The sequence below is a fragment of the Solanum verrucosum genome, unplaced genomic scaffold (assembly GCF_900185275.1).
Source record: "Solanum verrucosum unplaced genomic scaffold, falcon-dt-bn FXZP01000060.1, whole genome shotgun sequence".
In the NCBI taxonomy this organism is placed as follows: Eukaryota; Viridiplantae; Streptophyta; class Magnoliopsida; order Solanales; family Solanaceae; genus Solanum; species Solanum verrucosum.
The window spans coordinates 10286460-10391913 of record NW_026020129.1 but is presented as its reverse complement, the minus strand read 5'-3'; the positions used below and the strand labels follow the sequence as shown (position 1 = coordinate 10391913).

General features: G+C 31.2%; 11 protein-coding genes and 2 non-coding genes across 17 annotated transcripts in view; 7 read left to right on the top strand and 6 right to left on the bottom strand.

The window, feature by feature from the left end:
* Positions 1 to 2024: 2024 nt before the first annotated feature.
* Positions 2025 to 12108, bottom strand: LOC125826233 (respiratory burst oxidase homolog protein A). Its single transcript, XM_049505554.1, has 14 exons — positions 11227 to 12108; positions 10989 to 11148; positions 10631 to 10679; positions 8372 to 8485; positions 5918 to 6340; positions 5389 to 5775; positions 5203 to 5298; positions 4580 to 4695; positions 4089 to 4256; positions 3789 to 3948; positions 3421 to 3621; positions 3218 to 3346; positions 2955 to 3033; positions 2025 to 2869 (listed from the first exon to the last, which is right to left on the bottom strand). The coding sequence occupies exons 1-14, from the start codon at positions 11924 to 11926 to the stop codon at positions 2760 to 2762; spliced, it is 2892 nt and encodes a 963-aa protein (XP_049361511.1). The 5' UTR covers positions 11927 to 12108; the 3' UTR covers positions 2025 to 2759.
* Positions 12109 to 15980: 3872 nt separating this feature from the next.
* LOC125827230 (U6 spliceosomal RNA) lies at positions 15981 to 16080 on the top strand. Its single transcript, XR_007442980.1, has one exon. It is a non-coding gene; the product is annotated as a U6 spliceosomal RNA (small nuclear RNA).
* Positions 16081 to 38237: 22157 nt separating this feature from the next.
* On the top strand, positions 38238 to 40135 carry LOC125826236 (protein LURP-one-related 8-like). The gene is made up of 2 exons (XM_049505556.1): positions 38238 to 38606; positions 39625 to 40135. Exons 1-2 carry the CDS (start codon positions 38310 to 38312, stop codon positions 40021 to 40023), a joined length of 696 nt encoding a protein of 231 aa, XP_049361513.1. The 5' UTR covers positions 38238 to 38309; the 3' UTR covers positions 40024 to 40135.
* A 2414-nt stretch (positions 40136 to 42549) lies between these two features.
* Positions 42550 to 42622, bottom strand: TRNAA-AGC (transfer RNA alanine (anticodon AGC)). Its single transcript has one exon. It is a non-coding gene; the product is annotated as a tRNA-Ala (tRNA).
* Positions 42623 to 43474: 852 nt separating this feature from the next.
* On the top strand, positions 43475 to 48710 carry LOC125826752 (uncharacterized). The gene is made up of 3 exons (XM_049506091.1): positions 43475 to 44107; positions 47787 to 48192; positions 48250 to 48710. The coding sequence occupies exons 1-3, from the start codon at positions 43475 to 43477 to the stop codon at positions 48708 to 48710; spliced, it is 1500 nt and encodes a 499-aa protein (XP_049362048.1).
* A 7985-nt stretch (positions 48711 to 56695) lies between these two features.
* Positions 56696 to 58707, top strand: LOC125826751 (uncharacterized). The gene has a single exon (XM_049506090.1). The coding sequence runs from the start codon at positions 56696 to 56698 to the stop codon at positions 58703 to 58705; it is 2010 nt and encodes a 669-aa protein (XP_049362047.1). The 3' UTR covers positions 58706 to 58707.
* A 4583-nt stretch (positions 58708 to 63290) lies between these two features.
* Positions 63291 to 72276, top strand: LOC125827154 (uncharacterized). 5 transcript variants are annotated; one of them, XM_049506511.1, is made up of 9 exons: positions 63291 to 63518; positions 64252 to 66975; positions 67097 to 67200; positions 67471 to 67540; positions 68528 to 69322; positions 70174 to 70376; positions 71107 to 71230; positions 71433 to 71645; positions 71827 to 72276. In XM_049506511.1, exons 1-9 carry the CDS (start codon positions 63375 to 63377, stop codon positions 71968 to 71970), a joined length of 4521 nt encoding a protein of 1506 aa, XP_049362468.1. In that variant the 5' UTR covers positions 63291 to 63374; the 3' UTR covers positions 71971 to 72276. The 5 variants fall into 5 exon arrangements, 4 of the variants coding, with proteins under 4 accessions (XP_049362468.1, XP_049362470.1, XP_049362471.1 ...); XM_049506512.1 differs by lacking the exon at positions 63291 to 63518 and having other exon boundaries at positions 64252 to 64365; positions 64443 to 66975; XR_007442971.1 differs by lacking the exons at positions 71433 to 71645; positions 71827 to 72276 and having other exon boundaries at positions 70166 to 70376.
* An 844-nt stretch (positions 72277 to 73120) lies between these two features.
* LOC125827159 (WRKY transcription factor 71) lies at positions 73121 to 75453 on the bottom strand. Its single transcript, XM_049506519.1, has 2 exons — positions 74911 to 75453; positions 73121 to 73554 (listed from the first exon to the last, which is right to left on the bottom strand). The coding sequence occupies exons 1-2, from the start codon at positions 75420 to 75422 to the stop codon at positions 73377 to 73379; spliced, it is 690 nt and encodes a 229-aa protein (XP_049362476.1). The 5' UTR covers positions 75423 to 75453; the 3' UTR covers positions 73121 to 73376.
* A 6072-nt stretch (positions 75454 to 81525) lies between these two features.
* Positions 81526 to 85473, top strand: LOC125827156 (endoglucanase 18-like). The gene is made up of 8 exons (XM_049506515.1): positions 81526 to 81778; positions 81875 to 82087; positions 82627 to 82827; positions 82926 to 83003; positions 83099 to 83251; positions 83924 to 84032; positions 84140 to 84306; positions 84910 to 85473. Exons 1-8 carry the CDS (start codon positions 81557 to 81559, stop codon positions 85297 to 85299), a joined length of 1533 nt encoding a protein of 510 aa, XP_049362472.1. The 5' UTR covers positions 81526 to 81556; the 3' UTR covers positions 85300 to 85473.
* Positions 85474 to 87945: 2472 nt separating this feature from the next.
* LOC125827158 (probable WRKY transcription factor 29) lies at positions 87946 to 90197 on the bottom strand. Its single transcript, XM_049506518.1, has 3 exons — positions 89796 to 90197; positions 89409 to 89522; positions 87946 to 88552 (listed from the first exon to the last, which is right to left on the bottom strand). The coding sequence occupies exons 1-3, from the start codon at positions 90125 to 90127 to the stop codon at positions 88066 to 88068; spliced, it is 933 nt and encodes a 310-aa protein (XP_049362475.1). The 5' UTR covers positions 90128 to 90197; the 3' UTR covers positions 87946 to 88065.
* Positions 90198 to 97883: 7686 nt separating this feature from the next.
* On the bottom strand, positions 97884 to 98522 carry LOC125827160 (uncharacterized). The gene has a single exon (XM_049506520.1). It carries the CDS (start codon positions 98520 to 98522, stop codon positions 97884 to 97886), a length of 639 nt encoding a protein of 212 aa, XP_049362477.1.
* A 722-nt stretch (positions 98523 to 99244) lies between these two features.
* Positions 99245 to 102120, top strand: LOC125826750 (meiotic recombination protein SPO11-2). The gene is made up of 11 exons (XM_049506089.1): positions 99245 to 99322; positions 99525 to 99608; positions 100004 to 100133; positions 100211 to 100348; positions 100455 to 100543; positions 101036 to 101164; positions 101235 to 101329; positions 101465 to 101527; positions 101605 to 101681; positions 101774 to 101904; positions 101986 to 102120. The coding sequence occupies exons 1-11, from the start codon at positions 99245 to 99247 to the stop codon at positions 102118 to 102120; spliced, it is 1149 nt and encodes a 382-aa protein (XP_049362046.1).
* Positions 102121 to 102573: 453 nt separating this feature from the next.
* Positions 102574 to 105454, bottom strand: part of LOC125827157 (G-patch domain-containing protein 1) — a 4334-nt gene continuing 1453 nt past the window's right edge. The window contains exons 5-11 of the mRNA XM_049506517.1: positions 105344 to 105437; positions 105182 to 105248; positions 104605 to 104689; positions 103976 to 104157; positions 103343 to 103570; positions 103143 to 103256; positions 102574 to 103022 (exon numbers count right to left, since the gene is read on the bottom strand). Of these exons, the coding sequence (XP_049362474.1) occupies positions 102969 to 103022; positions 103143 to 103256; positions 103343 to 103570; positions 103976 to 104157; positions 104605 to 104689; positions 105182 to 105248; positions 105344 to 105437 (824 nt within the window). The 3' untranslated portion in view covers positions 102574 to 102968. The remainder of the gene's footprint in view (positions 103023 to 103142; positions 103257 to 103342; positions 103571 to 103975; positions 104158 to 104604; positions 104690 to 105181; positions 105249 to 105343; positions 105438 to 105454) is intronic.

Here is a 105454-nt window from a genome sequence, read left to right as displayed (position 1 = left end):
CAAATATGAGAATTCATACCGAACACAAGAATAATATAAATTACAATTAAACACAACCATTAGAATTTTGGAAATCTATCACTATACTAAAACTAAAAACTATTTAAACGTAGTTCTCAATTAGTCTTTTTTTTTGGGTAACAAATGTCTTCCAATTGATTACCATCAATTTGACTGAGAAAGTATATAAATTTGACAAAATGAAACCATAGACTTGACTTGTTCTTTTTTTCTGCGCAACTTCCTTCTAAATTCCAAAACTATTTGCACCAAAATGTCAAATATAATTTGCTTCAAAACCTTCAATTTTCTACCTTAACTAGTTGTATTAATTGTTCAAAAGAAACTAATAAGGACTAACTAGAGAGGTGAAGACAAAAAATTTCTCTAAGGAATTTCAAAATATGGAGTAAATAAATGAAACGGAAAGAAAATTCAATAACACATAAAAAAATATATTGTCTTTATATATACAGTGTAATTTTTCAAAGTGATTTGCGTGAACCCTTTCTGTCCCATCTCTCGACCATGGTCCATGGTCTTAGGCTCCTAGCTAGTTGGAACTTCACTCAAAATAGTGTCACCCCACTAGAGATCCTCTCTTTTTTTTTTTGGTGGGATAGGGGCGGTGAAAATTGAATAGAGACGACTTATTGGGTGGTTAAAATGTTTGTTGCTAAAAAAAATGACACCACTAGTGACTAGAATAAGCCTTGGCAATAAGGGATTTACACTAAAAAAAAACTAGGTTAGCAAATGATTTTACCAACCAAATACCAACTAATATTAATACATTGCTAAAAAGCTTGTCAGTTAATTTTACCAATCCATTAAAGTACCAACTAAAGTAAATACATTAAAAAATTATTGGTAATTGTTAAAATGTGGCCCCAAAATTTTCGTTGGTAAATTTACTAACCAATTTTTGATTCGCATATTATTGGTAAGTTTACTAATGAAGAGAAAAAGAGTTAATAAATTTAGTTCTTCATTATTCAATTCTGTCACTGATATGTTGGTAAATGTAGTAACAAAATTAAAATGTTGTTAGTATATATTTACTTTTTTCAGATTTTTTATCACTACTTGTTGTTTTGCCTTGATATCAAATTATTTTGTTGTTATTTCTACTTATTGCTATTTCCTCAAGGATCTTTCGAATACAACCTGTACTTTCTCAAAGGTAGAAATATGATCTCCATAAACATTTGTGAGACTACACTAAACTTGTAATTGTTGTTGTTGTCCTTTTTTCAAGTCACCACTTAAATTGTCCCTATTTTCAAATGTGGTGCATGTATAGACCTTAAAAATTACCCTTCCAAACAACATTAGACTCTTGCCCTAATATTTGTTCATATTTTCTAACATTGATCATAGGATTTTCAGTTTGTTCAAAGGGGATCTTAAGACCATGGTCTAAAAGATCCATCAATTATAAAGGGATCTTTTTTGGGACAACTGCTGAAAATTTCTCAGCAGTATTTTGAAGGTGAAGATTTGGATTAGAGGCCCAACAAGACCCACAGTGGAAATTGACACAGAATGCCCACTAATGCCCAAACCCAACTAAACTTGTAAATCAAGATTAGGCTTCCATAGAATTTTGAAGCCCATATACTAACATGAAGAAGCCTGGCTCCAAAGTGGTTTGAAAGATTTCTTTATGACAAATGTACTCTTCTACTAAACACTTAGATCAGAGCAATTTAACATGTTGTATAAAGTTATTTGCTGCATCATTTGAGCTGTTAATTCTATTTATTATGAGTAATTATCTTTAAGCTCACCTTAGAGTATAAATATTTGACACTTTCTGTTAAAGATATATGCTTAACCATGTCACTTATACTGTATGATAAAAAATGGAGTAATTGCTAACTTAATAAAATTAACTTGCTACTCCCTAATACAACAATTATATCTCAATCGCATACAAGTTGTACATGATACTTTCTATCAATCCAAAATCTGTGAAATTTTGAGAGGACATTGAGAAAAAACTTAAAAGAAATCCAACGAAATCGATGAGATATTTCCTTTGATAGTACCTTCCTCCAGATTAAAGAACTACTACAGATAAACTTTACTAATAAGAATTGCATATACACGTATTTTCTATCCTCTTATCTAATAAGTAGTATATTAAAATACCCCAAAAAATACTCACAAAGCAAAAGAAAAAGAAAAAGTAGTTACTACATAGACATTTTTTGGAAGGATTCCCTTAGCCCCAATATAAGTTCCACCAACAAAGCTATCAGTCCCCCACTACTCCTACTAATATTATCTTCTTCTTTCAAAATTGTATTTTGTTTTCCCCATCCAAGCCATGATTGTCTGTCCTTTCATGCTTGCCATTTTCATAGTGTTTCTTTATCAAGAAGGTCAACTTCTTATTAGTTGTTTCCCACTATTCTCATTCTTTATGTGTATTGTGACCATTCAATTGTCGTCTTTTTTTTCCTCCCATATTCTAAGCCATCTGACCAAAGCAGAGTCTCCCTTTTGGAGTTCTGAAGTTTGGTATGTGATAACAGATGACTGAATATACAAAACCTATACACATATCATATTGGTATGTATTTTCTCTTTAAATATGCTTCCTCCTATTATGTACAATTTGTCTCTGACTTATTCCTTACTAATGTTATATCTTCAGTAGAATCATCAAATCAGGTACCAAAGATAGATGTGGTAAATACTGGTTTACCGATGCGTGTACCGTTGATGCAAGATTAGTTGTACTCCAGGGCCTTCTAAAAATGTTCTTTGTGAAACTCGAACTTCGTTGTGCCTTTTTGGTTAAACTCTTTGCAGAGTTTGCTGAGTTCTTTAGCTAATATGGGTGCACCGCAGTAGAAAACTCCTGCTCGAAAATAACAAACTTGGAATCAACTCGCCGTAAAACAATGACAATTTTCAATGTCCAAGAGGTCAAATGATAATCATACCTATTCTTGCATTTGCATGCTTGGTTAAGGTCTTGGAAAATACTTTCCTCCAATTCGGTCTGGCGAAATGTGTCCTCACCTGTTGATAAATAGTAATCAGCGAGAAATTCAATAGCTGAAGCAACGTTAGGCATTGATTAGTTATTCCATGTCTAATTGTATCATAACTTGTGCTATTGGGTAAGGTCTAAACGGAAAGAACTTACTGCCTTAAGACTGAATTGAGTTAAAAAAATATAACTTCAAGATGTTAAGAAGCTTACACTGGTGCCTGATACAATATCAACCCCATTCTTAGCATGGTTAAGCGCCTGGACCATGGTAATGAGAGCTGAACGTGCATCCCCTTCCTCATAAACACTCGTTAAGTAGTTATGCATCTCGATGACCCCCTGAACATCATGGGAATATCATAAATATTGAGATAGAAACGAAATAAGTTGAAATTTTGGACATTTTGCATTACCCTTTGATCAAGTTCAGCCACTTCGTTCATAACACCTTTGAACCAATCAAATGATCCTTGCTCCCGGGTCACCCAATAAAAATATGCATTTGTGGTTTTTAGAGTACTCTTTCTCTTTTTTGGAGAAATCTTATTGAGAGCTGGTTGTTCACTTGTTGCAGCGCTCATGTCTGAGTTCCCACTGAAATCCGAGACTAAATCCTGATAACAGAAAATGAACATTAGACCTCTTGTTCATCACGCTATCCCGAGAAGACAACAAAAAGCAGAATAAGACAGAAGATGCACTGTAACATGACAAATGAAGATTGTTCTACTTGAGCAAAATTATGTTAAATGTAACACCATATGAAGATATAGAAACTCACTGCTTGCTCCTCCATTGTGACGATGTTTTTGAGCAAGTCTTTCAGGATACTTATAAAGGGAGTTGCTCCAATGCCAAGACCAACAAGCAATAAGACATCATACTTTCGGTAATCTTGTGCTGGAGCTCCATAAGGTCCATCTATTGATAGCTTTGGCAAACTGAGATTTAGGAGTAACTTTTCGCATTAATAATAATAATACATCCAAGTTTACTCATATACTTACCCGAAATCTTTTGATTCTTAAATAATACACGGAAGCTAATCTCCATTTAAGTTTAAGTCCTTGTAGAATTATACCTTGTTTTGGTGTTTTCGTCAGCTCTGAGCAGGCCACTCTTTCCAGCCTCTGGCTGCTCGCAAGCCTCGGAAAACACCCGCTTGAGTTCTTGAGTCCAGTCACCAAGTTGTCGGATATGAATGCTCAAGTAGTCATCCCCAGGAGCTGAAGTAATGGAAAATGGATGCCTGGATATTGAGCATGTAGAATCTCAGCAAATAAGCATACTTAGTCTTATAAAATGTTTAAGACAATATTGGAGATGACTTAGATTTGCATCCCCCTTCCCCTGCCTCCCACATTCTGAACACAGTTCACATATTTTATCACCATCCTACACTTCCATCAAAGTGCTAGTGTCACTATTCAAGAGAGAGAACAGGGTAAACAAACAACTCTGAATTGGTGCAAATGAGAAACTCTGGTGGTTGTGTAATATAGTAAATTTGAAACCTTTTTGTTCTGTAGGGTAATGAGGTTAACTACAATCTAAATGCTTTGAGTCACTTACCACTCGAATGGAGAAACAGCTGGACACTGGACAAACATATATTGTCCACTCTTGTATCGAAATTGCGGAGGCTTAGACATTTGCAGAGTAAGGACATTTCCAGGATATATTGCTACCTGCAATAAATTGTTAAAGTTTAAACATAAATGAATAAAATGAGAGAACAAAATGTTTGATTCAGCATTTGCATTAAGGGGAATGTTATTCGTGAAATTTAGCTGCAAAGCATTAGTCTACTAACTACGACTTGTAGTATGTTGAATTTAGCTACTAAATGTTTCTAATTTACTATTTTCTACGTATAACTACGCTTGTGTAAAGTGTGAGCTCACATAACTGGCCTATTTCAAGTCTAGATAAAGGAGTAGAGTTGTAGTAAGATGACATTCAGAATAATATTAGTAGGAGTAATGCATGATGAATCTGCATCCTCCAAACTAGCTTGGGTTTAAGGTGTAGTTGTTGCTATTATTGTTTTTTCTATTCCTTTTTTTCATTTTGTGATTGAATTTCACCATGTGAATTAGCTAGGATGTCCAACATTAAAATCAGATCATATAAAGAACATCCTGATTCCAGAAATCTAATGCAAGTGAAACGAAATGCTAATTTCAGAAGCTTACTTTTAGAAGCCGGACTGTATATAAGCCTGATCGGAAGAATCTAAGAGTTCTTTCCCCTGAGTAGAGAAGTACAGGAACTGCTAGATACATCCATGTCTGAGAACAAATACATGTTAATGGCATGAAAACAATTAAATTACATCAATATTATTAAAAAGGGAGAGCACAAGAACTCAGAAGATATACCGTTTTGGAGTACCAGTTATGCACAAGGTAGAGGAATGTGCCATGGATGATCAGTACGATGTAGACAATGATGAGAAGGTGGTGCGAGTACCAGAACGCATTGAAACCAGTGAGTCTATCAAAAGGTTTGGGAAACTTAATGAGGCTCCGCCTAAACCATCGCGTTGCAAGAGTGAAAGCAATGGCCATGAGGATTACCATTAATATTCCTGTCACACCCTCCACTCCTTTAACAAGATCTATGTACTGAGGCTGGCTTGGGCCAAAATCATTCACCAAATATTTCTGATAATTCGTATTATTTGCATGTATAAGCTTTGGGAAATCACATACAAGATGATTACCGGCATGGAGTATGATACCAGTAACAATGGCTGCAGCAACAGTCTGCACACAGTAAAAAAAAATATGAGCAAATATTAACCCGCCTATTGCAATTTACAAATTATCAGTTAGTCTTACTATTGCAATTTACAAATTATCAGTTAGTCTTCTTAAGGAAAGAAGAGAATGAAAAGGGGCAGCCTACCTTGTGGAAGTTGATGTTGTCATCAAAGGGTACAAAACAGCTCAATTTAGTAGACCTGAGGAATGTAATGGTGTTCCTGCAAACTGGCAGCAATATCAAAGCCATGTTGAACTTTAGAGTCTCAGCAGCACCTTTAGCTGTTAGAAGGCAATAACCCATAACTTGAAATGCACTTTTCTTTTTGTACTGATAGAACTTCCAAAGAAAAAGCCCAATCATTATCAAAATCCACAAGACCAGAACCCAAATTCTCTTCCAATTCTCTTGCAGTGAATAGACAAGTTTTGTGCTTATTCTTCTTATTGGGCTTCTCTTCCTCAACCCTTGCAGGTTTTGGCTCAAAGCTTGGCTTGTGTAGCTTAGTGCTTGACTGTAGTTGAGGTAAGTGTCCTTTTGGAGGAGAAGTGTTTCCAGCTGCCATAGCTGCATTATCATCATGATAAAACAGAGCATGCAAGAAATATGATCAGTAAGTTAATCATATTTCTTATTCATCCATAAATGGGTGTGAATTTAAAAAATTTAAGTCATTACAAGTTATTAGTCTTATTTTTCAAATCATTTGTTCCACTAATTATGAAATTTTACTTATAACACATGACAAGAGAGGTGTCCGGATCAATTGATCACACTTGGACTACTTCACCAAATATTTTCTGTTTTACTGCCTTTCCATAACACAAGTATTGAACAAATATGTTGCTCGACTCACTAAAAATATTACTGCATCAATATCAAAATTTTCAAATATGCACTATTCTCGGAAGACCTGATACACTTCCATCAACCCTATAAAAAGCCTAATATAATCGATAAAATAAATAATAATCATTTAGTATTATCTATTTCTATAATATATAAAGATAATAATCAAAAGTATACTTAAACTATTATTTTGGCGAATTTTATTTCAATTATTTTTCTTCCGCTTTTTTTAAACTTTAACTATCGTTAAAATTGCGTTGGCGAAAGTACACGTGTTTGAGCGCTCGAAACGCGCATTTGATGCACAAAGGGGAAGGTCCACATGGGATGTCAGGACCGCCAACAACGGTAATGGTCATATATTCTCCACCTTCTAATGATGGAGGAACCATAGACCTTTGATAATCAGAAAACTAGTGCTAGTACCTTCTTAGACTTAAAATTCAAGTATATTCTAGAGAAAAAAATATCAATTTAGTTGATAAATTACATTCAATTAAATTTGAAAAAAAGGAAAACTATATAATAAATAGAGAAAAAGTAGGTGCATTATTAAAACTACTACACCTGTTTCAATTTGTTTTATATTTTATTCCAAGTGGCCAATTTTGAAGTTTGAACTAATACTTCACTTGACATTTTCAAAACACATTTTCAAAGTTTCGAAAATGGTAGCAGGCATGTTTAGGTTACTAAATCTTTTTAAGAGATGGAAAGTAGCATATATCTTTTTAAGTGCTGGTTATCAATAAACTAAAGTTTTTGCATTATGTCTTGCTCCAGGTACATGGCTGAATTTAGAAGCCAAAGTAGTGGGGGTGGGGTGGGGTGGGTGGATAAATAAAATAAAGTAGTGCACACATTTCTCACTGGTCATTCCACTATAGTCTATATTCCATGATCAATCTTATTATGGCAGAGCATCCCCTAAATTAACATGTTTCTCTTAGTTTGATGAAGAACAAAATTTAAAATAAAGAAAGAATTTTAAATTAAGTACATATAAATACAAAAATGCTCATTAATTATTGTGGTATTAAACCTATCACGTAAGAGGCTAAAACTTCAGAGTTATCAAATATAAAAAGATATTTTATTTTTTTTGAACAAACTAAAGAAAAAATAGTACTAATACTTATTATAAATTAAAACAAAGGATAATAAAAATCATAAATTTCTGACCAAGGATGTGACAGCATTTTTCACTTTCCTAAAATATTGAAACTAATCTTAAGTACATACGGTAAGCTTAACCAACAAAAATTAGGTAGCGTATTTCTTTGTAGTTTGAACAGATCACCTCCTTATAACTTCAGTAACCTAATTCTTTTCATATTTCCTTCACTTTCACCTTTTTTTTCTTCCTTTTAGCAGATGAGCCAGCAGAAAATAGGAAAGAAATGAAAAGAGAAACTGTTGAACGACTACAATTTGGCAATTTATTTAGAAAAATAGAATGGAAATGGTATTATAATATGGAAAAATATTTGTTGAACAACACGGTTTCTCAGTGTCACTCCTTTGTCGTCTAACAAACTTGGACTTTAAATAATCTTGCAAGTTTAATGCAATAAATTAGTTGCAACCATTTTGCATAAGTCAATAACCAATCAACTGATAGTAATTTAGTTAATTATAGGAAGAGTTAGTCATGATAAGACGAATTGACGTGCAAGCAAACAAAAAATAAAATAATTTGTGTTACTTTGCAACCCCCTTAACAAAAGGGGAAGGGTGAGAGGGTCCTACCTCAATGTAGCCAAGTCTTTCAGGATCTAATTCTTCCATGATCAGAGCTGCATACTCCTCTGCTTGTTCTTTTAATCTTGATAATTTGTTTGCAGAGGCACTTAGCATGATGATCTACATTATTCATCACATTAAATATTAAAAGGCTAATATTTTCTGTTTGTCGTTTACAATACAATAAAGCTAATTTCACTAGTAAAGGTTGTTCCAGTATTGATATGAAAAAAAATTCTTAGTAAAATACTTTCTCCCTTTAATTGATTTTATGGGGCGCAAAATCGAATTAGTTAGAATGATACTAGACACAAGACTAAGTATGAAAGTAAAAAAAATAAAATCATACATGTCCAGAAGATTAAGAGCCTATTTAGATTGACCTGTTTTAGGTGCTTTTAAGCTAAAATATTTTTTAACAAAATGCTTTTAAACATTTATTTCTAGTCAAAATAACAAAAATAACCAATAAGTCAATGGCTATAAGTTATCCTCCAAGAAAGTTTTATCACCTCAAACTATTTAAATTATCCTCCAATAAAGTTTATCATCTCAATCTATGCCAAATGAAATTTAATTAGTAGGAGATTTGACTTGGTATTTCTTTCTCCAAAAAATAAGAATTAGATTGTCAAATACTAGTAATATATATTGTTGGAATTTATATCACAAACTAAAAAAATAATAAGAAATTAGATTTGGCTTGTAGTAGGCAAATAAATACTTTGTCCACCCTCATTTAAATATGGAGTTTTAATCCATCAAATGTCTTTTCAATAATTTTTCAGGAACATAATTGGGCCAAAAGACATTTTATTTTAAAGGGAAATGGGAAGAATAAATAATTTTAAAAACAAAAGGTACTTGAATTAGAAAAAGGTTTGACAATATACAAATGATATATGTTTACTTGACGAAAACGCCCCCACCAACTCCAATGAAAACGATGTTTTAAGTGAAAAGATAAACAAAAATGTTGGGATTATTTGCATAAAGAGCTTTTATACATTGACGTTCCACTATCTGAGCCAGACAAAAAAGTTTCTAGAACATGGGTAGCGTCAGACAGCAAGACTAGAGAGATTATGCAATGAATTATAAGTATTAATTAACAAAATACGTTTATAATTATATTTGGAGTCGTTGATTCTTATTATTTTCTTATCTGGCTACCTAATCATCACGCCGAACACATATTATTTTATCCCATTACAAGAAAAACAGAAAAAGAAAAATAGGGATTATAAAACTTAATCCTAACCACTTCGTAGTATCGTTTTTAATTTAAAATGCATGTGTTTGTATAAGCACAATGAATTATTTATGCAAGTCAGTACACTTTTTATAAGGCAAAGTCAGCGAGACATTTTAATGAAACCACAACCTGACAGACTGTTCTCCGAAAAAATTACTTTATAAAGGCTACATTAATTTTTAAAAATAATCCTAAGCTTAAGGTTAATCAAGCAATTTCCTTCTTTCTCATAATTTTTTTAACCATTAAAAAATTTAACACTGAAATTTAGGTAAGTTGATTCTCGTAATCTGAACTCAATATATTATTCTTTTGGGACAAAAAAAAAAACTAGGAAAAATCCTTTTAGCCAAAAAAATTGGCCAGAATAATATTTTATCTATGTTATTTTAACTTTTTGAATATTTTTATCCTTTTAACTTTTATACTTTTTAATTAAAAATGAAAAAAAGATCACTTTATTTTAAAATAAAAAAAATATTATACACTTTTAAAATTTTCTAGCCATTTAGCATATAATCTATCTAGTTATTAATATTAATTTCTTTTTTTAAAAAAATATTCCTTAGACTCAATTAATATGAAGGTGGTTAACTAAAAAATTAAAACTTTTGAAATTTATCGTCTAAACCTGGACCTTTATGTTGCCATACATCATTTTCTTAAGGATAAAAGAGTAATATTAAAGTTAAATTATTTTTTCCAATTACAAGAACATAACATTCTTTTTCAAACAAATTAAAAATATAAGAAATTGTTTGGATAAGAGATAAGTGAGAATAATCTCAAGATAAAATGCAAGATTATTTTATCCTACATCTGATCAAAGATATTTAATCTCAAAATTATTTATCCAACTATTTACACTATTATTATAGTATAAGTTATATTACCATCCACGTACCAAACAACTCCCAAGTGTGCCACAAATGAAGTTGTATATTCATCGAAATTCACTTATACTTTGAAGAGGGAGGGAATATAGCAAAAATACTATACTGAATATTTACCTCTTTTACTTCTTCTTCACCAATTCGACCATCTTCATTCTTGTCCACCCTATACCATACAATAAAAACCACAAGGATTGTTACGTGCTGTAAAATCTAAGCACTATTTAGCCCTTTGCAGAAGAGTAATTACTTACTCTATTAGATAGATAATGACGTGCCACTTAAATATTCCGATTTTTTTTTGTCAGTTGTCATGCAGTAGTGGATGAGTGTTCCACGTGGAAAGCAAACAGTAAGTTTCTCTCTCTCTTCACGTTTTGTTTACTAAAACTACTTTTCTCTAATTTTACTTAAGATAATTAACTCTTATCTTACTACTACTAATTAATTAATTAATTAAGTTAATGGTGCGTACATGTCGAAGAAGATCTGAAGCCGAGAATCGAAACTCTGATCGGTGATTTGAGACCAATACTCATACAACTCCTCCTTGCTAATCTTATCAACCTTCAATCTTCTTCTTCTACTCAAAGCATCAAACAATTCCAACGCAAATTCCTTCGAATCCTTCATACCTTTAACCAAATAATTAATCAAAATTAATGTAATTAATCAATAATTAAACTGTAGTGGTCGCCGGCGTTAGTACTTACCGATGCATTGTGCGAAATCGGAGCGATAAAGGTAACCGTCTTTAGCGAGCTTAGCGAAATTGTTTTCAACTTCATTCCATCCGTTAGTTTTGTTATTGCTGATGAATTTGAGTCCACGAAGAGCCTTGTGAGCGCTGGAACGAGTCCGATCGAGCTGAGCGCGCTGCCGTCGTAAAGCTCGAGCTGCTAAAGCCGAATCTACACCGTTGCCTGTACCGACGACGGCGTTTTGGAAAAACGACGCCGGCGAAAAAGTGCGAGACGCATGTCCATGGCTCCATGAGAATCTCCTTAGCTCCGCTTTAAGCTCTTGCGAGAAATGCTTCGCTTTCGCGACAGCCTCAGCTTTCAACTCCTGTGAAAACTGACGTAATTTATTCGATGTACTCCGACGCATCGTCGGCGATCGAGTTTCCGACGTCGATGTCACCGACGCCGGCGTTTCAATCGATACTCCACCAATACCGACTCCGGTAGCAGGATCAGAAGCATCAATGTTGATTACAGTCGCCGGTTCAACGCTCCGTAGAATAATCGTATCATCATCCTGAAGATCAAGTATAACTTCAACAAACTCCTCGGAAACAAAACCGGAAATATTCCCGGAATCAGTTCCCGGCGATGACTCACCACTTAAATCCTTGCCGGAAGATACCGTATCCGACGTCCACCGGCGTTCATGCCCAGGTAAACCCCTCATTTGTCCCAAATCAAAGCACAATAAATAAATATATGTTGAAAACAGAGTTTTCTGCAGAAGCCTGACCAAAAGTTTTGGTTATTTTTATATACAGAGAGAAAGAAAAAGAAAGAGAGAGAAATGGATTTGGCTTTGTATGGAAGTTTATCAGAGCTTTCTTAAAAATGGTGAGGAAGTGAGGGTCCTTTCTGAATTTTGTTAGAATAGGTTGAATTTATATATAAATAAAATTTTAAAAAAGTAGTAACCATGCATTTGTAATTGTGGTGACTCGTATAGAAAGAATAGATGTTCATATCATAGTACCACATAGTACTAGTAGTACACGTAAAAAAAATCAAAGAATCAATTTCTTTCGACAACATCTTTTTAATCGAGCTTATCTAGTATAAGATCAAGTTTATTTGATAAGCATCCAAAAATAACGACACCAAAACAAAAAAAAAGCATGTAATAAAAATCAGAAATCAATTTCTTCTGTTAACGTCTTTTCAATCAAGCTTGTTGCATTAGAGTTAACTAATATAATTACAAATTATTATACAATAACAAATTCATTAGATGAGCATTCAAAGAATAAAGACCGCTAACAAAAATAAAATAGTACTTGTAATATTATTATTAGTAACAAAAATGAACATCCGTTGGGGTCCTCTTCTTCACAGTCAAACTTATGTCATAATATACAATGGTTATTGTGACTTTACTAATTTAATAGTAGCAGAAACTTTAATGGATGAGTAACAAAAGTTGGAGAAAAAGATGTGTAAACAATATATAAATTGTTGATACTATATAGGGAATCATCATATTACATTACAATAATAATAAACAAGTTATAATTTACCAAGGTTATAATAATGGAGTAGTAAAATATTCTTTTCGATTTTATTAAAAAGCATTGTATCTTTAATATCAAACTTGTATATACACGAAAGTATAAATATATAGCTGCCGCATACTTTAATTAGCCAAATAAAGATTAACGAAAGAAAAAGTCTCAAATTAATAGACATTAATTAGTCCACTAACAAAAGTTGCGTGCCTTTTTAAGGGATGAAATAATTTTTATCAAGCAACACTAATTAATTAATTAAATTGTTACAACTATGTTAAAGGAATGAAAATATCTTTTATTTTTCACATAACGTGTATTGAATAGTTACGTATCTTCTTGCAAAAAATAGTTATGTTAGTATTTTTCTCTTGTACAATACAACACAAAGTTGACATCACTTGTTAATTTCCTTAAAATCATTCTGTAAAAGAAAGGGTAAAGATTAATATGGAATACATTAATATGTATATGCTGTTAAATTAAATCTGTATTGTTCTATATACCTATATCCTATTAAATTGTATTTGTACGGTTCTGATATGTATACACTATTAAATTATATTCTGCATAATCTAGTATGCATACATCGGTTTATCGAATTTTTGTCATTAACAGTTAGGTTTTGATTTTCGATTTACCTAATAAGAAAATGCTCATTAAATAAATATAGGACTTCTCACTTTTCTAATAATTTGACGTGATATAATGAAACAAGCAAATCAGTTGTAAATGTTTTGATATAGTGAAACAAGAAAGATAATATTTAACTATGTAGATTGTATCGTAAAGTATGATATAATGTCTAGTTATGTTAAATTATTAATATTTTTAATACTTATGGAGAGTAAAGTAGTAAATTACTACCGTCTTAATGAGTTATCGGTTGACCCAATAATCCAATACTAAAACTAGAAACCGAATCGATAACCCAATTTTTTTTATTATATCATCAAAAATTCGTTAACCCAATAACCCAGTAGCAACAACTCAATAACATTTTTTTCAGTTCAATTATTGGTCGATTTGGTTTTTGCACGCCCCTAGTGCCAATTTTTATAGGGAAAATTATGCAAAACAACAAACATTTAGCCTATATTAGGCACTATAGCTACAATTTAAGAAAATTGTAATTCGCGGCTATAGTTTCCCCAATTCTTCTTATTATTTGTATAATTCGCGTGATTTGTATAAATCCAGTATTTGTATATATCACTTTCTGATTGTATAAATCCAGAATTTTGTATATGCGTACTTAGCTATTTGTATACGATTTATGAAAAAATCATAATAAATTACCCTAGTTGTATATTGCAAGCGAAATATATAAACGGAGTATTGAAAAATTCTAAAATGTATAACTACAAAATTTGTATATATTTACCCTATTTATATTTTCGCAAGCGAAATATACAAACAAACAAAAATATATACAAACGGTAGCCTCCATAGCAAATAACACTATAGCTATAAAACGCAATTATCAAAACTATAATTATAGAGCTTTATTATATCTATTATGTTTCTTATTTCTAAAATTTCCTTATTTTTCTACCCCAGACATGGATAACCCAATAGGTCAATAGTATATAACCCAATGGGCCAAACAGCAATCCAAAAATTAATTTTGAGATTGATAATTATACATTCGAAAGAATTTAAGCTAATAATTCAAGAAGAAATGTGTCAATATTGTTTTTTTCTTTTTATTTGTATGTATATGAAAAGGAGGGGTAAAAATAGTGATTAAGTCGAAATAAATTAGCTTGAACGAGTTGAATTATTATTCATCAATGGAATAATATATATTTTAACCTGTTCAAATTCAATCTATCCATCTTTTATTTTTTAAAAATTATGTCAAATTAAATAATATTTTATAAATTAAAACGGAGAGAATAATAAATAAATGCATTTGCGCCTCCGGTGCTTGGTGTTGCATTGACCCTTATACGATCACATCACGGTCAAGAGTTAAAAAATATATTCAAGGTCAGTGATAATATATATTATCAAGTCAGTCATACAATATAATAAATAAGTTTTATGATAAACATCAATTAATAACCTCAAAAGATTAATTGCTAACTTGCTATTACAAGTTGGAATTTAGAGGTAATTATTAATACATATAATTTTAGTTTCATGAGAGGAGATTTGACTAATAAGAGATAAACATAAGGTAAAAATGACGATATAAATTTCTTGTTTTGAAATGGTCCTTATAAGTAATTTCGTTGAATTCAGATATCTCGTAAAATTAATTGAGATATGTATAAGTTGATTCAAACTTTCTAATTATGTATACCAAAAAAATGTAAAATGGTCCATATAATATTATTACTACTATTGGTAGAACTTAACAAAAGATTTTAAAAGAAATCTGAACCAAATCGAAACTAAAAGCACAATTAAGTGAAATTACTTCAAAAAGTGGAAAGCCTAATGTTTTGCCAAACAATTTCTTGGACCCTTAATTGGTAAGAAAGTATATACATGTTTCTTGCAATTAATTATATAATATAATTGATAGAATATTGATTAAAACATCATATGATTCATGCATGTTGAAAAATAATTTCACTTTTTTATGTGTGTGTTTTAACTTTGTTGTTCAGTAGTCACGATGGAGTCTCAGATATTTCAAAATGTCTTTCAAGGAATATATGTGTGTGAGTTAGGATATATGGTAAAGTAACCCCAAAAATTTTGAACATATTTTAGAGGTAGAAAACAAATTTAACTCATCTTATAATAGAGTTTTATTTTTAAATTCGATAAAATTTCAACGTTTACAAAAGTACAGTGTTCGAATAATTTACCGAATTTAATTGGTATAAGAGAATATATTGACGCTATAAATGTTAAGACATTACTATATATAACGTAACCAAATAATGGTTCATATTAACAAGACATTATATACATAATATATATTTAGACAAACAATATCTTAATTGTTATTGCTTCTCCCGACATGTATGAATATTGTTATGACCATTTCGTTTTAAGTAGTTTTTCCTCTTTTAATTAAAGGCTAAGATTTAACAACTTACTAGATGTGAATTTATCAAAACAATGAAGAAAAATGAATGAGAATTACTTAATTAGGTAAATTATAACAAAATTCAAACATAAAGGGGTGGAATGAAACGAGTTTATGGTGGAATTTGTGAGTTGGAACACAAAAACAAAATCATCATTAACCTTCTAGAATTGATTCCCTTCGGAGATATTAATAAAATTGAAACAATACAAAGAAGATAGAATAGCCTGTGCACAAGGATGATATACACCTATCGACTATCGAGAAATTGTCCATAGAATTAATTAAATTTCCGAGAAAAAGTACTAGACATGTGGGATAACAATAATAGGGAGAGTCTCTCTAACATAAAATGAAGACAAAAATACAACATCATGAGGTGTAAAATAGAATATGGACTGGAATTTGGATATCTCTTCTTTAATTCATTTTCTTTTCAGTCAATCTCTTTCACTTGTGACATTATTAGGGTAAAAGGATCATATTATAAAAACGCGTCAAGTTTTATGAGGTTCAGTTTCTTCCTCTATTCTAACGAACTAGCAAAGTCTTCCACCAACCAACGCGGGTCATGATGGAATGATTAGGATCTCTCCACCTTTAATTCAAAGATTTTGGATTCGAATCTTGATCAATATATATAAAAAAAATCTTATTGGAGTATTGCCTCAGAATATTCCTGCAATGCACGATCCAAATATATTTGGACTCAAATATAAATATCGAACAACGATTGGAAAAACAAAAAAGAAGTCCTCCACCAAGTCATTTGAGACACTGACCTCCACCTACGAATACCTTAGGTTGACAAAAGAACTTTGACGATATCTATAGCTAATTCTTGTTTTTGATTGCTCTAGTGATATTCTAACTTTATACAATGACATTTACTAGTGGTACAAGTCGTAAAATATTCGATATATGTAGATATATATACAACCTATAAAATTATAATAGCTCAATTTTAAACAAGTTTAGGAACGATTATTTAAATTTTTTTCCGTGTTCATATTTTTGTATCATATGAGGATTTATAATAAATTTACTAAATCTATGTTATACGATAACCGATAACAATCCTTCCTTTTTATCTAAACGTTCCATTAGACAATTCGACCAAGCTCGCAGAGACCATACTATGGTAAAGAGAGGCAAAAATATTTGTTCGGAGTGTTATACATAAAAATATTTTCTTTTAACTATATATGCGATTTGTCGCTAATATGATGTTGAATTGTTTGTAGGTAACCAATAGAATTTTTCTCATAATCTTTCGCTAATTCATTATTAAATAGCATTAAACTATATTTTTTTGTTATTTAGCGACATGATAACATGATATTTCAATTTTATATGTATAAGATTTTACCATGTAAATAGTTTCAAAAATATGTGAAAATGTTCATTGACCAAGATGAGATATTTGTAAGAAATTTTTTATAGTATAGACTTGAAATTAGCTAAGTTTATAAACTTGTACATCATCATCCCCACTTTCCCTTGACTAGCTAAAATACAATTCAATCATATAGTGTCATATATTGGCCTACTCTAAAAATTAATTAAACCTTACCTTAACCAATAATAATTCATGTGCATGCATGTCTTCATGACTCTGGAATTTTACTATTTTCATATATTATAAGGTCACAATCTTAGGCCAACTGGCTTATATTATCCTCTTCTTTTTCAATATTCCTTTCCAATTGCCTAAATTTTATAGAAGTTTATGGATTAGTCAATCTTTTTTCTGAATCAGAAATTTTCTCTTTTTAGCTTGCACACTTTAATTTAGTTAAGGGTTTTAATAAATGTGAATTTTTATGACCTGCCCCTATGTGGTTTCTTCTGAAAAATGAAATATCCTTGTATGAGATAAGATTTGATAATAACATTGATCTTCTAAAATTTAATTTTTTGGTGTGCAAATAAAGTTTTAAGTTGGTAGCTAAAAAAAAGGGAAAAGACATAAAATTTTCCTGAACTTGTCCGCACAACTTATTTTAGCACTTTAACTATACAAGTGTTTCTTTACCCCCTAATTTAATTTGAATTGAATATAATTACCCCTTAAAGAGTGACGTGACAAAATTTGTATCACCAACTTTCCATAAGCGCCATAAGCGCGTGAGAAAGGAAAAGATACCAAAATACTGACACATATCATATTTTTATTGGATAACATACTTAATAACTTATTTTACTACTTTTTAAATATTTTATTTTGAATTAACTTTTCTCTCTCTATATTTCTTTTTCTGCATCTTCTTCTTCGTTTTTTTTCTTTTTCTGCATCTTTTTCTTCATTTTTTTTCCTCTTCTCATACCTCTTTCTCTTTTTTATTCTTTTCATTTAGCTCAAGTAAACATTTACTCCCAAATATAACTTCTTTCACATTTTTTCTTCTTCTTTTCTTTTCTATTTTTAATCGTCTCTTCTTTTTTTTTTTACAATTTTTTTGGTGTTTGATACACCGACACCATTTTTGACATCAAAGAAGATTATTAGATCTATCAGTTTAAAGCGTTATCAGAATGAAGTTGATTTCCATTAAAAAAAAAGATCGAAGATATAGTTGACAATATGGAGATTTCGCCAAATTCATTAATAATTTTTTATTTTTATGATCATAAATATTCGATTGAAGTAAGTGACACAAAGTGATCTCCAAATAAACCATGATGAGGTGATAAGTCTTATGAAACTTAATTAGTTTGAGGGAGAAATTATTGGATATGTCATCTTTAATAATTTATCTATATATCTATATATCAATAATATGATTATATACAAAAAAAAAATGTCAATCTTTAATAGTTTAAGTTGGAAATACCATAGTCTATTGACTGATCAATTACATTTGAGGTTCTTAAATAAAGGTAAAATGGGTGGTTTCAATAAGTTGCTAAAACATACTAAAAGGCACTCGAACTGTCTTTTCATGCACAAAAAATCAGTCACTAAATCACAACGTAAAAATATGAGCAAGGCTAGCAGAAAAAACGAATCACTCTCTCTCGGATAAATGTGTATTCATACTCGATATTTAAGTCTAATATAACAATTTAACCTTAATAGAGTGAAAATTAAAGTGAAAATACGTAACACTTAATATATCCAAATCATAAATATGTATATGAAGCATAATATTATTAATTTGATATTATTATTAAATGTGGGAAAAAAAATTATACCTTAATTTCTCTTTTAAATCTACTTTGGTTTGGAAGATTTGATCATTAGTAGGTGGGCTTCTAGAATCCCAGTAAATACAAAGCCCACGATTTTTCTGTGGGCCCATTATGGAAGTTTCAAAATTCCATTTTTGAGTGTCAATTTTTTCACCAACTCCTAAATTTTGAATTTCTTTGTGATTATAATTAATTGCCATTAAAAACTTATCTTAGCTCAACAAATTTCATTGACAATAAAATACATTCACATTTGTTTTTTGTATACACTCTTTGTTTTGGTAGAAATTAATGTAGGTTGACAAATATGTAAAATTCATGACTAGAAATGATGAGTTCAAAATTTTACTAAACTTTCTTTCGTTGTTGTTGTTTGATGAAGCATTTTGCTCAAATTATAAACATTTGCAGTAATCAAATTTATTTTGTTCAGAATGTAAAATATTAATTATACTCTTGCAAATACTACTTAAAACTATGAAAGAACTAGTTAAAGGGTTATTTTAGTCGAATTGAAGTATGTGAAGAGTCTTTTGGTCATTTTCTTCCTAGTAGTGAACAAAAGGAAAAAAAACGAGGAATTAATAATTATTTTTGGGATTTATCCTTTCGTCCATTATATATATGTTTTCTTTTTAATTTTTTGTATTGCGAGTCTTTTTTTGAATTTCAACCTGATGTTCGTATTCCTATTAAACTTGATTATATTTAAATTCGCATAAAAAAGTCTCAATATGATAAAATGTAGTAACAATGACAATGATTTGTATTACACAAATTACAAACTCAAAATATTTTTCACTCTTTATTATTTCTTATATGGTTATATGAAAATATATAAATGTGTCAAAAGTTGGACACTTCTATTGCACCTTTACCATACAAAATTAATAATGAAGGCAAGACGAAAGCTAGGAATATAATATAATTAACAATATTCTCATAACTTTTGCCAATCTTTTATGTCTATTTTGGAAACTCCTATTGTCTTCACATTCTAAAAAAGAAAAAGGCAAAAAGAATCTACGACGGTGGATAAATTACGTTTGGTTTATTGATATCTAGAAATTTGTTTTCAAAAGAAATAAATTGTATGCTTTAATTAGTTTTTTGAGAAAAATGTTAGATGGGAGAAAGCCTTTTAATTCTCTATTTATATATATACACACACATGGAGGAACATATTTTTCATGAACAACCATATATTGTAAAATTATGTGTGGATCATTTTTTAGTATTTGATAAACATATCTAAAGTGTGAACATAAGTCCAATCAAAAAAGGAATATATACAATTGATATCTTTCTTAAATTCAAGTTTTATATCATTTTGAGTCGCGATTTCAAGCGTTAATACTTATTCTTATAACAATTGTCATAGATAAAAATAGGAGAGCTTAATCCAAAAAAAGTTAATCTATTAGGTGAAAGAGTATATTCAACTTAAAACTCAGTACTATTTATCTCCTTTAATTTCAATCAATAAGGAATAACCGACAAACCATAGTAACATATGCTTGCAAATCATACTATATAATATCCAAAATATAAAGTATTTTATTATTATTATTAAAGGTTTATAACAAAGGGATTTTGAATGGAAGTAAAAAATACTTGTGTTCCCATGACAAAAAAAAAAATACATTTTGACTATGTTTTTTTGGGTTGTGAAGAAAATACCATTTTTTAGATATTTTAAAAAAAAAAATTCATGTTTAGTTCGTTAAATATTTTTTTTTTTTGGAAAACAAGTCCTATCAGTGATAATTTTACATCATTCCACGTTAGGATAATATTTTCTATTTACCTACTGAACACAAAAAATATAAGCAAGAAACTCACCTATTTTTTAAAATGATAGAAACTATTTTCCTTCCGTATAAATTTATGATGTTTGGGGACCAAAAATTTCTTGGTCATCTTGGATTATCTGGAAAATTGAGTGAAGGGAAATTAATTCAAAGGAATAATCACTTTTACCCCACATGAATTGGAAAAAATAAAATTTCATAACTTGTATTTCACGTTAAACCAATTATCTTTTCAACGTATGAAACTAACATTTGATAGTTTACCAAATTTGCCGCAACTTTTTCTATCTGAAATTAAAAATATTAAAGTAAGACGACTCTATACCTTATATGTATAGTAACTGAATGAATGATTCACGTTGTTTACCGTCGGAGGCTGGGGTGGAGCTAGGTGGGGGTTTGTGGGTTTGGACCAACTCAATAGCTTTTCGTAGACCCTATATTTGTACTAGAAAATTTAGTAATAACTTGTGAACCTAACAAAACTGATTGACAACTCAATAGTAATGAAGGGGGAGGAAAATTTAGAACCTTCGAACTTCTAATACTGGCTCCGCCTCTGGACTCAAAGGTTGTGATGGAGTAGTAAGTACTTAACTATTTTTAATCAGAGAGGTCTCAAAATCTGAGCCCCGACTAGGAAATCTGAATTAATAAGTCCTCAAAGTGAAAATCAAATATCGAGTAGGAAAAAAAAAAAGAAGAGATTCACGTTGTTCCTCATGTCGGTCAGAATGAGCCATCGAAGTGATATTTTAAACCCAAAATCTAATAATTTTCACCTAAGATATTTAGATTAAAGAGAAATAACATTTTTAGTCCCTCAATTATTCTTAAATTATGATTGATCCTTGATATATGATATATTCAACATATTTGACATCAATTAAATTGTGTGTTTAAAGTCTATTTTATATGGGAATATATTATCCTTAAATATGGAATAACCTCAAGGGCGGAGGTAGAGTTTTGACTATAAATTCAGCCGAAACTTTAATATAGCTCTGTATTTTTCTTTAAAATCTATTTATTATATACAAATTATAAATTTAAAATTCAGTAATTCAGAATAACTAAAATTTCAAATCCATATTGTACTTCAAACCCACCTTTAAACACACAAATAAGTAGTCAAGTTTATAAAGCTAATTAAAAGGAAAGAACTGAAAGAAGCTATAATTAATAATATCCCTTAATTTTTCGTCTAATTTTCAACGTGAAGCTAAGGAAGTTGATCCACCCAAGAAAAGAATGACACTTATATTCATGTAAACCAATTACAGCTTATAGTAATTACCAATATTTTACCATTATTGGTTGGTAAGGGTTTATTTTTTAATAAGAAATGTAAAAAGAAAAAAAGAAAAAGTGGTTATCATGTATTCACGTGCTTAATTAAAACGGGACATAAATTAAATGTCTGAATGAAATTTACTGACAAGTTTAAGGAACGTATATACCACTAGTGATTTGAAACAAAGAAAAACCTTAGCTAGTTAGACTCCATATGAAGTTTACCTATAAATGAATGTCATGAAGAAACCCACAAGATTCTACTATATATAGGAGTAACAAACTTTTCCTAACAAATTGAAAGGACTCTAAGTTGCAGGTTGATGAAGTTATTTAGTAGGTATAGACTTTTGAAAGAGCAAAAAAATAATTAAAAAAATCAACTTGGGTAAGTCATGCTTCCTAACTTTCCATATTAGGATAGGAGTAAGTAAATATTTGATGATGAAACTAATCTTTGAATATATATCAAAAGTTAGTCCAAGTATATATTCGGGATAAGGGTCTGAAAAATACCTCAACTTTGGTCGGATTTGCTGTTGCGATACTAAACTTTCATGAGGAACTACTACCTCCCTAGACTATTTAATACCGTATTTTAAACATATATATTTGCCCATGTGGACATAAAAAATAATGCAAAATTATAAATAGTAATGTGTCCACGCGGGCACATATATACCTTTAAAATACACTATTAAATAGTTCAGGGGGTAAAAAATACGGTATTAAATAGTCTAGGGAGGTGATAGGTTCTTATGAAAGTTTAGTATCGCAACAACAAATCCGACCAAAAATGGGGTATTTTTCAGACCCTTATCCCTGTATATTTAGATGTGAATTTAGAATTTAAATAAAATCTAGTAATCACTCATACACATTTCATCTCGATGATATTGAGTTAAGTTGAACTCTTTCGTTAGATGCTACAATAGCCACCAGAAGTAGGAGGGCATCGAGAGTTAGTTTAACCAGGGGAGGAGCTACATGGTTCAAGGAAAATTTAATTGAATCTACTTCTTCGTTATATGATTATAATATTAATTATATAAATAAAATAGAAATAATTGTATTGTAAAGTATTTTATATATGTTAAACACCATTTGAATAGTTATATTGAATTGACTAATAGAGTTTCCATGGAATTAATGTGGATTTGTTGGCTTGCCTCCACTTTAATTAAAAAAAATTTATTGAACAATGACATGAATCTCCTTTTTGAATGCCCTCAAAAGTCAAGTCAATACGAGTAATCTTTCTAATCATATAATTACAACATAGAATATATAATTTCATCATTTGAACATTTTAAGATTGTTAATTTGGTTAGGCCATGTAAACAACTTAAATTCAAGATTTTCAGTCCACAAATTTATCTGCTACAATTTAATAACTAAGATATGGAGGTGATTTTTTGATTATTTTTTTAATCTAGCTTTTATGTATCTTTACTAATTAATATACGGTTTGTTTTCTACTAACAACATAAATAATGAATGATTTGTTCATCAAGACTTAGCCAAACAATAAAAAATTATCTAGTATTTTATGTTTCAACTGAAATATAAATGAATATGAATTCCAATAACTCTCAATTAACCTATTTTATTGGTCACTAAATCGCAACTTTAAACATAAGATCTCTTAAAAATCTTATTGTGGGCCAATTAAATAATTGCATGGTTCATGTTTCCACAATTCCACTAATTGATTTGGAAAAAAGAAGAATTACTCATCTAAATGGGCAAATGTTGTTGAAAGAGCAAGGTGTCAAATTATCTATACGTACGAGATAATGGTAAAATCTGCGTACATTGTATCATTTTTAGATTTTATGAAATTTCAATGCGTATATATATATTGTTGTTGTTGTTACATAAACTATATATATGTTGCCATCGTCTTATAGCAATATTTGACGAATGAGATAATTTATAGATTGAATCGAAAAAATGAGGAAAATATGTTTAAAATAAAAGCATGTTGTACAATTGGCATTATCATAAGGTAGTATATATATATTAATAATCCTCACAAAACTGCTGGTCTTATGGAAATTTTTGAACAAGATGTTTTATTATTAAAAAATAAAATAAAGGTTATTTTTAATTTATACAGCTAAGTAATTTTCAATATGTGATGAAAGCAATGGCTATAATGAAGACAAGAAGAAATTATCAATATGTATCTTTTTTGCTTGCACACTTTAGCCACCTTTGAAACTCCACGTTATTATAAAAAATAAAAACATAATTTGAAAAAAAAGAACATTATTTTAATTCAAAGTTGTGTCCATACGATAATATATTCAACTTCCTAATTAAACAATATGAACTTTTCATTTGTTTATATGATAACACGAAATTAAAGACCAATATGAGTTGTGGTGCATTGATAGGAGTGTTTCATCCTTAATCAGAGGTCTCGAGTTCATGTAAAAATCGATCATCAGAATAAGTGGATTGGTTGAAGGAAATTAACCGACTGTCTCAATTTATCAAATCATATCAGTACATCAATTTTGGAAAAGAAATATACCAACTTTGACGTTGCTTAAAAAATAATTCCATGCTCTATTTAATTTAATATATATTGACTTGCTTGTAAGTTTTAAGTTGTTCTAATAATACGTACATAGACCTATTTTTTTCTATTTGATATTTAATGAATGCATACTATGAATTTGTTGCCAACGACTGAAAGAGAAAAGTTACCTAACCAAAAGGATTCTTGAAAAAAATAACCAACTAATGAAGATATAATTCATGCCAAGAATTAATTAATTGGATCATCTCATGATCATGACTCGATTTAGAGACGAATCCAAAATTTATATCTCAGAATTCAATCGAACCCGTTAATTTCACATTTTCTCCACCTTTTGATTCTCGAGAAAATGAATTCGTCTTCAATATCTCTCTCTCTCGTTATGAACAACAAGTGTGAAGCGATAATAGTAACACTTCACCAAAGATGATCGTTAGCGGTAATTAATCAACGACAATAGCTTAATTGTTGCTAATTATGTATTTTTAGCGGCAATTAACATATTTTATAAATATTCCAAAAGCCTATAGTAACATTGGATCTAGTGACAATTAACTAATACCATAAAGGCTTTTAACACTCTTTGTTAATGTGTATATCACTTGCCGCTAAAAGTTATTTTTATTGTAGTATAAGTATATATTGGACAAATTAAAATAAATTTTCCTTTAATCTTATATTTATAATAGAAAATTCACTGCTTATGTATAAATATTGAATATTGAAACTATCAGTAACTATAACGACCTATAAATTCAATGGCACATTCAAAATTTATAAATTTTAAATCTTGATCCAACCTATTGATAGACACCCAAATCTTACCAAAAAAATGTAAAAAAAAGGGATTACATCCCACTACATCAAATCAATACTATTAAGCAAAGAAAGGGAGCTAAAAAGAAAATAAAGTACGTCATTTTAGATTGTAAAGAAAAAGCACTAGATAATTATAAAAATAATTTCTTCCTTAAATATTGTTTAAAAAGTCAATTCAATTGGATATTAAATACTTGATGCGATTAATGGCCAACTCCACAAACTAGTGTCTCCTAATATTTTGATTAATTAGCAATTTACACATGCCACTCTATTTTCTTAGCCAAATAGTAATTAATTTAGAGATTTTGTGTGAACAAAAAATTGAGAAAAATATATGAGCCATAGGGTTTGAACATGTGGGCGGTGCTTTTGCCGTATAATTAAAAATGGCAGACAACTTATAATGTATCTTTGATTTGTGATTTATTTATACTTGTGTATTTATTTGCCACTAAAAATAATTAAGCTTTTCTTTTTCTTGTTGATTAAATTATATACATATTCTCTGTTTGGATTCTTTTTCAAACTTCTATAAATTAATAATCGAAGTTTAAGCATTTTAGTCTAAAATCCAGGTAAAAATAACTGAAGTTGACCAATATGCATTTTATTCATATATGAAACTTTAGATGTCATATATCTACAATTATTTTGAAGTGATGAATAAACTTGTAAATTTTTATACATTATAAATATCACTTAAATGTGGTTCCAAAATGGAGTATCCATACAATTTTTCCTAAATTTTACATGATGAGATTTAAAGAACATCTCAATGGGTTTTAGCCTAATTTACCATGTCTCGACTATCTCGAGAAAATATTCTCCTATATCATCTTAAGATTTGAATATAAGAAAGTTATTCTGAAAAAATCTTATGTTATTTCTTACTTATATCGTATAAAACAAAAGGGGCATATAAATAAAATAACATTTATAACGAAATCATATATCAAAACTCCCGATTGTCCTAATTCTTAAATTGAAGAATTAACTTAAATAGCTGTCAACTCATTTGATTAAAACTAAAAATCATTGGCGAATGTATAATATATTTATGCTCGTATATAATCAATGCATAATCACTATATCAACTAGAAAAAAGTAAACAATAAATTTGTCCAACTATTTATATAACGATCTCTACTAAATTCCCCTAGGCAATAAATCCAATTCTAATGTTCTAGTGATGCTAAACATAGTAGACCATTTAAGTTTTTTTACTAAACCTATTAGTGACAACAATCCAAAAAATAACAAACTAAAACATGGACCATGCTTGTTAGGCCCAATACAACTTTATGTTGGGCCGTTCCAATTGATCTTAGTTTCTTACATGTTTTGGGCCACGTTGAATCGGTCCACATGTATATAGTCCAATATAATTTTTTGTGGGCCTACAAAAGCCCATTAATAATGAAAACCCATTACAATCCAAAAGTTTGGGCTTAAAAAGACGCACCTGCCTCGCTTGCCCAAGGTTAACGGACTAAACACATGTGGGCTGAATCAATAATCTCATATTAGACATGGCGAAATGGGGTCACCGTTTAATTTAGAAAAAAATGTGCATTATAGCAAACTATTAATTCAAAATAAATGTTATAGCTATAGTTTCATTTAATTCCAATTCGCAGCAAATACATTGTCATTCGCCTCTCTCCACTGAATCTCGCTTGCCACTCTCAGTTCTCTCCCTCGCCTCTCTCACTGTATACAAACACAAATGTATAAATTGTGTTTGTATTTGTGTACAACGGGAGAAACTGTACATACAAATACAAATAAATATATCTCTATCCTATACACTTATAATCATACTAATACAAATCTTCCTCAGCCCAGTTCTCTTTTGCCTTTCTCTCTCTCTCTCGCTTTATAAAAACACAAATTATACAAATACAATGTATAATTTGTGTTTGTATAAAGCGAGAGAGAGATTTGATATACAAATACAGATGTTTTAACTCGATTTAATTGTATAAAAATTCATATTTTACGTAGATATACAAACACAATCATTGATACATTACATAGTAGTTAAATACATAGAATTATCTAACTGATATACATATACAATTCACCTCTCTCCACTCTCTACCCTCTCTCGCTCGCCTCTCTCCTAATCTCGCTCGCCACTAGCGTAACTCAAAGAACATATATATATACATATATACAAATGCAATTTTCATAGACATAGACATCCGATTTATACAAATCACCTCGATTTATACAAATTGCTGCGATTTATACAAATTAGATGCGCACAAATAGCAAAACTATAGCTATAAAGCGCCAATATAATTTTTATGTTTGTTATTCTTAAAATTTACTTTTAACTTATACTCTAAGTTAATTTTTTTGACAAGTTAACTTGCTTGAGGAATAACTTGAGACTTACGTGGCTGAAATTGTATCTAATTTCAGATATGTTTTTATTAAACGTGGCTAGTGTCGGCAAAATGAGCCCATATTTTCGTAATCCGTCCAATTCGCTCATATTTTAATGGGTTGGGTGAGTGGCTTTTTACATGGGTAAAATATAGGTTGATACCCATATTCATCCCATAAAAATATGGGTAAAACATGGGTAAAATATGGATTAGCCAAATTTGTTAACCTTCTAACTTTTATTCACTCAAATTCATGATATCACTAAAAAAAAATTGTAACTTTTCTTCCTTTTTATGTTCTTCTATAGAACTAATTATTTTTCTCTATAAATGAAAAGGTGAAGTCTTTGGCCCTCCAAAAATATATATTTTAAATGTGCATTTCTTTTGTTAATTATAATTATATTTTTATATTTGTTTGATTTTATATTGGATAATAAATAAAAATATAAAATAAGCAAATCATGTATTGGTCTTGACATTGCTTAAGCCTTAAAGTGCATTAAGCATGTTTTAGTCCTAAAATGCAACTATTCATTTACATTGAAATTAAAAATATTTTCCCCTTGTTATTACATAAATTTATTTTATATTGAAAAGTTAGGATTTTTTTTTTGACTTTTATGATACAATAAAACTAAATGAAGCATTTTCAATATTTTTCATCTAAAAAAGACTAAAATATTTTCTTCATGTTGAATTTTTAAGTAGAGTACTATTTACTCATGAAAATATGGGTAAACTAGTATTTTACCCAATCAATTTGTTATCCAATCCATTTTTACCCATATCAAATATGAGCGGGTTATTATTACCCATTTTATGTTGACCCATTTTCAATCCGCCCAAATTTGACCCAATCCGTCCATTTGCCACCTCTAAACGTGACCTTATAAAGGTCAAACATTTAGATATTTTCGCATTTGACGCAACAGGAATTTGATTGATTGCTCAATTCCCTTTTCTTTGCAACTAAAATAAAATTCTTAAAGTTCAACTTCCATGTATCAAATATATTTTTTAATAGACAATTATAACGTAGTGATTAAATAATATGAATTACATTTAGGAACTTCTTATTCACATATTGCTCAATAATACCTGGTATTGCGGTTCACGGTGGTTTCTCTTGCTAGTATCAGCGATATGAGAACACTTCTGTACTCCTCATGAGTGCACTATAAATTATATCATAATTTATGTCAGTTTCTCAAGATAGATATACATATGATTATTTTTTCTAAGTTAACGGGTACACATGCATCTCACACCTATTCATATATTTATAAATAATACACCTATTATGTACTTCATATTCTATTTCATATAAAATAAAAATATAAATTTTCTCATAACTTATATGATTTATACCTTAAACTAGATATTTAAGTTTCACTTTTCTTCTTCTCCTTTTCCTTTATTTGCATAAAATCTTAATTCCTATATAATAAAAAAAATCATACAGTAATTAAGAACCCAAATAAAGATATTAACGTCAACGTTACGTAAAAGCAAAATGACAAAGAATATAAGTTGTAAATTGTTGAAAATCTTGGTACATCACACGTTCAAAATTAATAGGTCGGTTCATCAATCACAATTATTAATGACTTTAATTTTTGACCAAATTTAAATCACACAAATAATCAAAAACACAAATTTCAGCATCACATCAATTGCTCCACGTGGCTGATAATTCGATCTGATCTCATGAATAAAGCCAAACAAGAAAAATACTATATTATACTTTTAGGTTGTCTTTTTTTCCTAATTAAGGAAGGGGATTAACATAATCTTTTGTATGTGACAGATGAGAAAAAGGTAAATATATAAAGTTTGGTAAGAAATTTAAAAGTTAAGGCCTATACGTGTCATTGCATAATGATACATGTCATTAATTGGACACAAGTTTATTTGTTAATATAGCCTTGATTTGACTAATTGTTGGTTGAGTTTAAGTTAGGTTTACTATTAATGTAAATATTTTTATAATTTCACTATCAAATCTTATTTATTGGACGAAGGCGTAGAAAAAGAAAGCCAAAGTCGTTCAATGGTGAATCGGTAAATCAGATGCCTTCCATCGATCGGTTATAATCGATAAAAACCGTAAAATATAAGAATACGGTGATGGATGTCTAGCTGCAATCTTTGATTTACTCATGGTCTTATTTTTCAAATTATAAATTTCATATTTTTGAAGTTTTCTGTAAATAATTTTTTCAGGGATTTTGATAATGATAATATAAACACCGACGGTTATATATATTTTTTTTAATCTAGTTGGAAATATCTTTGATTTGAATCTTCTCAATTGTTGAAGAAGATTTCTTTCCAAGTAACATATCATTTGATGTGTAATAAGTCTCAATGTTATACCACGTAATACTCTTTTAAAAGAATAATTAAGTCTCAATATTAATATTATAGACTAAAATAATGAAAAGTAAAGAATCTTTAGTCTAACAATCAATAGCATGTTGTTTAGTGTAAGATGAAGATTGGTTAACTGAAAATTCGTCATCAATTTTCTTTCTTGTCTATTGACCATGTATAGTATAAAGTTGAATCTTCAAAAATATCCATAACTAATAATATTGCCCGTTAAGTTGGTTAGGTGAGTGATTTTTCTAATATAGTCAATAACTTTTTTTAATTAGAGCTCATTGTATTGGGTTTATTGCATATGAACGACTTAGTCACTGTGCACTAAAAAAATAGCGTTTAAATTTTATTTTTTGAAATTTCTAAAAAAACTATATATATATTACCACCTTGTGTTCTCTCTTGCCACAATTTTATGACCAAGGATTGTACGTGATATGATTTCTTCCTTTGTAATTAGAGAACTTAAATTCTAGCTTTGTGAATGGAAAATATTTTTTAGTAGGAAGTTTTTTTTTTTAATGATCTTACATGATAAATTAATTAGAATTTCATGATAAGAACAAAACAAACTAGTCATGTATCTTGGACTTTTTTTTTTTTAACCAATCTCATTACGTAATTGTTACATTTTCTTCAATCTTCACCAACTATATATGTATTTCCAAGGATATAGGGAAAATTAGTGTAATAGAACACATGCACACTAGAAAATCTTGGTTGGTGTTGCCAAATGCCACCTATAAAGTAACATGACTATTATTGATACTTTGGGTGATGTATATGAATTAAGGGATCGAGACAATTTGTATTTAATTAGATTATAAGAGATTTTGATCTATAAACTATTAAACCTTTATTACTTAATTTCTTTCTTTATCTTAGATATTATATCAACTCCAAATTAAATTACTCGTAGCGACAGACAAATTTTGTAACAATACAAATAAAATTCATTGATTATATTATTTAGCAATAGATTTTTGTTAGCTATGAGCAAAGTAGCAACAAAATTTGTTGTTAATTATAATTTGTTTGCTTTTTTTGGTAAGAATCATTCCAAATAAGAAGGATTGATGTTAGTGTCAAAGAAACGTGAATGAGATAGTTATTATTTTAATTGGAGAGTATCAAAAAGTCCATTTGAGAAGTAAAGTGTTTTCTAATTAATAAAAGGAATTTCATGTTAAAGAGACTCAAACTCAAAATCTGTAATTAAAGAATAATATATTCCTTGTTAATGTCCCAATTTTACTTAACTCTAAACGCGACTTATCCATTTGACACCTACACTAAAGACTAAATTAAACGAATCATACCAAAAAGGGAAAAAATGAACAAAAGAAGAAGTAGTGAACAAAGAAGTAGTATTTTCTTTTACATGAGTCAAAGTAAGAAGAATAAAATAGTTTATATGTTTCTTTCACTTAGTTGTAAGAACAATCTAATTAGACTTTAATTATCACTAATTATCTAGTTTGATTGTCACTATTAATTTTCTTGTCTAATTATTTCAACGGATATGCAGAGTTAATTATATACATAAAACACATAAATTAATACTCACAAACCATATATCACCATGGGGAACAAGCAAATCTTGGTTGATGTTGCTACCTACAAAGCAACAAGAGAACTAATACTGCCATCAATATTATAATATTACTAGATAAGAAGAGGGAATAGCACACGCCTCTGCGTCGACACGTGTGCTTCCCTCAAATTGACCAAAAAAACATTCACACACAAGAGGAAAGTCCTCATTAATAGATCCATCTTAATTACCTAATCATAACCGTCCACGTGGCTTTCCTTTTCATTATTGGAAACTCAAATACACCCAATGAGTCCCACATATTATTCTAATCCTACAAAATACATTAAAAAATCATATTATAATGTCCCCATTCACTCATTCCTCTTTGTCCTCTTTCATTACTTTACTACAATATCCGTATTAATATATTTATCTGATTTTAACTTGATATAAAATTCTAAAAGAATATTATTTATAAAATTTGATGATAATAGATTAAAAACATTCACAAAATTAAGTCAAAAAGGAGAAAGAGATGGAATAATTGAATACATTGGGCATTTGTAGTCCCCTACAACTATAATTTTGCTAATTAATAAATACTCATTGATTGTATATAAATTAACCTATGATATCTATATTGGACCTTGTCCATGGTCCCACTTTGGATGTGGGATCACTTTAAGAAACCCACACAAATGGGTCGTTCTATTTCCTTTTTAGTCAGTTCCAAAAGAATGTCACATTCCTTGTTTTTCTTTTAATTTGTTCTATATTTAAAAATTACATAAAAAGTACTTCAAATCACAATGTAATAATATAAGATATTAAAAACAACATAATTAAAAATCATAAAACAAATTTTATTGACTCTTTAATTCCATATTGAAACAAAAGAAGTTTGTTTCAAAATAACATTAAAAGTACTGTAAATTCAAGTAAAATAACAACTAAAAATATTTAAGGATCATATAAAAAATTTAGTTGACTTTCGTAAAAGTACCTACATCGCATAAAATGGAACAGAAAGATTAATATATATTATTTGAAAATGATATAAGAAGTGTTATAAATCACAATAAATTAACAACTTCAAAATATATTTAACAAAATCACATACAAAAAATTATATAACTCTCCAAATTTCATCGGTGTCACATAAATTGAAACAAAGAACTACTCCCAATTTATGTGACTTACTTTCCTTTTTAGTCAGTCCCAAAAGAATGTCACATTTCTATATTAAGTAACAATTTCACTATAAAATATCTATTTTACCCTTAATGAAATAATTTACAGTCATAAAAATTTATATAATTCATTTTGGATCACAAGTTTTAAAAATTTTCATTTATTTCTTAAACTCCGTGGCGAATCAAACTACCTCACATAAAATGAGACGGAGGAAGTAATATATATTGGGCCCGCACTGGCGCGGGAACCTAATATCTAGTATATATATATATATGTGTGTGATAGGGATCTTTTAAAATAAAGTTACTAGTTTTTCATTTAATATTTGCACATATATTTTAATTTCCTATAGAAAAGTTTTTGTGGCATATTATGCAAAGGTATGTGTTTCTATTATGAGTTTAAATAATATATATATATATATATATATATATATGAATGATTAATTAATACAATACATCATGGGTGGAGTCATCTTAAGTGAGAGACGGTTTGGTGCATATTCTTCGGTGAAATATTATGAGGTGTACAAAAATTATATGTTAGTTAGTTATTTGAGTGTATATTAATTTTGCACATATCCTTAATATAATTGAGAAAAAAATTTATACTTTTCAGTCAAATTTTTGGCATCGCTACTGCAATATGTTATGCAAGGATATTTATGTGCTATATATACACTTAATAGATTTGTAATCTTAAAAATAATATAGATTATTTATTATAACAAATAAAGGTGATTTGATAGTGTAAAAAATTCCTTTATTGATAGTGTGTATATAAAGTACTTAAACTCTTCTTTTATTAACTTTCGACAGTAATATCTTTTGGGGAAGTGGATTCAAAATATGATGTTTATGAGTTTTAACGACTTCTCGCTTTGCAACTTATAATTATTATACGCAAGCATTTAGTGATTTCTCAACTTATATTCAAAATATAAAATAAAAATTATTGAGTTCTGTCACACTAGCTCGTAAAATAAATTTGGATCCATCCACCCGGAGTGTTGTCCATAGTGTTTTTTTTATTACCATCTGATGTCTGGTATTTATATTGGAGTCTGACTATTTTGGAGTTGCACTACATAGGACCTCATTCGAGAGGAAGTTCTCCTTACTAAGAATTTTATCATATCCAAAGTTCAAACTCAAAACCTTTGATTAAGGAATAAACAACCTCATCTACTGCATCACATCCTTCGTTGAAGATTCTAGATTTCTTGGAACTTTTTGCTGCATTTTCTATGGTAAGAAAAATGAAGGAAAATATTAGACACGAGTTTTTGTCTTGGCATTAAAGAAGAGACGTGAATAAAAGTGCAGCCACAAAGACAGATATGCACTTTGTTACGTAAAGTTAAAAAGGAGACTATCATAATTCATAGGGACAGCCATATCTTTGAAATATCTTTTCATAGTATAATTTAATATTTCACATCAAAACTAATTATTTGCAATATATAATTAATATATATATATAATTTCTGTTGTATTTACATCATGCATTTTAATCTGTGTCTGAACTCTTAGATAAAGATCAAATATTAGGAGGGTTCTTGAGTTATATATATATAATGTCTATAGTTCAGTATAAATATCTGAATATATAAATAAAGGAGGTAAATATACTACTTCTTACGTTTCAATTTGTTTCTCTTATTATTTGAACAATTAAATAATATTTTCTTTGATTATAATTTTTCTAATTTTTTTAAATTTTTTGAATTGATAATTATGGTGACTTATAATATTTTTTACGTAGTTTCTAAATATATAAATTCTATTTCAAATAAAATAAAAATTCAATGTCTAAAATTACAATTCACAACAAACATTAGTTAGTTTGACCTTCAAACTCCGAATCAAATCAAACAACTTGAAACAAAAGAAATATATGATTATATAATCTAATAGTTAAAAGTGTGTTTCTATCAATTCGCTTATTGTTCAAGTTTTTATACGAAATGATCATACAATTTAATATGAAATATATTATAAAATCTCAAAGTACTCAAAAAAGCAAAAAAAAATATCTATTTCCAAAAAAATTTCCAAAGATTTGAGTATTGACTAACAAAGGAATTAAACCAAATCGAAAATGCAGGAAATCAAATTAAAACTCAGTTTAATTAGTTCCATGTATAAAATTAAAATAAGAAAAAAGGACATGAACTACGTGTTTTTGTCACTTAGTTATATAATTGAAAAAGGCATTTCTCGTGCTGCATACTTTTATCATAATTGAGTGGCATTGCCTACTTATAAATATTCTTATGTCCCACATAAATATTTTATTTGAATATAACGTGACTGATACTGAAATAGTGTGATTAGGTCCCCCTACCTTTATTATATGCCACATGCATGCATTAAACTTCATTTAAAATGCAATTAATTACATAGTTTTAGAGTCCTAATTCTTCTTAAACTTTGCTTTATATTGTCATCAATGATCAATCTCCTGTTTAACAAGGAAAATAAACAAGCTAAGATGTTTAATTTAATTAATCTTCACTTTTGGAGTGCTAGTAAATTTTAGAATAGCGGCTATTTCATTTACAAGCTTAACTGGAAAGGAAAAACACAATTTTTTTTTAATTATATTAGTATATGTTTTTAACACAATCTTTCACGTTTGAACTTGATTTTTTTTTCGTGATCAGTTGAAGATGTAAAAAATCTTATTTGAGAATGTGTGAAGGTGAGACTCGAATCCAGGACCTCTATCCAATGTTTTTGACACTGAGTAGTGATTATTTTATTTTAAAAATTAAACAATTAAATAAAATATATTTTTATTTAATTAATTATACATCTCCATAATAACAACAATATAATTGATTTTTTTATGTGTTCTTATTTTATAAGAGATTAACTTATATTCACTAACGGTGCAAAAGAAAATTACACTATCATCTCATTTTTAGAAATACATATCAATTTTTTTTTAAAAAAAAATCACATAATATTAATATTATTAAAAAATAATAAAAAGAGGATTATGTGGTAACTTGGACTCTGAATTAATTATATGAGTTTGTTAAGAATTCTTACTTGACTTATCAAAAGTAAGAAGGATTCTTTCATGCTTTCTTTATCCTTATTATTTTCACATTCATTCTCCGTCAACACCATTAAAGCAATTGACATACAGAATTGAAGCAATTTGAGATAAAAAGATGATAATTTTTTTCTCATTATTATTTTCCTTTTCAGAATCTAAATTAGTAAATACTCAAAGTCGATTGTATAAAAAATATTTCAATGTTATTTCAAATATTTTTTTTCTTGTTCCAATGTATGAAGAATTTTATGTTTTGTGATAACAATGATTTTTAGAGAATGCTTTTTATAACTTTTCAGTGAATTGGACAAATCCCAAAAATTAAATGTAGTAATCTTACACTTGGAAAAATAGGAACACCATTTCTGCAATTTTGCATCATATTTTGATATTGATAGAAGAAGATCCAAAGACAAATAAGAAAGGTAGGAAAGAGAGAGGGAGAAAGATGATAAACCTCAACGCGTTTTAATAAAAGAAAGAAGAAAAATCATTAATCATTAAATATGAAAATATATTAATTAAATTAAAAAGAAAAATAAATATTTGTAAAAATAAATTAATTGTGTAATTTTCTTGTCCACCGTCACTGGATAGTAATTAATCTCTTTTATAAAGTGACAAATTAAAAGGATCGGATAGACTCCTTCCTAGTTCCAACGCAGTGACTATTCTAAATTGATCATTTTGTACAAACTTTTAGAAAAAATAAAAAAGTTTATGGTTTTATATGTCTCTTCTTTTCATGACAAACATCTTATTACCAGATTGATAATTTCAAACTAAAAAGTTTTTTTTGTGTGTGTGAGATTAAATACCTCTCCTGTTATCATATTTTCCTTTTAAAATAGAACTATATGAATTTTCATTAATATATTAAAATACATTTTGTATGATTATATTATTATGAAAAAAATAATAATTTATAATAATATTTTTCTTATAATTTATATGTCGAACTTATAATTTGAGCACATAAAAGTCGTGTAAATGAATGTCAAAAAGAAACAGCGGCAATGTCTTAAGAATTGATAACTTACATTCCAGAATTTGTGGTTCAATATTTTGTCTCTTATTAACAAGAGATAACGTTAATCGAAGTTCCTAACTCTCATTTAGGAGACAAAAATAAAAGAATATTAAAAAATTAAACAAATTAGTAAGAGGACCAACAATAAGGAATCTCATAATTCAATTAACTTAATCACACACGTGGCACATTTTCCAACAGTCATCACACTTTGACTATAGATTATAATGTGTGTTTGGTACTCCCTCCGTCCACAATTGTTTGTCAGGATAAGGCCATGCACACCCCTCAAGGAAATTTTAATATAAGGTGTAATTTGACTAGTATAACCCTACTATATCAAGAATACCAAAAGTCCACATAACTTTTCAATTGAACTACACTATCATTAAGGGCAGAATTGGAAAAAAGTGAGTAATTCTTTCTTGATTGTTTAAAATTGACAATTAATCTTGGACATCTATTTTTAGTATACTTGCCAAACAATTGTGGACGGAGGGAGTATTGATCATGCCAATTTTTCATGTTTTGACTGATAAAAAATATTTTGAAAATTTATTTTCACTAAAAAACCAAGTTCATTAAAAAAAAAAAAAAACCTCTGGTTAAAATAGAAAAAATAAATTTTATAAATGATTCCCCCTTCATTATAATAAAAGAAATATTTATTAATAACAATTTTTTACGGCAATATTTATTGTCGGTTGTTAAAGTCTTTACCGATATTTATATAAAATGTTAGTTATAAATATTCAAATTTATTATTAATGTTAAATATAAATGAAAATTATCTATTATCCCTAATCAGTCGTTTGGTGTATATAAGGTATAAAGTATAATAATATCAGAAATAAAATGCATGACTATTTTATCCTATGTTTAATCGAAGGTATTATATAAGCCTAGAATTATTTATCCCACCATTTATACTTAATGATGAAAATAAGTTATCTCATATACATAATAATTCCGATAACTTATGAAAGGACGACGTGGTAAACAAAATATACTGCCTCGACCAATGTGCAACAGCCACATGTTATATTTATCTGTCTCCTTTTTTATAAACATTACATCCAAAAATTAAAAATAAAAAAAAATCATAGCATCTATAAATATCTCGTCTCCTCTCAGTATCTTCCTATCTTACGTTAGCCAAAAAGTTCCCCCCAAAAAAAAAAAAAAAACTATACATATCTAGAGAGAGAATTATTAGAAAAAAAAATTAAAAATGCTTCTCTTCTTAAAATCAATAAGTTTCAGATCTTTGAATCATCAAGATTTCAAGAAGAATAATAGCAGCTGCAAGGAATTAACAACAACGTCGTCGTCGTCATCGTTGTCATCGTCATCGTGTATATTTTTAACAGTATGGAGAAAATCACTTATATTTAGCTGTAAAGGATTTACAGTTATTGGATCCGATGGAAATTTAGTGTATAGAGTTGATAATTATTCTGGTAGACGTGACCAAACTATTTTAATGGATGCTTCTGGCAAACCCATTCTCACTATATGTCGGCATAAGGTAAGAGTTAAAACTATATATTTATTTTTTTAAATATAATTTCAACTATTTTAATTTTAAAGGTAAAAGGATCTGAAAAATACTTTAACTTTGGCCGAAATTGCTGTTACGATATCAAATTTTATGGAGGATCTTTTACCCCTGCACTATTTAATAGTGTATTTTAAAGGTATATATATACTCACATGGACACATTACTATTTAAAATAATGATTTATGATGTCTACGTAGACACATATATACCTTTAAAATACACTATTAAATAGTACAGAGATAAAAAGTCATTTCCAAAGTTTGATATCATAACAGTAATTTCAACTAAAATTGAAGTATTTTTCAGACCATTTTCCCTATAATATTGAATGATTCTAATTAAAAGAAGGATAAAAGATATTTGTATATTGTCTGTGTGATTTATGGCTATACTTTAAAATGCGTGTAATAATTCTCTTTTTTCTTTCTGGATGACCAACGTTACAAGGTATTGACCATAAGATAAGAACTATTTTTATTATTTTTAATGTGTGACAAATATCAACAACCATTAATTAGGTAGACTAATTCTATCTTAGCAAATAACAACTCTATTTTGCCAACTTGATACAATCTTAACCTCTTGTTTGACCATAGAGTTAAAGTTGAAAATTTAAGTTTTTGAAATTGCGTTTGAAGTCTAGATATGTATTTTACTGATTGAAACTTTAAAGTCTAGACATGGATGCCAAATACTAACTTACTTTTATAGTTTTATTTTAATATATATTTATTTGTAGTTATCTTTTATATGACTTAATAGTATTAAGAAATTTAATCATTAAGTCATTTAAAAAGATAACTACGAATATAAGCAAATTATAATGGACGTATCAATTTTTGTGAGTTTGATTTAAAAAAAAAAGATAAGTATAGTGTAGCAATTGTCAAATTTTATTTCTTAATACCTTGTTTACTTTTTTTATATTTTGAATTTCATTAGTAAAAATTCTGACTCGGTCTTTTATTTGGGATGATTTAGCAGAAACTAAGGATAGTAGACAACAATTGGTTCATATATGAAGGAGAAGTACTTGGAGATCATGATTACAAGGCATCATCATTAAGAAAGAAGCCTATATTTTGTGTAAAGAAACAAATGAAGATTTTACATAGTAATATTAATGTACTTGCACATGTTTATTATCATGGAACATCATCAGACAAGACATATTCTTATATTATTGAAGGGTCATATGCAAACAGAACATGTAAAGTGTTGGATGCAAAATCAAGAAATGTTGTGGCAGAAATTAGGAAGAAACAAGCAGTAATTGGTGGTGTTACTTTTGGATTAGAAGTTTTTGTATTAGTTGTAATGCCAGGATTTGATTCTGGAGTTGCCATGGCTATGGTGTTGTTGTTAGACCAAATGTTCTCCTAAGTGTTGTTTCAATATATGTTGATTAATTTTATGTAGTGATCACTCATTTGAGGAAATGTGATGTTGTCTCTTTATTATATGATCTTGGATAATATATCGTGATCGTTTAATATATGAGATAGGTAGCTTTTATAGTTGAATTATGAGCAAGCCGACAATAGGTTTGTTATTTTATTAAAATGATATCAAGATCAAACTCAATCATATTTTTCTTTTATCTAATGTTAAATCCTCATATTAAAGCAATTTATGTTACAGATGTCCAGACAAATTAACTAAACGCGTACTTGAAACAACGCGCTTTTACCAAGGAGCAAAGATGGTCTCTCAAGTAATGAATTCGGCCCCAATAAATGTAATGCAGTGTGGGGAGTGTTTAAATGTCCTACATTTATCGAGAAAATGATTGTTGTCTATTTATATGAATTTGGGCAACCCTATCTAGATGTAGACGAGTGTTAATTGTCCTACATTAATTAAGAAAATTAAGATGCAACGGGGGTTAAGTGTTCTACAATAATTAAGAAAATTAAAATGTAAGGAGTATATTATTTTCCGGATCGTGATCTTAGAGGTATAGTTAAACTCAAAATCAATCTTTTTGATATGTGCTTTGATGCAGATCTAGTTTTTACTATTACTACTACTACCATCACTATTTTACCTTTCTTTGGTGAGAAGTGATACATGTTAGCTAGCGATTGACCATAAATTTGATTATATTTTGGAAATCTGATCTTCAAACACTTTCAAGTTCTCAAAAATTAGCTCAGATCAATTTTTAGGACTTTGCTTCTTCGCATTCACAAAACTTTTGTTTTTAACCCAATAAAATGCATGTGAACTTCAAATTCTAAGAACCACAACTTCAAAAACTCAATTTTTTTAAAAGTTTCAACGTCAAAATTTATGGCCAAAACGAGAGCTAATGTGTACATATATTTTTCAAAGTTCAATGTGTACCCATACTTGCTATACAGAGATCAAATCAAAGTTGTCTAGTTTCATATTAATTGTATGTTTTCCTTTTGCTCAGAAAGACAAATTCAAGGACGGTGGCTGAATTGGAAACTCCAAAAAATGGAAATTAAACTAGTCAATTTCTGATCTATCAATCATTTTTCTTCTTCTTTATCCAAATTAGTAGAGTGATTAGGTACTAATTAGCAGAAAGCCGTAGATGAAGTAAATATAACAATTTACAATGACCTTCGGTACGGAGTCGTCATTGTTAGGGAGCGCTTTATCCACAGGACTTTCCGGCGCGAATCCGAATTTAGTCGGACTCCAATGCGGTACCGGACACCGGATAGGAAACCAATTTTTTTTTTTAAAAAAGAACAATTTACAATGACACTACAACTTTCTTTCTTTTTTGGAAAACAAGTATAAAAAAGTTATAACAATTTATTGGTGTGAATAATTTAAGATTCTATCAAATTTTATATGTTTCAATTATCACTTTCTTAAAAATAAAAATAAAATAAAAATGGAAAATGGAGATGCGGGGTATCGATACCCGTGCCTCTCGCATGCTAAGCGAGCGCTCTACCATCTGAGCTACATCCCCTTTTGTTTACTAAAATATGGAAATACTAATCCAGCACATTTGCAGGTTATTTAGTTCGAAGACCAGACATGATGAAATTAGTTATGTTGGGTTTAATTATGATGAGATTAATTTTTAGTGAATGTTTGGTTTATTCATATTAAAAGTAATATGAATTGCATAATTTTTTAAAAGTAAGTTATTTTATAAAAATATCCTTCGTAATGTAGAATGTGCGAAAAACAATATATAAAAATGATTGAAGAGATGTTTTTGTCATTTTAACTTTTCGTGGGAAAAGTTATTCAAGGGCTATTGTTCCTCCTAGAGGCAGAAATAATTTATCCCACACTAATTATTAGTCATGAGATAAGTTATCTCAAACTTTATTGCCAAATAAGAGATTAAATGATACTAAAGAGTTATCCCAAGACTAGTTCGTTTTATCTATCGCACCAACTATATCTTTGAAATTTTACTTCCAACTAGCAAAATTAGTATAATTTAACGGTTATCAATTTAATCTGTCGATGAATATGACGCTAGTTTAAAATATCTTATTTGGTTTCCTGTATCAATTTCACTACTATTGTGTTCCTCTGTCTTATCATGATGTTAATTTGTTTACTTTGATTATTTATATCTATCGTTTTTTGTTGTCAATACTTTACTCTTTTTCAGCATAACTTTTTCACGTATATATTTCTCTAACTTAGTCTGAAAATACTATTTTTGAATGGAGAGATTTAACAAAAAGAATCTAAAACTTTACCCAATATAAAAATAAGATTTGCATAGATATCACCTTCCCAAACATGATTTGTGAAATCACTGATCCAATAAAATAAAGTGACGACCTTCCCAAACTCGATTTATGAGATTACTAGTTTGATAAAATAAAGTGACGACCTTATACCGTAAATACGGTATTTCACCAAACATTATAACTTAGGCTAGTAGTACGTGTGGAAAAAAAATGGAGATGCGGGGTATCGATCCCCGTACCTCTCGCATGCTAAGCGAGCGCTCTACCATCTGAGCTACATCCCCATGGTGTCAACAATTTCTTACAAAAGATCTATCACTTTTACACATAAAAATCTAAAAAAAACTATTTTCTTTTATTTATTTTGTAAGAGAGCAAAAAATCTCAATTCTACTTGTCATTCAGATGATGTTAAACAAATACTTATGAAAATGTGAATATTGCAAGGCTTTCTTGATTGAAAAAAAAAAACTTGAACACTAATACATTCTTTTACTAAGATTTTATAAAATTGTGTAATATATATTTTTACTTTATTAAATTACTTAATTTTGTCAAATTAAATTGATTTGATATAAACATTTGATTAGATATTTATCGATAAGTACGTGAAATTATGAGCAACTACATCAAATTGATTGTTATGGAGCGTGAGTGGAGATTCAAAAATATCACTTCCTCCGATTCAATTTATGTGAAATCATTAAAAGATAATATTATTAATTATAATTCTTCTCTATTAAAGAGTAAAATTAAAATATTAAGCAAAATTTATATATTTAAATCTAAAAAAAAAAACAAAAAATATAGTATGTGAAAGAGGAATAGTACTTTGCATGGACAGTCGAGGCGAGAAAGTACTGTTGTTCGTTCCGAACTCCAAAAAACCCCAATTTTCCTCTTTCATCTCACCCAAAATAATTCATTCAATCCAATGGATTTGCCGTTTTTTTTTATAACAGAATCGCCATGGAAATTGATCAATTGAGCACCAAGTGACCCGAATGGTAGAGTCCGACCCGAATGCTGCACCCTAAACGGACCATCGTCATCAGTTGACCAGCCGGTGACCGGAGTTGATGAGATTTTTCCTGATAAAAGGTAAAGCTTATTACTCATTTTTCCAACAGAATCACATGGACTCTAAGAAATTAGTAGTTAATGTCAAGCAAGGGGAAAAACTTGAATATGATGAGTGTAATACTAGTAAAAACTGCAATCCTAAAGATAAAATAAGCTTAATTGGAATTCGAAGGCAAAAGAATGGGAGATATGCTGCTGTGATTACTGATAGAATTAGGCATAAGAAAGTATGGTTAGGCACTTTTGACACTGTTGAAGAGGCTTCACAAGCTTATTTCTCTAAGAAATCTGAGCTTGAGAATGAGAAATTAAGCAATCAAGGAAATAAGAAGAGTAAAAGAATACGCGAAACGAGAAGTATTGTTGAGATTTACAAGAGAGGGAAATATAATTCTGAGAAATCAGAGGAATTAGTCAATGTAAAGCAAGGCAATGAAAATGTGAATTGTGAAGTATTTCAGATCGAATCAGCTGGTGAATCAGAAATTGATGTTGTGATATCAAATTCATTTAATGGAGGAACCGAGCAAAGGATTGATTCTTACGAAATAGGCACTGTTGAAGAAGCTTTTCGTATAGCTAAAGAGGGATCCAAAGTGTTTAACTTGGGTTTAATGGCTAATGTTTGTGGCACAAAATCAACTGATGACTGTAACAATACTACAGGTTGCAATCCTAAAGTTAAGGTAAGCTTGATTGGAACCCGAAGGCAAAAGAATGGGAGATATACAGCTGTGATTACAAATCCATTTACGCATATGAGAGTCCGGTTGGGGACTTTTGACACTGTTGAAGAGGCTTCACAAGCTTATTTCTCTAAGAAGTCGGAGTTTGAGAAGTTAAGCCAGCAGGGAAATAAGCAGAATATACCAAAGAAGAATTGTGATCAAATTCAGCAGCTTGAATCATTGTCTGTTGTGGCATCCTTAGATACTGCTGCTAGTGAAAGTGGAATAGCTAAAAGAATCGATTCTCAAGGGGAAGAACCTAAATCTTCTAAAGCAACCTCATGTGTAAAGGCTAATGTCTATAGCGTTGAGTCATCTGATGAGTGTTGTATTACTACAAGCTGTGATCCTAAAGCCAGGATAAGCTTAACTGGAATCCGTAGGCGAAAGAGCGGGAGATATGCAGCTGTGATTACAGACCCAATTAAGCACAAGGAAGTATGCTTGGGCACTTTTGACTCTATTGAAGAGGCTTCACATGCTTATTTCTCTAAGAAGTCTGAGTTTGAGAAATTGAAACAACGGGGAGATAAGGAGAATAAACCGAAGAAGAATTGTGATCAAATTCAGCAGCATGAATCACAGTCTGTTTCAGCATCCTTAGATACTACTACTCATGATAGTGGAAGTGCTAAACGAATCAATTCTCACAAAACAACAACACATCTTATTGGAGCTTACAGGAGCAAGACAGCAGGGAGATATAGGTCTGAGATTAAAAACCCCATCACTAAAAAGAAAATTTGGTTGGGGACTTTTGACAGTGCTGAAGAGGCTTCGCACGCTTATCAATCTAAGAAGCTTGAGTTTCAGAAATTAGTCGAAGCAAAGCAGCAGCAATGCACTAATGAGCAAAGGAAATCAGAGAAATTAGTCAGTGTCAGGCAAGGACATGAAAATGTAAATTGTGAACCATTTCATCCCGAATCAGCTAGTGGATCACCAGATATTGATGTTCTGTTCTCAAATTCATCTAATGAAGGGACTGTCCGAAGTATTGATTCTTATCAGTCTAATATATTCGATCTTCTGAGTTCAAAGGAGGTCGAGCTGCAAAGCAATATGCTAACAGAGTCTAGTGCAGGGAAGAAGCAAGAAGGCCAAGAGGATGATGAAGATTTATGGAAGGGGGAATGGATGCAACTCCCAGGTGATAACAGGGCAGTCATGTTTTCACTGAAACTGGGCTTACCAATCATCGATAACTATGGATATCTTTTAGGTGAGTTCTGCACTTTGGATGATCTCAGTATTTGTGTAACTGAGGATGACAATCATCGATAACGTAACTATGTTTCACATAGCTTAGGAACTGTAAGTTTGTAAATTGCAAGAAGATTTTTGGATTTGCTTGCAGTTTTAGGATTCTGTAGATAGTAGTAATAGGTAAGTTTCTTGCAATTTTTGGTCATCCTAACTATTTCATGAGCATCAGTGATGCAGGCATAAGTCAAGTTTGATATTTTCCTTGTAAAGAAGAAGCAAAATTTGAACTTGTAATACCACACAACAGAGAACTATAAATCCAAGAAACACAAAGAACAATAAATTAAGAAACAATAGGAAAATTTCAGCCATAACTTGGAACGTGTGTAGCTAGGATTCTTTGAAACTGCTGACGAGTGTGTATTGAATCCTCCAAAGATAATGAATTTTTGAAGAATCTGACACGAGTGTATGATACTATTAGAAACTGCCGACGAGTGTGTATTGAATCCACCAAAGATAATGAATTTTTGAAGAATCTGACATGAGTGTATGATACAATTTTTGAAGAGTTAAAACAACATAGTGCGCTCTACCATCTGAGCTACATCCTCAATATTATCAAAAATTGCAGATGACTAGTAATATCGAAATTAGTATTATGATCCAATGATCAGTAATTTACACCCCTTGCATGTTTCAAATCAAGAAATACAGGTTAGGTATAAAGAGAAGTAGTTTCTAATCCATTTATAATTGCTTTTTAAAATTGTACGTCTTTTTCATAAAATGTACTTATTCACGTTAAACAAATAGAAGACCTAAAAAAATCATTTTGTTTTATTCATTTTGTGAAAGAGCATTTTTTTTTTTTTAATTCTATGCATCATTCAGCTGATGTAAACATACAATACTTGAGAAAATGAGAAAATTGTAATGATTATTTCTTTATAAAGAAAAAACTTGATTGCTACTACATTCTTTACTAAGAGGTCCTAAATTTGTGTTGCAATTCTTGAGATGTCTTTTGTAAGCCTTCTGTAGAACCTCACAGGTTTAAGGAATGTTCAATATCCATAATAGAGCCCGATTAAATCTGAGTTTGTGCCGGAAAGTCCCACAGGTAAAATACCCCCTAATAAACTAATCGGAATAAAATAGAGTGAGCCAATAATATCGCAAGACTATAAGTGTGGTAATTAGAAATTTATTCGTACCAAGTGTTCTACACAAAACGAATAAATGTATTACATGTAAATGCATATATATTATGTATAGTATATCCTTACTTCATCAAAATACTTAATTATGTGTTAAGTCAAATATGATGCAAACACTCGATAGAGATAAATATTTATCGAAGAGAGAAACACACATTAAATGGCTTGCTATGAAGCACGAGTGGAGTTCCAAAGTATCACTTCCTCCGACTCAATTTATGTGAAATTTTCATTGTCGAGAGTCAATTTCATTAGTATTTTAAAATTATATTGAATTGTAAATATTAACAATATTTAAATTAAATTCACATAGTTTATATTTCGAAAAGCCAAAAATAATATGGGAAAGAGGGATGGTATACTCTGCATGCATAGGTGAGTTCAGAAAGGAAGTTATCAGTTACAACAAACCCCAATTTCCCTCTTTCATTTCACCAAAAATACTCCGACCCTGATACTGGGTCCCTAAACGGGTCATCTTCATCAATTCACCGGCCGTGACCGGAGTTTCTGAGATTTTTTTCTGGTAAAGGTAAAGCCTATTTACTCCTTTTCAGCACAATCACATGGACATTAAAGAGGGATTGAGCTCTAAGAAATTAGTAGTCAATGCCAAGCAAGGGATGAAACTCGAATCAGATGAGTGTAATACTAGTACAAACTGCAATCCTAAAGCGAAGATAAGCTTACCTGGAATCCGAAGGCAAAAAAATGGGAGATATGGTGTTGAGCTTACAGATCCAATTAGGCACAAGAGAGTCTGGGTAGGCACTTTTGACACTGTTGAAGAAGCTTCAGAAGCTTATTTCTCTAAGAAATCTGAGTTTGAGAATGAGAAATTAAGGCAGCAGGGAAATAAGAAGAGTAAAAGAATCCGCAAAACGATAGGTATTGTTGAGGTTCACAAGAGAGGGAAATATAATTCTGAGAAATCAGAGGAATTAGTCAATGTGAAGCAAGAAAATGAAAATGTAAATCGTGAAATATTTCAGACTGAATCAGCTGGTGGATCGGAAATTGATTTTCCGATCTCAAATTCATCTAACGGAGGAACTGAGAAAAGGATTGATTTGCACGAAATAGGTGCTGTTGAAGAAGCTTTTCGTATTGCTAAAGAGGGATCCAGAGTGTTTAAAATGGCTAATGTTTGTGGCACAAAATCATCTGATGACTGTAACAATATTACTACAAGTTGCAATCCTGAAGTTAAGGTAAGCTTGATTGGAACCCGAAAGCAAAAGAATGGGAGATATGCAGCTGTGATTACAGATCCATTTACGCATAAGAGAGTCCGGTTGGGGACTTTTGACACTGTTGAAGAGGCTTCACAAGCTTATTTCTCTAAGAAGTCGGAGTTTGAGAAATTAAGCCAGCAGGGAATTAAGCAGAATATACTGAAGAAGAAGAATTGTGATCAAATTCAGCAGCTTGAATCATCGTCTGTTGTGGCATTCTTAGATACTACTGCTAGTGAAAGTGGAAGAGCTAAAAGAATCGATTCTCAAAAAAAAAAAAACCATCTTATTGGGGCTCACAAGAGCACGAAGAAAGGGAGATATCAGTCTGAGATTAAGAACCCCATCACGAAAAAGAGAATTTGGTTGGGAACTTTTGGCAGTGCTGAAGAGGCTTCCCACGCTTAACAATCTAAGAAGCTCGAGTTTCAGAAATTAGTCGAAGAAAAGAAGAAGCAAAGTACTTATAAGCAATTGAAATCAGAGAAATTGGTTAATCTCAAGCAAGGACATGAAAATGTAAAATGTGAGCCATTTCAGCCCGAATCATCACCAGATATTGATATTCCATTTTCAAATTCATCTAACGGAGGAACTATCCAAAGTATTGATCCTGACAAAATAGGCAATCAGTCTAAGAAATTCGATCTTGAGCTGGAAAGCAATATGCCAATAGATTCGAGTGCAGGGGAGAAGCAAGGTCAAGAGGATGATGAAGATTCATGGAAGGGGGAATGGGTGCAACTTCCAGGTGATGACAGGGCAGTCATGTTTTCACTGAAATTGGGCTTACCAATCATCGATAACTATGGATCTCTTTTAGGTGAGTTCAGCACTTTGGATGATCTCAGTATTTGTAAGACTGAAGAAGGCAATAACTACATTTCGCATAGCATATAGACTGTAAGTTTGTAAATTGCAAGAAGATTTTTGGATAAGTTTGCAGTTTTAGGATTCTCTATATAGTAACTCAGCATGGAAAGCAGTAGTCGTAGCTATTCTTTTAAAATGTTGACGTGTGCATATTGAATCCTCCAGGCTCCAAAGACAGTGATTTTTAGAGAACTTACCATCAAATCCTTGTTAGTAGTGTTAAGTATGCATTTTATGATCGATTATTCATTCACTTGATGATTTTTCAGGCTGCCCGTTAGTAACCCAAGAGAATGTGCTTTTGGAGAAGAATTTTGTTTAATTTAATATAATATAAATATTCCTAATATATATATATAGACCTATACAAAATGTTGGAAAAGACGTATTACAAGTTTGCAAGGACTCTACTTGACTATACATAGAACAATGACACTCTCTTAAAACCTTTTTTGAACATAGAGTTACTTTGGTTGGTGAATAAGTTACTTATGCCAAGATTATTAATAAATATCTAGTTCGTTGAATTAAAGGAGGGATACTGACTATTGACTAAAGGTCGTTTGGTAGAGTGTATTAGAAAAAATAATGCATATATTAGCCTTGTGTATTATTGGTACCTTGTTTGGTACTCTTGTTCAACCTATGTATAACTAATGCTTGCATTAGTTATACACTCTATTGTGTATTAAGGAGTGCATTGCTAATATCATGGATTTATAGGTATTAGCAATGCAATGGTTTTAATGCATGCATTAATATGATAAAAGACCCACTTACCCCTCAAAACCTTTTTACATCTTTTCCACCATAAAAGTCAAGGGTATCTTTGTAAATAATTTTTTTAATGCCATACATACTATTTTTAATGCATCAAACCAAACAATGCATTAAAATAATCTATGTATAATTAATGCAAGCATAACTAATACATGCATTGCTAATACAAGCATTACTAATACACTCTATTTAACATTATTCTTATACACTCTACCAAACGACCCCTTTAAGTGACTATGATATAAAAATATGTATTTGATATTAAATTAGATAAATTGAATAAATGTTTATTTTAATTTTAACCTTTGGATATTTCAAGAGACTTTGAGACTAGAGGTTTGGAGAAGGGCATCTTACGTTAGAGGTGAATCCATAATTTTAGCACTATGAATTTAATCGTTAAAGTTCTTAGCCTTGAACTTCTTATATTTATTAAGTTATGAATTTATATCTGTAAATTTAATGAATTTTACCCATGACGGAAAAAAATACTAATGATATAAGAACAAACAGAAAGGAGGGATAAAATGAGTTGGGGAGCTAACATGTCACTTGATGTTTATCTCATCGAAATGTTAGTGTCTTGTGAGAATGGGTGTTTACCTTAAGGGCATCTCCAATCCAAACATCAAATTTTACACCAAATTTAGTGTCAACACTATTTTTGGCGTAATCAGCTCCAACCCATTGCACCAAAATTTACACCAAAAATATTTTTCTCTCTATTCATTATTATATTATTATTTCTTATTTCATTTATATTTTCTTATTTCATAAAACAAATTCTTTCTAAAATATTTACCATATATAATTCATGGTGAATGTCAATTACTACTTTATTGAATGTTTATTTTTTTCGGTTATTTTTAAGTACATTGTATTATTTGTTTAAAAATTTATATGTTTGCATTTTTAATTTTTGTGAAGGTTAATTGTAGTTATATCCAATTATAATTTATAGTAGAATTAACATAAATTTAATTTTTTTAAAAAGTCATATATAGAAAAATTAATTTATAAAAAAGCTAAATTTTATATCTAAAATTAATATTATAAAAATATTACATAAAAAATAATTAAATATACAAGAGATTTTTAATTAAAACATACAATTTATATAATGTTTAATTAAAAGTTTGTATAATGAAATAATATTAAAATATTCAAAAAGTGAATTGGTGTGATGAATAGTGTTATACCAAATTTGGTGTAACACTATTCACACACCAAATTTGGTGTAAAAATTGGTGTGGGTTGGAGCTCAAAACACCAAATTTTACACCAAATCCTTATTTGGAGTTTTGCAATTATCGCAGGGCCGTCACGTTTTTGGAGAAAAGAAGTGGTACATGATATATTAGCTTCATATATTATAATGCACAACATGATAATTGAGGATGATCGTGATCTTAATGCACCAATTCAAGATGTGTCGGAAGGTCCAACTTCAACTGTAGAAATGGCAATAAATGAAAATTATCGATTTCAACAATTTTTAGCTCGACATAAAAAATAAAGGACAAAGAAGCTCATTTTGAACTACGTTATGCATTAATAGAGCATTTATGGGAGTACCGTAGTGATCTTGAAAGTTGAATATTTATGTAGAATTTAAAATAATTTTTTCAATTATGTAATGTTTATTTGATTGTATTTCATTAATGATTTCACTTTTATTTGTATTATCCATTATTATGTATAATGTATAATATTTGCTAGCAATTTATATTATTTAAAAGATTATGGTATTAAAATAATTTTATATTAAACGACTATAAAAGAAAATAATATGAATATATATAGTGAATGTTTTAGAAAGAATTTGTTTTATGAAATAAGAAGTAATAATATAATAATGAAGAAAGAGAAAAATATTTATTTTTGGTATAAAATTTGGTGCAGTGAATTGAACTTGATTTACACTAAAATAGTGCGGATACAAAATTTGATGTTTGGACCGGAGATGACCTAAGAAACTGAATAATATAATGGGGGTTAAAATCGAACATTTTCCCATACTACATAAATATTTTTGACCATTTTCCCTTACTTGCAAACAAATATGCAAGTAACACGCGTCAGCCTTCAAGTGGAAGTTACAATAGTGCTCTGTGTGCACTATGGAAATCGATGGCGCTGTAGTACTACACTCTGCTCATTCTGACATTCAAACAAATCCCAATTTCATTTTTTCATCTCACAAATTCATGAAATCCCTCAATTCAATGTCATAGCCGACCGTTGTACATTGTCATTTTAACTTAACAATCGCCATGGAAACTGATCAACGAGGATTACTTACAGAGGAAGAAGAAGAAACCAAGATAAGCTCAATTGGAATCCGAAGGCGAAAGAACGGGAGATATGCTGCTGTGATTACAGATCGAATTAGGCATAAGAGAGTCTGGTTGGGCACTTTTGATACTGTTGAAGAGGCTTCACAAGCTTATTTCGCTAAGAAAACTGAGTTTGAGAAATTAAACCTGGGAAATAAGGAGGATAGATTGAAGAAAAAATGCGATCCTCACAAAACAACACAGTTCGTTGGGGTTCGGAAGAGAAAGGATTCAGGTAAATATATTTCTGAGATTAGAAATCCCATCAGTAAGAAAAGAATTTGGTTGGGGACTTTTAACACTGCTGAAGAGGCTTCACGGGCTTATCAATCTAAGAATCTCCAGTTTCAGAAACTCGTCGATTCAAAGCGGCAATGTAGTAGTAATAAACAAACTCACTCTACACTGAAATCAGCTGGTGGATCAGAAATTGATGTTACAATGTCAAATTTATCTAATGGCAGAACTGAGCAAAGGATTGATTCTCACGAAATAGGCACCGATGAAGAAGGTTTCCGTATATATCACTCTGAGAAAAAACAGGCATCCAAAGTCTTTAACTCGGGTTTAATTGCTAATGTTTATGGCGAAGAATCATCTGATGAGTGTAATACTACTACGCATTGTGATCCTAAAGTCAAGAGAAGCTTAGTTGGAATCCGAAGGCGAAAGAGTGGGAGGTATGCTGCTAGGATTACAGACCCAATTAGGCATAAGAGAGTCTGGTTGGGCACTTTTGATACTGTTGAAGAGGCTTCACAAGCTTATTTCGCTAAGAAAACTGAGTTTGAGAAATTAAACCTGGGAAATAAGGAGGATAGATTGAAGAAAAATTGTGATCCTCACAAAACAACACAGTACGTTGGGGTTCGGAAGAGAAAGGATTCAGGTAAATATATTTCTGAGATTAGAAATCCCATCAGTAAGAAAAGAATTTGGTTGGGGACTTTTAACACTGCTGAAGAGGCTTCACGGGCTTATCAATCTAAGAATCTCCAGTTTCAGAAACTCGTCGATTCAAAGCGGCAATGTAGTAGTAATAAACAAACTCATTCTACACTGAAATCAGCTGGTGGATCAGAAATTGATGTTACAATGTCAAATTTATCTAATGGCAGAACTGAGCAAAGGATTGATTCTCACGAAATAGGCACCGATGAAGAAGGTTTCCGTATTTATCACTCTGAGAAAAAACAGGCATCCAAAGTCTTTAACTCGGGTTTAATGGCTAATGTTTATGGCGAAGAATCATCTGATACTACTACGCATTGTGATCCTAAAGTCAAGAGAAGCTTAGTTGGAATCCGAAGGCGAAAGAGTGGGAGGTATGCTGCTAGGATTACAGACCCAATTAGGCATAAGAGAGTATGGTTGGGCACTTTTGACACTGTTGAAAAGGCTTCACGAGCTTATTTCTCCAAAAAGTCTGAGTTTGAGAAATTAAGCCAGCAGGGAGAGAAGAAGAATAGTGATCAAATTCAACAGCCTGTCGCGGCATCCTTGTCTATGGCTAATGATCAAACGTTAGATACTCCTAATCTGGGTAGTAGAAGAAAGAAACGAAACGATTCTCACAAAACAACACGTTTCTTTAGGGTTCACAAGAGAAAGGATTCAGGTAAATATACATCTGAGATTAGAAATCCCATCAGTAAGAAAAGAATTTGGTTGGGGACTTTTGGAACTGCTGAAGAGGCTTCAAGGGCTTATCAATCCAAGAATCTCGAGTTTCAGAAACTAGTCGAGGAGAAGCAGCAGCAATGGGTGGGGCAAGAGGACGACGAAGAATTGTGGATGGGGCAATGGGTGCAACTTCCAGGTGATGATCGGGCAATCATGTTTTCCCTGAAACTCGGCTTACCAATCATCGATAACTTTGGATATCTTTTAGGTGAATTTAGCAGTTTGGATGATCTTAGTATTTGTTAAACTAAAACGATTTCTCTAGCTTGGTGTAATTGCAACAACTTTTTTGACAGTTTCAAGTTTTAGGATTCAGTAGACAGTAGATAGTAGTTAATGTCTATGTAATATCTCATACAATATTCAGTCATGGCTGTGAAATGAGAAGACTTTTCCTAACATAATTTCAATTTTTTACGACCTCCTATGGATAGCTGAAAAGATAGGGAAGCTACATATAAGTTGTAGTTGTAGGATATCGTGAATTTAGTGTTACACAATCGTACTTTACGGGAATCCTATTATCATGAGTCAGGTTGTGTCCAAGAATGAATGTATTCCTAATGAAGAATCTTGCTTTTATTTTTTTCGATGAAGCATTTCTATTTCTATTATTCCTTATTGTGGTGAGGTGACAGAATTCCCCCCTTTGGATGTTTTTCTACACTTCATTTCATATTTTTAAAAAAGAAAAAAAAAAAACTATGTATAATCAAAGGTAATACACACATTGGAGTTTCTTTTATTAGTTTGACTTATTTTCAGTTTAATTTTTACACATGATATCATCTTTTTCACCTCATTAGAAAGTAAAAAGGTTATTTTGTACTAATGTTGTTTTTTTTACGGTTTAATCTTCTGTGCAAGTCACCTTCTTTTAGTCTTTATCAGACAACATAACATTTTCATTCAAATTTTTAGAAATTACAAATATCACAAGACTCAAGTAAATAGTTGCTCATATATTATTCAATCTCATAGATAAAAATATTGAATTGTCGTCTCACATTTACAAATTACTTACGAAATTTTAGATAATGGTTTAATATTTTATCACAAAAATTTTAGTTTGCTTATTAATTGATCTTTAAACCATGCTCCAAAAGGTTCGTAAGATGCAACATAAATTAAATGAAAACCATTTATGAAACAGCTACTCTATGAATACATCCCATTGACTATGAGGAGTAGATGATTTAATAGGCGTTTGAACATAATAAATATGATGTTTGAGGGGAAAAATTGAAAGATATTTAAAAAGTTATAACTTGAAATAAATAGAAGTTTTGTGAGCGAAAAAAATATTTACTTGAAAAACTACAAAATCGTTCCTTCAAACATGAAACTCATTTTTTTTTTCACTAAGTGCAATCTATAACCAAACATTTCATATATTTTTTTCAATAAGTGCAATCTATAACCAAACATTTCATTATTTATTTTTTTAAGAAGAAAGAGGAAAAAATTGTATGTCCAACCATGCCCTTGGCATCACGAAGGCACATTAAAGACAAGTTATTATTCTACAATCTCATTTGCACTAAACCAAATAATGAGACAACAATATCGAAAGTAGAACCCTTTTTGACTAAAATAAGAGAGTATAGTAACAATCAACATGCAACAATTAAACAAAAATAAAAAAACATGTGTCCAAGTGTTTAATATTACTTTATATTACTTGGCACTATTGTTTAATATATTTTTTTACTAAACTATTTTTATTTATAATATTTTAAAACTCTAAATTTAACATAATTATTTTATGTAGTTATTCTAACATTAAGAATAATATAACAAAAAACAATTAAACTTTCTTGAATTACTGTAACATTAAGTAAAATGAAATATCTATTTTTACGGGGCCAAATAAAACAGAAGAGGGAGTACTACTACTGTAGAAAGAACTCAGTGGCAAAACACTCATAAATGCTCAATCAATAATTTCCAAAAAAATAAAAACCATTTCCATCTTTCATCTCATCAAGAAATTTATCAACTCACTGTACATTGTAGTTTTTTTGTTTTTTTTTTTACATAATCTCCATGGAAACTGATCAAAGAGGACTACTAGCAGATGAAAAAGAAGAAGAAGAAAGCAGCAGCAAGAAACAGAAGGTAACACAAATTGAGCAGCCAGAGATTTTTGTTGATAAGGTAAAGTCCACTATTCCTTTACCACACACAAATCACAAAGCACAAAGTACTGCTGATAGAAGCAAACAAGAAACTGATGGTAAAATGCCCTTATTTGTAAATGAATGGCAAATGGGGGAAAAAGGGGCATTCTTGGGTACTGAGGAGTTCAAAGGCTTTAGCTCTAATATGCACAAATTCCAAGAAATAGAACCCTTTATTTGCATGGAATCTTGTTCTAAAGAAACACCATGTTTGATGTGTAATGTTCATGGTGGCATAGAATCATCTAACAAAGCCAAGATAAGTTTAATTGGAGTGAGAAGGCAAAAGAATGGGAGGTATGGTGCTGTGATTACAGATCAAATTAGGCATAAGCAAGTATGGTTAGGCACTTTTGACACTGTTGAAGAGGCTTCACAAGCTTATTTCTCCAAGAAGTCTGAGTTTGAAAAATTCAGACAGCAGGGTGATAAGGATAATAAACCAAAGGAGAATCTTGATCAAATTCAGCAGACATCCTTGTCTGTGGGAAATGACCAAACCTTGGATACTGCTAGTGTGAGTAGGACCAATCCTCACGAAACAACACATGTCGTTGAGGTTCACAAGAAGAACTGGTCAGGGAAAGAACCCGAATCCGCTAAAGAAACCACATGTCTAATGGCTAATGTACATGGCATAGAATCATATGATGAGTGTAATACTACAACAAGTTGCAATCCTAAAGCCAAGAGAAGCTTACTTGGTGTGCGAAAGCAAAAGACTGGGAGGTATGGTGCTGTTATTACAGACCAAATTAGGCATAAGCAAGTATGGTTAGGAACTTTTGACACTGTTGAAGAGGCTTCGCAAGCTTATTTCTCCAAGAAGTCTGAGTTTGAGAAACTAAAACAACAGGGTAATAAGGACACGGAGAATTGTGATCAAATTCAGCAGCCTGAATCACCTGTTGTGTTGTCATCCTCGTCTGTGGCTAATGATCAAACCTTAGATACTGCTAGTGTGGGTTGTAGAAATAGAAGAATCGATTCTCACGAAACAGCACCACATATTGTTGAGGTTCACAAGAACAAGATGTCAGGAGAAGTACCCGAATCTTCTAAAGAAACCCAATGTCTAATGGCTAGTGTTGTCCACAACACAGAATCATCTGATGAATGTAATACTAGTACAAGCAATCTTAAAGCCAAGATAAGCTTACTTGGTGTGCGAAGGCAAAAGAATGGGAGGTATGGTGCTGTGATTACAGACACCACTAAGCATAAGCAAGTATGGCTGGGCACTTTTGACACTGTTGAAGAGGCTTCACAAGCTTATTTCTCCAAGAAGTCTGAGCTTGAGAATGAGAAATTAAGCCAGCAGCGGAATAAGGAGAATAGACCAAAGAAGAATTGTGATCAAATTCAGCAGCCTGAATCACCTGTTATACAAGCATCCTTGTCTGTGGCTGATATTCGAACCTTAAATACTGCTAGTGTGGGTATGAGAAATGAAAGAACTGATTTTCATGGAACAGCACTTATTGTTGGGGTTCACAAGAGCAAGACGTCAGAGAAAGAACCTGAATTTTCGAAAGAAACCTCATGTCTAATGGCTAGTGTCCATGGCACAGAATCATCTGATCAATGTAATACTAGTAGTACAAGCAATCCTAAAGCCAAGATAAGCTTAATTGGAGTGCGAAGGCAAAAGAATGGGAGGTATGGTGCTGTGATTACAGACAAAACTAGGCAAAAGAAAGTATGGTTGGGCACTTTTGACACTATTGATGAAGCTTCACAAGCTTATTTCTCCAAGAAGTCGGAGCTTGAGAATGAGAAATTAAATCAGCAGGGTAATAAGGAGACTCGTGATCAAATTCAGCAGCCTGAATCACTTGTGGCATCCTTGTCTATGGATAATGACCAAACCTTGAATGCTGCTAGTGGTGGTAGAAGAAATAAAAGAATCGATTCCCACAAAGCAACAACAGATATTGTTGGGGTTCACAAGAACAAGACGTCAGGAGAAAAACTCGAGTCTTCTAGAGAAACCGCAAGTCTAATGGATAATATACATGGCACAGAATCATGTGATGAGTGTAATACTACTACAAGTTGCGATCCTAAAGCCAAGATAAGCTTAATTGGAATTCGAAGGCAAAAGAAAGGGAGGTATGGTGCTGTGATTACCGACCGAATTAAGCATAAGAGAGTATGGTTGGGAACTTTTGACACCGTTGAAGAGGCTTCACAAGCTTATTTGTCCAAGAAGTCCGAGCTTAAGAGATTAGGTCAGCAGGGTGATAAGGAGAATAAACCGAAGGACTGTGCTCAAGTTCAGCAGCCTGAATCACCTGTTGTGCAATCCTTATCTGTGGCTAATCATGATCAAACCTTAAATACTGCTAGAATGAGAAGAAGAAATGAAAGAATTGATTCTCACAAAACAACAACACGTTTCTTTAGGGTTCACAAGAGAAAGGATTCAGGTAAATATACATCTGAGATTAGAAACCCCATCAGTAAGAAAAGAATTTGGTTGGGGACTTTTGGCACTGCTGAAGAGGCTTCCCAGGCTTATCAATCCAAGAAGCTCGAGTTTGAGAGACTAGTCCATGCCAAGCAGCAATGTGGTAATGAACAAACTCATTCTACACAAGATGAGAAATTAGTCAATGTCGAGTCAGGACATGAAAATGAAAATCGTGAACTCGAATCAGCTGGTGGATCAGAAATTAATGTTCCAATCTCAAATTCATCAAATGGTGGAATTGAAGAAAGGATTGATTCTCACGAAATAGGCACTGCTGAAGAAGCTTTGCATGCTTATCAGTCTAAGAAATTCGATCTTCAGAACTCAAAGGAGGTTGAGCTGCAAAGCGATATGCCAACTGATTCTAATGCAGGGGAGAAGCAAGAAGGTCAAGAGGATGATGAAGATTTAGAGATGGGGGAATGGGTGCAACTTCCAGGTAATAGGGCAGTCAAATTTTCACTGAAATTGGGCTTACCAATCATCGATAACTATGGATCTCTTTTAGGTGAATTCAGTACTTTGGATGATCTCAGTATCTGTAAGACTGACCATGACAATGAAACATAGCTGTGCTTTTCCTAGCTTTTAGTTTGAAAGTTTGTAAATTGCAAGACTTTCGGGTAGTTAGAAGTTTTAGGACCCTGTAAGATAGTAATATGTAAGCTTCTTTCAAATTGTTGGTCTTCGTCGATATGATAATGCATTTTAGTAAATGGCATGCTATCCTTCACTATATTTGTTTCAGCTGTGTTTTATAAGAGTTCTTTTCAGTTGTTTTTTGTGTAAATTTCTTTACTATGAAAATTGGAGGTAGAGTAGTTCATCATGTCTACTTCCTTTCGACTTGCTCCTAGTTGTTCCGCCATTTTCCTCAGACTATGTTTCTCTGTTTTGGAAAACCCCGGCTGAATACTATCTTACAACCCGCCAAGACTCCCTTTCGAACTGTTTTGAGCACCTGTCATTTTGTCACACAGTTATACTCCAAACCTGAAATAATTAACATTCAAAAGTTCACATATTCCACCTAGTGGAATGAAAAAATTATCCTCAAGAGGTTATGCAATGTGACTTCAAACCAAAAGCATTCTTGCATCAGATGTGTAACAGCAACAAATTTGCCAATTGCAATAAGGTCTTCATGCAAATGAGATTACTGGAATAGATAGATTAATACAAGGCAAGAGAATTAGCAAAAGTCATACATAAGACAGAAAATTATTAATACATACCATATATATTAATTCTACTTATACTTTCAAATAATTATGTATCTTATGACTTATTAAGAGTTTTTTTATCATATATTGAGGAAGATACATATGTTTTCGCTATTAGATACATTAAAATAGGAGTAAATGATCGAGATAAAGAGGGAGACAAACGAGATAGTCATGTATCCTAGATACATACGAATCACATTAGATACACGAGATTTGTTATGTAGCGTAGATGTATGCGAATCCATTTGGATACAATGTATATAGAACAAATTACACATAGTTTTGACTCCATATATCTCGAGATACATGTGTCTGAATGCACCAAGCTATAGACTCCGTATGTCTCAATTTTTATGACACTTTTCGTTTTTCGAAAGTCAAATAGTTTAAGTTTGATCAGAAATTTACGCACGGAATCTTCAATTTTTTTGAAACAAAATTTATATATTTGTAAACTATGTAAAAAGTACTATAAGTCACAAAAATTGATAATTCAAAATATTTAAAAGATCTATGAACAACTTACTGTCAAAGATAAATTTGTTTGAATCTCGAAATCTGAAAAGTGCCCATAAAATGAGACGGAGGGAGTATAATAGTTGTAATATTATAAACTAACGTGTATCTAAGTAACTAGTCTTTTGGAACGTGCGTTGACGTTTATCCCCTATTATTTTCATAAAATTTGTACATGCCTAATTTTATATCTTCAAACCCACATTTCCAAAGACTGTTATTTTTATAAAATGTGTACATGCCTAATTTCAAGGCATAAATGTCATTCACCAAATGCGTTTTATGTCTTTCATTCTCTGCTCTTAGGGTTTTTCAAGGTTTCAACGACATGGCGTTTTTTTAAAAGATAAACTATTTATCTTTTCCTGCTATCATAAAAGTAATAAATGAAATATACAAATATATTTTAAAAATAGTGAACAAATAAAATTAAACGGAAGCGGTAATATAGTACTTTCAACAATAAATAATAAGACACGGAATTTTACTCATAATTCGCATTTACTGAATGCGTTTAAAGCCTTTCATTTCCAGCTCTTTCTATTTTGGTATCTACGAAAGTTTTTTAAGTTTTCAACGACATGACTTTTTTTAAAAGATAAATTATTTATCTTTTCTTGATATTATAAAGATAATAAATCAATATATTATCTTTTCTAATATCAAGAAAAGAAAAATATTTTATCTTTTAAAAAAATGTTATGTCGTTGAAAACTTGTAAAACCTTTCGTAGATACCAAAATAGAAAGAGCTGGAAATGAAAGGCATAAAAGGCATTCAGTGAATGCGATTTATGAGTATTACCCCTTCCGTTTAATTTATTTGCCCACTATTTTAAAAATATATTTGTATATTTCATTTCTTACTTTTATAATATCAGGAAAAGATAAATATTTTATCTATTAAAAAAAGGTCATGTCGTTGAAAACTTGAAAAACCCTAAGAGCAGAGAATGAAAGGCATAAAACGCATTTGACGATTGCGATTTATGAGTAAAATTATGTGTCTTCTTATTTATTGTTGAAATTTCTATATTTTGTCCACTACTTTTATAATATATTGATTTATTATATATATAATATCAAGAAAAGATAAATATTTTATATTTTCAAAAAAGGTCATGTCATTGAAAACTTGAAAAACTTTTCTTAGATATCAAAATAGAAAGAACTGAAAATGAAAGGCATAACACACATTCAGTGAATGCGATTTATTAGTAAAATTTCGTGGCTTCTTATTTATTGTTGAAATTACTATATTACCCCTTCTGTTTAATTTTATTTTTCCACTATTTTTAAAATATATTTATATATTTCATTTACTTTTATATTATCAGGAAAAAATAAATATTTTTATCTTTTAAAAAACGTCATGTTGTTGAAAACATGAAAAACTCTAAGAGCAGAGAATGAAAGGTATAAAACACATTTGGCGAATGCGATTTATGAGTAAAAATTTGTGTCGTCTTATTTATTGTTGAAATTACTATTACCCCTTCTGTTTAATTTTATTTGTCCACTATTTTCATAATATATTGATTTATTATCTTTATAATATCAAGAAAAGATAAAATATTTATCTTTAAAAAATTTATGTCATGTCGTTGAAAACTTGAAAAACTTTTTGTAGATACCAAAATAGAAAGAGCTAAAATGAAAGGCATAAAATGCATCAGTGAATGCAATTTATGAGTAAAATTTTGTGTCTTCTTATTTATTGTTGAAATTACAATATTACCCTTTCTGTTTAATTTTATTTGTCCACTATTTTTATAATATATTAATTTATTATCTTTATAATATCAAGAAAAGATAAATATTTTATATTTTCAAAAAACGTCATGTCGTTGAAAAAACTCTAAGGGCAGAGAATGAAAGGAATAAAGAGCATTTGGCGAATGCAATTTATGAGTAAAATTCTTTGTCTTCTTATTTATTGTTGAAATTACTATATTACCCCTTCCGTTTAATTTTATTTGTCCAATACTTTTATCATATATTGATTTATTATCTTTATAATATCAAGAAAAGATAAATATTTTATATTTTCAAAAAACGTCATGTCATTTAAAACTTGATAAACCTTTCTCAGATATCAAAATAGAAAGAGCTGAAAATGAAAGGCATAAAACGCATTCAGTGAATGCGATTTATGAGTAAAATTCCGTGTCTTCTTATTTATTGTTGAAGTTACTATATTACCCCTTCCATTTAATTTTATTTGTCCATAATTTTTAAAATATATTTATTTATTTCATTTACTACTTTTATATTATCCTAAATATTTTATCTTTTAAAAAAACGTCATGTCATTGAAAATTTGAAAAAACCCTAAGAGCAGAGAATAAAAGGCATAAAACGCATTTGGTGAATGCGATTTATGAGTAAAATTTCGTGTCTTCTTATTTATTGTTGAAATTACTACATTACCCTTCCGTTTAATTTAATTCGTCCACTATTTTTATAATATATTTATTTATTTCATTTATAATATCAAGAAAAGATAAATAATTTATCTTTTATAAAAACATCATGTCGTTGAAAATTTGAAAAACCGTTCTCAAATACTAAAATAGATAGAGCTGAAAATGAAAGGCAAAAAACGCATTCAGTAAATGCGATTTATGAGTAAAATTTTGTGTCTTCTTATTTATTGTTGAAATTACTATATTATCCCTTCAATTTTATTTGTCCACTATTTTTAAAATTTATTTATTTATTTATTACTTTTATAATATCAGAAAAAGATAAATCGAACCGAAATTGTCAAAACCGAACCAAATCGAATTTATTTTAGTTTAGTTCGAATTAATATTTTCACCAAATCAAAAATCGAAAAATCGAACCGAATCAACCAAACGCCCAGCACTACATGCTGGTTTACTACTAAATCATCAAAAGCTCAATTATACTAAATCATGATTATAGCTTCTAAACTCTTTGTGTATGGAGAAAATGAATAAATAAATTGGGTATATTTTATTAGGAAAATAAATCCTTGATTGATTACGTGTACATTGACATTTCAAAAGTTAATATTGCAATAAAGATCAGAAGATGAAGCAATTAAAAATTGACATTAAATAAACATAATTAAGTACTAAAGAAGTGATACAAAGTTCAAGAAATAGTAAATATACATTATTAAGTCTATGAGAATTCAAAATACATGTTTCACGAACTATAAGGAGAAGCCTAAACGTCCAAGTTATTCATATACTAATAACATACGATTAAATGTATATAGTCTCTTACTATTAACTGATTTATTAATTGTATGAATAATATTTACTACAATTTTTGGGTTTTCTTAGTGTTGTATAATATATAATATTATATATGTAATAGTTACTATCTAAATATAATTAAATAAATATTTTATAACATTTTAATTTAAAGTAACTGCAATATTGCAGACTTCACCTTCTACCCCAAAATAATCCCAATTTTTCTCAACTTCATTTGGAAATTATAGGCTTGATCCGTTCCGTATAGTCGATGAAGTGTAAATCCATAGCCTGTATATGGTCAGGTTCACCGCCGGTTCACAAAGTCACCGCCGTCGCCGCACTCAACAATCCTCCGACTCTCTACACCGGCGGTTCCGATGGCTCCATCATCTGGTGGAATATCTCCTCATCGGTAAATCACTTTCTCCTCCTTTAAATGGCTGAAATCTAGCAATGTTGAAATGGTTTCAGTTCAATTACGACGTCGTATATGTTGTTAGCTAATCGCGATCTCCTTGCGCTTTACTGACTATCACATGGCAGTATTTTGTGATTTTCTATACGCTACAATTGTTGTTAGTTATCACTTCGTCAGCTTTAGTTGTGTCATTTTGCTTCCGTAAGTTTAAAGAAGAGATCTTTAATTGATATTTTAGCATATTCTTTCTGAACAATGCAACTTTCATTATTTGATTTGAACTGTAGTGTTTGGGATGCAACTGAGTCCATTGACCAATTGAATTACTTGGTTCCGGAGTTTATTAATAGTCTTGAGCCAAAGCTATTGGGTTCGGTTAAACCCATAGCGTATACTGTATATCCAATACTTTTACTTATTTTATAACAAAATGAATTAGTCGGGGTCTGATTTAGCTCAAAAGTGAAAAGAGTATACTTCTATCTCAAGTTGGGTTTTGCAGTTTGTGTCCCTGAGATAAACCAGGATAACTTTTGATCTTACCCCATTTTTTTGGACATTGTAGGATATAGTATGTTTATTGGAGTAAATCATTGTAATAATTTGCATGAAATTGGATCTTTTTTCTTTTTCTGAACAAGGTATGGTAAAGTAACATTGGATCTTTTCTTAGTTGTGGTATTTGTTAAGGTTTAAGATAATGAGCTCTCCTTTTTTTCTGGCTCAGGAGATCACACCTGTTGCCATGCTTTGTGGTCATGTTGCTCCGATAGCGGATCTTGGGATATGTGTTCCTACTACAGTTTTGGGAGATGGGAAATTAGATGATTCAAATAATGTGGTATCAACTTCTAACTCATCTGACTGTGGTGCATTATTAAGTGCATGCACTGATGGTGTGTTGTGCATTTGGAGCAGAGCCAGTGGACAATGCAGACGTAGAAGGAAAATGCCTCCCTGGGTGGGGACGCCATACTTAATCCGACCATTTCCCGAAAATCGTAGATATGTATGTATAGCTTGTTGTTCCTTTGACCATGTTCATTTATCCGATCATCACTCGCCTAGCACTGCTGAGAAGGGTGAAACATTTGCAGATAGAGACTCACAAAATGCAAAACCGGTGAAGTGCACAGTTGCTATTGTTGATACGTATACACTTGCTATCGTCCAAACAGTTTTTCATGGGAGCTTATCAATTGGGCCTTTGAAATCTGTGGCTGTAATTTCGTCCTTTGGAGATGTGTTGACCGAGTCAGTGATGATGGTTGATTCTTTTGGTAAATCACAATGTATACCAATATTAAAGGAGTGTGATTCAAGCACAGAAAAAATGACCGCCAAGACTAACTTGTCTGATGCAGGCAAAATGGATTGGGTAAATGGGTCAAAAGACAGGGGACTTCTGGTGGCCTTTGCAAATCGTGGGCCAGTTTTAGCTTTTGTATATGGTACATGCTGCATATTTAGTCTATTAGAGGATGGAAGTTCCGTGGGAGAGATATATTTTTCAGATGATCTGCTCCCTATTGAAGGAAAGTCACATGCCATTGGTGGCATGTTTGTTGGAGATGATAACAATGTGCTTGATTCTGAAGATTCAGATGCCACATTCATTGAAAAATTTGTTGTATGGAATGGTAAAGGAGCGGCGATAGTATACAGGATATCTTACTCAAGTAATATCTTCAAATATGAACCTTTTGCTGCTATCCCGGTCATTTCTCAGGAGTCTAACATGAGCTTATCCATCTCTTTCATGCAAGTGAACAACTGTCTTTTCCGTGTTGAATCAAATTCTTTTCCTATCAATGAATTATTGATTTGGAAACCTCGTCTGACATGTTGGGTACTGCCTAAGCGGCATGACAAAAACGAGATAAATTGTCAAGAATGCAGATTTTCTGGTGAAAGTAGAATATTTGATGATTGGACTCATAACCAGAATGCCCCTGAAAATGAGATTCCTAGGCAGGTTGTTGAAATAGACAGAGCAAGTGGGAAGGACGAATTAACTTCGTCGCAAGATGCTGCTACTTGTTCCAAAGCTATTGATGAAAGGGTTTTAAATATCCACAAAAATGGAACTTATGAAAGAAAAGAGCTAGTGTCTTCTTCAATGGTTATTTCTGAAGAGTATGTGCCATTGGCTATTGTATATGGGTTCTATAATGGTGATATAAAAGTTGTTCGATTTGATATGTTCTTTCAAGGATTGGATTTTCATGGTCAAAATTCATATCCCGAGTCAAAAGCACATGCCACTCAACATTATCTCTTGGGGCATACAGGAGCTGTACTGTGTTTGGCTTCACAACGAGTGCTGATTAGATGCCAAGGAGGTAGCAACAGTTATGTCCTAATCTCTGGAAGTATGGACTGTACTATTCGTGTGTGGGATCTTGACTCCAGCAGTCCCATGGTTGTAATGCACCAACATGTTGCTCCAGTTCGTCAAATAGTTCTTCCACCATCTCAAACAGAACACCCGTGGAGTAATTGCTTCCTCTCTGTTGGGGAAGACTCATCTGTTGCCCTTTCTTCACTTGATTCCATGCGTGTAGAACGAATATTCCCTGGCCACCCATATTATCCTGCAAAAGTTGTGTGGGATAGTAGAAGAGGCTACATAGCATGTCTATGCCCAAACCAAACTGGAACAACTGATGCAGATGTTTTATACATTTGGGACGTAAAATCAGGTGCTCGTGAGCGGGTCCTTCGTGGATCTGCTGCTGTCTCAATGTTTGATCATTTCTGCACAGGAATTGACAGAGATCTCCCTGGTGGCTGTATGATAAGTGGAAATACTTCGGCTTCCTCATTGCTTTTTCCTGCTACTGATGAAACCAGGTCTCCACCACCTCAGTCACAAACTGTGGGAAAGGGAATCTCTTCATCAAATATATCTGTTAGTACAAGTGTTTCTGGAAGTACTACAGGATCTAATCGAGCTGCATTGCCTTCCTTGCAAAACAGAAAACAGCCTGTTAAAGGTTCTTGTCCTTTTCCAGGAGTTGCCGCTCTATCTTTTGATCTCACATCTTTGATGTCTCTTTGTCAAAGAGATGAGTACTATACAACAGAGAGTTCTGATGCGAACAAAAACCAAGTGAAAGAATTAAGGGTTGAGTCTCCCATTAAGAGGACTAATTTCAGGGATCAGGAAACTGGCATCCCTAGTTCCAGTGATCAGAGCATCAATGATAAATCTGGTGGTACCTCCATTGAAGCTGCAAGAGATTCTGAATGGATGTTCTTGCTTGAAAAATGCCTGCTTCAGTTCAGCTTGTCTATTTTGCACATGTGGAATGTGGACGCTGAACTTGATGAATTGCTAGTGACTGAAATGAAGCTAAAAAGACCACAGAATCTTCTCGTAGCTTCTGGTCTCTTGGGGGATCGGGGGTCGTTGACTCTGACATTTCCTGATGATACTTCAACTCTGGAGGTACTTTGAGTGTTTTGCTAGATTTTGATTGACACCAATTTCACTTCCCCCTTCCCCAAATGAAAGAAAAAAATACTTCTCCTCACTTCTTTGCCTCTAAGAAATTAAAATTGACATACAGCTTTGGAAATCATCATCAGAGTACTGTGCAATGAGATCTCTAACGATGGTGTCCCTTGCCCAACATATGATTAGCTTGTCACATTCCTTTCAGGCGGCCAGCAGGTATGAGATTGTTATGGCATTCTTTCTGGATGCTATATGTCATGACTTCAATCATGGAATGTAAAAGACACTCACATCTGCAGCTTTTCTTACTATTTCTTGTGACCAGTAAGGTTTGAGCAATATCTTTTAGAGAAACGTTGTGTCAACTCAACCCACTGTCTTTTTCTGCATTACATAGATGTAGTGTCATCTGGCATTTCATTGTAGAAGCCTCGTGCCACCGAACTCTTATAACACTACTGTCGTAGTGATATTTGTCTTTTCCAGTTCTTTGTCAGCATTTTACATGCGGAGCTTTGCTGAGAAAGTTTCTGATATAAAGCCTCCCCTGCTTCAGGTAACAAATCATCTGAATAGATCTTTCTTTCCTTTTTTGGGGGGTGAGGGTGGAGGGTTAAAATTCTTGCTGAACTCTGTTTTGGATGTGGATATAATCAGATTCTTTTTTACAATCAAAATATAGTAAAGATTCTTTTTTCCTTCTTAAGGACCATGTGAAGGAACATAAATAATTACCTTGATGTTACGGTCTTGTTTTTGCATAACTACTTTGCCGTTATCTAATCAGTAATCCAGATAGCTGATCCCCTTCCATGAGAAGCAAGAGAGACACCTTCAGACTCCTTTTTTAAAAATGCTTTCTTCTGGACTGCTCATTTCTATACTCGTTTTCATTTATCGTTCATTCTGTGAGCAACCCATCATCACAGTGTCAATGAAATCCATCTGAAGGCCTGCCTGAGTTAAGATTCAAGTTCCTTTAAATTTTTCCCCAGTAATAGAAGGCAAAAATATAGGAAAGCTTGTCTCCGATTTGGTTTTGTAATTGCAAGGTTCTTAATTCAAGTCTGAGGACTGATACAAAATATATTTCTGGTTGTAAGCAACTCCTCGTTCAGCAATGTAAGTACTCCTACATATGCTATGATACCATGCATCAGTAAATCAGTGTTGTGAGTAGGTTTTATGACTCAGATGTGATATTGCATACTAGTGCTAAACCCTCCAAAACTCTTGCAGTCAGCCCCCACCAAAAACGCAAAAGGAAAAAATAAAATAAAGGTTCCTTTCCTGGATTACATAACTGAGTGAGGTGATTGCTTTTGTCCCTTGGTGATTAGTCTGGGAACTTGTCAAGTACATGTTCACCAAAACTCGTGCCACCTTTTCTCTTATTTTCTTTGATAAGGTAAAGCTTACTGGCGGTGTTCTTGTTTCTACGTGTTGCAACAGTTGGATGCATTGGTTCTTTGGGATAGCTAGTGTCTAAAGAAACGATTTCGGCAAAACTATTTCTTAATGGTTTGAAATTTCTGTTTTGAAGCTTTTGGTGAGCTTTTGGCAAGATGAGGCTGAGCATGTTAAGATGGCAGCACGCTCCTTATTTCATTGTGCTGCTTCACGAGCCATTCCACCTCCACTACGCCGGGATAATCCAAGAGACAATGAGAATGGAGTATCACCACGAGGAAACTATGATTCAGTCCCAGCGGAAGCACCCACCAACTGCTTGAGGGATGACAAACAAATTGTCACTGAAGGGAACTCTGAGGATGAAGAATCTGAAATAAGATCATGGCTAGAATCATTTGAAATGCAAGATTGGATTTCTTGTGTTGGGGGCATGAGCCAAGATGCAATGACATCTCATATCATTGTTGCTGCTGCATTGGCTGTTTGGTATCCCAGCCTTGTGAAACCAAATCTTTTTGGCTTGGCTGTTAATCCATTGGTGAAGTTGGTTATGGCGATGAATGAGAAATACAGTTCCACTGCCGCAGAAATCCTGGCTGAAGGCATGGAAAGCACATGGAAGGCATGCATTGGTTCTGAAATACCCCGCCTGATTGGAGACATATTCTTCCAAATTGAGTGTGTCACTGGTGCATCCGCTAATACACCTACTAAGAATCCATCTACATCTGTTAGGATTCGTGATACTTTGGTTGGAGTTCTTCTCCCAAGTTTAGCAATGGCCGATGTATTGGGATTTCTGAATGTCATAGAACGCCAGATCTGGTCAACTGCCTCTGATTCGCCTGTTCATGTAGTAGCCCTCATGACTATAGTTAGGGTTGCACGTGGTTCTCCAAGAAACTTAGTTCAATATCTTGATAAGGTTTGTTAAGATACTACTTTATTTGCTAAATTGAGATAAAGTACTAACTTGGTGTTACTTGTTACTGCTGTACCATCTTATAGTGTGGTGTTTTCGCTGTGCTTTTATGTTATATATCTGCTTTTCTACTGCACCCCCTTGTGCCCAACTGATACACACAGGATTTCATAGTTAGCTTATGATACTTGATAAGCTCCAACAGTTGTTGGCTATTGGAGAAATACAATAATTGGTGTTTCTAGCTTTTAAAGTGGCTGTCAGAACCTGATGCCCCATAGCTAATAAGAAACTGAAAAAAGTTGACATTATCTTGCAGACTGTCTTGTTGACCACCATTCCCCAGCCTCCAACCTGAAACACTGACATTGGCACTAGCTCATGCTGAACACAAGGTAAAATGAGGAGGGGAAAATCTTAAAATTAGCGGAACACAGCATGAATTGGACCCATAATTACTTGTTTATTTGCTTTATGATTGCCAAAAGAGATTAGTAACTAGTAAAAGAATGACTGTTGTTTGCATCCTCAGTTGTTGCTTCACAATCACTATTTGTCTTGCAACCATCTTTGTTTCACGTTGTTGCCCCTTCTTAGTTTTCTACTTTTCAGCGACAATTGAGTAACTTGGTGCAGTTATAGTGTTGCTGATTGTGTTAACCAGGAGGAACAATCTTCCTCCGACACAAACTTTCTAGATTACAGGTCCATCTTTGAATTTGTAGAACCAAAACTGGAGAAGCTGAGAAGTTTCCTTTTTCTGTTGATAAGTGAATGTAATAACAAGACAAATGTGCTTCTAGCGATGAAGCATTCTCAAATTTAGCATGTCTAACACCTAGATAGATCTGCAGGTGGTTACTTTCATTTTACAGACAATAGATCCTGGTAACTTAGCCATGCGAAAAACTTGCTTGCAAAGTTCAATGGTGGCATTGAAGGAAATTGCACGCATATTCCCTATGGTGGCACTTAATGATCCAGTGACACGATTAGCTATTGGAGATGCGATTGGAGAGATTAACAGTGCAAGCATTCGGGTATATGATATGCAAAGGTTAGTGAACAGTACTACGTAGCCATATGAGGAGCTTCTTCCCTCTTTGTTCTAGTAATAGTTTAGTATCAAACATGCTGGAACACAAAACTTCATAAAGTACCAGTTTGTGGTATAAACTAAATAATTTATATTTCTTTTTTCCTTTCGAGTATTCCTTGGTTGTCAATATTAAGCATACTATTTAGTTTCATAGCTTTGTAAACCTTCCTTTTTTGAGAAAACAGCTCTAATCGATGTCCTTTTATAAATTTTGAGATAAGTAGCTCTACCTTTTTGATTAATCGATGTCCTTTTATAAATAATACTTTATGGCTATTTTCTTTTAAGAACTTCAACTTCAAGGGCTTGCTATGTTCAATCCCGATTCAAAGCTTTTCCTTGCTTTCTCTCTAACAAAGCATGTGAAGCATGGGTTAGGGCACGTCACTGTTTTGAACTCTGATGCAGTCAAAAAACCTGGTATTTAAATGGGGAAGGGTAAGGCATGGCGGGACCATTAGCCACCGAGTTTTGAACCGTGGTGCCACTGACCATTGGGGATTTCTCTGTTACAAAAAAAAAAGGTTTTAACATGAACTGGAGTAAAATGCCTTCCTTGTCCACTTCTAAGTGCTAGGATCCTTGTTTGGGGGACCTGATTTATATGATTGAGAGAACCTAGGTAATGTGAAACCTGTTATTCATCTAAATGCTTGTAATATTGATTCTGTTTTAAACTCCAATGCAGCATCACAAAAATAAAAGTCTTAGATGCAAGTGGACCTCCAGGATTTCCCAGTTTGCTTGGCGGAGCTTCAGGAATGACTGTGACTACTGTAATATCAGCTCTTAGCTTTTCACCGGATGGAGAGGTACCATGCAGGACGAACTGTTTCACATGATCTTCCTCTTTAAGTTCAGCAATGGAAAATTGCCAATGTTATTGTGCAGGTTTTATTGCATGCATGGGTTTGTTATCCACTTGATTGGGGACAAATGATGCTTTACCACCTTCTTCAAGAGATTGTGTGCACTGTCTATACAAAGTTTCATATAATGTTGTTTTACTTGTAGGGGCTAGTTGCTTTTTCTGAGACTGGGTTGATGATACGATGGTGGTCTTACTCCTTGGGATCTGTGTGGTGGGAGAAACTTAACAGGAACCTAGTTCCTGTTCAGTGCATGAAACTGATTTTTGTCCCACCTTGGGAGGGATTCTCGCCTAATGCTAGTAGGTCAAGCTTAATGGAAAGTGTATTCTCTAAAGATGGAGATGCTAATTCACAGGTATGCTACCCTGATGCAATTCTTTTAACCAGCCATTAATTCTTATATTCAATAGGCATTGTTATGCTTGTTACATGTAGATTCTTACGACTCCAATGATGACTCGTGCAATTAGTTAAATCTGAAAATATATTTGTTTACTCCATTATCCTGCCTTATTTCTTGATCATCTTTCATGCAGGAGAACACCAATGCATCGAATGAAATCGACAGATTTAAACAACTGCTTCATAATATTGATCTTTCTTATAGATTAGAATGGGTTGGTCAAAAAAAAATAAAGCTCACACAACATGGCCGTGATTTGGGCACTTTCCAGCTATGATACTAAAATTGCAACTCCTTTAAGTAGGTAAAGTTCCAACTCTTGTGTTTTCAGTGGTAGTTTTGGCTTTTGAATGGGAGAGGTAGTTTATCTTTACTGTGGTTATCATCAGTTGTTAACTTGAGCTGCGTATATGCCTAGTTCTCGAGTTGATATTTCACCAACATCTCTACAACAGTTTCAAACTTTTTGAACTGCATTTACGCAGAGTGGAAATTCTGTTCAATGCAGCCAGAACAGTCAGATATGTGCATGAACACAGTACATTTTGTCCATTTAGTGATGGTAATTCGATCCTCTAATGATATGCATACCAATTTTCATCAGAGACAATTCTTTTGCCACTTTCATCTTCTGTTTGGTTCTTGGGGGTGGTTGACAGCATAGCGACGGGGTGGTTCATGTCTTGTACAAGTAATTGGTTTTAAAGATGTGGAATTACTAGTACAGTTAGTACAAATGTAAATCAATAGCTCTGAAGTCAAATAGTTTTTGTATATTTCGATTGATTTGATCTTCATTGATGCTCGGTGAGCTCTCCTTCGAGCACATCTACGCGAAATAAAACGAGATATACAAATGTAGTGACCTAGTTCAATTATCTGAGTATTAATATTTTCTTAACATATGGTACATCAGCTCATTTGTGCCCTTTGTTTATTTATGATTTCTTCAGGTATCAAATTTGTGAACAAAATAACACTTCCATTCTGTTGCTTCATAATTTTAAGATGCTTGACAAAGTTTTAATGTCACAAAGTATGCACGAGAAAGAGAAACACTTCTCACAGGTTCTTTAAAAACCCTTCGGGGTGGCCTAGTGATTTGGGCTTGGGACTTCCATGTTGGAGGTCTCAAGTTCGAACCCTTCGCTAAGCTAAGGGGTTTGCCTTCTGGGTCGAGCGAGCTATTTCATAGTAGCGGTAGCGGGGATTACCCTACGTGCACCAAAGATAGCGGTCGTAGGTTTCTCATGTCATAAAAAAAAAAAAAAGTACCTTGTGGAATTAGTGAGGCAATGAAATAATAATGTCAATGTTTCGAGGTAGAGTATCAATAATACAAACAATTTTAACAAGGACAAACTACCATTCCAAAAGTCATTCAAAAAAATAAATAAATTAGAATCTTGGAAAAGTGTAACATATAGTTAAATTAAACATATAAAAATTTAGAGGATTTTTTTCGTTGGTTCGTATAAATACATAACATGGTAACATTAGAAACGATAGCTTCTTCTTCACTGTATGATATCTTAATTTACATTTCTATACAGAATTTTATATGTTGGTTCATATAATTAACACCAACATATATCATATATGTTACGTTACTTTTTCAGTTTGAGATATTTAGATAATATCCCATTTAGTATAATTAATATGAGTAAAACATATTTTATTAATTTAGAACCTAGAGAGAAACTGAAGTTGCTTTAGAATTGGACTTAAGGTCTCCATTAGCTTCTCACAAGGGTGATTATGAATGCCTTCATAAGTTGTCACAACAATGCTTGTATCCTTTGAAAGTCTTTGGATTTGTTTTTTCACATTGCATGTGTGATGTGTACATCGATAATAACTCCTGTTACATTAAAAAAATAATGAAGATTTTTACTAAAATGAAATATTAGGAAATAAGGTTTATTATATAATGATGCTATTGAATTCAAAGTATGAGAATTAATTAATTATATATTAAACTTTTAAGTTAGTAAATATGACACAATCAAATGATCATCAATATTAACAAATTGGCCAAACTTGTGACAATTTATAATATATGCTCATTCTCATGAGAAGGTGAACAACCTAAACTTTCATACTCATCAAAATAGACTATGCACACACATGGCTACATAGAGAAATTGTTATACATATAGTTAACTACGACGAAATGATAAAATGATTATTAGTACTCTTCTCCTATTTTTTTATTTTTTTTTATTTTGTTATTACTTATTATTTTCTCTGTTTCGGTTATCACTATTTGTTGTCGCTACTATTTCTCTCTCTTTATTTCCTACATAGTTTCTTTACTATTCTATTCCTTTTCTGATTGATTTTGATATATTTTACTTGAGCTGATAGTCTATAGGAAACAAACTTTTTATCGTTATAAGGTAGGAGTAAGACTATGTATACACTACCAGTCTACCCTTCTTGATCCCACTTGTATAGTTGTATAATTACACGGGGTATATTGTTGTTGTAGTATAATCTCATGATTCAAATTTAATTTTAGATGATTTTTGAACGACGATTAATGCAAGATGAAAGGATGTAGGAGTATTAATAAATTTGATCTTAGATGTTTGAAAGATAGAAGAATACTACATCAAAGCAATAACTAGTTACGTATTTATTTACTACTACAAATTTTAGTGTACGTGCAAAGTATTTCACGTCAATAAGTAAAAAATGCATGCAAGAAGAATAAATTAGAGATGACATCAAATTAAAATTCATTGTGTTATATAATCTAACATGTTCTAAATTATAAGTTCATGACTTTACTATTTCATCTATTTTTCTTCTTTTTCATAGTTTACGTCTTTGATATTTTCACCCTAATTAAGATTCTAACTCTTCATGATATAAGCTATTATCACTTTATTAGTTACACTTCAATTTTCAAACTAGTTCAGCTCGTCTGTATAAATCACTTGTCTCATTTCTGCGTACTGTTCAATATTCACAATTAGATTAATACGTTAGATCATCGATTACCAATATTCTATATCTATACAATAACGATAACATATTCAGTGTAATCCTATAAATAAGGTATGGAGATAGGCCTTCAACAACAATAACATGGCAATGTGTACACAATCTTATAATCACTATTGTTTCCGATAGGCCTTTGACTACCGCTCTGTATGCACACATATATACATTTATATAAATGAAATCAGCAATGGGTATATAGTATACTTACCTTGGATGTGTGCTATTTTTGACAGCTTTTTGACCATATTTTCTCCATTTAAATCCATCATCAAGAATATCCTCAGTGCTCCTTGTATGAAATGCAATCCTAGGTGGTACATATTTCCTCTTCCTCCCTTTATCTCTTCTAAAATTATGTTCTTGTAATTGTAATTGTAATTGTTGTTGATGTTGTTCACCACCTTCCATCATATTTATATTCGTATTCATATTCATATTCATATTCCTAGGATTTATCGACACATTTGATGTTGTTGCAATCGACTCATTATTGTTATTAATCGAAGAAGAGCCCGATAAAAGCCCGGCCCAATCAATATTATCACAAATAAGTCCAACTTGACTAGAGTTACAATTATTTTGCATTGCCAATTGATCATTAGGTTGTTGCATGAAGAAGTTGGCCGGAGATAGTAGCGTCGGGGGCGGAAGAGGCGGTGGTGGTGGTGGCAGCTCCTTGCCGGCGTCCATCGACAATAATGTTGAATTATTATAATGCATTTGATCGATGAGATATAATCAAAAGAAAATGATGGGGTTGATCAAGATTTGCAAGAATGTTACAAAAATAATTATGTTTGAAATTTATAGATGAAGTTAGGTGATAGCTGTTGGACAGTATTATATATATGTTGTGAGAGATATATGTTTTTTTTAGGGTAAAGAGAATAATGAGAAATTAATTGGCTTGTACCCTTTGATAAAAGCCAACTACATTTTACCTAATAAAATCTGTTCAACTGCCTTAATAGAAATGGTAGACGTACGTGCCCAAAAATCATGTTATTACCACCATAACACGTTGTGTAATTATAACAAATTATTATTAATAATTATTATTATTGTGGTGTGTTTTTATCTTGTTTTAAGTGTAAAGCATAAATGCATGGTTTAGGCAGGAAAGTTATGAGGTGAATGAAACATTGTAGGATGTTTAAAATATGTATGTTCAAATTGTAGTTTAATTTGGATGGTTAAGATAAGAGTTAATTTCATATATCATAGCCCAACTTTCATTTAATATTGCATTAAATCTACTAATTAAATATTTTTTGTAACGACAAAATCATTCAACTTAAGCCAAGTATTATTTATATATAATAAGAGTCACTAGACTATTTTTCGTAACAAAAAAAACTACTCAACTTTCCTAACTATCACAAGAAGTAATATGTTGAATTATATTGTTTGGTGAAATATTATAATTAGAATTATAATGAGCTCTAATTTGATTTTGGGCATAACTCAACCCTAAAAACTAGATCACGAGGGAAGGATTATCCAAAGCTATATCCATGTTTCCACCCCACAAACGATGTGGGACGACTCCACCCCTTGCACATCCAAGATTGGACATTTGGCCCGTGGATAATATAAGACAAGAGGTCCAACATCGTAAATAATAAATTGGTATGAGTTTGATTCTGATACTATGTAAAGAAATGAATTTGGATCTAACTTAACATGAAAAGCTAATTCATGATAAGGAAAGAATTGTCCAAGACTATATAAGGAGTCCATGTTTCGATCCCACAAACTATGTTGGGTTCCAACAGTTGGATGAACCAACTAGATGGTTTTATGTGCTCACTAAAAAAATCTGTTGGACCAAGAAGAGCATGACTCAATATTGAGGGATTAAAAATGAAAAAAAAAAACAATTAAATGCTTACTAGTTACTATAGTCAAGGCATGCAAACTACCTTCGCCTAATTATTAGTGTTACCCTTCAGTATTGCTGCCCAACTTTACCTAGTCAATTGTAGTGCTTTTTATGATAATCTCTTTTACATATATATAATAATTTTCAACAAAAAGAAAAAGAAAAATAGACAAGCTTTCTATTGTTGATGTAATAAAATTGACCAAGAGAGTTATAATATATTATATGACTCTACGTACATACAAAACGAGAGGGAGAGTTCCTAAGAGATTTGATTTGGTTTTTTTATCTGGTATTCAGTACTTGCATTTGTGATTCGACAAATTCAAATTAGCACCACATAAGAACCATTATAGATGAAAGCGCTTCTAGCCTTCTATCGGGATTTTTTTTTATATATATGCAATGCTTAAACTTAAGATATCTGATTATAAAAGTTAATGAGATCATATTCATCTCACCACACAATCATCAAGCAATCGATTCGTCCTTTTATTGCATAGACTCTAAAATGTGTCAAACCTCCTATTAGTATATAGTAATAATATTCACATAAGTTAACTGTGTATTGTTTTATACTGGTTAGATTATGAAATAATAATACATGTATTGGCAATACGTGAAATCATGAATAAAAGTAGTATAAGTAAAAGCAAAAGAAAGTCTTAAAGTTATAAGCAATTATATATAATCATATGCATAATTGTCCTTATATTAATTAGTCACTACATCCATAATATTCTCATATAATTATTTTCCACATAAAACAAATATCCATTATTTGGAATAGAATATTGGCAACTGGATTATTCACCAAAAAGACATAGGAGGATGAATCAAACAAACAACGGAAGCTACATGGAAATTTAATTTGTTCGACTTGTAGTGTTCTTTCTTACTGTGGCCGTTATCAAAAAGAATTTTCACGTGCTTGAAATTCAAGGCTCGAGTTTTATTGTGCCCGTCTTTTATCAAAATTTTCACGAGCTTTGGTTCATGAAGCCACACATGCTTTAGTTTAGATAAGGTTATAAACATAATTTTTTCGGTTCTAATTAAGGCGAAATATATATAATATATCGTTTTACAATATTATATTATTCGATTTATCTTACATCTTTTTTTTTTTCTTTCCCTTGGTAATATCCCATGTTTTCACCTTAATAATATCGTCAATTCACTTGCCCAATTTAATGAGATCCTAATTTTATCAGGTAGGTAATATTGTTGGACTAGAAAAAACTAAATTTAATGTTGAAAAAAAAAAAGCAACTTTCATATATAGCAAACACAAAATTCATATTTGTATGCTATAGCAAAGTTTGCATAATTGCGCTCTATAGCAAACATATATATGTATAATTCGCTATACATATACAAAAAAAACAGTTTATAATCTGCTTTGGTATACATATACAAAAAGATCAATTGTATAAAGTGACAGAGGCAAGTGAGCGAGCGAGATCTGGGAGAGTGGCGAGCGAGATCTGAGAAAGGGGAGAGAGAGGAACGAAAATATATGTATGTATACAATTTTCACACATTTTATACATTTGCGTTTTTGTATAAAGTGAGAGAGGCGAGTGAGAGAGCGAGATCTGGGAGAGTGGCGAGCGAGATCTGGGAGAGGGGAGAGAGGGGAACGAAAATATATGTATATATACAATTTTCTCTCGCTTTATACAAACACAAACGCACTTGTGTTTGTATAAAAAATGAGAGAGGCAAGGGAGAGAACGAGAGTGGCGAGCGAGATTCACCAGGAGAGAGGTGAAATAGCAACAGTTTGCTATGAGGTACAATTAAATCAAACTATATTTATAGTAGTTAATTTGAATGAATAGTTTGCTATTATATACAATTTTCCCAAAAAAAAAAAAGGTTAATGGATTAAAACATATATAAAGTATCCACGTTTTTTTGAGTGTCATATACTTGAACTATTATGTGTAAAAAAAATGAAATTATCATCAACTATATATTTATCAAAACACACATCAACTATTAATTATTTGAGTTTTTTCACCCTTCACTTAAAAAGAAGAGACTAAATCTTCTTTTTTTTTTTAAAAAAAAAAAAGTTGATAAATCTTATAAGTACGTGCATGCTTTGCACATAAAATTGTCCCATAGATAAAGAATATATAACATTAATTTGTAGGAATTTAAGTTTGTAATTTTGACAACTGTAACGTCAGGGACTGGGCTCAACGTCTAAGTAATGACCAAAAAAAAACGTCACCCTCCGTTTAAAAAATGGTCTTGTTTGACTTGATATGGAATTTAAGCAAACAAACTTTTAAATTTTGTGATTCTAATTTAAAATTATGTCAAACGTTCTAAAATACCCTTTAATCTTATAACTTTAAACATGTCATGTGAAAAGCTAAAATTAAAGTACTGTCAAAACAGTAAAAGAGTCATTTTTCTTAAAATAGATTAAAAAGAAAAAATTGAAGCAGGGGAGTATTATATTGTGTAAATTAAATTCAATTAAATGTGACTAAAAATGGTTTCATATGACTTTGCTATTATATTATTGTGTAAATTAAGTTTGGGAGATAATTACAAATTTATTTTTAGTTTTATGTTCTTTTTCGAAAGAGATTTTTCATTTTTTATACACAAGAAATTTGAAAAGCGATTTTGTTGATCCGTTCAATTTATAAGTGATTATAAGAGATCATCTTCAAATTTGTAACGATGAGAAGTCAGACGCTAAGGAATGGGTTCGGTATATTTCTGTATGTAGATCTTGCGTAAACTTAATTAAAAATATTTTTATATAAATAAATGAAGCGTGCATCTTTGGTCTCTATCTTTACGCTACCCATCTACATTCCACATAAAAAAAACAAATTAAAAGAATCTCATGATTACTCCCTTCGTTTCTATTTATATATCGTTATTTTAAATTTTACGTTTTTTAAGAAATTACTTCCTTCGTTTAATAATAATTGTCAATTAACTGTTTTGGAATGTCCAACAATATTGTTCACTTTATGAAATTAATAGATAATTTTACAGTTAGTTCTTAATTTACCCTTATCATTAATTATAGTCATTTACTTATTATGTTTTTCTAGACATTATATTTATTATATTCAAAGGGTGATATTGTAAAATAGCCCTTTTATTTATAGTTTCTTAAGAAGTGTGCAAAGTCAATAGCGAACATATCAACAAAATCAATTTTCAGATTTATTGAAGTCAAGTTTTCAATAAATGAACAAAAATTAATTTATTTTGATTAATTAAATTGACCAATGAATATGAATTAATCATTTCGTTTTCCTATGTTGGTCAAATTCATACTTTCAAGGCTAATAACTCTCAAGAGTAAATAGAAAGAATAATGTTATTTACTCTCTTGGTCCCTTTTTACTTGTCATTTTTGACAAATCAAGAAAAAATAATACTCCCTTCATCCACTTTTATTTGTCATGTTGCGCTTTTCGAAAATCAATTTGACTGATTTCAAAGTTATATTAGATTACATTAATTCAATATTTTAAACAAATAATTTAGATTTTCAAAAACTATATGAAAAGTACCATAAATTGCAATTTTTTGCATATCAATATGATGAAAAATACAATGTAAAATGTTAGTCAAAGTTTTTATAGTTTGATTCTAAAAGAGGAAACTGTGACAATTAAAAGTGGACGGAGGTAGTATTTTTTTTTACCTATTATACCCTCAATTTATTTAGAGAGTTATGTTTTTTTAAAAAGGTAGAACCTCTTTAATGAGTAAATTGATTTCGGAATTCTATCAATTAATAGAAGTAAAATAGCAAACTCACTATGTTGATTATTATTATTTTAATAGGCCTGTCAAGTCAAAAATGGACAAGTAAATGGAACAGATGAAGCATGTACTGGTTTGTGAAATAACAAATATTAAAAAATACTTATACTTAATAAGAACGACGCGTAAATAGGAATGGGGTAGTACTAATACTCTAACATTGCCATATTTTTCTGATTTTGCAACTTACTAGTAATGATTTTCCGTGTTCAACTTCCTCACGAAAGACGTTGTAATAAAGTTAACGAATAAGGCAAAAAATGGAAATTACAGTCCCATCATGAATGTTAATATATGAACCCCTTTGTATTTTTTTCCTTAAAAAGTACTACAATTTAATTTAGGATCTTTACAAAATCGTTGGTTGTTTTCATCTATACGATTGTTTGAGCAGTTATTTAAGTTAATTCTTTAATAATCTCCTATGATATTACATGCCCTCACGTAACTTGAGCATTGATAACAAAAGTAATTATGAAATTGAATCATATGACAATGTTGGCAGAGGAGGAGTCAGGATTTTTAATAATTGGTTCAAAATCTGAGAAGTAAACACACGAATTAGTAAAAGGGGTTCGACATCTATTATACATATCTAAAAAATAATTTTAATCATGTATAAATAGTAGTAATATTTTTTGCTGAACGGGATTCGAATGAGCCCCCTTAGTATATATGTTGTCTCCGCCCCTGAATGTTGGGGTTGTTCGAACGGAATTAAGAACGATAAAATTAGTTCATCAAAATATGACTAGTTTAATCCAATCTGTTTGTTTAACATTGAATCGTGACCAACGGACTATAATAAGTTGTTCAATCGTAACATGTTACATGCCTCGTTTTCTTTTTATATTATTAATTCCGTTACTAAAAACAATGTAATATTTTTTTGTACGTATAAAAACTGAACTCAATATTAAATTTAAATTATTTTAAGTTATATACCATCCCCTTAATTAATGCAAACAAATCATTCTAATTTCTTAGTCTCACATAGGCCATAGTATAGTTTTCTAACTTATCACAAACATTACATCATGTCATAATGGGCAATTTCCAGATTTTGCGCCTCTTTTTAACTGTCAAAAAATGTCCTATAAATACCACCAAAACACTATCAAACTTTCTAAGATAGACATAATACTAAATAGTCATAAACCATATGTTATATAATAATAATAACAATATGGCTTGTTCAAAGAATATTTGGGTTGTTATATTCTTTTTGTGCATTTTGTCTGGTCCTATTATTGCTCAAGATTACAAAGATTCACTTGGCAAAGCTATTTTATTCTTTGAAGGGCAACGTTCTGGGAAATTGCCAGTTTCTCAAAGAGTCAAATGGAGAGGAGATTCTGCACTCATCGATGGGATAATTGAACGTGTATGTATCTGTTTAAAAAATAATAACGTCTAAGAGTTACATGTTTTTAAAACTATGTAAATTCAATATTGATACAGTAATAGTCTATTTTATTAGGTGAACTTGACTGGAGGCTACTATGATGCTGGTGACAATGTGAAATTTGGATGGCCCATGGCTTATTCTTTAACCTTGTTGAGTTGGGCTGCTATTGAATATCAAACACAAATCTCTTCAACAAACCAACAAGTCCACCTCCAAAATGCAATTCTTTGGGGCACAAATTTCTTAATTCGAGCCCATACTTCAAGTACCACTCTCTATACTCAGGTGAATACCGTTTTATCTAAAAATTTAAATTATATATTATTGGTTCGCATCATGCTTGACTTTTTCTTCTTAGGCTAAACATGTAAAAATTAATAGTAATTATTCCTTTCTTGTATTGTGTGGTAAAGAGATCACTTGAATCTAAGACATCATTCTTCTATGATGGAATATTGAATTATGTGTAGTATATATATATTGTCTAAAAGTTTAAACTAAGTATTAATAATAAGAACCATATTTTTATTTTGCAACACTACTTATATTTTTATTACATCAAAAATTATAACTACAAAAAGATTTGTGGCAGACTGATAATCAGTATTCCTCCGTCCTTAACTAGGAATATTGACAGGAAGTTAAGTATTGTTCTTGAGTCCAAAAGCTAATTTTTAACATGTCGGTGTGCACTAATTCTGGAAATGAAGTCATCTTTGATAGGAAGCGCTTTACCTTTTAAAGTGAAACTTTCTGACGTGAATTCAAATTAATCTGACTTTAAAACGAGTTATGCAATATTAACAAATACATTATATGGACAGGTTGGAGATGGAAATGCAGATCACCAATGTTGGGAAAGACCAGAAGATATGGATACTCCTAGAACACTATATAAAATAACATCAAATTCTCCAGGATCTGAGGTGGCAGCTGATGTGGCAGCTGCTTTTGCTGCTGCATCTATTGTTTTCAAAAATATTGATTCCAACTATTCCACCAAGTTGTTAAAAAGATCAAAATCTGTAAGCATACAACTTCTAGACCAAAAAAAATATTATTTTAAAAGTTTGATCGAACAGACTATTAATTGATGGACGTTTTATTTTTCCTGAGCACACAGTTATTTGCATTTGCGGACAAGTATAGAGGATCTTACCAAGCTTCTTGTCCATTCTATTGTTCTTACTCAGGTTATAAGGTAGTAAATAATTTCAAAAATCTCATTGTTACTATTATTTAATTATTTTTAAATCATAACTTAATTAGTGTTTTTAATTAATTTATTTTTTATAGGATGAATTGTTGTGGGCTGCTGCTTGGCTATATAAGGCAGGTGGAGGAAACAATTATTTAAATTATGCTTCAATTAACCAAGGTTGGAGTCAAGTTGCCTCTGAATTTAGTTGGGATAACAAGTTTGCTGGAGCCCAAACTTTACTAGCTAAGGTCAATCCTTTATACATGAATTCAACATTATATTTGTTGTTACGGTTGAGTGCGCGAATAAAGTTTTATATTGATAGTTAAAAGAATTGAGAAGCTATGTAAAATCGTGTAGAATTGATCCAAAATAGACAATATCACATCTTGTTAAGGGTATCTTTGAGTTGATATAGCCCAACAACTGATATTAGATTCCAGGTTCAGTAGGATGAGTATGACAAAGGCAATGATAGTACAAAATGAATCTCAGAAATTGACATGTGGGTTGTGGTGATGGGTCATGTGGAACTTAGTTTGAGGTAGAGATTGTAAGGATGTACGAACAAAGTTTCACATTGCTAGCTGAATAAATTGGGAAGCTACATATTATATATATGATTTTTTAAAAGACGAGGCCTTTTAGGGAAAATCATGTGGACTTGGCCCAAAACAGACAATATCACACCTTGTTAAGAGTACTATTTTGAGCCGATACAATTGAAACATTTAAGTTCTATACATTGAAAGTGTAAAATATATTTATCACAACAAATCTCTATGATAAGCATTAATCGATAAAAATGATAACTAACATGTTAAATAATTGATAAATTTATTATTTCTATGAGTAGCTCAACATAGTGTGATTTAAATTTGACAATCACAAGTACAAATTACTAACATTTTTATGATCAGGAATACCTTAATGGAAAGAGCAATTTGGAAAAATTCAAGAAAGATGCTGATTCATTTATTTGTGGATTAATGCCAGAAAGTAGCTCTATACAAATTAAGACAACCCCAGGTAAAAAAAAAAAAACAATTATTCAGATTTTAGAATAATTACTTTCTTGATATTTGAATTGTTTAATATAATATATACTTTCTTATACTATGGTTTATAATCTACAGGTGGACTTTTGTATTATAGAGATAGTAGCAATTTGCAATATGTGACTGGTGCCACTATGGTACTTTTTATGTACACTAAAGTCCTTGAGGCAGCTGGAATAGGAGGAGTTACATGTGGATCTGTTAATTTTTCCACCTCCAAGATTAAAGCCTTTGCAAAATTACAGGTCAAATGCACATTTATTGTATAGTTTTTTTTAAAAATTTAATAATAGTACTATAAAACTATTGCTCTATGCATCCATTACAGTCTAGCCTTGGTCCATTTAATAGCTTGTTTGACCGATCTTTCAGAATCTGCTTATTTTGAAAAATATATTTTTTAAAAGTACTTATAAAAATGTTAATTGTGTTTGACTAATCAATTTGAAAAATCCTTTTGTCGATAGTAAATCAACAATTTATGCTTGTCAAAGCTTTCAAAAAGTACTTATAGATAGACGTTATTACTTCTTTTAGTTTCTGAAAAACAATTTATGCTACTACTAAAAAGAATACTTATATTTTTTGTAAAAGCTTGACTAAACATCTCAACTCACTAGAATACGTACATTTAAAAAAAAAAAATGATTTTAATTTGTAGACTAGCAAAAGTATATCCAAGTATCATGCTCCATGTATTATTTACATGTACAAGCTCTTTCTTGAGAAAGTCTAAAAAAGTTACCAATCAATACCTAGTTATTAAAAGTTACTTTTTAAATTACCTGATTATATGAATATTTTTATATTTATCCGTATATAAAACTTAAACTCGTTAATTTTTTCAGGTGGACTACATACTTGGAAACAATCCACTTAAAATGTCATACATGGTAGGATTTGGCAACAAATATCCAACACAACTTCACCATAGAGCCTCATCACTCCCATCAATTTATAACCATCCAACTAGGGTGGGCTGCAACGATGGCTATAGTTCATGGTACAATTCTAACAATCCAAATCCAAACACACATGTCGGTGCGATCGTCGGTGGGCCCAATTCCGGGGACCAATTTATTGATTCGAGATCAGATTACTCTCATTCTGAACCCACGACTTATATGAATGCAGCATTTGTAGGATCCGTGGCCGCTTTGATTGGTCAAAACAAAGAAGGAGAACACTATGGGGAAATTAATTCACAATTTAACAAAACAGTTTTATGTGATAGATAAATTAGTAAAGAATTGAATGCCATGCAATTATTGCTAAATCTATGTACATATAATAAATATCATAAATATATCAAGCTATAAATATATGTATATACATATAGTAATAACTATCAGAAATGTATCAAACTCGTGTGTTTAAATGCTTATCCTTTACAAGTTCTTTTTCACTTGTCATTTATGCTAAAAATAATATATATTCTGTTTACTAGTTATTTTTAAAAATGAAGAGTTTTTCATCCCCTTTTTATTATTAATTAGCTATACATAAAATATAGACAAACTTAGAATTTCGAAGCATAATAAATAAATATAATTTAATAAAATAAACTCCAAAAAAAAAATTACTTCGAGTGAAGTGTCAAGTCGGGTCAAGTAAAAAAGAAACACATGAAATAAAGGATCGTTTGATTTGAAGATAAGTTACACCGAAATTAGTTATATTGAGATTAGTTATTCTGACTTTATTTCTTATTATCTATTTTATTTGTATTAAAAATAATATGCTGCATAATTTGTAAAAGAAAAAAACTATTTGCTTTCAAAAATTCAAGTTACATCGAACTTAGTTATATTGAGATACCCCAATCTTTTTGTTTCGAGATAATTAATCTATATTCCACCTTTTGACAAGATAATTTAGCCCTATACAAATTATTTATTTCCGTATAACTTATCTCGTTATTAATAATCAAATAAAATATAAAACTGTTCTAGTAAATTTTATTCTAAAACAATGTATATTTATCCAGCATACCAAACTACCCCTATTAGTGTTTTATGCTGACGAAGTCTTCGCCTTACTGTACAAAGTTACTCATATGAGTTGTGGCCCAAATTGTTGACCGAATCCTTTTCCTTATTTGGGGTTCGGTATTTATATTGAAATTAGATTAATTTAGATTCATGTTGTAGAGGGCCCTTATCAAAATTATTCATATTCAGCATTTGAACTCGAAATCTCTAATTAAAAAAAGAATAACCTTATTCACTGCACTACATTCATTGATGATGACGGAAACTAATAGTAGTAGTAAACGACGTCAACAATGAAAATAACAGGTACGTGCATATTGTTCGACATCCGCGCGTACTAGGAAATTTTGGGTGTATATATATATATATATATCTATAGCTGACGATACCTAATTAATTGAAGAAGGTTACATGTAATTTCTATAACTTATAAGAACCGAAAAGCTTATAAAAGGGTGTAAAAAATAGAGATTCTAAGATCCTTTTATAAATCTGCTCCCATTTCGAGTTTGAGTCAAGAAAAAAACGGCTTGAATGGTACGATCCCTCCGTCACCCTAGAATGAAAGGGGTGATCTCGTAGTTCTTGGTATGTGAAGACGCATTGTTAGGTGCTTCATTTTATTTTCCCATTAAGGCCGAACCTAAACCTGTGCTCGAGAGATAGTTGTCCATACACTGATAAGGACTGTATGGATTCTCGAGAAGAGAGGAGTCGTGGTGGTCCCCTGAAATCAGAATTTGAATAAATTTAAAATTTCAATTTGTTGTAATAATTGATTTTAAATTAATAACTTGTAAATATTTAATGACTTTTTAAAATAAAATAAAAAATTTAAAGTAAAGCTATTAGGTTTGAGCGAATGCGTAATCTAAGTGTTACATCCCATTCACGTGACATTTTAAATGATTTACATATTGAAATAGAGAGAGCCTAGAATTTTTAAGGAATAACACAAATTCATATTATATGTGTATTTACCTCAATAATAACGCGTAATCAAAAAGACAAATATATCAGATCTATTGGATCAAAACGAACAATATATCTCATGGCTTTGGAGTGTGACATCTCATAACATTACAAAGATAGAGTCAGAATTTGAAGTTTATAAGTTTAGAATTTAACCTTTTAAAAATAAATAAAGAATTTGAACTGAAATTACTGAATTCAACTGAACTCGTATTTCGAAACAGATTAATCCCCTTCCTGCCAACTACTTGTAACCTACATGAGGCTAATTCTTCAGGACATTGCTACTAGAATTTTTTTTAAAACTCACATTAAATCCTTGTACTGATACTTGTCACCAAGATTTCACTCGAGCCTAATTTCATCATTTTCTATTTTTTACTAATATGTGGTGAAGGTGAGAACTGTTCACCTACATTTGAGTTAGAGAAGGTTTTAGTTAGGAAAAGTTATGGATATATGATCAACTAGTTTATTAATATGATCAAAATATACATTATATATGTATTAGTATGAAATATATATAATCTATACACTTTAATATGTATGTTTTTTATAAACTAGATCACTCAACATTGAGTTGTAATTATTATTTGAGTTACCTCATTTTAAGTATTTCTTTGTATTTTGAATTATATCATTAGAAAAAAGGCTTATTACGCCAATTGCCATGTACTAATACTTTTTTTTTTATGTGATAATATTTAACTCACAGAGTTTCAAAATTAAAGAAAAACTATTAAAACTTGTGGCTTTTAGATATATCATTTTTATGATTATAAAATATGCCAGTAAAGATAAAATGTAAAATACATTTATCCAATACGAGATCGCTTCCTACATCGTTATGCTAATTACATCTCTCACCTAGCTACCAAAGTTCTATTCAAAATTATCGTTTGGAAATTAAACTTGTAAGAAAAAAGAAAAAGTTCATATATATTGCTAATTAATCTCTTATACATCTTCTTTTTTTTCCCTAATGGATTATATTCTCTACAAAAAAGAAAAAAAAAGGATTCTAATACATATATTACATGATCAAAAAGAAAAGGGAAATGTTGAATTATTACATCCAAAAGAAGAACTACTAAATCCATCATGAATATCTTCAAGACCAGCAAAGAAATCTCCATCAAACATTTCTTGAATTGAAACACATTCATTTTCATCACTTCCTTCAAACATATTTTTTATTTCTTCATGATTATTCTCTTGATTTATTTCGATTTCTTGAAATTCATCGATCATAAGTGTTTCTGGAGAAAAACCTAAATTATTTGATGTTGAACCATGTGGACTTGAAATTTTTTCATCTTTCACAATACTTTTTTTGTGACTATTAATAGTGTTTTTTGAATTTGGAAATTTGCTTTTGATAGTACCAGCTAGAGAATTTCTACGTGTTGGCTGACTATGATTATGTTCAGCTGTATATGTCACAATAAAAGTTCCATTTTCAGTACAACTTTGTTCTACTTGTTTTCTTGCTAAACATCCTTTTGAACTGCTGCACCTATAATAGCTCCTGTTTTTAACAAGAAAAAAAATGAGAGTTAGACTTTTGAAATACGACGTTATACTTGAGTTGAAGATCTATTATAAACAGACACCCAACCGTTCACAAATCACACATGTGTAATTACAAATCACTTTTGTCACATTGAAAACAACTGAATTTTACTCACTATAATGATGAAATCATAAAAACTATTTTTTGTTATATTAATTAAACATGAACTATGTGTAAAGTGATCGGAAAATACAAATGATTGAAAGGTCAAAATTAATTCTTCCTCTGATATATATGTTTATTTGTTGTGTCAATGTTTTGCTACTTTATAAATTCCACGTCAGAAAGCAAAAGAATTCAAAACGTGTTTAAATTAAGACTACTCATATTTTATTTTATTTTATTTTATTTTAAAAAAGATAAATAAAACAACATTGAGATGTTTTTCCTTTTTTTTTTTTAAGAGAAAATAATACAGTATATATAGAAAATGGTTGAATCTAAGTTCCGTCGTGGAAGAAAAATTAGTCTTTTATATGATATTGAGCAATTCTTTTGAGATTGGATTAGACTCTAAATCTATTTTCTATAATGATATCTAAGTTTAACTCATCTCAATTCTTGATTTGCCTGATATTGAGCTTCCATATTATATTACCTATAGTCGAGATATTCTATATAGGAGGAGTGTTGAAGGATCTCAAATAAATTGTGGGAGACAAAAATGGTTTTTTTTAATATGATTTTGATCAATACTAATCTTTTAACTAACTTTTGAGATGAATTAGACTCTAATTTCTTAACATTTAATAAAAGGGTCAAAGAGAGATCTAATTCAATAAAAAGTTGTTTAGAGAAAATTAATTAGTACCTTGGATAAGGAGAGCCTTTAATGGGTTTTTGACCATATTTTCTCCAAGCCCATTTATCAGAAGAAAGATCATCTGCTTTTAACTGAAGCACCACTCTCTTTTGTTCATTTTTCCTATAAAAAAAATAATAATCAAACGATCTCCATGTCAAACATCACACATATATTCATCCAAAATCACATAAAATAGGTTGAGCATCATGAAATTCGATATTCAAATTCCAGCAAAAATAAAAATATCATATGATTTTTAGTGGTGTAGACAGAGTTATCGCATGTCTGTGCAGATGAAAGATAATAGATACCCAATCAAGCTGACTCAGACATACCAATTATTATCGAAAAAAAATAAGGAAGATATGTACATACACCATGTATATTCCTCACCTTTTTTTGTACTTAGGCACATATGTACTAGTAGGAGCCACCACTTGTTGTTGCTCTTCTTCTCTCTTCTCTTCTTTAATAATTTCTTTGGGAATTAATGAAATTGAAGATCCCATCAACATATTTTGTCCACCATCAACATGATAAAATGGTTTGTAAAGTTCTTCTAATTCATCACTAAAAAACTCTTTTTTCATCTCATGTGAAAAAGATAAATATTGATGATCACTTTCTTGAAAATCCAATTTAGGAGAAAATTCAATATTATTAGCACTACATGAACTTGATGATCCAATAACAACAGCTTGAAGACCCCAATCCATTATCATCATAAGCTAAAATGAAAATATAAAGAGAGAGCAAAAATATTGAAATAGTAATAATGGCGCTGACTTTTTTGATAGCTAAAAAATATGAAGTTTGAGGGGTATTTAAAGACTAAAAATATTATTTTAATCAGCAGTTTTTTTTCTCTCTCTTTACACACAAGCTATTTTTATTTATTTATTTTATGAAGGATTTATCAAGTTGACTTTATTACAAAGTCAAACGGTAACGACAGCTGAAGCTAATTAGTGTAAATTATACACGCGTTTGTCTTAATTTTTGGCTTGTAAGTTCTCATTTGTTGACTAAAGTGATCAAATATCCTACGTACGTAGATGGATTTTTTCAGCACTGTTTTATTTTATTAAAAAAAAAATCTAATTAGTTTGGCCTTTCATTAAATTAAGAGTTGTATATATAGTTTATGACATAATATATGATTAGTTTATACATAAATTACATATCAATAAAAATTAAAGTATTTAAAGAATTAGCCAGCTTGTTTTGTTTTAGGCATTTTTAATTAGGGTGTTAGCCCCATTTGGCAAATTTAAAAGTGCAATAGAAACTTTCTACTTGTGAGTCAGGTGGAAATTAGAAACAATAATGTTTTGAGTGTTTGTTGGTTCCTTATTATTATAATTATGATCTAGTTTTTGGGGTTCGAGTTAATTAGCTAGGTTCAAGGATTTATTTTCTTTACATGGTGTTAAAATTAGATTCATTTTGATATACAATCAATGTTGATATATAATATTTCAACTTAAAAAAAAACTCAAGTGTTGCCAATTCTCATGGATTTATTTATTCATGTATATACAAGTGGAAATATGAATTTAGATTTAGTCAGATATTAATATAAACACGGAATATCGAGTGGAAATTAAAAATGAGTGGGGGTCTTAAAAAATGTGTCCTTAAAAGGACAAGAATAAAGAGATATGTCCCATATACACTTATCTTTAACTGATTTCTGGTTTGTCTATTATTCAAAATTAAATCTCTGTCATGAATCATGTTAATTTAGATTATATTAATGTTCTTGCACATCATTCATATGTAGGGGGGGAAAAAGAGAGAGAATAGCAACCTTAAGTATTTGTTTTTTAGTTAATAATTAGAAAAAGACAACTAACCTAACATACATTAAATTATTTTTTTTCAATTATTATATTCTGCATACTTGTTAAATTATATTTTGAGAAGAATTAAAATATTAATATTGAAACATAAAATGGAATTGGTTCCCAAAAAGTCCACATTAGGGTACGTTGTGTTCGTGCTTAGGAAAATATTTCAGAAAAATTAGTGAGTTTTTTATTATTATTTTTTATATTTGATACATAAATAAAAAATATTATTCTAAAAGCATTAATATATAATCAAAACAAATATTATAGGAGGTGGATATGAGGTGGTTGGCGATAAAAACTATGGGGTTAAGGGTGAAGATGAGGTAGGTTGAGCGGAAGACACAAATAATGTGCGGAATATCATTCGTGAAACTTGTTTTCCCTCCTTTCACCAGAAAAGTTATTTTTCTCATTTTAAAGAAACTTATTTTTCTAAAGAAAATATTTTTAAAATATTAAATGTTATATAACTGAACATGAAATAATTAAAAAAAATATACCAAACATACCCTTAGATATTTAATATCGAATGACTCAATTATTATCAACGTAAGCATGACCCCATAAGGACGAAATAAACAAGAAAATAGTAGCACGCGAGCAACTTGCATTATGTATAAAAATAATTATTTAGTAACAATATATTGCGTGAACTATAGGGAACTTTGAATAAAAACAAATTAAAAATGAATCTTCCACCCCTACACTTTTTTTTCTTTTTTTTTTAAAATAAAAAGGACCACTATTTATGGGGGTTACCATGCCTAAATTATTCAGTATTTTCTACATACAACCATTAGTATATATACTCCTATAATTTCATCACATAAATAGGTGTATTATTTGTATACGTATATAATTAGAGGCGAAGTCAGAATTTTAGTTTAATAGATTCTGAACTTTTACAATAGTGATCTAATTGAATTCTGAATTTAATTTTTGAATATAAATATAGTGTTTCAACAAAATTTACTAGATTTAACCGAACCTACATGTGGACGACCACCACTAATATATATATATTATATATGTATTTTAGGTTTGTAGGGTGGGGTGGACTATGGAGGGTAGTGGGGGTAAAATGAATAGAAATTGAAAAAGATTTGAAAGCTCATTTTTATGGAGTTGAGGACTGAATTATCAAAGCAACTAGTAGATGAAAGGAAACCGTGTTTTTTTTCTTATTATAAGAAAACTTCACATCAGTCGGTAGTACATATTCAATATTTCACGCACAACTTGCTTTTTAAATTTTTATATTTTCTTAATTCTTCATTCAATATTCAGTATTTATTTCGATACTGATTAATTTAATTTCACGTTACATAGAGCCTATTAAAAAGGAACATACTCTCTACTTGATTATTTTTCAATCTCAGAATTTGAAATTGAGGCCCTAACTAGTTAAGGATAATAGAATTCTATCTAGGGCAGAGTAGAGTTTCGCGTCAGGCCATACTCAATAGCTTTGATATGAATTCTACATTTGTCTTATTTAAAAAAACACATTCAATATATTTAAATTATCGATTTAAAGCTTAAAAGGGCTAAAATCTTGAAGTCGTTACATTTAAAATAATTATTTCATCATTCAATTTTATCCATCTTATCACAACTCGTTCGTGTAGTGATATTTGTTTAGTCACAGAAATCAAACAACTTGCCATGAGTTAGTCATGCCTAGAGTTTTTATATATTTAAGATATGACTACTATATACCCTACAGAATTTTCAGGAAAGAGATAACACTACTTTCTTGTAACTTGTAAGATAAGATGAAGAATAATCTAAAAAGTAGGATTCTGTGAGCTATTAAAGGAAATAATTTTATTTTATTTTATTTTTGCAAAAAAAAAAATATTCCTCAATTTGTAGGTAATTTCCCATGTAATCACGATAAAAAATTGAAACTAAAAAGTTACTAAATATGGGAAGCATCATTGTTTTGTAAAAACAAACAGAAAAAACACTACAAGAAAAGTGTGAATTATATGGGAATTTTTCTGGGGATTAGTATGAAAATCTACAGGAAAATATTTTTCCTGCAAATTTTCGTACTAATCTCCAGGAAAATCCTCATGTAATTCACCCTTTTTTTTAAGTGAAAACTAAATAAAACACTTAAATTGAAATGAAAAAAATGATAGAGCACATAAAAAATTATATAAACAGAATTGAACGTCCGCTATATTTTAATTTAATTTTAACATAAACTTATTATCTTACAATATGACACCGCAAAACTTGAAATGAAAACATAAATAGTCCTCAATTTTTGAACAATTTCTAACTCACTCACCCATTTTTCAAGTGTCACACATTTGACTTGACTCCGTGTCTAGAAAATTTATAAAAGCCTGTGAAAAGAACCTTAGAATTCACATCAGATGTCAATGGAACAGTGGTAATACTGACTAATTTTGCCTTTTTGTTGCGGGTTTAACTGAATTCATTGTTCTTTACTCAGGATTATGAATATATGTATGTGTGTACAATGCACAATATTTAACTCATATACGATAAATTTAAATCTTGAATCCATCTTTTTACTGTGCCAATTTCGAACCTCAAAGATTTTTATTTTTTTTCAAACATTAGAGTAGTTAGTTGTCTCTGTTTGGACTTTGGTCAATCTACTGGTAATTATTTAGGCTGACACGGTCATGTATTATATTATGGACAATTTGGATGGAAAGGAATTGTCGATGATTTGAAGATGCTCTACATTTGCTATATAGGCAGTTAGGCACACTAAAATGCAAATGTCACTATACCAAAAATGACATTTTGCAACAATTAATTACTAATATTAGCTTAATTACCGTTATATATGTTGTTTAGGAGGTAATTAGCACTCTTTGTAAATGTTAGTACTAATTAAAGCCTACAACGACATAATTGAATCCAATGACAATTAACTAATGTCAGTAAAAGATTTAACATTCTTTGTTAATACATATTTATTGCCGCTAAATATTATTTTGTTATTGTGTGTTTGAATCAGTTAACATTTTGGACTAACTTGCAGGATGTGTATAACACATTCTTTGAGGTACTTTTGGAATTCAAAATTGTATATATGTTATCAACTATATCAGTTGATATCATTTTACAATTGAACATCGTTGATACTTGCTAGCTCTTTTATGGCACAACTGCGCCAAAAGGAAAAGAAAGCTACTTTTGAACTAGGTTGTTCGAACTCTCCAAAAATGTTGTTGCACCAATGTTAAATCATGCAAAAATATACTACTTTTGGAGAATTCGACCCAGAGCAGTAAAAGAGGTCGATATGAAGTCAATTTGAAGCCGGCTTATGTAATATAGTTTGGCAGTGGCTTGTAATGTTTAGTACAATAATATGTTATTTGCTCCACATAGAATCTAAACGCAATTCAACAAAAAAATAAAAATAAAATTAACGACAAAAATATGTACATTAAAATTAGGGTGTGTTCAGAAATTTGGCCAGAAATTTAAAAAGTCTATAATTTCCTTTTAATAAACTGATCTATTTTTCATTTTTTTTTTAATTAAAAGGTATTAAAGTTAAAAGGGTAAAAATATTCAAAAAGATAAAATAACATAGTGTGAAATATGTTATTTTATCATTCTGACCAAATTCTGGCCAAAAGAATTTTTCCTTAAAAAAAACAACAACATTAAAGCATAATCAAGATGCATCATTTGTGGAATTTATGATAAGTACTCAATAAAGCCCTTTTAATTACTCTACTAATAATTATTATTGGAAACTGGAAAAGACTTGACTGAATCCAAAGCAACAAAGATAATTAGGGTGTGTTGAGAAATGTCTTCTAATTAATTAGGGTGTGTTCAGAAATAAATACTCACTTTTTTCCAATATTTTATGTTTTTGTTAGGTGATTTTTGTGGCAATTTTAATACATTTTTGTGGTGGCATTAGTTGCCACAAAAACTAAACCTTTGGTGACGATTTGTGTTGTTGCCACGGAAAAATATCAGTCATTTAGTATAAGCCAACGACCCATGGATCGCTACGATAGGTTATTAGTGGCGATATTTTGACTTTCTGTAGCGATTTGTGTCTGCACAAAAAAGTTGTTTTCGTGTAGTGTCAGCTAAAAGCTAAATGAAAGCCATCCCAACAATTATTTTTTACACATTCCTATTTAACTTCTAGCCTGTTTTTCACCCAAATAACAAAAGCAACACTTTAACAACAGACTTTGATACTTTAAGCAATCAAACGGGCCACTAGAATCAAGCTAAATGCAAATCATCCCAATGTAATAGGAAAAGGAATATGATAAGAGTAAATTAACAAATTAGTGTAAAATTATTGGACAAGTATTGTTGGACAATCCAAAATAATATAGTGGACAACTATTATTGGACAGAGTGAGTATATATGTCCTTGAATATTTCTTATAAGGGTAATGCTAAATGGCCAGAAAATTTGGCCAAAATTTGGTCAGAAATTTAAAAAAATTATAATATCTTTTTTATTTTAAAACAAACTAATCTTTTTTCCATTTTTAGTTAAAAGATATTAAAATTAAAAAAATAAAAATGTTCAAAAAGGTAAAATAACATATGAAAAATATCATTCTGGCCATATTATGGCCAAAAGGATTTTCCTTTTTTTAATATGTGTGCATTATCTCATAAATTCACCTTAATATTATAGAATAGAGGAAGTATTAACTTGAGGTCGATGATTAAAAGTAACAACATAACTAAATTGATGTCAATTAAAAAAAAAGTAACAGCATTAAAAGCATAATCAAAATGCTTCGTCTGTGGAAATTATGATAAGTATTCATAAAGCCCTTTTAATTACTTGTTATTGTTATTATTGGAAACTGGAAAAGGCTTGACTGAATCCAAACTATTCCAAAGCAACAAAGATTTAGGGTGTGTTCGGAATTGTTTTAATATTTCTCCTAAGAAAATACTCCTTTCATTTTAAATTATTTATCCATATTGTTAAAAATATTTGTCTTAATATACTTGCCAATTTATAAAATAAAATAAAAACAACTAAAATTCTCTCATTTTACACTTGTAAGTACATAAATAGCATGTATTAAAAAAAGTTAAATGATAATTAGTAAAAGTACCTTTCAATTTGTTAAGTGATATCAATTTATTTTTACTTGTTACTTATTTCTAAATTGATGTTCATTTTTGCTCGTCACTTTTGACATATTAAGAAAAGAAAAGACAATTAATTTTTTTTCATATTTTACCCTTGACATTAAATAGTATTCTTCAAATCTTTTTCCAAAGACCTAATATTAACTATGCAAGTTTACCATTGTAAACTCATTTAATATTCACTCGGAGTTAAATTTTCAATAAATGAACATAAATTAATTTATGGGTAATGTTAAATAGCCAGAAAATTTGGCCAGAAATTTTAAAAGTCTATAATATACTTTTTATTTTAAAATAAACTGATATTTTTTCCATTTTTTAAATTAAAATGTATTAAAGTTAAAAGTGTAAAATGTTCAAAGAGGTAAAATAACATAGTGTGAAATACTCCCTCTGTCCCTAATTACTTGTTCACTCTTGAATTGACACACCTATTAAGAAATCAATTAATGACATAATGAGTTTACCATTTTACCCCTATTAATTATGAAGTAGATGAAATGTTCTGCATTTTTCAAAGTAATTAGTCATTTAATTGAGGGTATAATAGATAAAAAAAATTGTCCTTTCCTGATTTGTCAAAATGGACAAATAATTAGGGACAACTATAAAAGGATAAGTAGACAAGTAATTAGGAACAGAGGGAGTATGTTATTTTACCATTTTGATCAAATTCTGGCCAAAATGATTTTTCCTTAATTTATTTTGATTCAATTATATGGACCAATGAACATGAATTAATGATTTTGTTTTTCTATGTTGGTCAAATTCATATTTTCAAGGCTAATATGAAATAAAAGTGTCATTTATGCATTAATTTTGTGAAATAAGGACGACATATAAATAGAAACAAGAGTAATTATTTTCATAATATTGTACCAAGTCAAAAAATGACTAATAAAAATGAACAAAGGGAATATGAAAGAGAAAATAGACAACAACAACAAACAACAACATACACAGTGAAATTCCACTAGGTGGGGTCTGGGGAGGGTAGAGTGTACGCAGACCTTGCCACTACCTCGTGGAGGTAGAGAGGCTGTTTCCGAAAGACCCTCAGCTCAAGTACATCAAATCCAAGTAAAAGGAGAGGAAAACAGTGTATAAAACATAACATCCAATAAGAAAGATAGTATATAATCAACAAAGGAGACAATAACATCAAACAGAAAATAGACAAATAATATAAAATAAACTTATTAAAAGAGTAAATTATTTAAAAACGAGGACAATAACTTTCCATTTTACCCTCTAACAAACCTTGACAAAATTTGAAAACATGATACTGAACAAGAAATTAACTTTAACATTAACAAAAAAAAAAAACACAACATATCTATTGCTACGTCTTAATTAGCCAAAATAAAAGTTGGCTACACAAGAAAACATAAACTTTTTTCAACTAAAGCTAAATGTTAATCATCCTAGCAATAATAATCCCATTTAACTTCTAGCCTTCTTTTCATGATGACACTTTTTCATACTTTTAGTAATAAAACGGGCCAGTATTATCAAGCTGTCTGCAAAGACTCAAATACGTTTGATAAAGAACACGATCCTTAGCACCCGTCCTGTGGATCTCGTTATGTTTGCAGAAATACTTGAGCTGATCAAGCGTACAACATCCAATAAACTGACCCAATAGTAAAAAAACCCAATTAATCGATTTCTTCTTCGATGCAATAATCGGTTTCACACTATTCTCTTGTTCACAAAATTTGCAATTCAGATAAATCGGATTCATCCAAATACTCGGTGCACGTTGATGCATCAACTCTTTATTTGCCAAAATAAAGCTTCCAACTTGTGCAAACTTATCACACAAATCGAATCCTATTTCGTATTTCCTATCACATCTTCTGCATTGAACTTCACCGGTTATCGTTGAAATCTGATTCAATCGTAGCATGTTAAGACTGTGAACCTTTGCTCGATGATTAGTCGCCCATGGATAAGGCGGTGGAATCGTTTCGCTTTTCAATGTGCGCTTTCGCTTACGTGGACGGCGAGAAGATGGTGGTGGTGGCGGTGGAGGTGGAGGTGGCGGTGCTACGACGGGAGGAGGAGGAAAAGATAGTGACAATGTAAGCAAGTTATTGTCGATTTCATTGCTGTTTGTCGCCATTTTTTGTTGTTTGTCTACAGAGAAATGGTTATATAAGGAAGAGAAAAATGGAAATGGGAAGAGTTTGTTATGAATAGTACTGTAAAATGTACGAGAAGATAAAGACGAAACAGAAACAGAGCAGGCAGTAATTCCATTTGGTTTAGACTTCTTTTTTTTTTTGAATTTCGAAAAATATTTTGGCCTTTTCAGATTCTGTTTAAGTGGGAATGGATTTATGCTGTGTTTTTATCTACAAATAAAATCTTTAATACTCCAAGATTTTAAAAAAAATAAAAATTCACAGATTATTTTTAGTTTTAAGTTATTGGATAGACGTCTATTTAAGTTAATTCTTCTTGAATTTTTTATTTGATGGAAACAGTCATTTGCACTTATGTCCCTAGTTTGTTGGTCTTTAATTTCTATCCGTCAAGGCAAATAACTTTCTCGCGAGACATAACTTGATATTTTTGAATTATAATACTCCAAAAGCTATGCCGCACACCCTTAAAGTTGGATTTCTAGGACAAAAATTAAAAATTTAAGACCAACTCATTTAAACGATAAACTATGCAATTAAATCGACTGAAATTTGTCCCATCGCCGGCCCCAATTTTGCTTATCATATAGCCCAAGTGAAGTGTTATAAATTCAGCCCATATCCAAAAGTGGGCCAAATCAAACCCTATATAAATACTTAGCCTCCGAATTCAAATTGTAGATTTACCGCCATTTGAAGCATGGGAGAGTTTTGCAGATCAACCATTTTCTTCTCCGATCAACACCTCTGCTACGCCGATATCCTTCCTCCTTCACAGGTAACTCTCCGTCACAAAAACATTCGCAGATTTGTAGCAGTGTTGAATGTATGAATTGCTTCATTTAGAAGTTCAATTAAATTAAATCGGATCGATAATTTTCAGTCCATATGAAAAGTTGAACTGTTAGATTCAAAATTCAAACCGTATGGCGATTTCAGCATGTCTTTGTTTTCTCATCTAATCGAATTTATCTATTCAGGTTCGAGCTAGAATCGAAGTTGCGGTCCTGAATTTTCTCAAAGCTCTAAGTTCAAACTCTCCGTCAATTTCCGATCTAGCACTGGTTTGAAATTTTACCTCTTCATCTTTTCGAAACAAAATCCCTCTATAATTTGCACTTTTAGCCTACTTTATATGCGTGCTGTAAGTATCAGTAGCTTCTGTGCATGTTATAATGAAATCCCAAAACAGCTGATAAACTCCATCTTATTTATGCTTTCTAAATTGATCAGAATGCTTATTGTTCATATCAGAAGAGGAATTTAAGAAAAACGTAGATTTGGAACAAAATTTAGCAATTTTGGGAGATTTATATGTGAACCTCTCTGTCACCTCAGAGAACAAATGATTTACCAGTTCTGGGATGAATTAGGCCTGAATATAAATGGATACAGATGATTCATATAGTGGACGTCAACAACAGGCATAGTTGATAATTTATATATATGGCTGATACAGATCAGTAGGAACTCCAACAATAGCAGAGTGAGCCGTGGGTTACTTACCGGTGATTCATGGATCTTCCTGTCCCATTCTTTTTGCACGCGATCTTTGACGAGAGAGAATAGTGCCAAGTCATTTATAAGAGGTAAAAGACTACAAGTTTCATACCATTGAATTACTTATGGACAAATCAATAATGCTGGCTATGTTTTTGTGATCAAGTTTGGAAGATTATGGAGATGTGCTACCAAATTTTGGTTCAGGAAAAGAGGGTGACACAGAGAGAGCTATACTACAAGCTGCTCTGTGATTCACCAGATTATTTCACTTCTCAATTGCAGGTTAATAGGACCATCCAAGGTCAGCGATGTTTCTTCTTCTTTTTCATCATTTCTGAATAATAATCTGTGTGTTGGGTTGATTTTTGTTAACACGAGGTCCTTCATTTACTATCTATGAGGAACAGACTTGGTGGCTTTGCTTCGATGCAGCCGTTATAGCCTTGGAATAATGGCATCAAGCAGAGGGGCAATAGCAGGCCGTTTATTGTTACAAGTACTATTATTAACCCTTTGATTGTAATTTCAGATGTTTATACTTTAATTTAGTCAAACGCGTAGCAGTATTAGTACCTTGACTTGGCCAGTAACATGATCTGTCATATTGGAATGAAATAGGCCATGTACAACAAATGGATATAGAGAATTCATATAGCCTATCTCAACTAGTTTATAATTGAGGCACAGCTGATTTATTGATTTCAATATGAGCCAACCTAGTCAAACTTTCAATGTTTCCATGTTTCTGAAGTTGGTAAAAGCTACCTGCTTATAGCCGTCTATGATCAACTATTTTTCTTTGTATCTTGATTTTGTGCTAAAACTCAAGGAACCTAATACTTACATGATGTACAATTCTTTAAGTTCCTATTTAAAGCTTGTTCAAGAATTTGAAATGGGCAGTTTATCCAACATTTTGAACTTGGTATTTCTTTCTCCCAAAGATGGATATATGACTGAAGTTTGTTTCTTTAAACCACTGAAATAGGAGCCAGATAAGGAAGTTGTTGACTGCTCTACTTGTGGATCTTCGGGTTATGCTATATCAGGAGACCTGGAGTTGTTGGAAAAATTAACCATGGAAACAGATGCACGATACATCATCATGGTGGAAAAGGTATTTTATCACTTGTTGGAAACTCTAGTCAATCATTTTGCAAGAAACTAAAACTAGTTCCACTTTTTAGCATGCTATATTCCAGCGACTAGCAGAGGATCGTGTATTCAATCGAATCCCATGCATTCTGATTACTGCCAAAGGATTTCCTGATATTGCCACCAGGTCAGGTGAAGAGTTATAAACATCTTCAAAGAAAACTCGTTTATTCTGATGTTCTAGCTCACAGAATAGCTGCTAGAAGATTGTCCATTCAATTATTAACTCATTACATATTCTAATCTCTAAAAACATATTCAGGTTTCTACTTCATCGAATGTGTCAGATGTTCCCTAATTTGCCAGTCTTGGGGCTGGTTGACTGGTATAGATGACTTCACTAGTATTGTCACCACATAGTTGTAGAGCAAAGTTCTTACAAATCAAATTGTGATTTTTAAGGAATCCAGCTGGATTAGCAATTCTTTGCACCTTCAAGTTTGGAAGCATAGGGATGGGACTTGAAGCATACAGATATGGTGCACTTTTCTCTTAGGAAGTATATTGAATCATATGTCCTTGCTATCTTAACTTCACTTATAAGAGTTCATTACTCTACATGTTATTTTAGCTTGTAACGTCAAGTGGTTAGGACTGCGAAAGGATGATATTAATCAACTTATACCTGAAGAATGTTTGGTCCCTTTGAAACCTCGAGATCTCCAGATTGCCAAGAGCTTGATGTCATCAGAGATTCTGCAGGTATAATTCCAGTTACTACGTAAACGTCATTTATTCCTCCATTATTTGGTTTGGAAAATCTTATTCACCTATTTTTACCAGGATAGCTACAAAGAAGAGGTGGCAGCAATGGTTCAGAGTGGTCGAAGGGCAGAGATTGAAGCACTTTATTGTCATGGATATGATTACTTGGTGAAGTTCCTTGCGACAAAAATAGTACAAGCCAACTACCTCTAATAATTACACCACTCATCGACATCAAGTACTGAGAAAATATTGGATTTCCCAGAATTGAATGCTCTCTGAACAATGTAGTAAGTTCAGAATTTAAAAATCAATTTGTATTAGAAATTGAAACCATTACGGCTTTGTTATGTATTGATGCAGTCTATTTAGCTGGCGCATCATATCAGTGTGTCACTGATACCAAGGCTTATCATGTTCACTCCAAAACACCAGGATCTCTTGCATGAAGTTTGACTCAATGACCAGTAGGAAGTAAATCTCCAACTTAACAAAGAAACAAATTCCAAAAATATACTGAACACATGCTATGATTGTGTATAAATTTAGAGCTCACAGGGTCCACGCTGACTAGGCAAGCCTGCAAAGTAGTCACACAACTAACCATATAGAGACATACCGAACTGACCACTCTATAATACAGAAAAAAAATATGGCCATTCATCAGGGAAAGGGAGGTGAAACCTCTCATCTCATTTGTGCAATAACAAATTATAAATGTGTAACAATCAAATAATTATGCATCTGTTAAATAATACAACTTATACCGACCTCTATTCCTTGGCCAAAAACACACAAATTATCACCCAAAAAAAAAGATTAAAACAAAACAGCGGGGAGGGTGGTAGAAGAGAAGAAGGAGAAGAAAAAGAACAAGGGCAGATCACTGGGTGAAGAAATGACTGCCTAAATGCTGTACTCCCCTAAACGCAATGCTGTGCTCCTTGATATATCTCAGCAAAACAAAATAAACTTGATTTACTGTGAACCTAGTCTCGGTGGCCATCTACATTTCGTTACTACGGTTAATCTCAGCAACGGCAAAATTCTTTCAGTTCTCTTTAAGAAAGAGACACCCTCTTTCCTTCCACTGAGAACTTGTCACTGCCTTCAAGCTGCATACAAGGAGCGACATCATCAGCATGCTAAAAGAACAATCCAAAAAGATGATTGCAAAGACAGAGAACAATATGTGTCCTGTAGAAGACTTCAAGATTGCAATAAAAGTACTTTACCTTGCCCTTCAAAAACGCAAGCGCCTCTTTTTTAGAGAAATTGCAGAAAAAATCTGATGATTGTTCATCAATTAGCACTTTAAGCTGCTTCAGCTTTAACGAGTTCCCCGGTGCCTAGAGTATGAGACATCAATAAAAGCAAGTCAAGACATAATTTGGATAAATCAGTTAAACCAGTGACAAAAACAATATAAAGCAACCTGTTTCAACAGCCGTTTACACAATTTCTTCAGCTTCAATTTTGGTTCATCATTTTTGACTGGGCCACTGATTTCTTCATGTTCTTCTTTCATGGGAGGGTTTGACTCAGAAGAATCTTCATCATCGCTATCATCAAAAGACGTCTTTTTCCCCTCAAAGTAGCAACCAGCAACCTTCTTCGGCCGGTCCTTGATACCCAGTCCTTGTTTTCCAGTTGTGGCTGTGTTCTGCAGTTGAAAGACATTATCATTATCTTATCTGATAAACTTCTCTTATACTAATATGCATCACTAGAGAACATCAGCAAGAAAGCTAATTCGAAAATATTCATATCAGAACAATAAAAAATTGCAACCTTCTAATAAACTGTAAATCAGTACACACCTTGCACCTTCACTTGTTACCTAGGCATATGTATCTTACAGTTTTTCAATTACACTATATAAGTAATCAGATCCTGATAATATTTGCCAACATTACAGTTATGAGGATATAGATGTATTGGGTGAAGTTAGTAAAGATAAAGCTTCATTAGAAGTGTCACACTTGTGTTGAGGGGACAGTGACAGTTCAACTCATTTATAGCAATTAGCATAAAATCTATGCTTCTTCAAATTGGTTGGAAAGCATACTTGAACAAGATTATAAAGATTTTCTTGATCATCCTCATGGAATGTGGTCCTCTCACTGAAGTCTCGCATCTTATCTGATGAGGATGACGTTTTTCTCCGAGCTTGACTTCCAAGAAATCCTCCTGAGACAAATCCATTTTTATAGCCCCACCATTCTGGGGGAACCCCTTGATCTTCATTCCCTGGCAAAAAAGAATTACTTTAGTAAACAATCAGCACTCATCTCTAAAAGCCCAATCCAGGTTCAACAAGTATTAAAATCCATTCCTCATCTCACGTAAACATATCCTTGTTAAACATTCGCACACACTTATAAACATACACCGCCACAACGATCCCACCACCCTCCAAGAAAATGAAAAATATTTATAGACATGATTGAGAAACAGGAGCTGCAATGCAGGTCAGACAGAAATTAGTACCTACTCATATTTCCAAATTCTCCTTCCACCAACCAAAAAGAAAACCCTACCCAGACAAAGCAAATCAATGGAAGAACACAATCTTCCTACATTGTTTATGGGCCTTGATTCGATAATTTTGATTGGAAACTAACATAGCAAGAAAACATCTACTAGATCAGAGGAGGCTTAGGCAGCCTAACTGCAAATAACATATCAAGAACTTACATGCATCATCAGCAACAATAATAGTCTCTGCTGTATCTGGTACCTTCTGATCATCGTTTGTCTGAGAAGTCTTTGTCTTTTTGACCTACATAAAATGCAAATTTGGCTGAGCAGATTTTTTTTTTAAGATATTGCCAAAAGGAGCATGAATTGCAAGCTTTTGAGTCAAATAAGGACTCAAACATGGGCAAGTGATTGCATTTTTTTTGTATAAGACAATCATGGTTCCACTAAGCTTCATCAAACCTCGACTCTTTCACGAGTATCTCTATCCTCCAACTAGAACGGATACCAAGTGCTGATACAATTTTCTTATGTAATTGAATAAGTGAATATTAAATCATATAAAAGAAACAAACATTTTCAATTTTATTGCCAGGACTCCTAATTTTTATGGAAGTATACAGGTTTTGAATGGTCAAGTACCCTAAAAATAGTTTGTTCATTGATTGTCTATAACAATAATAAATTAACATCCTCAGAGATAACATCAAGGATAAATTGCTGGTGAGCTTGGTATATCCTTAATCAATATCCATATAGTGGAAACACAGTTGTCATGCAAAAGTAAACTTACAAGAATTCCTTCAAGATCCTGAGCTGAATATGCATGCACAAGCTTCCCTCTCTCCCTTTTCTTATATCTGGTGCACAGAAAAATAAAAGATATTATTACAGTGTGTTCCAGGCTCCAGCTCACCACACATGAAGAAGCATACAGTGACGTTAACTTGCTCACCTTCCTTGAGGCCTGGTAACCTTAGCAACAGTCTCTTGTTCGCCACTAGAAGTTCCTGTTGCCGTGTCATTTTGCGCTTCTTTTTTCTCTTTTACTGTTAGAAACAGCCAA

What these genes read in the sequence shown, in the direction of transcription:
- LOC125826233 (XM_049505554.1), bottom strand. Translation starts at nt 11,926, where the DNA reads ATGAGGGGTTTACCTGGGCATGAACGCCGGTGGACGTCGGATACGGTA. An exon ending in CGATTTCGCACAATGCATCG is followed by an intron (nt 11,149 to 11,226) that starts GTAAGTACTAAC and finishes ATTTGGTTAAAG; the next exon opens with GTATGAAGGATTCGAAGGAA. An exon ending in ATACAGTCCGGCTTCTAAAA is followed by an intron (nt 4,696 to 5,202) that starts GTAAGCTTCTGA and finishes AATTTATTGCAG; the next exon opens with GTAGCAATATATCCTGGAAA.
- LOC125826236 (XM_049505556.1), top strand. Translation starts at nt 38,310, where the DNA reads ATGCTTCTCTTCTTAAAATCAATAAGTTTCAGATCTTTGAATCATCAA. An exon ending in TCACTATATGTCGGCATAAG is followed by an intron (nt 38,607 to 39,624) that starts GTAAGAGTTAAA and finishes ATGATTTAGCAG; the next exon opens with AAACTAAGGATAGTAGACAA.
- LOC125826752 (XM_049506091.1), top strand. Translation starts at nt 43,475, where the DNA reads ATGGACTCTAAGAAATTAGTAGTTAATGTCAAGCAAGGGGAAAAACTT. An exon ending in GTTGCAATCCTAAAGTTAAG is followed by an intron (nt 44,108 to 47,786) that starts GTAAGCTTGATT and finishes CCTGAAGTTAAG; the next exon opens with GTAAGCTTGATTGGAACCCG. An exon ending in TTGGTTGGGAACTTTTGGCA is followed by an intron (nt 48,193 to 48,249) that starts GTGCTGAAGAGG and finishes TTCAGAAATTAG; the next exon opens with TCGAAGAAAAGAAGAAGCAA.
- LOC125826751 (XM_049506090.1), top strand. Translation starts at nt 56,696, where the DNA reads ATGTCAGGAGAAGTACCCGAATCTTCTAAAGAAACCCAATGTCTAATG.
- LOC125827154 (XM_049506511.1), top strand. Translation starts at nt 63,375, where the DNA reads ATGAAGTGTAAATCCATAGCCTGTATATGGTCAGGTTCACCGCCGGTT. An exon ending in TCCTTTCAGGCGGCCAGCAG is followed by an intron (nt 67,201 to 67,470) that starts GTATGAGATTGT and finishes TGTCTTTTCCAG; the next exon opens with TTCTTTGTCAGCATTTTACA. An exon ending in TAAAGCCTCCCCTGCTTCAG is followed by an intron (nt 67,541 to 68,527) that starts GTAACAAATCAT and finishes TCTGTTTTGAAG; the next exon opens with CTTTTGGTGAGCTTTTGGCA.
- LOC125827159 (XM_049506519.1), bottom strand. Translation starts at nt 75,422, where the DNA reads ATGCATTATAATAATTCAACATTATTGTCGATGGACGCCGGCAAGGAG. An exon ending in AAAAATAGCACACATCCAAG is followed by an intron (nt 73,555 to 74,910) that starts GTAAGTATACTA and finishes TTAATGTAACAG; the next exon opens with GAGTTATTATCGATGTACAC.
- LOC125827156 (XM_049506515.1), top strand. Translation starts at nt 81,557, where the DNA reads ATGTTATATAATAATAATAACAATATGGCTTGTTCAAAGAATATTTGG. An exon ending in TCGATGGGATAATTGAACGT is followed by an intron (nt 81,779 to 81,874) that starts GTATGTATCTGT and finishes CTATTTTATTAG; the next exon opens with GTGAACTTGACTGGAGGCTA. An exon ending in GTTCTTACTCAGGTTATAAG is followed by an intron (nt 83,004 to 83,098) that starts GTAGTAAATAAT and finishes TATTTTTTATAG; the next exon opens with GATGAATTGTTGTGGGCTGC.
- LOC125827158 (XM_049506518.1), bottom strand. Translation starts at nt 90,127, where the DNA reads ATGATGATAATGGATTGGGGTCTTCAAGCTGTTGTTATTGGATCATCA. An exon ending in GTGCCTAAGTACAAAAAAAG is followed by an intron (nt 89,523 to 89,795) that starts GTGAGGAATATA and finishes TTTTTTTTATAG; the next exon opens with GAAAAATGAACAAAAGAGAG. An exon ending in AAAGGCTCTCCTTATCCAAG is followed by an intron (nt 88,553 to 89,408) that starts GTACTAATTAAT and finishes TGTTAAAAACAG; the next exon opens with GAGCTATTATAGGTGCAGCA.
- LOC125827160 (XM_049506520.1), bottom strand. Translation starts at nt 98,522, where the DNA reads ATGGCGACAAACAGCAATGAAATCGACAATAACTTGCTTACATTGTCA.
- LOC125826750 (XM_049506089.1), top strand. Translation starts at nt 99,245, where the DNA reads ATGGGAGAGTTTTGCAGATCAACCATTTTCTTCTCCGATCAACACCTC. An exon ending in CAATTTCCGATCTAGCACTG is followed by an intron (nt 99,609 to 100,003) that starts GTTTGAAATTTT and finishes TGGCTGATACAG; the next exon opens with ATCAGTAGGAACTCCAACAA. An exon ending in TGCCAAGTCATTTATAAGAG is followed by an intron (nt 100,134 to 100,210) that starts GTAAAAGACTAC and finishes TTTGTGATCAAG; the next exon opens with TTTGGAAGATTATGGAGATG.